The 114,403-nt window shown below is 32.9% G+C and overlaps 13 protein-coding genes, 2 long non-coding RNA genes and 1 pseudogene across 28 annotated transcripts; 6 read left to right on the top strand and 10 right to left on the bottom strand.

The window, feature by feature from the left end:
• Positions 1–291: 291 nt before the first annotated feature.
• LOC18599824 (caffeic acid 3-O-methyltransferase-like) lies at positions 292–17,663 on the bottom strand (annotated as a pseudogene). Its single transcript, XR_016026378.1, has 4 exons — positions 17,205–17,663; positions 16,566–16,879; positions 16,319–16,383; positions 292–549 (listed from the first exon to the last, which is right to left on the bottom strand). The product of XR_016026378.1 is annotated as a caffeic acid 3-O-methyltransferase-like (transcript).
• Positions 2,952–3,708, bottom strand: LOC148762945 (uncharacterized). Its single transcript, XR_016026387.1, has 2 exons — positions 3,577–3,708; positions 2,952–3,432 (listed from the first exon to the last, which is right to left on the bottom strand). It is a non-coding gene; the product is annotated as an uncharacterized LOC148762945 (long non-coding RNA).
• A 5,690-nt stretch (positions 17,664–23,353) lies between the features above and the next one.
• On the bottom strand, positions 23,354–25,040 carry LOC18599823 (flavonoid 3'-O-methyltransferase FOMT-like). The gene is made up of 4 exons (XM_018121419.2): positions 24,628–25,040; positions 24,111–24,421; positions 23,852–23,916; positions 23,354–23,706 (listed from the first exon to the last, which is right to left on the bottom strand). Exons 1-4 carry the CDS (start codon positions 25,038–25,040, stop codon positions 23,392–23,394), a joined length of 1,104 nt encoding a protein of 367 aa, XP_017976908.2. The 3' UTR covers positions 23,354–23,391.
• LOC148762944 (uncharacterized) lies at positions 23,622–25,354 on the top strand. The gene is made up of 2 exons (XR_016026188.1): positions 23,622–23,708; positions 24,859–25,354. It is a non-coding gene; the product is annotated as an uncharacterized LOC148762944 (long non-coding RNA).
• A 1,076-nt stretch (positions 25,355–26,430) lies between these two features.
• Positions 26,431–33,892, bottom strand: LOC18599822 (putative disease resistance protein At4g27220). Of its 2 annotated transcripts, none has more exons than XM_007029971.3 (6): positions 30,805–33,892; positions 29,858–30,352; positions 29,157–29,681; positions 27,912–28,748; positions 27,018–27,067; positions 26,431–26,755 (listed from the first exon to the last, which is right to left on the bottom strand). In XM_007029971.3, exons 1-5 carry the CDS (start codon positions 33,589–33,591, stop codon positions 27,050–27,052), a joined length of 4,662 nt encoding a protein of 1,553 aa, XP_007030033.3. In that variant the 5' UTR covers positions 33,592–33,892; the 3' UTR covers positions 26,431–26,755; positions 27,018–27,049. The 2 variants fall into 2 exon arrangements, with proteins under 2 accessions (XP_007030033.3, XP_088662903.1); XM_088806777.1 differs by having other exon boundaries at positions 29,157–29,450.
• Positions 33,893–34,978: 1,086 nt separating this feature from the next.
• Positions 34,979–41,765, top strand: LOC18599821 (MIF4G domain-containing protein / MA3 domain-containing protein). Of its 3 annotated transcripts, none has more exons than XM_018121418.2 (15): positions 34,979–35,328; positions 35,683–35,720; positions 35,850–35,932; positions 36,227–37,070; positions 37,158–37,225; positions 37,723–37,773; positions 37,881–37,963; positions 38,484–38,583; positions 38,892–38,977; positions 39,514–39,596; positions 39,901–40,028; positions 40,112–40,213; positions 40,514–40,807; positions 40,889–41,011; positions 41,121–41,765. In XM_018121418.2, the coding sequence occupies exons 2-15, from the start codon at positions 35,717–35,719 to the stop codon at positions 41,502–41,504; spliced, it is 2,433 nt and encodes an 810-aa protein (XP_017976907.2). In that variant the 5' UTR covers positions 34,979–35,328; positions 35,683–35,716; the 3' UTR covers positions 41,505–41,765. The 3 variants fall into 3 exon arrangements, with proteins under 3 accessions (XP_017976907.2, XP_017976906.2, XP_007030029.3); XM_018121417.2 differs by having other exon boundaries at positions 37,723–37,791; XM_007029967.3 differs by lacking the exon at positions 37,723–37,773 and having other exon boundaries at positions 34,980–35,328.
• Positions 41,766–41,978: 213 nt separating this feature from the next.
• DRB4 (double-stranded-RNA-binding protein 4) lies at positions 41,979–47,534 on the bottom strand. Its single transcript, XM_007029964.3, has 6 exons — positions 47,241–47,534; positions 45,671–45,808; positions 44,342–44,577; positions 43,980–44,199; positions 43,060–43,242; positions 41,979–42,462 (listed from the first exon to the last, which is right to left on the bottom strand). The coding sequence occupies exons 1-6, from the start codon at positions 47,467–47,469 to the stop codon at positions 42,122–42,124; spliced, it is 1,347 nt and encodes a 448-aa protein (XP_007030026.3). The 5' UTR covers positions 47,470–47,534; the 3' UTR covers positions 41,979–42,121.
• A 2,171-nt stretch (positions 47,535–49,705) lies between these two features.
• LOC18599819 (uncharacterized) lies at positions 49,706–50,844 on the top strand. Its single transcript, XM_018121590.2, has 2 exons — positions 49,706–50,092; positions 50,303–50,844. The coding sequence occupies exons 1-2, from the start codon at positions 49,772–49,774 to the stop codon at positions 50,771–50,773; spliced, it is 792 nt and encodes a 263-aa protein (XP_017977079.2). The 5' UTR covers positions 49,706–49,771; the 3' UTR covers positions 50,774–50,844.
• A 436-nt stretch (positions 50,845–51,280) lies between these two features.
• On the bottom strand, positions 51,281–56,803 carry ATMS1 (Cobalamin-independent synthase family protein). Of its 2 annotated transcripts, none has more exons than XM_007029961.3 (12): positions 56,644–56,803; positions 55,050–55,402; positions 54,866–54,953; positions 54,160–54,287; positions 53,678–54,069; positions 53,407–53,570; positions 53,162–53,242; positions 52,878–53,044; positions 52,685–52,790; positions 52,333–52,583; positions 52,036–52,237; positions 51,281–51,929 (listed from the first exon to the last, which is right to left on the bottom strand). In XM_007029961.3, exons 2-12 carry the CDS (start codon positions 55,397–55,399, stop codon positions 51,561–51,563), a joined length of 2,298 nt encoding a protein of 765 aa, XP_007030023.3. In that variant the 5' UTR covers positions 55,400–55,402; positions 56,644–56,803; the 3' UTR covers positions 51,281–51,560. The 2 variants fall into 2 exon arrangements, with proteins under 2 accessions (XP_007030023.3, XP_007030024.3); XM_007029962.3 differs by lacking the exon at positions 56,644–56,803 and adding an exon at positions 56,401–56,573.
• A 10,661-nt stretch (positions 56,804–67,464) lies between these two features.
• On the bottom strand, positions 67,465–69,502 carry LOC18599817 (protein VAPYRIN-like). The gene has a single exon (XM_007029960.3). It carries the CDS (start codon positions 69,383–69,385, stop codon positions 67,769–67,771), a length of 1,617 nt encoding a protein of 538 aa, XP_007030022.3. The 5' UTR covers positions 69,386–69,502; the 3' UTR covers positions 67,465–67,768.
• Positions 69,503–74,388: 4,886 nt separating this feature from the next.
• LOC18599816 (dehydrin family protein) lies at positions 74,389–75,182 on the bottom strand. Its single transcript, XM_007029958.3, has 2 exons — positions 74,748–75,182; positions 74,389–74,580 (listed from the first exon to the last, which is right to left on the bottom strand). The coding sequence occupies exon 1, from the start codon at positions 75,080–75,082 to the stop codon at positions 74,798–74,800; it is 285 nt and encodes a 94-aa protein (XP_007030020.2). The 5' UTR covers positions 75,083–75,182; the 3' UTR covers positions 74,389–74,580; positions 74,748–74,797.
• A 3,727-nt stretch (positions 75,183–78,909) lies between these two features.
• LOC18599815 (potassium channel tetramerization domain-containing protein / pentapeptide repeat-containing protein) lies at positions 78,910–84,392 on the bottom strand. 2 transcript variants are annotated; one of them, XR_001927736.2, is made up of 11 exons: positions 84,176–84,392; positions 83,652–83,761; positions 82,548–82,682; positions 81,408–81,563; positions 80,939–81,022; positions 80,698–80,744; positions 80,534–80,607; positions 80,363–80,421; positions 79,766–79,869; positions 79,432–79,512; positions 78,910–79,261 (listed from the first exon to the last, which is right to left on the bottom strand). XR_001927736.2 is itself a non-coding variant. In XM_018120557.2 (11 exons), exons 1-11 carry the CDS (start codon positions 84,219–84,221, stop codon positions 79,208–79,210), a joined length of 906 nt encoding a protein of 301 aa, XP_017976046.1. In that variant the 5' UTR covers positions 84,222–84,390; the 3' UTR covers positions 78,910–79,207. The 2 variants fall into 2 exon arrangements, 1 of the variants encoding a protein (XP_017976046.1); XM_018120557.2 differs by having other exon boundaries at positions 79,810–79,869; positions 84,176–84,390.
• A 182-nt stretch (positions 84,393–84,574) lies between these two features.
• LOC18599814 (ArgH (DUF639)) lies at positions 84,575–90,252 on the top strand. Of its 3 annotated transcripts, XM_018120556.2 has the most exons (11): positions 84,575–84,797; positions 85,386–85,614; positions 85,844–85,945; positions 86,106–86,275; positions 86,886–87,019; positions 87,143–87,320; positions 87,730–88,294; positions 88,591–88,703; positions 88,822–89,071; positions 89,787–90,032; positions 90,177–90,252. In XM_018120556.2, exons 1-10 carry the CDS (start codon positions 84,739–84,741, stop codon positions 90,012–90,014), a joined length of 2,028 nt encoding a protein of 675 aa, XP_017976045.1. In that variant the 5' UTR covers positions 84,575–84,738; the 3' UTR covers positions 90,015–90,032; positions 90,177–90,252. The 3 variants fall into 3 exon arrangements, with proteins under 3 accessions (XP_017976045.1, XP_088663045.1, XP_007030018.2); XM_088806919.1 differs by lacking the exon at positions 90,177–90,252 and having other exon boundaries at positions 85,394–85,614; positions 89,787–90,164; XM_007029956.3 differs by lacking the exon at positions 90,177–90,252 and having other exon boundaries at positions 89,787–90,164.
• Positions 90,253–92,328: 2,076 nt separating this feature from the next.
• Positions 92,329–100,196, bottom strand: LOC18599813 (HSP20-like chaperones superfamily protein). Of its 4 annotated transcripts, none has more exons than XR_001928206.2 (8): positions 100,024–100,196; positions 99,288–99,471; positions 98,513–98,672; positions 97,946–97,977; positions 97,451–97,496; positions 95,179–95,438; positions 94,742–94,912; positions 92,329–92,608 (listed from the first exon to the last, which is right to left on the bottom strand). XR_001928206.2 is itself a non-coding variant. In XM_007029955.3 (6 exons), exons 1-6 carry the CDS (start codon positions 100,026–100,028, stop codon positions 92,574–92,576), a joined length of 462 nt encoding a protein of 153 aa, XP_007030017.2. In that variant the 5' UTR covers positions 100,029–100,193; the 3' UTR covers positions 92,329–92,573. The 4 variants fall into 4 exon arrangements, 1 of the variants encoding a protein (XP_007030017.2); XR_001928207.2 differs by having other exon boundaries at positions 95,187–95,438; XR_001928209.2 differs by lacking the exon at positions 95,179–95,438.
• A 3,465-nt stretch (positions 100,197–103,661) lies between these two features.
• On the top strand, positions 103,662–110,938 carry LOC18599812 (Polynucleotidyl transferase, ribonuclease H fold protein with HRDC domain-containing protein). 2 transcript variants are annotated; one of them, XM_007029951.3, is made up of 14 exons: positions 103,662–104,508; positions 105,434–105,589; positions 105,813–105,971; positions 106,046–106,129; positions 106,640–106,719; positions 106,832–106,882; positions 107,473–107,581; positions 108,062–108,144; positions 108,249–108,294; positions 108,473–108,560; positions 108,644–108,813; positions 109,303–109,599; positions 109,681–109,782; positions 110,026–110,938. In XM_007029951.3, the coding sequence occupies exons 1-14, from the start codon at positions 103,795–103,797 to the stop codon at positions 110,647–110,649; spliced, it is 2,763 nt and encodes a 920-aa protein (XP_007030013.3). In that variant the 5' UTR covers positions 103,662–103,794; the 3' UTR covers positions 110,650–110,938. The 2 variants fall into 2 exon arrangements, with proteins under 2 accessions (XP_007030013.3, XP_088662541.1); XM_088806415.1 differs by lacking the exon at positions 105,434–105,589.
• A 225-nt stretch (positions 110,939–111,163) lies between these two features.
• LOC18599811 (membrin-11) lies at positions 111,164–114,087 on the top strand. 2 transcript variants are annotated; one of them, XM_007029950.3, is made up of 5 exons: positions 111,164–111,524; positions 112,749–112,869; positions 112,990–113,139; positions 113,492–113,687; positions 113,772–114,087. In XM_007029950.3, exons 1-4 carry the CDS (start codon positions 111,271–111,273, stop codon positions 113,651–113,653), a joined length of 687 nt encoding a protein of 228 aa, XP_007030012.1. In that variant the 5' UTR covers positions 111,164–111,270; the 3' UTR covers positions 113,654–113,687; positions 113,772–114,087. The 2 variants fall into 2 exon arrangements, with proteins under 2 accessions (XP_007030012.1, XP_017977150.1); XM_018121661.2 differs by having other exon boundaries at positions 113,492–114,026.
• Positions 114,088–114,403: the final 316 nt, after the last annotated feature.

Raw genomic sequence — 114,403 nt, 5'->3', positions numbered from 1 at the left:
AGATAGTTAAAGATTCACCAATCTTTTTGTATTATTCAAAATCATTTGTACTAAAAAAAGCAAAAAATGATATATTCATATCATTAAATCACAAATCTCAATCACTGGCAAAATCAAGGTGGTAACGGCTGTCATCTCTCAATTTTTTATTTTTTTATTATTATATTTATAATTACCTTTATAATTACTATTTAATCACTTTTCATATAAAATTTCAAATTCACCCTTGATCTCAGCTAAATCAGAAGATAACATTCTTGTGGAATTCCATCACCCAATAGCTATAAGCAATCAAACAAGTTTAAAAGTTGAGAATCCAGCTTTTCTTGCCAATGCCTCGTACTCTTCCTTTGTCCTCTCTTTTGCACCAGGGATAACGTTAAACAAGCATATGTCAAGTGTTAAGGTGTTCTTGGTCACAACGTCAGTCACGGGAGACTCTGGCACAATTAATTCCACCACTACCACTTTACCAAACTTTGGTAGAGCATTGTAGCAATTTTTCAATAACTTCAAGCATCGATCATCGTCCCAATCGTGAAGTATCCACTATAAAATTTCAAGTTAAAATTACTTTTTAAATTAAACAAAAATCAAATTTAATGATTAAAAATATGTAATTAATGTATATATTAAATTACATATTATATATATATATATATATAATATCTATATACATATATCCTAACCTTCATGAAAATAACCTCTCCTTGAGGAACTTCGATAAACACTTAAATAAAGAAGTGTACATGAAGCGTCCCTCTGATTATTTATCTACAAGTGATGATCGTGTTTGTTGGCTTTGCAAGTCTCTATATGGTTTAAAGCGGGCATCTAGACAATGGTTTGCCAACTTTTCTACTGCCATTCTGCTGTTTGGTTTTATTCAATACGAAGCTAATACTTCCTCTATTTTTACATCACAAAGGCACTTCATTCACTGCCATTCTTGTTTTTGTGGATGATGTCATTATTTCCACCAGTGACATCTCACATACAAAAGCTCTCAAGCAATATTTGACGACTTGGTTTCCCATCAAAGATCTTGGTAACCGTAAATATTTTCTTGGATTGGAGGTCGCTCATTGTCGTGACGGTATTGCATTGTCTCAATGAAAATATACGTTGGACATTTTACGGGAAGCAAGTATGCTTGCTTCCAAGCCGGTACACTTTCCCATTGAACAAAATCATAAGTTAGCTTTGGATGATAGCGACTTACTTGATGATCCTGGTTTTTATCATCGATTAATTGAGAGATTGATTTATTTGACAATCACTAGGCCTGATATTTGTTATTCAGTTCATATTTTATCTCAATTTATGCACCAACGTCGTCAAGGGCATTGGCAAGCTGCTCTACGGATCTTGAGATATCTTAAACTTGTGCTAGGCCGAGGAATATTTTTATCTTCCGGTAGTGATCTTTTCCCTTACAGCATATTGTGATTTTGACTGGGCCAGTTGCCCCATCACTCGGCGTTCACTAAGTGGATATTTTATCTTTCTTGGCAACTCTCCTATTTCATGGAGGAGTAAGAAACAAATCACTGTTTCTCGTTTTTCTGTCGAAGTTGTATAGCAGTCCATGGCTACAACTGCTTGTGAGTTAATTTGGTTGCACCAGTTACTTTCTTTTTAATTTGACTATTTCTCACTCTTTGCCTTTCCAGCTATCTTGTGACAATCAAGCAGCTATGCATATTGCTAATAACCCGATCTACCATAAACGTACTAGGCACATTGAAAATGACTATCATTTTAATAGTGATTGTATTCAGCAAGGTTTAATTGTTAGTCGCTACATTGCCTCTTACAATCAATCAGCTGATCTTTTCACCAAAGCATTGGGAAAACAACAATTTCAGTTTCTGGTTAGCAAGTTGGGAAAATAATTATATTTTATTTGATTAAGTATCGAAAGTGTATTGTACAATACGCAAGACGTATCTTATGATATAGAGGCATATCGTACGATACAATTTATACACTTTTTTATAAATTTAATTTTAATTAATTATTAAAATTTTTATTTTTTATTATTTTTTAAAGTTGAAACATGAAAAATTATATTTTATGAATTTCAATCATTATATTTTAAACAAAAAAATACTAAAAAATCAAATTTCCTTTTAATTTTAACATGATAAATATTTTTTATTAATAAATTAATAAATTAATATAAAAAATATATTTTATTTAAAGATCTATATTATTAAAGAATATGTTAAAATTTTAAATTCAAAAACTAATTATCTTTTCAATTTACATCCTAAAATTTTTAATTCTGTTAAAAAATATAACATTTTTCAATTTTTTTACATATATAAATATTATTTATAATTAATTTTAACATTTTTCATCATATCTTATGGTATAATATTCGATATTAAAAAATAAAATATTAATACACAATATGTATCTCGATTTAATAATTATGTAACCAAAAAGTGATTACCTTTTTTATAAAAAAAATTCTCTCATATTGCACCCAACTTTGGACTAATTTTAATTTTTAAAAAGAAAACCCCTCCACAGCCAGAATTCGGAACAAAAAGCCCATGATTTAAGAGTTCTATTATCCTTAGATGGCTAATTCGTTGCAATGGGCCAGAACAGTTAATTGGATTTGCCCTTAAAACAGGGCCTGAGATCTGCCTTTCAAACTTCAAAACCATTGAGCAAAGAACCCACGCAAACTTGCAATAGCGCATCGCAATGACACCACCCACTTTTCTTCCCCTTTATGTGATTCTTGCATTTTTAATATAAGAGAAAATATTATAATTCGAATCTAAAATATTTATCAAAAATTTATCTTATATCCTTACTAATTGCTTTTGTAATTAAAAATTAAAGATAAATGAAAATGACCATACTTAATTAATTTCATTTCACTTATAGTAATTGTATATAATTCTGTAATCTCAATTATTCATAGAGTATGAGAATTTATATAATTTCAATCATTGTGATAAATTTTGAAATTAATACAATAAGATTATGAGATAGTTAAGGATTCGTCGATCCTTTCATATTATTTAAAATCATGTTATATTAAAAAAGTTAAAACTTATACTTCATATTATCACATCATAAATCTCAACTAATAATCGTTACAAATCAGACAATAATATTTTTGTGGAATTCCATCACCCAATAGCTATAAGCACGACAAACAAGTCTAAAAGTTGAGAATCCAGCTTTTTTTGCCAATGCCTCGTACTCTTCCTTTGTCCTCTCTTTTGCACCAGGGACAACGATAAACAAGCCTGCGTCAAGTGTTAAGGTATTCTTGGTCACAATGCCGGTCATGGGAGACTCTGGCACAACTAATTCCACCACTACCACTTTACCAAACTTTGGCAAAGCATTGTAGCAATTTTTCAATAACTTCAAGCATCGATCATCGCCCCAATCGTGAAGTATCCACTACAAAATTTCAAGTTAAAATTACTTTTTAGATTAAATAAAAATTAAATTTAATGATTGAAAGTATGTAATCAATGAATATATATTGAACTACATATCTTTCGCGTGTGTATAGGTGTGGTGTATGCACACACATATACTAACCTTCATGAAAATAACTTCTCCTTGAGGAACTTCGATAAACATATCTCCTCCGACATGGTCAACACCTAAAATAAAAAAGGACAAATGAAAAATTATTTCTCCAATCAGCCAAAGTTGGGGTAAGTTTGAAGAACAAATTAAATTACATTAAGACTCCTCCTCAAGGTGAGCATGTATATCCAAAATGCTCATCTTGCCAAGAAGAAAGCTGAACTGTTTTGGCAGCAAGGCTTTGGTAAAAAAATTTGCTAGTTGTGGGTTGGTAGAAACATACTTTGGATTTATTATTCCAACAAGCACTTTTTCTCTGATGAAGAGATAGTCCATCTTAATATGCATGGTTTTTTCATGAAATGTAGGATTCTTACTTATATGTATTGTTGATTGATTGTCACAATAGAAGCCTATAGCTGTTGTGTGCTTGATTCCAAGATTTTGCAGCAAGAAAATTAACCACATTGATTCACAACAAGCTGAAGTCATTGCTTTAGAGCATGTTTGGCCTGATTTTTTTTAAACTTAAAAGTTATTATAAAGCTCTTATAAAAAATAATAACTTTTAAAATTAAATTAAAGTTGTTGGGTAAATTTACTTTTTATAAGTTCTTTTTTATAGATAAGTTGTTTGGCAAAACAACTTATATAAACTCTAATTTTAGTTAAAATTACCATAAAGGGTATTTAATAAATAACTTTTATTAATCACTAATTTCTTTATTCAAAATAAAAAAATTAATTTTATTTTTTATCTATTTAAAATAAATTTTTGAAAATATTAAAAGGATTTTTATATAACATAAAGTTTATAATTAATAATAAATCATAAAAGAAGAGTTTCACAAATAATTTATAAGTAACACATAATTCATAAATAATTTTTTTATTGAATACTAATAAATAAATAAAATCAAGAGAAAAAATTGAATCAAATAAAAAAATGAGAGATGAAAGAAAGTAGTGAGTTGACTACTAGAACTTTTAACCCTAACAATGGAGAAGAACTCAAAAAAGAAAAAGAGAAGTTTAAGGTGGTAATAATAATTCAGGAAAAATCATATTTAGCTATTGATACCCTTACTAAAAAAGTTCACCTCCATGAATAATATTATCTCAACAACCATAATCTACAAATATTATCTCAATTTTCATCTAATTTATCTCAACAACCATTGACCTATTTAATTAATTATTTCAATCATAATCGTCAAATATTATATACACCATAAAGAAGTTAAGAATAAATAAATATCATATAATTGCCATATCAACCAGAGAAATATCAACTAATAAAGAGAGTTTTCAAAGTACAAAAAAACGATAGAAAATAAAATGAAAAACAAAATAGAAAGAAAAAAAATAATATCTGAATGTAGTTTTGAATTTGTATCTTTTTTTTTCTTAATTTTTGTAAGAACAAAAAAAAAAACTTAGAATGATGATTTACAAAAAAGAAGAGAGGAGAGGAAGATTGATAAGGAGAAAAGGAAGGAGTATTTTTTGAGAGGAGGATCTTTTTGGGAAAAAATAGCTCTACTAATAAGCTAGCGTGGTTTTAAAAAAAAAAAAAAGAAGAGAAAACTCCTAATTAGAGCTTTTTTTAAGCTCTTTTTTTCATATTTTATTCTTTAAAAAAAAGTTACTTTTTTTTAAGAACTTTTTACGAAATCCTGTTTGGCCAAGCTTTTGCTTTTAAGCAGTAAATAAGTTAAAAATAAGCCAAGCCAAATGACACTTAGACTCAGCCTTTAGTAGAGCTTCTAGCTACGACACTTTGTTTCTTAGACTTCTAGCTGATTAGAGAATTGCCAAGAAACATAGCATATCCAATGATAGACTTCTTAGTGTTACAACACCCTGCCCAATCACCATCAACATAGACTTTCAACTATAATGAAGAATTTGCAGGCAATAAAATTCCCTATCCTGGTGCAGCTTGTAGGTGAGTATCTCCTGGTTTGTCCATGAACTGCAATAAAGTTTTCACTACAAAAGTGATATCATGCCTAGCAAAAGTTAGATAAATGAGCTTGCCGACTAATTGCCTATATTTACTAGGATTTGATATTTGCGCTGTATCATTAGCCTTTGTCAACTTGCAGCTATAATCAATTAGGATTCTAACAGGCTTACACCATAGCATTCCATGTTCATTCAATAAGTCTAGAACATATTTTCTTTGACACAAAAGAATTCCTTTATTCAATCTTTCTATTTCCAAGCCTAGAAAATACTTTGGTGTTCCTAGGTCCTTAAGTTTAAAGCTTTTCTCCAAGTAAGTTTTTACATCCACTGTAAGGTTGAGACTAGAGCTAGCTATCACTATGTCATCCACATAAAGTAGCAAGCCGATGAAACCATCATCAGAAATCTTGGTATATAGGGAGTAGTCAACCTTAGATTGAACAAAACCATAATTCATCAAACATTCTATGAATTTTGTATTCTATTGCCTTGATGCCTATTTAAGGCCATACAAGGACTTATAAAGTTTGCACACCAATTTAACATTAAATGGATACTCCTCCTTGACCATATACCCTTAAGGCAAATTCATATAGACATCTTCATGTAAATCACCATATAGAAAAGCATTATTAATATCAAGTTGGGAGAGATACCAACCATGAATAGCAGCAAGAGCAAAGAACATTCGGACACTAATGTGTTTAGCAACAAAACTGAATGTTTCATTATTATCAAACTTTTCCTTTTAAGTGAAACCTTTGGCAACCAATCTAGCTTTATACCTTTCAACAATGCCATTAGCATGCAATATCACTTTGTAAACCCATTTACAACCAATAGGTTAAAAACCAGAATGAATAGGCATGACTGTCCATGTACCATTTTCCTCTAAGGCCTTTAACTCTGTGTTCATGGCATTTTTCCACTCAGAAAATTGAATAGCTTGATAATATGAGGTAGGTTCTGGAATGTGTGATAATGTTGTGGTAAATGTTTTATGAGCAGTGGAGAGTTTTATTGTATAAAGACATTTCTCTATAGGACATGATATGGTGGTTTTCAGATATGCAAAGTTACTAGAAAAGAGATGTTAATAAGCTTCAAGGTATTTGGGAAGTTTCCTTAGTCTAGTACTTTATTTGAGAGGTTGTGTAGAAGAAGAATCAGTGGTGTAAACAGTGTTTTCTACAACAAGGTTATAATGGTCATTTTGAGAAAAATCTTTATAATCAACAAAATCATATGGTGAGTCATCATCAACAGTTAAGTTATGAGTATAGGGCAAACCTAAATCTGAATCATGTATGAGTGCATTTTGAGCTTAGCCTTGTGGACCTCTAGAAGCATATCTGGTACAATAGGCTTGGGCTTTTCGTGGAGTTTTGGGTTGGGCCAATCTCAGCCCAGTAAGGTATAACTTTTCTCTTTTGTTTGAGTTTGTTTTAGTTGATATTGGGTCTAACCCATCTTACTTGATTAAAATGTATTTTTTTTCTAGGAGGAGAATATAGGTATAAAATATGAATATCCATTTTAGTCTTAGAAAACCAAATTAAACAAAAAAAATAAATCCAAAAATAATAGTAATAATAACAAAAAATAGTAAAATGCATAGTTATAAAGAACATAAATTTAGATAGATAAAAGAAAAAAAATATTTTTATAAAGGAAGATGTAGTTTATTTTAAAAATATAATAATAATATATGTAGAGAAATGACAGTGCTAATAATAAAATATATATTTTGGATCAATATTTATAGTTAGGGAAGATTCTGGGTTTGGTAAAAAAAATCAATAAATAAATAAAAGAATAACACGTAATATGAAACTATTAAGTATAAAATATAATCTTTGATTTGGAATCAATACAGATGATGAAATGTCCATTCAGAACGTGAGAAGTCACAATTTCAAGTGAATTTTCTTAGGTTAAGGATTTTAATTAAGACCCCACCAATACGATTGGATGGTCTTAATACGAAATTCTAATGTTTCTAATTTTAAATAAAATAAAAAATTATATATACTCAATTACTAATTAAACAAAATGTACAAACAAAAGAAATAGGGAATTAATGGTAACAATAAATTCGGTAATCACAATAATAATACAAAAATAAATGGATAATGTACGTATACATATAAATAAATAATAATTATGAAATAAAAAAATACTTGGTCTAAAAATATGATTTTGGAAAATTTCATATAGTAAAATAAATAAGTACTTACATAGCAAAATACATAACGAAATAAAAATAGAACAATAAGTAATTATAAAATATTTAGTCATGGTATATATGCTCACTCAAAGAAATAATAAGATTTTTAAAAAACAAGAAACAAATATTAGAATTTATAAGCACACCAAGTACTCATTGTTGCATTATTAAATGTTATAGCATGTAAAGATATTCTGTATACGAGTATAAGCCCCGATGATGGGACTTTCCAAGAGAGCTTGCGAAGGTGAGTTTCTTCGAAATATTCCCTATATGAAAGGATACCTCCGACTCCCACCAGTATAATGGGAGGGCTCGGAGAATATCATTAATAAAAGGCTTCTGCTCGTAGTAGGTTTGCATTCATGAAAAATATCATTTTTACTTGCAAACGACTACCTCGATGATGGGATTTACTCGTTAAACTTGGAAAGGTGAGTTCTTCTAGTAATTCCCTAGTTAAGAGGATATTCTCGGATCCCACCAGTATGATGGGCGGAATTGAGAAATATCTTCAATAAAGGTTTCATTTGGCATTACTCAGATTTTTTGCCATGCATTTCATAATTGCATCACATGTACGTCAAGCCCGTAAAACCAAATAAAACATTTTAACTTGTTAATAGAATAAAAGATGAATTAAATAAATCAAATTAAAGAAACATAAAAATAAAATTAATAGGTTAGGATAATATAATATCTGATTAAATAGTACCATTCGTGGAATGAGCGTCATAGGGGTGTTAATCCTTCCCTATGTGTAACCGTACTCTCGAACCCAACTCTAAATAAAATACATAGACCAGTTTATCGTTCCTTTCACGAACCTAAAATCAATTTAGGATTTTGTCAAACAGAACCAATTTAATAGGTAACCAATCGCACCTAGGTAAAAAAATATTGATGGCGACTCCGTAAATTACCCCACATCTAGCTGTTAGGTTCTCGAACCCGTACATTACGACAATGAGTAACTAAATCATATAGCCAATATCCCTTCACTCCCATTGGATATCCTAAAAAAATACAATTCTTGCTCTAGGTTGAAATTTTCTTCTGTCTCTAGAAAAACTTGAAGCAAAACATAAGCATCTAAAAACTCTAAAAAAAGAATAAGAAAGGTTTTTGTCATACAGCATTTCATAAGGAGATTTATTGTTAAGAACAACTGTAGGTAGTCTGTTAATCAAATGAGTTACTGTTAGGACAGCATGTCCCCAAAATTTTGTAGGGAGAGATGATTGAAACAGTAATGATCTGGCAACCACAATTAAATTTTGATGTTTTCTCTCAACAACATCATTTTGTTGAGGTGTTTCTACACAAGACAAACTATGTAATATTCCATTTGAAGCATAAAACTCAGAGAGATCAAACTCTTTCCCATTATCTGATCTTAACTCCTTAATAATATTGTTAAGCTAGTTCTTGACCATTTTAAAGAAAGAAGGTATGATTGATACAACATCATATTTAAATCTCATAAGGAAAACCCACGTAAACCTTGTGAAATCATCAACAATGGTAAGGAAGAATTGATATCCATGTATTGACTTAACAAAGTAAGGTCCCCAAATATCAGTGTGTATTAAATCAAAGGAAGCTTTAAAAGATTTCACATGAACAGGAAAAGGTAAACATTTCTGCTTAGCTAAAGAACAAACATAACAAACTAAACTTTCTTTAGAAGAGATGTCTTGACAAACTTGTTTAATTTGCTTCATTCTATCTTCTGAAATATGCCCTAACCTATAATGCCAAAGATTAAATCCTAACGGCACATTATTACAAACAGGTACTGTGACATTTCCAGAAGCAGAGACTAATCCTTGAGGTTTTTTTCCAAGTAGCTTGCATTGCATCAAGTACAGGCCCACCTTCACTTCATTAACACCAATCATTGTCCATGAAGGTATCTCTTATATGATGCAATGTTTATTAGTGAAAATCAGACAATGATTCCTAGATTTAGACAATTGACTCATGGAAATTAAATTGAACCTAAAAGATGGTATAAATAAAACATTATCTAACTGCAAGGTATGAGAGATTTGAACTGTCCCTATATGTGTAACTAGTGCTTTGGCATTGTTGGGCAGCTCTACAAAAACTCCTTGAATTGATTTAAAAGTGGTGAAACAATGTAGAGAACATGCTATATGATCAGTTGCCCCCCGTGTCCACAATCCAAGAATTATGGTTAAATATGAAAGCATTATTGATGTTATGTGATGCAGAAAAAACAGTTATGATTTTGAGAGAATTGAGTTTTTAAGATTATACCACAAACTTTTGAGTTGACAATGGAAAGTTGTGATGAACTAGCAATAGAATGACTATTTTGATGATGATGAGCTTTTATCTGATTCTATGAATTATAGCTTTTGAAAATTGAGTTCATTATGGCACGGTTTATTGGGTTTGCTGGTGTATCATTATTGCTACCCACAGAGTGTTCATTAAGAAGAACCATGAGCCTTTGAAATTGACCTTTGGTCAAAGAGTAATTAGATACAAGACTATCTTCCTGTTCCTGCTAATGTTCAACTTGTGGCTTATTAGCTGAGTTGGTGAGCGTTGACATAGCTTTTCTGATATTGTTTCCTTTCCTTTTTGTGAACTTAAAGTCAAGGGGAAAACCAATGATACGATAGCATTTATCTTTGACATGCCCATTCTTGCCACAATGTGAACATGTGACATCATTTTTAGGCCTTCTCTTACTCTCTATCACTACTACCATAGTAGTTGTCTCCAACAAAGCTTGACTTTGCATCGATATTGACCTTTGGGACTCCTCTCTAAGGACTAAGTTGTAGGCTTCATCTAAGCATAGGAAAGGTTTTATCGTGATAATATGAGACCCAAGAGCTGAAAAGCTGTCAGTAAGTCCATTAAGGAATCCAAATACACTATCTTTCTCCAATAACTCAATATATATTTTAAAGCAGGATTGTGTGCACTTCCCACAATCACAATGGGACAAAGGACAGTAGTTTATCAGTTCTTCCCAAATTCTATTTAACTTAGTAAAATATGAATCAACAGAACGTGTATCTTGCGTTTTGCTACATACGGAAAATTGGAGATTACATATCCTAGTATCATCTAGTTATGAGAATCAGTTCTTAAGAGTTTGCCATATCTCTGCTACAGAATTCATATAAAAAACATTAGTGGCTATTGGCTCAGAAATAGACTCAAGCAACCACTCCACATTGTGATTGTTGCAAGGAACAGTACACACAACTCATATCATTGTTTAATCTTGAAAAAGCCCATAGCATATATCCTGTGGCTAATTTTGCTGGTAAGGCTATCGCTTTGTCCAATGACAAAATTGAATGGATTCTCGATTCAGGTGCTTCAGATCACATGAGTTGCCAAAAGAGTATCATGACCAATGAAAGAAATATTCCATTTGATTTACCTGTCAAAGTTCCAAATGGTTCTTTTGTTTCAGCCAAGTCATATGGAGATGTGATTTTTAATCCTTTTATTAAACTAAGCCATGTTCTTTATAGACCTTCCTTTGGTTGCAATCTTATTTCCATTAGTAAATTAACCAAAACCTTGAACTATGCAGCTCATTTTTCCCCTCATTTTATGCTTTACTGGACCTAGCAACGAGGAAGCTGATTGGCATAGGTGAACTTAAAGATGGTCTTTATTATTTCCAAGAAATCACCATTCCTGTGGCTTCAGCAACCTCTACATGTGACACTGGGTTTGTCTTATGGCATCAACGACTTGGTCATTTGTCTTTTGATAAATTGTCTATAATTGATAATTTAAATCTTTAATTTGTGAAAACCATCAATAAGTGTTGTGATGCGTGCCATCGAGCCAAATAAGCTCGTTAGTCTTTTCCTACTAGTTTTATTAAAACTCAAAATGCTTTTGAATTAATTCATTGTGATGTTTGGGGTCCATATCATACCTTTGCATTTTTAGGTGCCCATTATTTCTTAAGCATTGTTGATGATTTTACTAGAACTACATGGGTTTATTTGATGAAGACCAAGACTAAGGTCTATTTTTTGTTAACATCTTTCATTGCCATGGTACACAGACAATTTGGTTGCCCTGTGAAACAAATTGTAGTGATAATGGGACTGAATTCACCAATCATCAATTCCAACAATTCTGTCAAAAAAATGGGATTCTTAGTCAATTTTTTTATGTCTCCACGCCTCAACAAAATGGGGTAATAGAGCACAAACATAGGCATCTTCTTGAAGTGGCTAAAGCCTTGAGATTTCAAGCAGGTTTACCCATTAAATTTCGACGAGAATGTATCTTGATAGCAGCTTACTTAATTAACTATGCTCCCACCCCACTTTGATCTGGAAAGGGCCCGTATGAGATCTTATTTTCTCAAAAACCTTATTATTTACCTCTTCGTGTCCTTGGATATCTTTGTTATGCCTCTGTCATTCCCAGGTCTAAAGATAAATTTCATGAGCGTGCTACCGCTTGCATCTTTGTTGGTTCTCCTTATGGTAAAAAGGGATACAAAGTCTATGATTTGAAAACCCATCAAATCTTTGTCTCTCGTGATGTTGTGTTCCATGGAAATATGTTTCCATTCCATGATCAAATGCAAATTGTGCCAGCTCAAGAACCTTTCACCGCCACACCTGTTCCCTTACCCATCATGGACCAAGAAATACAAAATGATAAGAATAGCTCTCTGCCTCTAAATTCACCTTCAAGTACTGAAAATAGACTTGAACTCTTTAGCATCCATAATGTACCTTAACTTGAACCTTCCGAGACTGTAGAACCGTAAATAATCCAACATAACAAATTCAAAACTGTTCATCTTGCCCAATCCGTATCAAAACATTTCTAGCTCATTTCAATGATTTTCATGTTGATCTTCTAGGAAATAATAAAAATATATCCTACAAAAACACCAAGGCAGCTTTCTCAGGTACTCTGTACCCTTATCCCATTTTGTTTCCTACTCTAAATTCACTCCCTCCCACACTTGTTTTCTTACGACCATCACTCAACATGATGAGCCTATATCTTATAAATAGGCTATTAAGGACATTCGATGGCAAGCAGCAATGCAACATGAACTTGAAGCTCTTGAAAAAAATCAGACAATGACACTACAAAAATTACCTCCAGAAAAGAAAGTTATAGGATGTAAATGGGTATATAAGATTAAATATCAATCAGATGGGACAATTGAACGCTACAAGGCATATCTTGTGGCTAAGGGATATTCTCAGGTGGAAGGATTAGATTACACTGAGACTTTCGCACTAGTTGCTAAACTTACCACCGTCCGCACTCTTTTAGCAGCTGCAGCTGCTAAACATTGTGTTCTTTATCAATTTGATGTCCACAATACATTCATCCATGGTAGCTTAAATGAAGAAGTGTACATGAAGCGTCCCCCTGGTTATTTATCTACAAGTGATGATCGTGTCTGTTGGCTTCATAAGTCTCTGTATGGTTTAAAGTGGGCATCTAGATAATGGTCTGCCAAATTTTTTACTATCATTCTGCAATTTGCTTTCACTCAATACAAAGCTGATACTTATCTATTTTTACATCACAAGGGCACTTCATTCACTGCCATTCTTATTTATGTGGATGATGTCATTATTGCTACCAGTGACATCTCAGATACAAAAGCTCTCGAACAATATTTGACGACTTGGTTTCCCATCAAAGATCTTGGTAACCTTAAATATTTTCTTGGATTTGAGGTCGCTCGTTGTCGTGACAGTATTGCATTGTCTTAACGAAAATATACATTGGACATTTTACGAGAAGTAGGTATGCTTGCTTCCAAGCTGGTACACTTTCCCATTGAACAAAATCATAAGTTAGCTTTGGATGATAACGACTTACTTGATGATCCTAGTCTTTGTCGTCGATTAATTGGGAGATTGATTTATTTGACAATCACTAGGTTTGATATTTACTATTCAGTTCATATTTTATCTCAATTCATGTACCAACCTCGTCAAAGGCATTGGCAAGCTGCTCTACGGATCTTGAGATATCTTAAACTTGCACCAAGCCAAGGAATATTTTTATCTTTCGACAATGATCTTTTCCCTTACAGTATATTGTGATTCTGACTAGGCCAGTTTCCCCATCACTCGACGTTCACTAAGTGGATACTTTATCTTTCTTAGCAACTCTCCTATTTCATGGACGAGTAAGAAACAAATCACTATTTCTCGTTCTTCTGTCGAAGTTAAATACCGATCCATGGCTACAACTGCTTGTGAGTTAATTTGGTTGCATTAGTTACTTTCTTTCTGATTTGATTGTTTCTCACTCTTTGCCTTTCCAACTATATTGTGACAATCAAGTAGCTATGCATATTGCTAATAATCCGATCTAGCATGAACGTACTAAGCACATTGAAATTGACTGTCATTTTGTTCGTGATTGTATTCAACAAGGTTTAATTGGTAGTCACTACATTGTCTCTCACAATCAATCAGCTGATCTTTTCACCAAGGCATTGGGAAAACAACAATTTCAGTTTTTGGTTAGCAAGTTGGGCAGTCGAAATCTCCATGCTCCAACTTGAGGGGGCATATTAGAAACTACCGAGATTCTCTCTTTTGTTTCCTAATTCTTTATTATTTTGAAAACTAGCGAGATTTGCTCTTTTGTTTCCTTTGATTAGCAACAATTACTAGGATTGTGTGTATTATAAGAACCTCTCACATCAAATAAAAGTTAGTGATTGAACCAACTTTTTCAATACTAAACAGAAATATTTGATTGCAGCAAATCTACACGATTAATATGTCATACATTTATAACCAATTATAATTATCATTACCATACGATACATTACGATACAAATAAAAAATAATACATATTTATAACTGTATCTTATTTGATTAAGTATTGAAAGTGTATCGTATAATATGCAATACGTATCTTATGATATGGAGGTATATTGTACGATACAATCTATACACTTTTTTATAAATTTAATTTTAATTAATTATTAAAACTTTTATTTTTTATTAGTTTTTAAAGTTGAAACATGAAAAATTATATTTTATGAATTTCAATCATTAGATTTTACACAAAAAATACTAAAAAATCAAATTCCTTTTTAATTTTAACATGATAAATATTTTTTATTTTTTAATTTATAAATTAATATAAAATATATATATTTTATTTAAAGATCTATATTATTATAGAATGTGTTAAAAGTTTAAATTAAAAAACTAATTATCTTTTCAATTCACATCCTAAAATCTTTCATTCTGTTAAAAAATATAACATTTTTCAATTTTTGTACATATATAAATGTTATTTATAATTAATTTTAAAATTTTTTATCATATCTTATTATACAATACTCGATATTAAAAAATAAAATTTTAATACATAATATGTACCTCTATTTAACAATTATGTAACCAAAAAGTGATTACCTTTTTTTTAAAAAAAAAAAACTCTCTAATATAGCACCCAACTTTGGGCCAATTTCAATTTTTAAAAAGAAAACCCCTCCACAGCCAGAATTCGGAACAAAAAGCCCATGTTTTAAGAGTTCTATTATCCTTAGATGGCTAATTTGTTGCAATGGGCCAGAACAGTTAATTGGATTTGCCCTTAGAACAGGGCCTGAGATCTGCCTTTCAAACTTCAAAACCATTGAGCAAAGAACCCACGCAAACTTGCAATAGCGCATCGCAACGGCACCACCCACTTTTCTTCCCCTTTATGTGATTCTTGCATTTTTAATATAAGAGAAAATATTATAATTCGAATCTAAAATATTTATCAAAAATTTATCTTATATCCTTACTAATTGCTTTTGTAATTAAAAATTAAAATAAATGAAAATGACCATGCTTAATTAATTTCATTTCACTTATAGTAATTGTATATAATTTTGTAATCTCAATTATTCATAGAGTATGAGAATTTATATAATTTCAATCATTGTGATAAATTTTGAAATTAATACAATAAGATTATGAGATAGTTAAGGATTCGTCGATCTTTTCATATTATTTAAAATCATGTTATATTAAAAAAGTTAAAACTTATACTTCATATTATCACATCATAAATCTCAATTAATAATCGTTACAAATCAAACAATAACATTTTTGTGAAATTCCATCACCCAATAGCTATAAGCACGACAAACAAGTCTAGAAGTTGAGAATCCAGCTTTTTTTGCCAATGCCTCGTACTCTTCCTTTGTCCTCTCTTTTGGACCAGGGACAACGACAAACAAGCCTGCGTCAAGTGTTAAGGTATTCTTGGTCACAATGTCGGTCATGGGAGACTCTGGCACAACTAATTCCACCACTACCACTTTACCAAACTATGGCAAAGCATTGTAGCAATTTTTCAATAACTTCAAGCATCGATCATCGCCTCAATCATGAAGTATCCATTACAAAATTTCAAGTTAAAATTACTTTTTAGATTAAATAAAATTAAATTTAATTATTGAAAGTATGTAATCAATGAATATATATTGAACTACATATCTTTCGTGCGTGTGTATGTGTGGTGTATGCACACACATATACTAACCTTCATGAAAATAACTTCTCCTTGAGGAACTTCAATAAACATATCTCCTCCGACATGGTCAACGCCTAGAATAAAAAAGGAGAAATGAAAAATTATTTCTCCAATCAGCCAAAGTTGAGGTAAGTTTGAAAAACAAATTAAATTACATTGAGAGCAGAGAACACTATTTATTCTCTTCTAAATTTTTTGTGTCAAAAAAACCTTCGAACAATAGCAAGACAGGAGAATTATCTATTGAATTGATTACCTAAGAAATGGGGTGCATCTTTAATAACATGGGGCAAATCAAAGTTAATGCCCTTAATTTGTGGATACTTCGAAACTATGAGCTTGAGATTTGTACCCAATCTGCCTTCCACATCTACAAGTTGGTTTATGCCTTCAAACCCCTTATATATTTCCAGAACTTTTTTCATGATTATGGCAGTCAGGTTGCCCATTGTATTGTTGAATTTGCCACTTATTGCATCATTTTTGGCAGCACGCTCAAATAAATCCATCCCATATGCCTTGACAAAGGGTATGGCGCCACCTTCCAATGTTGCTTCTTTCAATTGATACCTGCATAAGTGCATGTACAACAAAATTTGTTCACTATTATGAACAATATTGTAATATCGACATTATTTTAATTAATTAAGTGAACTACAAGAAACTAATTTAGAGTGAACTCTGAACAAAATTTAACTGAAAAGGAATAGAAGGATTTTGTCGACAAATACAAATACAGTCAATCCTGATTAAGTTTATACCAAAGCAATAATAATTAGGATCCCTTTTGTGATATCCTGCAAGTAAGAATTTAAAATTCCAACTTGAAAGTCTATTAGGCTCTAATCCGGGGAAGCGAAGAGGGACATTTAATTATAGGATAAAAGAGTAATACCAAGCTCCAAGTGAATATTTGTCCGTTAAAATGGTCAGTGTCGGAATTAAATTCCATCATCATTGTGAAGGAAATATTTTGCGATGGGTGCTAAACCATATAATCTTTGAACATGTCCATCTTCGTTAGTGGCAAGATCGCATGTTAGAATGGAGTGACTAGCAAGAACACGAAGAATGCGGTCAATGATTGATGAAGCATCAGGGTTCTTCGTAGGAATGTGAGAGGCAATCTCAATAGGAGAGAGCTTGCAGCCTGCAGGGCCAGCTTTTGCAATGATCTCTAACAAATCGAGATCGATGGCAGCTTTCAAGACCATAGGGAGAATTGTAGACATAACTAGTTGCATTGCCTGATGAAATTCTTCTTCTTCTTCTTTTGCTGTAATATTCTGATTGTCTAGTTTTGAACTCATTTTTTCTTGAGTATTGGATATGGAAAACACAAAAGAGTGCAATGATGAAGTGTTAGCTATGTAATACTGAAAAGTCTAGTACTGCACCGAGAGATTATATAGAAAATCTTAATTTTGTTAAAAGAGAAAATAGCCACGTGAGCAGAATAAGTTTTCAAGTCAAAGAGACGTGTTTTGATTTTAGCTTCGTACAGTAATTTATCAATACTTTCTGCAGTTGTTAGGAATTGTTAATCATGTAATTACGTAGTCAAGTTGGCATTGGAGATGGTTGCTGACTACCGCCACTATTTGTAGAGGACCTTGTAGACGTATTTGATTCAGTGGTCGATATTTGATCTTTCTATTTGAAGAGACAAATTCAAATCCTTCCATCTCCAAATCAAAATGAAATGTCAAACACCTGTATCTTTCTCATCTCTACTATTCAAAATGGCCTCGACTTTGGTACCAAGTCTTGCGTCTTTAAGCAAACATTTTCTAAATTTTATCTTAGAAATTTTACTCTAATTTTGTCCAATATATCGAAAACGTTAATTTGCATGCTAGATGGAAAATGCTATACCTACTTTAATTTTTTAAACACTTAACTGACATTTCTTTGGAAAATTAGAGAGATATCTAAACACAAATGGCATAATATCAGAACTATGATTTGTAGAAATTTGAAACATCTTCAAGTCAATGATTAATCAGCCAGAATATATGTAGTTAATGTAGTTCTTTTTTTCCAAGTCTTCAAGGGCAGCCGTCAAAGAACACCCAAACTTTACTCTGTGGCAAATGAAAGCGGCTGGGGAATATTCAGAAAATTAAAAAATGGAATGAATGAGTTGTATTTTTTTATTATTTTGTCATATGTGCAGTACAGGGGTTTATATGCACGGGTTTGAAGGCTGTAAAATCAAGAAAGGGTAAGAAAACTAACATTTGCTGTTACAACTCTGTTACTAATGCCTAAAGGACTTAATAGAGAACGTTAACACATTTATTTACATCTTATTAAGCTGCTAGAGAATCAAAGCATCCCACGATAGCAGAGCTGATATATCTCTAACCCTATTTTGACATCTTTTGTTTTACTTTTGTAAGCTGCATAATCTACCTGATTATAAATCATTTTTAAGACTTCTCCTCAGGGTGAGCATGTATATCCAAAATGCTCATCTTGCCACGAAGAAAGCTGAACTGTTTTGGCAGCAAGGCTTTGGTAAAAAATTTGCTAGTTGTGGGTTGGTAGATACATACTTTGGATTTATTATTCCAACAAGCACTTTTTCTCTGATGAAGAGATAGTCGATCTTAATATGCTTGGTTTTTTTATGAAACGTAGGATTCTTACTTATATGTATTGCTGATTGATTGTCACAATAGAAGCCTATAGCTGTTGTTTGCTTGATTCCAAGATTTTGCAGCAAGAAAATTAGCCACATAGATTCACAACAAGCTGAAGTTATTGTTTTAGAGCATATTTGGCTTGATTTTTTTTAAATTTAAAAACTATTATAAAGCTTTTATGAAAAATAATAACTTTTAAAATTAAACTAAAGTTGTTGAGTAAATTTACTTTTTATAAGCTTTTTTTATAGATAAATTGTTTGGCAAAACAATTTATATAAACTCTAAGTTTAGTTAAAATTACCATAAAAGGTATTTAATAAATAACTTTTTATTAATCACGAATTTTTTTATTCAAAATAAAAAAATTAATTTTATTTTTTATCTATTTAAAATAAATTTTTGAAAATATTAAAAGGATTTTTATATAACATAAAGTTTATAATTAATAATAAATCATAAAAAAGAGTTTCACAAATAATTTATAAGTAACACATAATTCATAAATAATTTTTTATTGAATACTAATAAATAAATAAAATCAAATAAAAAAAATTGAATCAAATAAAAAAAATGAGAGATGAAAGAAAGCAGTGAGTCGACTACTGGAACTCTTAACCCTAACAATGGAGGACAACTCAAAAAAGAAGAAGAGTAGTCAAAGGTGGTAGTAATAATTCAGGAAAATCATATTTAGCTATTGATGCCCTTACTAACAAAGTTCACCTCCATGAATAATATTATCCCAACAACCATTATCAACAAATATTATCTCAACTTTCATCTAATCTATCTCAACAACCATTGACCTATTTAATTAATTATTTCAATTATAATCGTCAAATATTATATACACCATAAAGAAGTTAAGAATAAATAAATATCACATAATTGTCATATCGAACAGAGAAATATCAACTAATAAAGAGAGTTTTCAAAGTACAAAAAAACGATAGAAAATAAAATGAAAAACAAAATAAAAAGAAAAAAATAATATCTGAATGTAGTTTTGAATTTTGTATCTTTTTTTTTTTAATTTTTGTAAGAACAAAAAAAAAACCTTAGAATGATGATTTACAAAAAGGAAGAGAGGAGAGGAAGATCGATAGGGAGAAAGGTAAGGAGTATATTTTGAGAGGAGGATCTTTTTGGAAAAAAAATAACTCTCCTAATAAGCTAGCGTGTTTTTTAAAAAAAAAAAAGAAGAGAAAGCTCCTAATTAGAGCTTTTTTTTAAGATTTTTTTCATATTTTATTCTTTAAAAAAAAAGTTACTTTTTTTTAAAAGCTTTTTACAAAATCTTGTTTGGCTCAGCTTCTACTTTTAAGCAGTAAATAAGCTAAAAATAAATCAAGTCAAATAGACACTTAGACTCAGCCTCAGTAGAGCTTCTAGCTACGACACTTTGTTTCTTGGACTTCCAGTTGATTAGAGAATTGCCAAGAAACATAGCATATCCAATGACAGACTTCTTGGTGTTACAACACCCTGCCCAATCACCATCAACATAGACTTTCAACTATAATGAAGAATTTGCAAGCAATAAAATTCCCTATCCTGGTGCAGCTTTAAAGTATTTTAATATCTTATATGCAGCTTGTAGGTGAGTATCTCCTGGTTTCTCCATGAACTTCAATAAAGTTTGCACTACAAAAGTGATATTAGGCCTAGCAAAAGTTAGATAAATGAGCTTGCTGACAAATTACCTATATTTACTAGGATTTGATATTTGCTCTGTATCATTAGCCTTTGTCAACTTGTAGCTATAATCAACTGGGATTGTAATAGGCATACACCGTAGCATTCCATGTTCATTCAATAAGTCTAGAACATATTTTCTTTGGCACAAAAGAATTCCTTTATTCAATCTTGCTATTTCCAAGCCTAGGAAATACTTTGGTGTTCCTAGGTCTTTAAGTTTAAAGCTTTTCTCCAAGTAAGTTTATACATATAATAATAAAAAATTAAAAATTAAAAAATTGACAAGTGACGACCACCACCATCCCGTCACCACTTTGGCTCTGTCACTGACTAGTGAGCTATAACATCCTTATTTGGATAGAAAGGGGACAACTATATATAGGAAGTTAGTTGGTGCAAATGGGATTTAGATGAAATTCAAGAAACCGATAAAAGTGACTTTAAGGTGAGTCTTTTAATAGACGCTATATTTAAGAGATGCAAAAATATCCTCATTTATTAAAAATAATTACAATATTACCCTCTTAAAAAATATATACCTTCTATGATAATTTTAACAAAAATTATAACTTATAAAAAAAAATTTACCAAACAACTTTAGCTTAATTTTAAAAACTATTATTTTTCATAAGAGCTTCATAATAGCTTTTAAGTTAGAAAAAAACCAAACCAAACAGGCTCTTATTACACCTCCACCACTTGGTATGCAAAAGAGGAGTTATACGAATAGCTTTAAAAATGCAATAAAGCTAACGTCTAACTTCATCTTTGCACTTTAAAAGAGTAGGCTGCTAGATACACTCAAGAGTTTACAAAATTGTTCAACCTTAAAGTTTACTTTCTGCAACAAGTAGATTATAAAGAATTTAGCTTCTTTTAATAAATGATGGGAACTCAAGTGTTTATGTTTATTTTAAGAACATAACATTTCTATCTCTGTTGGTTTTTCTAGCTCTTGTCTTATTTGTTTTTGGTGTGTCAAAATAGTTGGCAACAAGTCTTTTATATAGGTTTGCAAATGTCTCTTTTCAAGAACAAAATCCTTTTATCAAGGCACCTTTTTTTCTTAAAGATACCTTTGCATTTTGCTAGACGTAATACTTGGATAAATGTATTATTTCAATAATCACCTTATGAAAAGAGAATTATTCATTCCATAATACATAATTTTTGAGCTACAATATGAAAAGATGAAAAGATAATTTTTCATATTCAAGCTTTTCATAACTTTTCAATTTAGAGATGTTTTTTCAATATATTACTTTACCAAGAGATAACTATTCACATAATAACCCACCTACAATCCAATAGTTACATTATGTTACATTATGTGACATAACCTTTTATTTTGAAAATATATCAACAAAGTCTTGGTAAGATAAGGGTCTCATGAATTAACTTGGCAACTATTGTTGAATTGAGATGGATGTTGAACGGTGATTGTTGCAGCGGTCGATGGGCAAGGCCAATTTTGAGATGAGGCCACCTAAGCAAGGGCTTTAAGTCTCAAATTTTCATAGGTTCCATAAATTTATAATAATTATATAATTAATTATATTAAAAATATATAAAAAATAAAATAATAAATAAAATGTTTACCTATTCTCTCATGCCAAATAAATATTTATTTTCTCTCACTTCCACATCCATATTCATTCTCAACTATTTATCTCATTTTTAATTAAAATATGTAAAAGTTAAAATAATTAATAAAATGACATATTCTCTCACTTTCTTAATTATGTATATGACAAATTTCAATTTTTTATCACTTTTAAATCCTCATAATACTGTTAATTCTTAACTATTTTTTTTATTCTCCATCAACAAAACATAATATGTATTTAATGATCTCTAACCATTATTTTATATATATATATATATAACTAATTTTTTTTCAAGTTATAATATTCATTTACGAGTTTTCTTTCCTCATTTTTCCTTAACTTCAATTAAAAAAAATCTTATTTTCTTAATATCAATAAAAAAAACCTCATTTAAATATTTAATTGTAGACCTAAGGTTATTGAGCCGTCCCTGTCTATGGATAGAAACTATAATCAAGTCGAGATAAATACCATATGGAAGTGAGGCATGTAGCTAGTTTTCTATGTTACGCTTCATTTCTATTTTATTTTTTTTATTTGGACATTTGACTTTTACTTTTTGAAAATGAGAATATATATCTCAATCATTGCGCCTAAATAATTGTACTAACCAACGACTCCAATAATACATTAATTAGTAGTTGCAAGACAGCAATTTTCCACAAGGTTTGTTGAAATCGTGACGGAAACCAAAAGGACAAAAAGGAAAAGAGAAAGAAACAGAAACAAATTTTTATTTTACAACTTGTTTAGACAAAGATGATTTTCTGTCTCGCCAACTCCATTAAAGACTCGATGCAGAAAATTAAAAAAGGCAAATCTAGCTAGTGGTGCCATGACTAGTGAAGCAGTCCATGCAGGTCTTGCTTCACTAGAATTATCATTCATGTTTTCCCTGTTTTACTTATTCACCCATTATTAGATAGCAATGAACATCACTAGCTATATGGAATACTAGGAGCTTTGGAAACACAATAATCAAGTCCATGCATTGCCCATAAAAATAGATTGTAAAAGAAAAATAAAGACAAGTTAATGTAAACTGAAATCAACAAATATATATATATATATATATATATATATATATATATATATAAGCTCCAAATTAATGATGATGGCTCTCCCTTTAATTGGCAATGTTAACATTTTTGCACAATTCCATAACCCAATAGCTATAAATACGACAAACAACATTCAAAGTTTTGAAGCCAGCTTCTCTTGCCAATGCCTCAAATTCCTGTTTTGTTCTCTCCTTTGCACCAGGGAACATGTGCAACACACTCACGTCAAGCTCAAAGGTAATCTTCGTCACAATGTCAGTCATGGGGAATTCTGGTGTTAAAGATTCCACGATCACCACTTTGCCATTCTCTGGTAATGCTTCAAAGCAATTCTTCAATAGCTTTAAGCATTGTTCATCGCCCCAATCATGAAGTATCCACTGCAAAATTTTTACAGGAAAAAAAAAAAACTGTTTTTTTGTCTACAAAGAACCAAATTTATTTATGATTGTAAATATAGACATAAACAACAAATTATTGGAATCACTTGTTTCAGGTAATTAAACAAATTGTTAGTGTACTAACCTTCATGAAAATCACTTCTCCTTTAGGAACTTTGCTGAACATGTCTCCTCCAACATGCTCCACTCCTAAAATTGAGAAAGAAAATCAATATAAGTTTAAGTGGAAACTAAATTTTGATCATACCCTTTTTTACCATTTCTTAAAATTTTTTGAAATAAAAAAAATGGGAATTTTTACTTGAAATAATAAGGTATGACTAAAAAGAAAAAGAAAATACCAAGATATATAGATTGAATTAGAAGTGGCTAGCTAGAATTACCTGGTATGAGGGGTGCATCTCTAATGACATGGGGCAAATCAAAGTTAGTACCCTTAATTTGTGGGTACTTGGAAACTAGAAGATTAAGGTTTGCACCCACTCCACCACCAACATCAACTACCTGGCTCAAGCCCTCAAATCCCTTGTAAGTTTCCAGGACTTTTTTCATGACCATGCTGGTGAGATTGCTCATTGAAGCATTGAACATGCTACTCACTTTATCATCTTTTGCAGCCAGTTCAAACAAATGCATCCCATGTACCTTCATGAATGGTAACACACCCTCCAATGTTGCTTCTTTCAAGTGATACCTATGTGAAAAATCGCAAAAAAATAAAATAAAATTAATTAACTTAGGAAATAGATGCATAATATTCAACTTAAGCTTAACTTAACAGTCATTATTATTTTTCTACTAAAAAAAATTGTAAGGTTAAGATTCAAATCTCCTTTTGGAATACTCGTAAACTGACAACAGATAAAGATGAATATTGGAAAAGAAAGAGAAACAACTGACCAACACTCCATATAAAATTTTTCCAAAGACACTCTGAGGGTAGGAACAAGAGAATTTCCTTCTTGATTTCGGACGAAATATTTGCCAACTGGTCCTAGGCCATATAATCTTTGAGCATATTCATCTCTTCCTGCAACAAGTTTACATGTTAAAATAGAGTGACTAGCAAGAAGGCGAAGAAGGCGATCGACTATGGTTGGGGCATCTGGGTTTTGTGTAGGAAGACGAGAGGCAATCTCAGTAGGAGAAAGCATGCTATTGCTAGCGGTTGCTGCTGCCATGATCTCTAACAAATCAAGATCTATGGCAGCTTTCAATACCAGAGGAAGTGTTGGAGCTGTAGCTATGCGCAGTGCCAGCAAGAAATCCATCTCGTTTTGTGACATTTTTTGTTGGTCTGGTAGTGAATCCATGTTGCCTGAATATCTTGCTGGGGAGATGGGTTTCCGTCTAAAGGTCTTAGCTCTTGAGTCTTAGCTATATATTTTTAGGTGGCATATATGGTATTGATATGATCAATTATATTATCAGAATTTTAATAAATAGACATCACCTTACCATGTGATTACCATGTTTGATAAAAAAAATATTATCTTGGGATTGTCAGTATCATGGATGATCACTGATTACCATGTTGGATAAAAAAAATATTATCTTGGGCATGTCAGTATCATGGATGATCAATGAGAATGCAATTCTCATCGAAAATGGTTGGAAAGTTACAATTTTTTGCTTCCGTGTTTTAGCCCAAGCCCTTCTCCTTCTTCTTCTTCTTCTTCTCTTCGCCCCCAAAAGCCCTAGCCGCTGCAGCTGGTCGCCGCACTTGTGCTATTAATCTCTACCATTCATTTTCAGACTCTGACTGATTGCTGTTGGAATTATATTCAGATGAGCAAACTGAAAATGGGTTTTAGAAACAGATTACAGATTTTTGCAGACATGTAATGCAGGGGTTTTTTTTTTTTTTTGACATGTAATGGAGGGTTCTTTTATCATCTGAACACTGGTAGCTCAAAATCTGCACATTTACCCCTTTAATGATGAAAATTTCCGAAAAAACATTGATGTAATGCTCCAGGTCCTGGGATTGAGCTGTGGGTTTAACTTCCACAGCAAACCGATCAGCTGCTTCAAGAGGTTGGCTTTGTGGGTTTGGGACAGGGGAGAGATGGAAAGCAAAGAACGAAAGAGTGAAGAGGAACAGAGCGGAAATTAAAAATCAATTGAAGTCAAGTGATTCAAAATTTCAAATTACGTAATTTTGTTGGGTGATATATTTGGGTTGGCTCTGTATGCCGAGGTTGCCACGCTTGTATGCTCTGTTAATCATGGTGTTTGAGGTTTTCTGGGTGTCCAGGGTACATGGCCAGTTCCTCTGACTAGAGGCTGACTAATTTTATTTATTCTTGAGTATTTTTTTACGAGATTGCATAGTTATTAGTATAACATAAAAATTATAATTACAATTGAAATAATTTTTTAATATATCAATTTATATTTTCATATGCAAGAGTAATTTTGTAAATTAAAAATATATTTTCAACAAATTACTTCTAAACTAAATAATACAATGTTATCTTACTAAAATTTTAATTATTATCTTTTCATACATACCCATCACTACAATATTATCCCAACAATCATTTTACTACTAATTACATTCTATTGAAAGTTGCTTTATTATTTATTTTTATATTTTATGACTATTTGGTATATTTAAGATATCATAAAGTATAAAGCACAAAAATTGCTATATATGGTATACTAAAATGCATAAATATAAACATAAAGAATCACGCACTAGTAAAGAATTCTCTATGACCTTATTAATTGATACATGATCCCCTGTCTGAAGAGTAAAGTTCGAATCCCCTTTCCCTTAATTATAAAAAAAAAAATTCTCTATAGCCATGCCTTGTATAATATTAATTCATATCTTATACAAAGTACAATTAACTATATATTCCTTCCATCCTTCTTTATTTGCCCCTTTTTCTATTATAAACGATATTAAGAAAAAAATACAAACTGAATTCAACCTAATGATTCTATTTCTTTCTGATAAAAGCATCATCATCATCATGAGACGATGAAATATGAACAAAAAGAGGCCCTTCTGCTGTTGAACCTGAGAATGCAAAGAGCATGGTCATGAGAACTCTTTGAATGATCAGTATCTCAGTAAACTCAAAGGAAAATGAAGTATGGTGCCTCAAACTTGAAACCTCAGAATGCTATTTTAATGGAAAATGTGTTTATAGAGACATGATTTCAATGAAAATGTGTTTTTGAAAACGATTTTAATGCTAATTTATGACCAAAAAATAAAGAAACTAGTCGAGTTTCATGAACGAGTTCAAAAGAGCTTTATCCTTGGCTTTATCTTTTACCTTAATCCACTGTGGGCAAATGAAGTGTAGCATTAATAAGCTTTGAAATTCTGCAATAATCACAAAAGCCAGAAATATCAATGTCAAAGCAAGAATTTACTGGAACAGCTAAGAGGGAAATCATGCATTCTAATCTTAGACTGCCTAAATTTTAGCATAAAAAGGCTTAATTTGGTTTGCAGGGTTTAAAATGATAGGTTCCCAAGGTACATTAGGTATCATTTTCATTATCTCAAATTACTTAAGAATTTCAGGATCTGTATTCTGCAGCTAATGTAACTGGAGCTATTTGGGGAGTTAAGGCTTTCATTTTAAAGTGGGTGGTAACCTGGTTTTCTCAATTTCATCTTATATATTGCCTTTGCTTAAAGTTGCATTGATGAAAAATTTTTATCATTCAAATCTGATAGACTTTTGTTTTTTATTAAGTTATATGCACAAATAAAAGTTACAATTACAATTAAGTATTGCATTTCGTATAAGAAATTATTGAAATAAACCAAACAGTCTGATCAACCAACCAGTTAGTTGGATCAAAACTCACACATGGTGGGATTTGAATCTGGCATCTCAAGATTTTAGGGTCTCCACAATGCCACCGAGAAAATATCTCATTCACAATAGACTTTTGATATATGTGCTTTCTAATTTATGTTTCAAAATTCGTTTTGTTGAATATTAAAACTAAACTGCAAAATTTGTTTTGAATGAGGGCAAAGTAGTTCAATTGCAAGTTGCTGAGGGTTTCTCACAGAGGCATATGCACAACAATGGTTATAGGAAGCCACTTTGCCAGAGAAAGCTTCTAGTTAGACCATCACTTTAATCAGGCTGGGGAAAGCAGAGTGGACTGGAATTTTTAAGAAATGCAAGGAAAGTTTTTGAAAAACTTACCTGTTCTTTGAACAGCTGCTGTATGGTGGTGTTGTGGCTGCCCTCCGTATGCCCTTCAGCTTCATCTTCTGTCACTTGCACTTTTTGCAACTTTGGTGTACTTAACTCTCCCTTCGAGAAAATCTTCATATTTGGGCACTGCATCACAATTAGTTGTTCTAATGATGGGAAGACAAGGTCACAGCTTTCCAAGCAGAAGCATTCCAGGTTTGGTAGACAATTAAGTTCCAAATATTTCAATTGGGTGAAAACGATTCCATCCTTCATTTCCTCACCCACACATGCAACAATATTTTCTACCATTTTGCAATCTGTTATACTCATTCTGGTTAACTGCATCAAGCTTTTAGCTGTTGAGTGTGTTACCAAATTTATGAACCCATGACATTTTGATACTTCCAATGTCATAAGGTTTTGGAAAGATGCTGAAGATGGTGCTAAATTCTTCAATTCATCACATTCCACAACTTCTAAAATTCTCAGCTTTTGGATGATTGGTCCAGGTTGGAATCCTTCCTCCCAAAGATGCATCAGCTCAGGAAGGTTAAACAGTTTTAATTCAGTTAAGCACTGAAATGTCCACGCATGTTTTTCCTCACCAGCAAGCCCTTCACATTGGAATATCTTGTCAAAAGAAGCATCACGTACATCAAGTTTTTCAAGACTCTTTAACGATCTGAAGAATCGAGATAGCAAGGTAGCTGATTGCTTAGGGAACCCTCTGAGCACAAGAACTTTTAGTTTTCTGAAATACTCTGCCGGGACTTGTCCCTGCCATATCTCCTTCATCATTTCCTTTCTAACCAACGTCAATTCTTCTAGGCTAGGGAATGTAACCTGTGTATTGAAAAACATGTTCAATAAAAACGATGCAGAGGAACTATCTAAAGGATGTAAAAATTGTATTCAACCTCCATTAAGTATCCAGCCACATTTACATCTGATACATCCTCTTGCAATGTTAAATTATCAATTAATTTTGTACATGAAGCAGAATTGAGTAACTCTTCTTCATTCTAGCATACACCAGAAGTTGAGGAAAGGTAGGCAAATGAAAGTTATCCTAATATGCTAGAAACCAATGGGCTATCATTGTGAGAAAATGGTTATTTAACATCCATCATGTTGGCAAGCCGAATATAAGACCTTACATTATGAAATCATAATTGATTTGGAATCCACTACACATATAAAACTGGCTTTTCAAAACTAGCACATCTTAAATTGAAGTTTATTGGGTCATACCTTATTGACCCAAAACAAGGGTTGTTGAAGTGGGAATTCGAATTGGGTCTTTCCTTGGATTTCTTTCAAGCTCGGATACTCTAAAGCAAATATCTCCACTTTGTCACATTCTACCACCTCCATTCTTTCCAATAATGGCCATTCTGTAGAATGTAACCTTGGGTAAAAACTCTTTAATTTTGGTAGCTTAGTCAATTGTAAGGACCTCGCTTGAGGAAATGCCAACTTTGTGATTGCTTCTAGCTCAGTCGATTGAGTGGCTTTTGCAGCACATGATTCATGAGCACGGAGTCCCTGAGATTCAAATATTTCTTCTAGAGAATCACATTTGAATATGTTTAATGTCTTTAGTCTCCGAAGTCTTTCCAGCATGCTAAATGGAAAAACATTCAGTAACTTCTCACAGAAGCCCAAATAAAAATCATTTAATTTGCAAAAGGAATCCAAATAAAGTTGGTCATGCCATATCTTTTCCAAGCTAGCCATCCTATAAATTGTCAAATTCCTTAGCATAGGAAGTGCCACCTACATAAATTTGATTGCAATTATAATTGAGCATATATTCAAAGATATTGTACAAGGAAAAGCTAAGTAAATACCAAATTTAGAATGCTAGGAAAGCAAGAACCTATAAATAGAAAATTCCTAATTATTTAAAAAGGGGATTAAAAGAAGAGGAGATAAGTGATAAATGAATCAACCTTTTCATCAAAAAGAATTAGTATGTCAGTACAGATGTTCTCCTTTGATTTGTTCTTCCTTACTTCTTTTTTGATTGTTGTGCCTGCACCCAGGAAGCCCGAGACAAACATCTTCAAACAAGGGCAGCTTCCTAGAAACAACTCACTTAGAGAAGAGAATTCAATTAAACTTTCAGAGCAGAATCTTGTGAGCTTGGGAAGGTTGTTAAGTGACAGTCTCTCTAGTTTAGGGAACATCATCTTGCTTACTTTTTCTTCTTCTGCAACTACTACTTCTTCCATCATCTCACAATTAGCAATCTCAACTATTTTGAGTTGCACTAAACTTTGAACCATAGAAGATGAAAAAAGACATTTCAAATTGCCACAGCCAGTCACAATGAAAGTCGTTAAATTTTGAACAGTAGAACAATTAGCTGGAAAACAGCACATATGCCATATTTTCTCAACGTTGATTGAGTACAGGTACAACTTCTCCAAATTCGGAAACACATCCTGATGATAAAATTGATATCAGATAATGAATACAATAATAAAAGAAAAAACACAAGACATAACATGATTCAATTTTTGTGACCTACATCCATAGGAAAAATTAGTAAAGAGCTACACAACTATATATAAAAGAAATCAATGTCAGGCTATTATTAAGCCCCTAAAACTCAATCTGATTTATTGGCATTTTTCGAAGTTTTCACATGTTATTGGTTATTTAGTTGTTAGTTTCAACCTTCATTAATCCTTCTTTCAAAATAACTTTTGCACCCTTTTCAATTTCCTTTTAAAATATCAATAATTGATTTTTTTTTCTTCACCTAAAACTATTTTATAATTAATCAATAAATCACCTTACACAATTTTTAAGATTAATAAAATTTTAATCAAATTCGATTATGGATTAGTAATCAAATAATTTGTACTATTAAATAAATCACCTCAACAAGTACCTTTTCGTTGAAAAGCGTCCTTTCCTTAGACCTTGTGTCAATAGTTGATTGTGATCTTCCATGTTCAGATGTTAAAAGTTTTTCCTCTCTTGAGCAGAAGTGAAGGAAATTCGACAGATAAACGAGTGTCAAGGACCGTAGTTGACAGAACAATGCTTCATTATCTTCAATGTTTACCTCTCTTTCCTCAGCAACAATCTCTGTGATGTTCTCACAGTCAGTTACTTCAATTTCCTGAAGTTGGAAAATCTTTCTGGCTGTGGACAGTGAGAAGAAGTTGTTCAATCTATCACAACGTGCAACCTTTATGATTTTTAGTCTGCTAAAAGATTCTGCTACAATTTCACCATGACATATCTTCTCCAAATTAATCATATTTTGAAGAGATAATGACTCCAAGATAGGAAATGCTTTGCAAGGAACCCACTCCACAGAGTTAATGATATGTTCCATTGTTGGACTATTTTGGACATGGAGATACTTCAATTGAGGAAAGCCTTCAGCATCTAACTCATAAAGTACATTCTTTATATCTTTCACTTCATCTAGATACAGATCTTCAGTTTTCTTTAGTAAGGTTTTGATTTCATGATCCAAATGAAAGCTCGAATTTAACTTGAGCTTCAATGTTCTTGAGGTTTTCCTCTCACTAGACCAATACCACATATCTCCAATCAAAATCTTGTATCTTTTCAACTTTCCAGAGAACAACTTCATTGGCACAATTTGGACATTCCGAATATGTACATCCAAAGAGGTCAACCTAGATAAATGCTTCAATTCGACAAGACTAGCATTGCCCTCAATGTCCCATTCAGTGAAGCTCCTCTCCAAACATAGTTCTTCTAATCCAGACAAACTTGAAAATACTCCTGATGGAATCAATTTCAGTCTGGGATTATTACCCAAATCTAACATCCTTAGCCGAGACAACTGCCCAATTTCCCTTGGCAGCTGTTTAATACTACATTCTCGAAGGCTAAGGATTTCAATTGTCTTGAGCTCTCCAACAATAGCTATGTTTTCAAAACTACTTCGATCCAGACACAATGTACGGACATTTGCTAAGAGACTAACTGACGAGGGTAGTGATGAAAAGCACACACCAGTCAAATCCAAGACTTCCAACTTTCTCATCCCTGTGAAAAAATTGTCCCGAATTTTCAGAGTAGGAAAAACATTACAAATGTAAAAAAACTGTAGTTGTGGACATTCCAGCTCTTTAGGAAGCTCGATAAAATGGTTGTGAGACAATGACATGAAAATGCAGTTATTTAGCATATCCATAGGAGGCCATTCTTTTGGTGCAACTTCATTTCTTAATGAAAAACCATGCTGCTCCCTGAATGCAATTGATAGTGCAACATCTCGAACAACTTCATGCACTGAGAAAACATCCTCAAAAAAACTGTCAATCAACAAGCAAGAAGATTTCAGTTGATGGACCAATGAGTATGCTCTGTCTCGTGCTTCTTCAATTGTATTTACACCTTGAAATAAACCCAAACCCACGCCATATTTCACCAAGTCACTAATAGGAGTGTCAGCACACAGTAAACTACACAGCAAGAAAGTTGACTTAAGTTCCTGACTTTCCAAATGACTGTAACTCAGCTCTATAGCCGAATAAATTGGTGCTGGTATCCCAGTGAAATTTCTTGGGGAAGGCGTTCTTAGTTGCTGCAAGGCATCTCTCCATTGAAACAGACCCTTATTTCTCAAAGCCCTTGCAACTGTTACTATGGCAATTGGCAGTCCTGCACATTTCTTAGCAACTTCAATTGCTGTGGAATACAAGTCCGGACTTTCATTGACACTATCACCAGCCATCTTATTAAACAGGTTCCAGGCTTCCTTTTCTTCTAAAACCCCAACAGGAAAATTATTCCTAGAATCCATCATGGACAAAACATTGAGATCTCTAGAAGTCAACAAAATTTTGCATCCCACATGTTCACCTCCACAAGGAATTCCAACTGCCTCCAGATCCAGTCTTGCCCAAAGATCATCCAAAATAACAAGAACCTTGTTCTCTTTCTTCAGCCTCTCACGTAGCTGATCCGCTCTCACAGAGATAGTCTTTGCATCAAATTCCAGACCTAACCTATCTCCAATCTGTTGTTGAATTTCTGCTATCTCTGCATTTTGTGTTACAAATGCCATCACCACAGTATCAAATAAATTTTTTTCCTTAGCTTGCCCTGCAACATGTCTTGCTAACGTAGTCTTTCCTACGCCACCCATTCCATACACCCCTACAATGTTGACACTAGAATCTTTCAAAGCCTCCATAACCCCGTCGAATACATGCCTCCTTGACTCAAAGTCCTCGAAACCTTCAACATAGGTGGACATTATCTCCTGGGGAGCTGGACGGTACGACACCGAAACTGAGTTGAATTTCTCAGCTTCATTCAGAAGTTCAACAATGGCCTCGCTCTCCTTCTCTGCTCTCTTACACAGCTGATAACGAGTCTTCAAATTAGGACACAACCCAATTAAACACTTGTTCTTGGCTTTGTCTGCATCCTCATCTTGATCTCGATCGCTAAGCTTTTTGTTGACCCGAGTCAACCATGTTTCCACATCCTGCTCAATCTCTTCCCCTCTTCTTTTCGCTTCTTCAACTGAATGACGCACCCTTTCTCTTGCATCCTTCAGCTTCCCAACCCCAATTCTCAAACTTTCTACCTTGCCTTCATGCTTGAAAATGTAACCAATTTGGTTTTTGATTGGAACAACCGCGTACTCGGAAGTTTTAGCCGCAACGGAAATGCAGATCTCCATTTCTCTTTTATGTTCTTTTTGGTATTTTGTACTAGATGTGAAGCAAACCAAATTACCAAACCCCCCCCCCAACAAGACAAAAAAAAAAACAAGAACAACAACAGGAATAACAGAGTAATTGCTGTAGAAAGAAGAAGGATTACAAGAAGAAACGCAACGGTGAAAGCAGATGCCACAAGGGTATTCAAAAGTGTACCTCCATGTATAGATTCAGCTCTATGATTTGTTTGAGACTTGAAGAGCAAAGATGAAGGTCTTCGAAACAGTGTGGAAAGAGTGGTTTTTCTGATGTAAGGACTGATCGGACTTTATTTATAATTATAAAATATATAAAGAATTTACATATAAAATATATATAATATTTATCTTTTTATTTATATAATTATATCTTTCCACATAAATCATTAAATTAAAAACAAAATATCCTAACACTTTTTTATCAAAATTATAGAAGATTCATAAATTTGAGAAATTGACACTTCATCTTAAAAAAATACCTATTACTAAATACATAAATCTAACTTAGTCAATTATTAATATTTTCGTTAATTTACTGAAATGATAATATTTTTTTCAACAATTTTACCTTTAGACATGTTAAAAATTAAAATACTATATAAAACTTTATTTTTCACTTTTAACTTTTTTTTAAAAAAAAAATCTTATCTTCTTCCCTAACTTGATCTAACCAGATCTAACGCATCGCGCTAGGTAAGGGAGCACGAGAGCTCCCCTCTGAAGGAGCGTAGAGCTCCTTTTCAGTGAGAGCCAAGTTTGGCAATGCCAGATATGGCACTCCTCAGCGTCAAAGAATGTCAAATCTGGCCACGGGATAACCAGTTAACGTAAGAGAGCGTTGTCGACCGATCAAATTGTTTAAAAAAAAAGTTAAAAGAAAGAAGAAAGATATTTTAATTTTTTTTGTTTTTTTAATTAATGATATTAAAGTTTTTGAGATAGGGGGTTTATTGTTTAAATTAATAAATTTTTATATAATTTTAATTAAAATTTAAAAATTTTGAAATATTTTATTTTTAAATTAATATACGAGGGTTTTAACTTGTAAGTTTTAACCTTCACTACTCAACATAATAAAAATAATAAAATTAACATTCACAAAATGAGATAGTGTAAAACAAGACAATCATTCATCATAAATTATCAAGTTATTAATAAAAAATTATTTTTATATAAACTAACATATATAGTATTACATATATTTATATATATATAATATTAATTTAATTTTTTAGTTAATTTTATTTAAAAAATTTTAAAATAAAAAATTAATTAAATTAATTAATTAAATCAAATTTTTTAAATTAATAAATCTAATAAATCGATCGAATCAAATCATTTTATCAAAATTGTATTCGAGTCAATTGAATTTTGCTCACCCCTGATTACTAGTAATACTAAGCCAATCTAGCGAGACTCAGCGAGCCCGTTAAAAACCCTCGGGCTGAAGTTAGACCAATAAATCATTAGTTAGGCTCTATAAAATAAATAAAACTACACCAAATCCGCAAGAAAATTAACCATCGAAAATAAAAAACAAAAATAGCTGAGCAAAACCCTTTTAAAAACCCACACACTGTCCCTCTTTCTCATCCAGTCGGGTTCTCCACCGCTAAGTGGCCGCTCTTCCGCTTTCCTCCGCCGTGTTAGCCGCTGCAGGCGGAGACCCACCAAGCACGGCAGTTCCTAATCCGTAATCCCAACTTCACACACTGCCAAGTACTCTCTCTATCTCTGTTTACTTTCTGTGAATAACAATTCTTGCTTTAGTAGTTTAATCCCACAAAAAAAAGTTCCTGTTTTATTGTATTTTACTTTTTTTGCTCTTTTAGCAATAGGTAATGTAGAGTATTCTACTTTGTTACATTTTTAACTTCATGTTTCTCATTTTTGAGAAAGAAAAAATAATAATTCTCAATTATGTTACCCTTTTTGTTGATGACTTTTAACCTGTTTTTGAATTATGATTTTTTTTAAAAGAATTTGCCTTCTTATTGATTACCCATTTGGTAGTTTATGCCACACGCTATCACTGATTAGGCAGTTAAAATTAGTTTTTTCTTGTTTTGGCAGTTCATTTGCTGGTGATTAAGCTTAATTTGGAATAATGGGTAAGCAATTTTTATTGGTTAGTTTACTGTTATTGATTTTCTTTTTCTTTTTTTGTAAAGTAGGTTTTTTTTTTTTGGGTTGAAAGATTACAAAGAATATTTTTTCATGTTGTTTTGATTCTGCCACAGAGAGTAAGTCACGCCGAGAAAAGCGAAAAGAAGCTCGATTAGCACATAATAAGCAAAAACATGACTCATGGCTCCAAGATCAGGTAGAATTTAATCTTTTTCTTTCTTCTTGCTTATTCTTCAGAGGCATACAAATTTTTTTCTTTTTTTTCTTCTACAAAATTGTGTTTGGCCTACCTGACATGACAATAATTTATTGGTTAACTTCAAACATTTTAATTGAGAATTTAAATATCCACGCGTGAATTAGCAGATCGCACGTTTGCAATTATCCCATAATTATATGTCACATCAGGGAGTGAAAATAGTTTGGAGAAAAGCGGTGAGGCAAGTAGCATTATTTTTTCAGTTATATGATGTTAATTTTATAATTACAGAAATCTCAGAGGATGGAGAGACAATTAAGAGACGTAAAGTCAAAAAAGGGGAACAAAATAAAGAATTCACAAACTCGGTTTCTTAAAGAAAATGAAATTGTGCAACAAGCTAGTGAGCACTCCACCATTCCAAGTAAAGCAGAGAGTAAATTGAAGCTTGAGGAAGATCATGATTTTAATGAATCAAAGATGGTTAAAGGAAAGAAGAGCTTGAAAAGAACTTCGAAGACTAAGTTTGAAGAGTATCTTGAAATGGAGACGCCGAATGCTGCCATGCTTGCACAAAAGGACTTGGAATTGGAGAGGAAACTTGCAAAGAAACTCAAGGTGAAAGATGGTAAATTAAGGGGAGATGATGATGACCTCAATATGTTATTTGAAGATGTTCCATCTGCTCTTGAATCTTGGGATGAAGAAGTCCCAGATACTGAACGGTTTTCTGATGAGAGAACTGTGAACCCTACTTCTAGTAAGAAGCATAAGAAGAAAAAATCAGCAGACCAGGCTTTCGAAGATGATATTGCAGATGACTCAACCATTGCAGCTTCCGAGCTGGAGGACAATGCAGAGATGGCATTCGAAGATATTCTTGCAAAGGTGCCAGCACGTAAGAGACGCAGGAACAGAAAGTTTTTGCAGCAAGGACAAGAAGGTAACATGGCAGGTGAGACAGCCCTTGGTGTATCCCTGCCCACTGAAAGCCATAGCAAAGAGGTAGCATTAAATGAAGCTTCACCCAAGGCACCTGCAATGGAGGGTAATGTAAAATATGTTGCTCCTCGCTTGAGATCTCGCGCAAGAAATGAGTCGGAGGAGCAGACTCAAATTCGCAGACGAGTTCGAGGTATGAAAACTAAGTTTTTATAAGCTTTAGATTTTTGCCTTTCATTTTTAAATTTGACATGCTACTGCTTTTTTTACTATGTTCCAGGTCTTCTGAATAGACTGTCTGAATCTAATGTGGAATCAATTACTGGTGAAATGGCCACAATTTTTCGTGTATGTTATTATGCTATCTCTAGCCTTTAGTTTTAATATGATTCTCTGTATCTTGTCTTCTGAATCCTTTGAGTAGATTTAATCTATATCTGTAGTCTTACTCAGAAATAAACATTTTAGAGTTTAGACTGATTGATTTATCTGTTCCAACTTTAGTGCATGAAACTGGTATAAGTGGTACCCACCGTTTGGATGGGGGGACTGCTGTTTACTGAAACCACATTTATGAGTTTGTTAGTAGGGCACCTCATGGTTTACAAAACTTTTTCATTTTGTGATAGTTTTTCCCTATGTTACTTAGACTCAGGTGTGAATGTCGTAGGGCACCTCATGGTTTACAAAACTTTTTCATTTTGTGATAGTTTTTCCCTATGTTACTTAGACTCAGTTGTGAATGTCAGATACGGGTATGTCCCGTATCTGACATGGACACGGTCATTTCTTTTAAGTATGTCCTCATATTTGGGGGGTTGGACCTCTATATCCATGTCTTTCAGATATGTGTAGGACACGGGTGCTTCAATGAAAATGTAGAATCAGAGCAACAGGTTTTTTCTAAGGAATCAGTATGCAGTTACCTATCTACTATCCTCTGTTTCTTCATTTTGGAATGAAAACAATATGACTTAAACTTCGTCATTTTACCCTGCTGCAGTCAATTAGCCGCAGTGTCAGCTCACAGATTATCAGTGAGGAGGTGTTGGCATCTTGTTACAATGGTCCTAGAGGCAATGAACAGTTAAGAGCCGACTTGCCTCTCTTTAACTTTTATGTTCTCCATCATATTATCAAGTTAAAAGAAGAATAATGATAAAGAAACTTATTCGCTTTATTTTATATGTTATCTATCTTCCTTCTAAATATTTTCTAATCTCCAGTTTATATATGTGCTGTGTTTGTAAATTTTGTTTGAAGAGCGTTGCTCCTTTATTTTATATTTTATCTATCTTCGTCATAAAAGCCGAAGCAGTTATGACGTAGCTGTAGATAGCACGTGTACATTTTGATACAAAACTATGTCTTCCTATTTGAATAGTACACACATGATGTAATAATTATTTTATTCATCAGCACTAATAATATACTTTCTAGAGGGAATAACAGTGATCATTAATAGAGTACAAGGTGCACAGTATGATCTATGTAGCTGACTGCATTTAGTGGGAGAAAGCTTATTTTATTGTTGTTATTGTAACTTCATTTTTTTCTCCTTACAGAAGTTGTATTTATTGTTAATGTTGTCTGTTTCTTTGTAAAGGCATGCTGCTGTCTTTGCCTCCTTTGTTGCTGGCATGGCTTGTTTAGTTGGGATGGACTTCAGTGCAAAACTTATTGCTTCACTTGCCAAGACTTTTGAGGTATGTTTAACCAATTTAAGAAGCAGTTCTATTTTAAATGCCTTTATTGTCATCCAGGCTTGTCTTACAAGTCTTACTATAAAAAAAATGCTTTTCATGATTGATACTGACATTCAAGATTTGTTAACTTGAAAGGTTATTGCTTCAAGCAGGCTTAGTCTTTAAAATTCCCCACTTTTTTTTTTTTTTGATTGGTTAAATTTGCTGTCTTTTATTGATCATATGGGTGTTTATATCCTAATTTGGACTTTCAGAGCATTTCTGTTTGCACTGATGCAATTCTAAAAGTAAACATTTTTCTTTGTCAGGAGGAGTATCTCAAAGAGGACAATCTTTCCTTACGAAATCTTACTCTCTTGCTATCTTATCTCTGCATCTTTGGAGTTTGCTCAAGGTAGGTACTCTCAAAAATGTTGATGCTTGACTTTACTGAAAATTTTTGTTGAGGTAAAGCAAAGATGCTCTCAATCAAAGCATTTCCAAGAAGTGAATCAATTGATGGTTAAGAGCATTTATTTATCATTTAATGTCTCTATAATATCACCAGTGTGGTCACATATATGATGAGAGGGGGTCATGATGGTCACTGAAAGCATTAGCTATTTCTTTTGCTTTTCACTGTAATGACAACAATAGTCCTTGTCAGAATGACAAGGGCATTGTTATCATGCAATGCAGTTTAAAAGTCACCAAATGACCCACATGAGCTTCATGCATTGTACAAATCCCTCGTGTCTATGGCAATATTCGTGACTTTTCACCTAACTTGTGGTTCCATTATATTCAAACAAGCTGCTTGATGGTTACTATGTCTTTGTTTCTGAGTTGTTAACTTCTTATCAATATCCTAACTTGTTATATATTTTCAATATGGCTTGTGATGTATTCTATAATGCTATTCTCACAGCTACTTCCGGTGTTTGTTTTCAGCGATTTAATATATGATTTTCTGATCATGTTGAGCAAGAGGTTGACAGAGATCGATGTCTCTACCATCCTGACAATTTTACAATGTAAGTCTTATTACAAGTACCTTCACTCAATTGTTTTCATAATTTGATTGTTAAGTTATATCTAAAGCATTTATGGAGAACAGAATGCTTAAGCTTTGAATTTTCCCTGACCAATTACTTTTTTATTCATTGAAATAAATTATTATTTTTATCTCGTCTTTTTGCAAAATTTATGATGCACAAATTAATCGTTGTATGATATTTGATGGTAGCATAATGTCGAAGTACTTGCATGTGTACATAAAAATTTCTAGATTCTGGACAAGCAAATTATTTCTAACATGAATTTTCATTGATTGAATAGGCTGTGGGATGAAAATAAGGGGTGATGATCCTGCTACTATGAAAAATTTTATTCTTAGCGTTCAAAACAGGGTGAGCGAGTTAAAGGCTTCCTCTGGAGATGGCCAGGGAAAAATAAATGGCAGAAGAGTAAGCTTTTTATTAGTTTTCTTTTAGATCTAGTGTGCTAATTTTCTTCTATTTTAAGATATCTTATATTGTTAGCTTTGCAGATGGAATTCATGCTTGAGACAATATGTGATATCAAAAATAACAAGAAAAGGCCCAAGGAAGATACGGTGCAACACACTCGGATCAAGAAATGGTTACAAAAGGTAATGCTTCTTTTTGTATTTCTGGAACCTTTTTTTTTTGAATTTTTCCCTTTTTACCTTTTGGAGTTAAACTTGCATCAAGAATTCCTTTAATCAATTAGACCTTTTAGTTTTAGCCTGGCTACATGTAATAAATTACTATTACCTGTCATCAGCTGTATTTCAATGCAAATTTATAGGATCCGATATTTCTTTATCAGTTTTCTCAATGAGGTTCTTAAGTCATTAATAGGTTTCATGGTGCACTTTTTTTTTTTTTTTTTTGTGAGTTCATATTGTCATGGCTCTTGATATTTTCAGTTAAAGGTTGAAGATATTTTAATAAGAGGGCTTAAATGGAGCAAGCTGCTTGATCCTGAAAAGAAGGGTCAATGGTGGTTGTCTGGGGATATGGTCTCTGCAACCAATGATGTTGAAGAGGTTGCCAGCAGAATTGATAAAGAGGCTCTTGAGGCACAGAAAATGCTGGAGCTTGCTGCCGCACAGAGAATGAATACAGATGGCAGGAGGGCAATCTTTTGTATCATAATGAGCGGGGAAGACTACATCGACGCATTTGAGAAGCTTCTAAGGTTGGATTTGCCCGGAAAGCAGGTGAGCAGTCTTTTTTTCTTAAGAAAGAGGGATGCTTTTTTCTTTCATTCTTCAATTGTTAATTTGAACATCCATCTACAGGACAGAGATATTATGCGGGTTCTTGTGGAGTGCTGCTTGCAAGAGAAGGTGTTTAACAAGTACTACACTGTTCTTGCTGCCAAGCTGTGTGAGCATGACAAAAACCACAAGTTTACCTTACAGGTATTTTCTTTTCCTATTTTTTTCTTTACTTGAGAATTACTGTTGTATACCGAATGAACTTTTTGGAAGTTCGTTTTTGATCCTTCTTTAATTTGGCATGCTTTCACAGTTCTGTCTCTGGGACCATTTCAAAGAGCTGGATTCAATGCCACTTATAAGATCAATGCACCTAGCAAAATTCATAGCAGAAATGGTTGCCTCATTTACTCTCTCCCTTGCAGTCCTAAAAACTGTTGAGTGGAGTGATCCCCAGATGCTAAGCTCGAAAAGGGTCATGCATTTCAGAATACTATTTGAGGCCATCTTTGAGTACCCTGATAAGCTTATATGGAACATGTTCACGCGTATAGCTGTCACCCCTGAGCTTGAACCTCTTCGACAAGGCATGGAGTTCTTCATCAAGGAGTATGTTGTGAAAACGAACAAGGAAGTCAATAACAAATTTAAGGTTGCAAAGAAAGCCCTTAATAACACTGAGGGAGTTCTCATGTGATTCTCAATGGTTCCATTATTTTTGTCCTTCAAGCTCTATTATTTAATTATAGTTGTTTGGTTGACTAGACCAAATTTTTGTAGAGAAATTTTCAATCCAAGGCAGAAGTAGGTTTTTCAGATTTCTTATTTCTATGGTGGAACGTACTTAAGCCTGGTCTGTGCCTAAACTCCCAGAAATGAAGTGTAATACTGGTTTAAATCCCCATTCTTTCTCTACTAATCTTCAATCTCTCCTATACGCATTAGGGGAGCACTTGAACAGCTCATTTCCCTTGCTCAAATCTCCCACCTATCTCATCTTTTACCGGCGTCAACTAACACATTGCCAATTGCTAGGAATGCCTGTAGTCAAAATGAACTCTGCATTAGGCATAAGCAACTAGAAGAGGCATATCCATAGATGGCCGATAATGATGTTTTCCCTTTTGTCCAGTTTTTCAAACACCTAAAATGGCTAAGCCTGGAGCAAAGATGATGTAACGAGTTACATATGTTCTATTCATCAGTTTTTGTTTGCAGAAAGCAGTTGCATAAACATGAAATTTCACCTGGGGTCTCGCAATTCTAAGCATGGTAAAACGTGGCATTTGCAATAAAATATTTGGTTCATAGAAGTCACTGGTTTGGTTGAGATTCTAACTTAAAGGCAACCCAATTCTCATCACTCATGGGCAGCAAAGTGCTACCAGCAGGAAAGTTCAAGTTTGGGACACGGGGATGAACTATGACCTTGTTGCAGGGTACAGTACTCATTGCAACAGGCTCCATTGTGATTGAATTTGTAACTGAATTGGTAGTAGCTGAGTGATTAGACGGCAAATTAGACATAGAAAGGTCATCTTCCGGAAGAAGAGGATCATACAGACTAGATGTGGATGAGCTACTTTGCCAATCTGTAGTGATTTCTGGTTGTGGGAATGGAATAGAGAGAAGATGATTGCGAAATGTTCCATAAACTGCAAGCAATTCACATGAAAATGCTGTAAGGAACATGGCTGTAAGACATGTAAATCAGAAGTTAATATTCAACAGGATGCACACAATTTGACTACCAAAGATGAAAAGAGATGTACACTAGTTTAATGAATTAGAAAGTGTTTGTATGCATGTATATGCACAAAAGTGTTTGCATTCATCCATGTGAGCAACCAAAGATTGCACGGTGCAGTGTATCCCACCTATGTAAAACTGCCAATGCAGGAAACTGACATTTTTATTATGAAGGTAGCACGCATGAATATGTAATGGAGAAAAACCTAGCTGTTAACCAAGTGAAAAGGCCAGCACTCATGGGTCTCTGAAGCAAATTGTTATTTGCTTCTCAACTCACCACTTTCACGTAGGTTTCTAATGGTCCATCTATCTAGTAGTTCATGATGTATCCACATCAAGTGTTGGCCTTTTCAAAGCATAAATACTTCTAGAAAGATAATCATTAAGAAGCTAAGGCACCAAATACAAAACCATTTGCATGTAATTTCAGGAACTTGTCAACCATCTACTTTTTCTGTAATTGAATATTAAATGCTAGAAGTTTCCAGTTGAATAATCACCTATATCCTCATGCTGATCCTCCCTTGTAGTTGAACTAGGATTGAATAATGTGCAGGCTTTGGGTCCAAAATTCTGTTGGGTATCAGCATTGACATTTGAACGTGAGTGAGAAAGTGAGAGCACAGGCACTTGTCGTTCTTGGTAGGCAGGATTAATAACCATAGAGCCTCTATTTGACTTGCCTGAAAAGGAAGGCATAACTGTAAGCACTTTAACTACTCACAAATGGGAAAAATAAATTAAGAACTGACCATAATACTCACAAACAGGGACCAAAGACTAACGTGCTCGTACAAATAATTCACAATGATATGACAAACCTACAAGCTTTCCTGGAAGCAAGTAATTGATATATCTTCTGTTTTTCACTACTATGATTCGGACCAAAGACCTACTTTCCCCAGATGCTGTTGCCTTATCACTAGGCTAAAGATAGGCAAAATAATGATTTCAAGTAGAGTCAAATTCCCTAGAAGAATCAACATGCAAGTTCTAAAGGTTATAAGTGTCTCCAGTTCCACAAAAATCTTTATGGTCCCAGCACAGAAACTGCCTATTTTGAGTAAACTCATGCTCCAATAAATTCATTTAGGGCATAAAATATGAAAGGTTTCTTTTCCTTTTACTTGCTTGTCAGGACTTGCTGAACATAAATCATCTTTCTCCACAATGTGATAAAACTTGAGAATTGCATGCCATGGCACTCAAATGTTTATGCCCTTAGAGCATCCAGGTCAAACAAATTTCATTCTCCTGTGTCTTCCAAAAGCCAATTTACAATGCAATTCAAACATAAAAATGAGAAAGGGCAATGAAAAGGATAGACAATCAACAGTATGGTTGAAAAAGGTCTCTTTCTTTTTCTTATTTTTGTTTTTCTCAAAAAGAAAATGGGGAACAGGGAGTTTAGGGCACATACGCTCTTTTAATTTCATGTAAGCAACTTTTGCTGCCAAAACCTCTGCATGCTTCTTGGTTTTTGCTTCCTGTCCTGTGAAAACATTTCCTTTTACCTCCACAATGGAAACAAATGTCGATGCATGGGCTTCACCAGATCTAGTTGTTGTGTAAACTGGTAGAGGACAACCTTCCTTCTGAGTTAATTCTTGCAAAAGGTTCTTGTAGAAGCTAAAGTCTTCCTGAAGGAGAAAACAAAAAAGTAGAAAGCAAAGACAAAAAACTCAAGCTCTAGCGATGTGCAACAACTGAACATTTTCAAGAATATCATAAACAACAGCAAAGCAACAAAGGCAAAACGCTCCATTAATCAGCAAACTGGACCTCTTGAAAAGCATCTGGCGACAAAGACGATAAAGCAATTTTTGCAGCTGCATGTTCAGCTTCCTTTATTGTTGGAAAGAACTCCAAACTCTCATAAGTTTGTTCATTGAAAGTGACCTTGCACCTGAAGCGGCTTGCATGAGGAGGACCCTCACACTCACAAGAATATACTGGTAGATCAACGTTTCTCTTTCGAGCAAAAACTTGCAGTTGGTTCTTGTACAGGTGTTGGATATCTATAAGCCATCAATTCCAAGTCAGAGGATAATAATGACTAACAAAAAATAACATGTTAGGATGAAGCTAAGGAAAACACCGGCAAGCATAACTAAAAACAAGGCAGTTGAGACATCAAAGGCGTTTCCAGTGTTACTACTATCTGCTCTGCTGTATTCTTGCTTTTCTTTTAAATTTTAATTGGCTCCAAGATTCAAGCATAAGAATTCTAAATGAGGTACTTCAGGCATATCAAAACAGAAGGGCAGTCTTTCTAAGCCAGTTCCCATCAATAAAAAGTCAGCAGAGGCCAGGAACTCAGTACAATGACATGAAATTTTTGAACTTTTGTTTTTCTATTTTCAATTACTTTCTCTCAGCACGGTAACAAGGAGCTAAATCAAGCTAGTCTAGTCAATACTGTTTCAAGCTTAGCTAGGTCAATCAACGCACTAGCTAGAGCCGAACTTGAATTCAAACTAGCTAACTTAAGCTAAATCAATTCCTATGAAGATTGCACTCAGCTCAACAAAATACTATGTTTGCACTTGGCAAGTTTAGGTAGCTTCACTTGATAACCCTTCAAACTGCTGAATATGAAGACAATATCAAGCCAAAACAAGCAAATTTATGAGCTACATTCAGTAGAAGAGAAAATTAATGAAGATGGCAAGCCGCACACTACCAAACCTACATGAGCTAAGTGCAGCTTTAATAAACAACGCAACCTAACTTTAGGCATGAGTTTGGCTTGTTTGTTGACTGCTAAGCAAGTAACTTGGCTTATCTACAACCACACTTGCCAGTAACATAGCATGTATCATGTAGAATATATTTTATTAAAACTCGAAAGAAAAAAAGGTTTTAGATGTGATACAATACAAAGTTGAGCTCCAGGTTGAGACTTAAACGGTATAATTTTCAGTACCTATTTGAGGGTATAAAGTCTAACCTCAAATGCAAGAGGAGACACCAGCACTCAAATGGGAACATAAACCACTTTCAATCATCTTTTATGATAAAAAAAAATCTAAACAAACAACATATCCAGTTTTTCTTTTGGTGTGGGTGGGGAAAATTAGGGTTTTTGGCGTACAAAAGAAGATTGCTGACCTTTAACTCTGTGATTATCTTTACAAACGGAGCCTGTTTCATTGACCTGAGAAAGTCGATTTGTTTCTTGTCTTCCCGGTTGCACTGTCCTTCTGTTTTCAATATTACTATCAAAATTAGCAGTTACATTAGAAGAACCTGCAAGAACCACAGCAACCAAACATAAGAAGATAATTTACTTTCTAGCATATGCATGCTAAATTTAATAAAACTTGAAAACTTGTACGCAAAGGGGGAAAAAATATAAATCTTAAAGTCTTTAATACAAAGGAAAAAAATGTGTTGATAAGTCATAAAAAATCAAAGAGCTAGAGGTGCATATAACAAGGATTTTATGATCTACAACCATATCGGTACTCATGATTTCTAATGAAACGTCAATGAAAGAGTACCTGAGAAAATCAACACAGTTCTTTACAAGGTGCATTAAAAACCCACACTATCTTAAAGGCAATCAATTGTCATACTATTTCCTAAAAGATAAAATCAAAAATCTCACAATTAACAGCAGTTCTTATACTTTACAGCTCCAAGCACTAGTTTCGAAAGGTGATCACGGCAATTGAATTTGGAAAAATAATTAGTGAATAAACCCAAAAGGGAAAGTGGAAAAGGAACAAGCTCCAATGCATACGAAAAATAATGAGTTGGAAAGGCAATTTATAATTCAATTCTATATGTAAAAGCTACATAAACCACAAATGATTACCGATAACTTATTCCCAACGTCAAATGATAAGGCCATTCAAAAGATATGACAAAGCATTAATGGAGGGAAAAAATTAAACGCAGACAAAACCACAAAATTTACTGTCAACTAAAGACATAGATCAATTATCCTCTCCATGACATTTTCATTTACAATATTCGGCCTAATTTAATATGAAAACTGAAAAGATATCTAATTTAGTGTTTGGAAAACAACCATTTAGCTCTACAAATTTAACCTTCTTTTTGTATTTTTATTTTTTGTTAAGCCAATAATTTGATTGATATTAAAAAATGATACAAGAAGGATTAGCTCTCCTCTAGATAAGAAGAGCATCTCCTCTCGTTTTGGCATAGAGCATCTTACAACACCTCAATGAACACCTGTTAGAATCCATAAACCTCAATATCAACCCACCATAATTTTACCTTCTATTTGAATTGCTGAAAACAGAAATGAACACCGAAATCCATTCCCAAAGTTATAAAATCCGATCCACCAAACCAAAGTAAAGACCTCCATTCAAGAACATTGTGATCAACACAGTTTATTCAGCTTAATTTAAAAAAAAAAAAAAGCATTATTTATTCAGCTTATTATACGCAAACAAAACAAGTCCTTGGGACTTCAAATCACCCAAAATCATAAAATTCAAATTTTAGGGTTTCTTTATTTTTCGCCACTTTCGACAATTTCATTTCACATTAAAACAAAAAAAAAAAGGAAAACATCTAAATTTCTATAAATAATAACATGATCAATTGTTTCCTTCACATTTTCCCGCGTTTTCTTAGGGACCCAACAGAAGTAAAAGAAAATAATATTTTCGGGTTTGGATTTTTCTCAAATAGAATGTGGTACCAGGATTAGGAAGAGGGGGAGAAGTGAAATGAAGGAAAGCGACACGAGCGGCGTCGTTTTGGGCTTCTTTGGCAGACTTGACCGGATTCTGAGACTGAAACGACATGCCGTTTACCACCACGGCAGCTTCGAAGCGAGGATTGTGATCTTGGCCTTGCTTTGTGGTGTCGTACTCTGGTAAGTCCCATGCTTTCTTCTGGCATAGCTCTTGCAATTTCGACTTGTACATTTTTCTTCTCCTCCCCGCTGTTCGCTCTCCCTCCACTGACAAAACAACTAGGATTTATATATATATATATATACACAAAAAAACAAAAATAAGTTTTTCTTTTTTTCAACTTATCGTTGACGGAGTTTTTTGTTATTAACTTTTTTAACTTTGTTCAAAAAAGTTTATTATTTTCCCTTTGGGAAGGGAATGATCCGTAGACAGTAATCTGTAATTTATATATATGAAATGCTTTATGTCTACTTATGACACAAGGATATTATTTTGAATTAATTGTGAAATTTTATTTTTTTACTATTTGATATTTTAATCATTAATCATTAAATTTGCCTTATGGTACGAGAAAAATGAATTATTTTACGAGAGAGACTTTGCTTCGTTTGGCATACTAAGTTTTTGCAAATGTAATAATGCTTGGGTATGAGATTTTCACCACGAGAGAGAGAGTGATTCTCTCTTGGATCAGAGAAAATATTATTTCTTCATGGTTAAGGGGAAGTGAAATGAGATCAAAATGAAAAAGCTCCTCTCTCGAGTTGAACTCTTAAGGAGGAGAGAGGGGCACTATTTGAATCCGGGGATCGGTGCGAGGAGGAAGGAGGAAAATGGAAAAAAGTTAGTCGTTCCAACCATGGGTGCAAGTAGGGGCCTGCAAATTCAAACTTAATTGAAGGTGAGTTCAGTTTTCTTAATTCGGTTAATTCTTATTTAAATTTAAAAAATGATATTTATTTATATATATATATATATATATATATCTTATCTTTAAATGTTTATATTTTTTTTTTCCTTAAATGCTTAATTATGGTATAATTGATAAAATCATATACAAATTTTAGATAAAGAACCTATGAATTAATCATTTAAACCTGTAATTAAATTGATAAATAAAGGATAATTTTAAAATTTTATATTACATTTTCAATAAAATCTTTGTAAAATGTAGACCAAAGGAAATATCATCTTCTCAATAATTGCATCCCTAATAAAACACTATATGCCAGCTAAGGTGTATCTGCAAAAATAAGTTCACCCAACCATATGAGAGACCAAGCTAGCAAAGTTCTACAATAGGAAAAATCACAAGATATTTCTGGACTTATGTAATAGTTTCTCTTAATAATGAGATCATTCGAGAAGGATCAAAATTTTAATTCACCTTTGTTGGATTGCTATTTTACCTTTTTTTTGCTAGAAAATAGAAAGAAAAAAAGAACAATAAATTCGTCATTCTCTCGTGGATGCCAGCCACAAGTGAGGAAAGCAAATATTGACATTAGAATTAATGTTAAACCACAATAAATTAATATTTTGAGATTATAAATAAAAAGTTTATCTATTGTTGGATTATGAAAAAAAAAATTAGCTTTTTTTTGTTTTAAATCTTTTACCAATCATTTTTGAATAAATATTTAGGTAAACAAATAAACAAATAAATCTTAATCAATAATATAATGTAACGTCCACTGTCACATAATAATAACGTCATTAAAATACCACGTCATCTTATAACATGATAGATGATGTGGTATAAAAGTACCACATGTACCAATGACCAACGGTTTCGTTAATTAATAGTTAAAAAAATAGACTTATTTGATTCAAAATAAAATTTAGGTACTTATTTAAACGTAATAAAAAGATAGAGATTAAATTGATTTTTATGACATTGTTTAGGAACTAATTTGAATATTAAACTTTTATTAATTAATCAAAATATTTATTTAATTAATAAATTACTAATTTATTAATTTATGCTTCAATTAATAAAAACTTAATTCATTAAGATATTCTTTAATTTTTTCAAATCATTAAACTTAATATGCATGTATCGTGCATAATTTTCTCTTACAATACAAGAATACTATATTAGAGTTTCTTAATGCACTAAAAAAATTAGAAATAAAATTTAAAAAAATCAATTTCAGAAAAAAACAAATAAGATTAGAATTATATTTTACAAAAACTTCCTAATTGAGTCACATATATATATATATAATTTTAATATATAAAAATATTATTAATTTATATATTAAGTGAAACTTATGTATTCTTTTAAATATATTATCTTAAAAATTTAATAAATTATTAATTTATCATATTAATTTAAATCGAAATCAATCAAAAATACTATTTAATCGAATTCAAATTTGAATTTATAAAGATTATACCGTACAATGATTGAACCACCTTTTTCCAATTCGCATCCATTAAATATGTGTTTGCAATTTGATCAGAAGGCATAAACTTTATACAGACTTAGATCAGGTTCACGAGTCAAGGCAGGAACAAAAGAAAAGCCATGTCGTTGCTGATGAAATTTCTATTCCCACCTTCTCTGTTCGTGACTGCAACATCTCTAATATCTTTTACACCGTTGGTGATTTCTGGGTTATCAGAAAAAAGAGGGAAACATTTGCAATATTCTAAGTTCTTTGGCGTTGGGTCACAAACTTCTGCAGAATCGAAGATAAAGCTTTCCAGTAGAGCTGCCATGGTTACGCTCTATACACCAGCTTTCCTTGCCGGGGTCTTTTCGTTTGGAATGTTCCCAGATGAGGGTCTCAGGTTTTTGTTGCTCAAATCTGCCATTACCATCCATTTCTTCAAGAGGATTTTGGAGGTAAATAACTCCTGTGTCTCTCGTAAAGACAAGTTTGAGAATATGTTCTACCCTGTAAAAGCATTGTTTCTGGTACTCCCATTTCATCTACAGAAAACATATAACTAGTTGTTTCATAATATATTTTTTTTATATTAAAAATTTTCTACTCTTTTATAATCCCCAAGTCTTGTTAACCATGTTTCATTGTTTTAATTTTTCATTTTGCAGTCCTTTTTTGTTCACAAGTACAGTGGTGAAATGGCTATGGACTCAATGGTAGCCATACTTCTCAGTTACTTCATATCCAGTGCACTCATGATCTTTTCCCAACACCTCACAGTGGGACTTCCAGAGCCAGCAATTGATATGATGTGTCCGGGAATTCTTTTGTTTTCAATAGGCATAAGCGGTAATTTCTACCATCATTACCTTCTTTCCAAATTGAGAGGCAATGGTGCCAAAGAATATAAGATCCCCAAGGGTGGGCTGTTCGACTTTGTGACATGCCCTCACTATCTATTCGAGGTTCTAGTGTTTTGGGGGTTTGCCTTCATTTCCCAAACTTTGAATTCATTTTCATTTGCTCTAGGCACCACCTTTTACTTGATGGGCAGGAGCTATGCCACTAGGAGATGGTACCTTTCCAAGTTTGAAGATTTTCCTGAGAAAGTCAAGGCTATGATTCCATTTGTGTTCTAGATTCTAGATATGATTGTGAGCTATATTTCGGTTTTTTGTTTTTTGAGATAAAATCAATATATTTTTTGGAATTTTATTATTTTATCATTTGTTATAATTTTAATTTTAATTTTATTTAACGAACTTCCCCTGCCCATTTTCCATTCTCGATTGGATTTATTACTGAAATGGGTTGTGCATTATCGGGATGGGGAGGACAAGCCTACATACTAGTTGCACCAGCAAAAAATGGTTAGGTCTTGCAATCTTTATGCATCAATCATTAAACCAAGTAGTACAAATTTTTACCATGCTTAGAGCCTGGTGACACCTTAGATTGCAGTGGACAACAATAGAAACAGAAAACGAGAAGAAACAAGTGTTGCTGCAAAATCTCTTGTGAAATTACCCCATGCAACTTAAATGCTTCGAAGCATAAAACAAGATTCATTGCCGGTATCATGCAAAGTGATAGAGGCGATGGCTTTCAAAGGGAAGAGTGAAAAGAGAGGGAAGCTAACAACACAGTGAATGCAAAACGGTATGACATTTCATTCGGCTAAGATACGATAGGAACTTGAAGGCCGCATATATATTCCCAAAAATACAAAATATTTAGTGAAAAAACCACCCAAAAAAAATAAGGAAATCGATTGGCCCTGAGGGCATATTATGCCTAACAAATATTTCATCGAGAAACACAGTTATTCAAATGATAAGACAGATAATTCTTTCAATTTTTTTTCTTCTCTGTCATCTTGTGTATAAATCATCAAGGGAGGAGGATCTCCAATCTCTCTTAAGCCTCTCACTTAGCACTGGCAAGTTGGGTGCGGAGCAACTTGGCAGCAGCAACCATGTTTTTGAGGGCTGGTTTCACCTCGGCATACTTGCGGGTCTTGAGTCCACAGTCAGGGTTAACCCACAAGATGTTGGTCTCAAGCACAGCAAGCATCTTGTTAATTCTGTCAGCAATCTCTTCGGTTGATGGTATTCTGGGAGAGTGGATATCATAGACACCAGGGCCAATTCCAGCACCATACTTCACTCCTTCACGGAAGACTGACAGGAGCTTCTCATCTGAACGTGAGTTCTCAATGGTGATGACATCAGCATCCATGTCAATAATAGAGTGGATGATATCATTGAAGTTGGAGTAGCACATGTGGGTGTGGATCTGTCATATGTTTAAAAGATGAGACCAATGAGAATTAAGGTGATCGTAGACAGTTGGAGAATATGAATGTTTTGAGAGGAGAAAGCAATGAAGCTAGTATACAAACCTGGGTAGTGTCCTGGACACCGCAGTTGGTGATCCTGAAGGAGTGGACAGCCCATTTCAAGTAGAAGGCATGTTCAGACTTCCTGAGAGGTAACCCCTCTCTCAAAGCAGCCTCATCAATTTGGATAACATTGATACCAGCCTTCTCAAGATCCTCCACTTCGTCCTTGATGGCCAAAGCAATCTGGTAGCATGTCTCAAATCTGGAAAATTGGCAAGCGTAGAATGTCAACAGATATTCATATTGCAAAGGTAAAAAAATGCTGGCAGAAATGCAACATTTTCTTCTTAGGCATACCTAGGCTGATCATTTCTGACAAAGGACCAGTTGAGGATGGTTACAGGGCCAGTAAGCATTCCCTTCATTGGGCGGGCAGTCATGCTTTGGGCGGTAGATGACCAGAAAACAGTCATGGGATTGGGGCGGCTAACATCACCATAGATGATTGGTGGCTTGACACAACGAGATCCGTAAGATTGCACCCACCCATTAACAGTGAAAGCAAAACCAGACAACTGCTCACCAAAGTACTCAACCATATCGTTTCTCTGCCCAATTGTAAGTAATAGTTAGGATGCTTGCCAAGAACAAACCATAGATGTGTATCTTCCTTTTACTGCAAAAGGCCAAAAGAAAATGGAGTGCTCACCTCAGGCTCTCCGTGAACCAGGACATCAATGTCAAGCTCTTCCTGAAGGTCAACAACCTTCTTAATTTCCTCCTTAATGGCTTTAACATAATCATCCTCAGAGATCCTGAAGTAAGAGAGGCACTAGTTAATAAAATGGTCATACTGACATTTCATAAGAAAGATATTAAGGAAATTTTCCAGATTAACTCACTTTTTAGCCTTGAATTCACGGCGAACTCTCCTGAGTTCCAAGGTTTGAGGGAAGGATCCAATGGTTGTGGTGGGAAGGACTGGAAGGTTAAGCTTTTTCTGCTGGGCATCCAGTCTAGCACTAACATTAGTTGCACGACGGTGGTCAGAGCTCTTCAAAGCAGCAGCCTGGGAAAGCAAGCACGGTAAAACATAATAAGCAAAGAAAGATTTCCACAATGAAAAGGATTACTGCAGAGCAGTACTTGAAAGACAATTGGAATTTTAGTTGATCCAAACACTTACAGCCTTTTGAACAGCCTCATTGGTCACCCTTGGGGAGGACTTCCTTGAAGCCAGAGCAGCAGCATTGGCAGAGAAGAAGGCCTAAAATAGATGAATAACAAGTAAGTGCCATGGTGTGAGAAAGCACCACAAAAAAATAAAAAAACAGAAAAGACCAACCTAGAAGGCTTAAGGCCCATCCAAAGATGCTATCCTAGTTTCTTAGGAAACTATCAAAAACAAGTGGCAAAATTATAAGGAGATACCTCATCCTTCTGACCAGCCAATGCCTTGGCAAGTGCATTGACTTCAACAACTTTCTGGGCAGCAAATGCAAGCCAGGATTTGATTTCATCATCTAGCTTAGTCTCATTTACTAGATCAACAGCAGTGTGGAGAAGTGAGCAGGAGCTGGACACCACAAGTTTGTCTGCACATCAAAATATTAATCACGGCTCAGTCTATATTAACTGCTAACAAGATTGTATTATTCATCATGTAATTACAAGCCATATAATGCAAAGGAAAATAAAATACCTTTGCCCACAACAGCCTCAAGCTCCTGCAAGGTGTTGACAGAAGAAGCAAGATCATTGGCCCAAATGTTCCTTCCATCAACAACTCCAGCAAAGAGGTACTTGCCCTTAGGGAAATCACTCTTGATCAATCCAATGGTCTGGGTTCCACGAACCAAGTCCACACCATAAGCGGTGACACCCTTCAGTCCACAGAGGGTCTTAAATGCCTCAGCAGTAAGATCAGCAAAGTAGGTCTCCACCAAAACATTCAAGCCGGAGAGAGTCGATTCCAAATCAGCATAAGCAGCAGTGAAAGCTTCCAATTTGTAAGAGTCAAGATCCAAGACAAGGGTGGGTTCATCAAACTGAATCCAGGAAGCACCAGCTGCCTTAAGCTCAGATATAACTTCCCTGAAGAGAGATTCAATGTTATGTAGCAAATTAGAGAAGTTACAAAAAAAAAAAAAATAGAGCAGTTACAAATAGAGAACCAACACCCACTTGTAGACAGGGATGATTTTGGGGAGGAGAGAGAGAAGAGAAAAGGTCTTCTCAACACCCTTTGCAGGTTTAGACAGCAGCAAGTATGAGACAGGGCCGATAAGGACTGGGACAGTGTCTACTCCAAGCTGCATGTGGGACAGAGAATCAGCATCCAAGTTTCATATTAAGACTAAGAACATCAAATAAGAAGTACAAAACATAGGATAAATGTGGGGCACAATAATAAGTGGGCTCAGTTGGGGCATTCTCAAAAAAATAGAAGAACTCATACAGAAATACAACTCTAGACAGCTATAAACATTACTAATATAGAATCTCCAGCACAATATTGGCAAACATGAATCCTTTCCCTGAGCCATTTCCCAGTTAACTACATTTTCTAAGATATTGCATAAAATAAAGTATGCTAAAAGATGTTTATCATTTAGGTCCATAGCCTTGTTGAAGCTATAACAAATTCAGGGTATCATAAATCGTGATGGATTTATACAAACTTATAAATCCTACTATTTCCATAAAATTTCCCATATCATGAAAAAATACTCATCAATCTCACTGCCCTAATTTCAGAGTCAGCTCTGTACTTACAGAACCAAGATACCTTAGCTCTATTTCCTAACTGAGCTATTAGCATAAGTATACATGACACACAAAAAATCTACACTGTTACAATACATAAAAAATCAGACTCAAAGAAACATACCGCCTTAGCTTCCTTGTACTCATCCACTGCCTTGTGAGATGCATAAGAGAAATTAACATCAGGTCCCAATTCAGGAACAATGAAGTGGCTGAATCAACACATTGCACAGAATATAAGTACTAGTATCACAAAACTCAGCATGGACAACAACGCAGAATAAGTATGACCAGGATTGGTGACTTACTAGTTGGTGTCAAACCACTTGGTCATTTCCATGGCCGGCACAGACGCGTTTCCTCTGGCCATGGAGAAGTAAGTGTCAAATCCAATCTCCCCACCATTCCAGCTATATCTAGGTGGAACAGCTCCGAGCATTGAAGTGGTATCAAGCACCTGGTCATAGTAAGAGAAAGTGTTGCTGGGGATGTACTTAATCCCAGCATCAGCCATCTGCTTCCATATGGATGACCTGAGATCAGCTGCAACCTTCTGCAGATCCTCGGCGCTGCTCTTCTTGTCCCAAAAAGATTCCAAAGCAAACTTAAGCTCTCTCTTGGGTCCCATGCGGGGATATCCAACAATGTGGGAGGCCATTTTCTGAATCAAATAAAAGAACAGACAAACATCAGCATTATTTTATAAAATCTGATATAAAAGATAACTTTCCTTGTCCTATATTTCCGAATTTAAAATCATCAGAATCAAAGCTAAGATCCATGATGCATCTAAAATTCAGTATGAACTGAGATCAAAAGCTCATACGAATTTTTGTTTTTAGAAGTTATGAGCTAAAAAAAAGAGTAACATACACTTACTAGCATAAGATTATGTGCCTAAAAAATGTGCATATGAAAGCAAAAACTTGGTCTGAGAAAAAAAAAAGCGTCAAAATAAATTTAAGTTTGAGCCAACTAACTTAACGAGTATCTTACAATTATTAGACAAAAGGCAAACATTTAAATTCAAGATCTCAATTGGCATTACATGGATTTAGTAAAGTAGGAATCCTAAGGAATCAGAAATAAAGATACCTTTATATAAATAACCAAACAAAATGCAGATCTAAAAGTTTTAAGATAATATAACACTACACTGAAAGCAAAAGCCAAAGTGCTTACTTGACTTCAGATCTATACCATGACACCAAAAATTAAACACTAGATCTATAATTTCCAAAACCCCAAAAGATTGGATCTCTTAAATTACTTTGTCAAACAGACAAAATGAAAAGATAATACAAAAAAACTGATCAAATGCTAACACTAACCAATAGATCTCACTAAAAAAAGACAGAATCTTTATCTATTACAAAAACCCGAGATAAAATTCAAATACTAATAAAAAACCAGAAAGAAAATCAAATGAAAATATTAATTGCTTCCAGAAAAACCCAAGTTGAAAATGAACTTTTCAAATCATAAAATTAAAACCCAGAAAGAAAATCAACCCGGATAGTTAGAAATGCTAACACTTTTCAATAGATCTCAATAGAAAAGGCCAGTTTTTGCAATGTTTTTGAAAAACCCCAGTCCAAATCGTATTAATGAAAACCCAGAAAGAAAATCACCAGGGAAAGTTAAAATGCTGACACTTACCAGTAGATCTCAGTAAAAGAGAAAGAAATCTTTAATCTTGTAAAACAAAAAAAAAAGGAAAAACCAAAATTAAAAACTTCGAGAGAAGTTTATATCATTTCAAATAGACCCAGAAAGGAACGTCAATAGGGTATGGCTTAAGAGTGAATGAAAGAAGAGTGGGAACCAATTAATGGATGATGATGGAAGAGGAGAACCAACAATTAATGAAGGAGAGCAGTGTGAGGAGGAACCGAACCGTACCGTAGTAAACGGAGGTGGAACCGGATATAAGCTACAGAAGAGTTCCTTGGAGAGAGATAGAGATGCAGAGGAAGAAGCGGCACGACTTGTGAGAGTGGAGTAGTGCCTATTTATAGCCAAAATGTTGGCTACTGGCTACCAAAGACTGCAAAACCAATCAGATCTCAAATCTGTATCAATTTTTTTCCTTCACTTTCTTTTTTTTAAGTTTTCTTGACATTTATTAATAACCCACGCGCGGCTTTTCTTTGCAGGAGCGCGTGGGATTTTTTGGGGGTGGGTGGGTGTGAGAATATAGGAATTATTATAGAAGAGTTATGTATCCTTGTGGGGCACACCCATTTTTTTTATTATTTTATAAGCTTTTTTATAATTTTGTGTGCCAAATGTTGGTGAACTGTAAGATAAGATTTTTTTTTGTTTTTTATATATTTTTAATATTTATAAATAACTTTTTATATTATATTTACACTTTCCTATATTTATCATAATAATTATATTCAATACACTTTCCTATATATCATAATAATTATATTCAATATAATAAATTATCAAATCAATATAAATAAAATTAAAAAAATACAATATATTTAAATTTTACCAATAAAAAATCAACAAGACAAAATCTGTATAATCAAAATCAATAATCATATGATATGAATGTGGTAAAAATTAATCAATTTTTTTATAAAAATAATTATTATTATGAAGCACCATTATGAATGAAAAGAAAAAATAAATTGATCTTCTCATCATTATTCAACATTTTATTTATTGGTACATTAAGTGTAATTATTAATTAGCTACAACATAATAATTTTGTTTATGTCAAGAAGAGTAACTTTATTTCAAACAAAATGAATTGGATTTGAGGGATATATTATTGGGTTTTTTTAATTTTATTTCTTCTTATGCACTATGTGATCATGAAATGTCATGACAAAATTAAATTTATCTTGTAAACCAAATTGATAAATAGGAAAAAAAAACTAATTTTCTTTTTTTTAATTTGTTTAGATGAACATGGTCTAATATGTGACCTTCCAATGTTAAAATATTACTCCATAATTATGGACAAAAAGCTTCAAAAGTAAGGCTGCCCTTACCTGCTCTGATACTTTTGGTCACAACTCACAAGACACCTGCCCTTTTTTATTAACACTTTTTTTTATATATATTTGGAAAAACATTAAAAAAATTACATCATTCTAGGTGAACAAACTCCCAAATTGTATAAGTGAGATTTTATTTTGGTGGAGATTCAATGATATGTAACCCTAAAAAGAGGTTTTTATAATGAGTGACCATCAAATCGACACACTAATTAGCTTCACGATAGATGTGAGTGAGAGTGCAATTCCAATATCAATTAATAAACTCATTAATATCTCGTAGTAATCGAGCGTTTGAATCTAACACTAAATTGCTATGTTCAATTTTCTATAATGCCAAAAGAGAATCAGATTCAACCTAAACATCTCTATAACCCCTGTCCCAGTAAAGTTTTAGTCCATAATAAATGCCCCATAGTTCTGCAGTGAGTGAAAAGGCGATACCAAACTTGAAAATAAATCCTGTCACCCAGCTACCATTTGCATCTCTAATATACCACCAGCAGTAGCCAAACCCCAATTGGCATTTTGCACTACCATCCACATTTAAAGCTATTAAAAGAGATTTTAAGTTTCATAATTCCTAATCCTTAACCTAATTTTTATCATTAACCTAAAATCAAAACATTTAAAATTATCTAAAATAAATTGGTTTGCCGATAATAGGTTTATATTTAGTTCATTTATCTCGATAATAAATTATTTTTTATAAAATTATAATTATAAATAAAAATATGGATTATGATAAAGTAATTTTCGTATATATCTTATATTATATTAATAAAATTAGCTAAACAGGAATGCTCTTCGTTAGAGGTTATCCCACGCGCCTCAGAGACGCTTAGACCGACCGGGCTACGGTTTTATAGTAGTCAAAAAAGAATAAAAATTTAATTGGATGATTTTTTTATTTTTATTTTCTTTATTATTTTTTTTTTTTGGAGAGTGAAATACTGAGAGAAGCAACGTAGAGGGTTGGTGGCTGAAAGTGGTTGCGGGTACTGGTGGTGGGCCACTCTTTTACACTATGGTTGTGTTTGGGGGAATTACATTTTTTTTGAAATGAACTGAATCATATAAAATTCCAAAATTACCCATTGATTTTGTGTAAATTTGATGCAGCCAGACATGGTTTTGTTGGGTGAGTAGGTGAAGTGGGGTCCAATGGTTTTTACTTAAACACCTGCTGGAATCGATTCATGTTGATAATGGCATCCACAAACCATGATTTTCATTCCTCCTTTTTTTTATTCTTTTGTTGGTATTTTTTTTTCTTTTTCTTGAAAAATATTCCAAAATCGATAAATTATTTAATCTCTCACGCGAATACAAGATGTGTGGTAATTTTAAACTTATCAAGATTATTCATCCGTGTTTTTGTATTAAGTAGTAGTAAATGTTCATATGTAAAATTTAAATTCAGTAATATCAATTGTCAAGACAGATAGATTTATTAATTGAGTTTTTTTTTATTGATAAATCTTTTTTGTATGTTATAGGAAAGAGACAATTGAACTGAAATAAAAAGTTTGCTGCCATGAAAAGGTAGGGAGGGGGGTGCATGAAAATGCCTTTTAAACTCATATGAGTTTCAGATTTTTGGCTTGATTCATTGTCAAAGTACTAAGCAAATTTGAAAGTGACATTCTTCAACGCAATCAAGTTTCCCTAGGAAAAAGAAATTTAGATATAGATTCTTTCAATTTATAATTGAATATGAAATTTTGATTTACTCGTACGTATAAAAATAATTAAAATGTAAAAAGATTCGAGATTCAAAATCTTTCATCACATATTTCAAAATAAAATTAAAAAAAAGGATTCATGATTGAAAATGCATGTCACGCTTGATTCGGAGGTAATTTTAAATTATTTTCTAAATTAAAATTTAATTTTAAAATGTATCAAAGAATTTTAAAAAAAATCGAAAATTGGAAGGGAAAAAAAAAAGAAGAGACCCTAAATTATGAAAAAGTGTTGTTGAAGAAAAGGAAGTGAATTATGAATTGACTTTTGAATCATACAAAATGAAAAAGTAAAATAACATTTAAACATAAATTAAAGGTGCAGTTATGAAATTTAACTAGGGAAAAATCAATTATTTCTTGCTCATTATTTTATTTTTAATGGGATGGTAGGTGGGATCACTATAAAGTATTACTAAGCAGACTTTGATGTGTCATGTATGATAAGGCTGGGAAAGTTGGGAGGCAAATGATGGACTTTTGTGCTGTGGGAGTAAAAGGAATGGAGACGCAATTAAATACGGAACTAAAAACAATGACTTTTGCATCCGATTTGTAAAGACTCTAAACACTACCCTTTCCTTTTCAGAATCGGGATTATCAAAGACATGAATAACTTTTTTTTAAGAGAAAAATAAAAAATATTATTTCTCAACTTTGTTATTTACTTTATCAAAATTTTATTTAAATTTTTAAGATCCGATTCGATATTACATTTATAAAAAAAATTTTACCATTAGAATCAATTGTAAAAGCACATATGGATTTGTTTTTACAATTAGTTTGCAATCGTAGATTTTAATGGCAATTGGTATAATATTTTTTTAAAAAAATATTGAATTATTTAAAAAATTTAAATAAATTTTTATATTAAATCAATCAAATTTTTGTATTTTATTTTAGACAAAATATGTATTTATAATTAAAAATTGATTAATTATCATTAATCAAAATATGATTTGTCATTTTTATATCCATGTAAGGTTATTATGAAAAGTGAAATGTAACATAATCATGTTAACATACAGCATAAACATATCACGTTATCATCAACGTGATATAAAAATATCAAGTGACAATTTGATTATGAATAATTAATTAATTATTAATAATACAAATTTATTTAATTATAATATATAAATTTGATTGAACATAAAAAAATTTATTTGAATTTTCATAAATAATTCAAATATTTTAAAGTTATTCTAATGCAATTAGAATGTAAATTTAAGTCTAAAATATTCAAATAGGTAACGGCAAAATTGGACTACGGTAAGGTATGATTATGATTTACCATAATTTTTTTTTACAATTAGAGAAAGAGAAATTCGAATCTTACTTTTAAAATAAAGAAATTATGTATCAACACCCGAATATTTATCTTATTGGTTTGTGCATAATCTCCTTACTTAAAGAGTAAGATTCGAATCTCCCTATCTTAATTATAAAAAAAAATTATATATTAACAAATAAACTAAATACTTATACTGATTTACCACACATTGTTGATTACGTGTATTAACAATTTTTTGAGATTGAAGACTCGGTATCTAAAATCTCAAAGAATATTCCACTTTGAATTTTGATAGCGGAGATATCCTTGGGGCTTTGGAAATATATTTACTAAAATATTTTACTATTTTGTCTGCTTATGAGTTATGGGTCACGAGCAATGCATCCTTGATTCCAACAATTTCATCCTCTTTCGTCTCTTTTTGAGTGTGCTTATGAGTTACATACATTTAATTTATGTAATAATTAAGTACAAGTGTGCAAATAATCAATTAGGTTTGATTGGTTCGACATTAAAAAATCATATTTATTTTTTTCACAACTGAATCGAATCAAATTTTTATAATTAATTGAATTGATCGAAAATCAAATTATTTTGATCGATTCAATCAATTTTAAAAAATCAAACTCAAGTAAATTCCAACAACATTTTTAACAAATTCAAAGATAAAAATATATAAATATATCAACATTTTCAAGCAAATGCAACAACATTTTTAATAAATTTATATTTAAAGACATAATATATATTAATACATATAGTAATTTAAATTATATTAATTTAACTTCAATTTTTTGATCGATCCGATTAAAAAATTTATTCATCAAAAATCAAATCAAACAAACCAAAATAATCGAATCCACCGATAACTATTGTAACTAATTCGATTTGATCAATTTTTTGATTCGAAATTGATTTTTTCACCATTATAATTAAGATTTTAAATGATTTCATATCAAAAAAGAAAAATGTTTTAAATGATTAATATTATTTTAACATCAAATGTCCTGAAAACAATGATAAATATTCCTTAAAAATTATTAAAATCAAATTCCAAAAAAATTTTTGCGAATTATATTAGCTTTGGTTGCTTGACACCCCCACGAATCCAAATTTGCTTCTTGTCAAATTATTCGTTAAATAAAAAATGAAAAGAGCGATTGATTTTCAAGTTACAGGAAAAGAACCTTGCCCCACTTCCACAGTTGATAAAATGCCGGTCTGTCTAAAATAGTAAATTCATATCTGCTTTCATTTACTACAAAATAAACTTCAATCAATAAGGTATGACCAAATGCCATTCCATACAAACTACAAAGCTACCAGCCTGCCTTGCCTTGGGCGTTTTATAAACATCCTTCTTCTCCCTTTTATTTGTCTTTAATTATTTATTTTTGCTTGAACTTTTCCATTTATTACAATAAATTATAATATTTAAAATTTTTTAACTTTCTATTAAGGTAAATTTTTTTAAAAAATAATTATGAAATAAGAAAATTACCTTTTTATATAAAGAAAATTAGAAAAAAGTGAGAGTGAAAAATGAGTTACTATTACACGTGTGCGTGGAGTGGACTATGGGGGTGGGGCGTCGGTGAAGAGCTCGCGAATAGAGTGACAAGCCAAAAATGGGTCAGATTCAATGGGAAAGTGTGCTGGATATGGTGCGGCACTTGCTCCTGCTGTAGTCGGTGGTACCACGGATCCCACCGTAGAACTGGCACCTCCGCAAAAGAACATTTACTAAAGCAAAAGTCCCACGCTCTTCCATGGCTCGTGTGGAGCAATCTCTCCTCACTCTCGGCCTGCTCAAGGTGAGCAACTAGCATTTTGCAAGTTGCCTAAGGAAGGAAAATGAGATATATAGGCAAATATTTTACTAAGTAATTTTTTAGTGCATATGCACAAATGATATGAATTATATTATATATCTTTTTTAATGGGAAATTATTTACTGTTTATAAATTAAATGTGGGTGTTTTGCATGTATAACCAGTGTATGCGTATGTATGAAATTTAAATAGCACAAATTTCTTTTTTTATTTTACTATATAAACTTTTTTCTTTTCTGCTAACAATAAGTAGATGGACGTTAGATGACAAATGAGTGATAGATGCTTCCCCGTTTGTCGTCTGCTCTTCTCCCTTCTCAACTTTGAAAGCCTTTTTCTCATCCACAACTCACAAAAACTTGTCATGTTTATATCTGACTTGGGGAATGAATGCCTCTCATTGTCCAAAACCAGTGCTGAAAAATTTTGTTGGGGGTTTAAATCAAGGTGCCACAGTGCCATTACAAAGTAAGATAACTAGATGGAGTTAACATATAGTTTTATAAGTTAGTTAGGATCCACTTGCATACCTTAGAGGGTCATACAGCGGCGGAATCGACATTTTACGTTTAGAGACGAAAACAATGTTTATAACATAGTCATACGACAAGTTTAATGCTTGACAAAAACATAAAATAATTTAGACAGAAAATATTCAAGTGAAAATTATATAAATAACTCTAATTATGTGTTAAGTATAAAATAAAAATAATTTTTTAACAACTATTGCATGCTAAAATTGATATCTTTAATTGAGTTCGATGGTCATTCATAAACTAGAAGGTATCAATAACTGAATTAATATCAAAGTCTCGAATGATTTTTTTTTAATAATAATGATTAACAAATTTCAAAAAAAATTAACTGATATTTTATTACGAGTCTCATTCTTAACAACTTATTGAGTAAAAGTTTTTTATATAGGAAATACTGATGGCAAGTTTACTAAAATGTTATGGGGTATTGGGGAGGTGGGACTTGGAGAATAATTTTACTACAATGGGTGTTACTTTAATCCTTAAATCTATTAAAATTAATTATTGATTAATTTTTGTGAGACATCCAATCAAACAAAAAAGTTATTTTAAAGGTAAAATTATAAAAAAATTTAAAAATAATATTATAAATATTTTAAAACTTTAGAGAGACAAGATCCTTATTAACCCCTATTCCTTCCGCTTTTAAGGTCATGTACTTATTTTAGGTAAAAATAAAATAAAATAATGCAAGATTGGCCTTAAACAATAACTTAAACGGCTATTTAGACATTTTGTTTAATTTTTTTTTAAATTTTATTAAAGTTGCAAGGTTACATCATCGTGGATTAGGTATTGATTTAATCACTTTGTTTGTTTGTTTAGATAATAAAATCTTTTGACTTCTAATATTGACGACTCCTTATTAATATTATCTAAAATCAAGTCCACAATAATGAACAAGTGCATTAGCACTCTAACATAAAAATTGAAATCACCTAATACTGAAAAATTTTTATAATAGAGAGAAAAGAGATTTAAATCTTATTCTTTAAGCAATAAATTTTACATTAATTAATAAATCAAATATTCGAATACTATTTAACACTATATATAATTAATTGGGAAAATGAAAAGCCACATCATTGTTAGAAGGCAGGTTTGACCATAAATTCTTGTAACAATCAAAGAAAGAAAACCACACAAAGAACTTTATTAGTTGACCCACATTTACTCATTAAATAGAGACTAGTTATGGTTTTGGATAACCAGTTAGAAACTGGCTACTGAGTTACCCAAAGGAACTTGTTTTCCTCCTGGGTGACCTACAAAGGAGACTGGTTTGGATTGAAATTCCTAGGTAACTGGCAAGTTGGTTTAGACCAATATTTTATTTTATTTTTATTGGTTTTCCATAAGAAAAAAGAACCAAAAAAAGAAAAGACTCACCTAAAACTACCAACCCAGTATTGATTGAATGCATTTTGCGTGGCAGGCGAACCATCCCGAGGCGTCTTTCACCACCAACCCCTGATCGTTACGTTTTCCTATCCATTTCTAACACCAAAATCCCTCGACTTCATTATTACTTTTGTTTGTTAATAACTTTTAATTAAAATTTCCTTATCACACAGTGAGAGAATTTGTTATAATATTATAGTAAAATTTATCATGACAGATTATTGTAACACGATAATATAAGATTATAAAAGTTAAACTTTAATTAAATTGTGTTGTCAAGAAAACGTTTAAAAATAAAAAAATTAATTAAATTATCTTAATTTATACTTAATGTTATGAATTACTTATCTATGATATCTTTTGATGTTAGTATTAAATTCTGTTATTAATACTGAAAACATATAATTTCAGATGGTGTTATTAATTTCAAGTCCTAACTATGTAAAAATATCATTATGATTTATAAGTTGTATTCCGAGTTTTCCCTCTTTGATTGTTTTTTCTTTTCTTTCGAATTAATGGTCTTATTATGAAAGTAGTGTTCACATCAAGTGACCCTTGAGCGAGTTTTGTTGGCTTATAAGACATAACAAAGTCCAAACTCCAAAGAGTAGAAGGGGTCAGTACATTAAACATTTATTCCTCTTAATTAAGGATAACAACGGCTCAACTAAGCTATAGTTTGTCATCTTATATATGATAAGCGGTCGTCGTCCAATGTCATGGTTGGAAGAAAAATGTTAAAACATGATTCACGTTTACCCAAAAGCAAAGGGAAAGAAAACCAATCTTTTTGTAATATTTATTTGGCTACTTGCCTCAGAATTTAACCACAATTGGGAGAACATATGGTTGTACACGTACTATTTGTTTGACCTCTCACTTTCTATATATATTTTAGACAGTGACCTTACAAAGGTATGCACAAAAATAATGAAGAGGAAACTGAAAGTAGAATTGTAGTGCATGCACGATTATTAAAATTTATTATATATGAATGACTTTTTTTATTTTTTAAATAATAATTTATATACATATTGAAACACAATTCATTGAACTTTGTAATGTTAATTTATAAATTATTTAATACTACGAAATGTAGTTTCTTTTTGCAGAAGATGGGTCAGTACTAGTTGCTGATATTTCTTCTGGGCCTGGGCTTTCCATTCAAAACCAGGCCTTCGCATGGCCCAACAAGAACCTTGGGTTAGTAATTATCATCGAATGCCTTTTTCACTTTCTTGAACAAAGCCCAATCGACCTGCATAGCTTTATTTTATAATGATTTATATTTCTGGTCACTTATTATCCTAAGTATGTATAAAAAAATTGGGTGAATATATATATAAATTAGAATTGTGAGTATATATAATGAACCCTAAGCCCAATTTAACGACAAATGTTAAATATATACTTGAGAGGGCAGCCTGTCCTATCAAATATATATACAAAAATTAGAGTGGTGCAATGTCAATGGCTAGGCTCTAGGCATATGATCAAGACATGTTAGTGGGGGGATTAAGAAAAGTCAATTAGATTATATTTTCTTTACAAAATAAATATGATTACGCGTAATTAGTATTAATTAATAAAATTGATATTATTTAATTCCCGTATCATTATTTCTGTTTCTTCACTTTGGCATGCGGTCATTATTTTTTAGATTAATCATTAACAATTAGATTCTTAACTACTAATTTAGTCAACTATACAAGTAAAAAAAAAAATCATCATAGATGCCTCCTCTCCACTAACACAAAAGTTGAATGCAATTAAATATCCAATTTCAATGGAAAATGGTAAATTTTATAATCCCAGTTGTTTCTCATCATTTATAAAACTAATTGAGCTAAAGCATGTTTCCTTTTTCTCTTATGACTTCTATAAATTTTATTAGTTGACCTAATAAAATTTTCTTTCCTATCAAAAGAGGAAATTTTTTTTTTCTTACTCATATTTGGTGAAATAAGGTCGAGGAGGGAGAATCAAACCTTCTACTTATATTTTTCATTAAAACAATTAAGTTAAATTTGAAAATTATAAAAATTGTGATCGATATATTATATTCGTTGTGTATATTTTTTTGTTGATTCGATCGATGGATTAAAATATAAGTTTGATTTTCATGTCAAATATTAAAGCAAATGGAAATATTAACTCATATTATAACTCCATTAATATATACAAAAAAAAATCCATAAAAGAAAAAGCTTGTCTCTATCTTTGAACAAAATTATAGGTTCCTACCGGTCTACCACAATGGAAAGGACCACTGACTAATGACAGCCGAAAACTTGTAGGGATATTAAGGTGCTTGTCAATACCTACCCATTATTTTTACTTTCTTTATATTAAAAAAATCCCCTACTGTTTGTCCAAAAAAAGAAAAAATCTCCTACTGTGTTTGGGACTATGGTTAAAGGTCTTTAGTTTGTCATTACCCTTTTTGTTTTTAGTGATCATAATCAAGAGAAAGTACTTTATATTAACAAGAAAATGTTTCCCAATCACACCTAAGTTGGACAGTTTGTTAAAGAAGAAATCATGTCTCCCTATTGAGTGGGGACTTTGGTTTATACACAAATGTCATCAAATAGAAAGTCGTGGATGATGCTTGCTCAAGCAACCTTGTTAAGAAGGAAAACAAGATCTTTTTGTCGATGATGTAATCTATGACTTACAGAAAATTGACATGTCTTCATCGATGAAATGTTTGATAATAACAATGAATAAACGGTTATTATATATAAAAATTTTTAAATATAATTTATTATTAGTTATTTCAGGTGATTGTTTTCGTAAAAAGTTGCATACTAATTTTTGTTTAGGAATACTTTCTTTTCGATTTTGAAAACAAAAATATGAAAAATTATATAAAGATGATACATCTTTCACTAAGGGTTCCAAAAATACAATTTTATTGCTTGAGCTTACACCAGGAATTTTTAGGTACACCTTTGCCCCCATTGAGATAATTCATCTTTCAAGGCCACTACACAGCATTCTACAAGCAAATTGTCTTGATTTTCCCTTTGCAAACTTACAAGGATAATGTATTTTATGTATAGATTCAGGCTATGGAATGAACATATGTGAATGAGTCTGAAACTTCTTCGACAAATTTATGTACCTCAGTATCAAAAGAATCGATTTTAAGCTCTCTGTGAGGAAGCCAAAAAACTCATGAATGTATCCACCAAGCTACCTAAATCACTGCCAATGGTAGCGACCTGTCAAAGCTACCACGCAAGGCTCTTGCCCTCGAGGGTCTCCTCTTCATTACTGCCTTTGTTTCGTTCTCTTTCCCCATTTTTCCATTTCCAAATGGAATTGAAACCGGCATTGCAGCGACTTGTGGCATACCATCTTTTGTTGCACCACCATGAATCAGTATCCTGCTAATACCTGCATAGTGTAATGAATCAGCAATTTGCAGGGCTGTAACACCTTTATTAGTCCTTGCTTCCACATCTGCTCCCTTCTTCACCAACAATTCTACCACATCTGTATGGCCTGATTCCACAGCACAATGCAAAGCTGTGTATCCGTCATCATCTTTTGAATCAACATCAATTCCCTTGTCAATCAGCATCTTTACAGCATCAATCCTTCCCTTGAATGAGGCCCTATGTAAGGCTGTCCATCCATGTTGGTCTCTTCCGTTAATCACTGCACCATTTTCAATCAGCCTCTGGATGTTTCTCACTTCACCTTTTCGGGCAGCTAAACACAAGCTGTCGCCAAGCTTGAGTGCATCAAAAAGGCGTATGTGACCATACTCAGCAGCAACATCATAAACAGTTTTTCCTGCCTTGTTGCGTATTTCTTTGTTTGCTCCCTTTTGAAGTAACAGTTTCACCATTTGCTCATCACCTAATCCTGCAGCGATATGTAACGGCGTCTCACCATCTCTAGTATTGCGAACATCAAGTGTGGCGCCATTAGCTAATAGTAGACGCGTGCAATCTTTTCTTCTTTCCTCAACTGCGAGGTGTAAGGAAGTGTTGCCATCCTTTGTGAGGGCATCAACATCAGCACCTTTGAGCAGAAGAAGTCTCAGAACTTCTAGATGACCACCAATTGCTGCTAGGTGAATTGGACCCCAACTAGAGGACTTTGATCGCTCTGAACTAGCCTTATGCGCCAATAGAAGCTCAACAATCAATTCTTCACCACACCCTGCAGCACCCTCAAGTGGTGTAGAGCCTGACTGGCTTTGAAACTCGACATCAGGCTCAAATTCAAGCAGTAATTGGACAATATCAGGTCTGCTTTGAGCTATGGCAAGATGGAGCAAGGTTTGTCCATGTGAATCAACTGAATCAGCTGGATTCCATGCTGGGTCACTACGCTCTAATACGTCTCTGATTTCATCCATAGAACCATCCATCACAAGTTGAACCAAAACAGGTGAACCAACAAACATGATCTTGATGCCACTGTCAATAAAAACTTGCTTCTTCTTTGTTGTGAACCAGTCGTTAGGAACTGCATCGAAACTTGATGTCGAGTCTTTGATTGCTGCACCAGGAACCACCACGCTATGCAGAAGGAAAGAATCATCACTGAGAGGAAAAGAGTCCGGAAGTAATGAACCTGGAGGGAGATGATACACAATCTCCACAGTTTGTGTCCCGAGTGGTGCTATGATTCCTGATTGAGGCTTGACAGTGTACCTACCCTTGTTCAGCGGCTGGAGCCTAAAGGCAACCGGCATGGTGTACATAACATTGCGTAGAGTAAGCTCTCCATAACATTTCTGCCCTGGCTCAATCCTGACAGCAACAAGGTTTGATGGCTCCAAACTAATAAGTCTATCCATATCTTTTCTTGCAAACACGTAGGTTAACTTTCTTGTTCAATCTTTCTATACTGCAAACCAGGATGTCAGTTTTTCCTTGGTGGGTTTTGAGGGAAGATCAAACCCCAATGAAGCATAATTTGATGAAGATAAAAGGAAGTGAAGAAGAAGGTTGTGTTGTAGTACTTAAAAGGAAGGAGAAAATAGCCGGCTCTAATGAGACATTGCCAAGTGGTGGTGTTAAAAACAATGAAGACTTGTTCTATTCGGCGTCCTGGCTGTATAACTCCTAAGACAGTCGTATAAGTTAAAGTAAGAGGAAGTTATGTTTCAGAGTTGTTTCTGCAAGTCACTTTCACTTTGCTATATTTTATTATGTACATGAGGCAAACTGGCATTGTTTAGCATTGTTTGCATAAAGCTTGTTCCTAAGCATCATTATTAATTAGATTGCAAAGAGGGAATCGTTATAGGGTGGCTGCTAGAGTACCAAAGTACAAAGAATGTAATATATTCTACTTAAGAGAGAACAAGGCAATTGTTGTTAAAGAAATCTTCCAAATTTCCTCAACAATAAGTGGAATATAACTTCACTTTTACTTCTTTAATAAAAGGCACTGCACTTTCACCTTTTTTCACTCTTCCTTTTTGGCTTAAACAAAAACCAATTGTGACACTTCTCCCTTGGAGGATTATTGTCTTACATAATGGCTTTAGTGGATTGTTGAGTGCTCCTTACTGAAAAGTGTAATCAGAAATATCCTAAAATTAATTCTAGGAATTTATTTTTAAGTTTTTGGTTATCCAAAAGACTATGGGGTATTCTAGAATGATTAAGCCAAATGTTGTACTTGTATATAATTCAATGTTAAGGTCATTTTTGTGTCAGGTGATGATGTCAAGTCTTAACGAGGGACTTCAAATATGAAATGATCAGTTTATCAGTGGTGTGTCTCTCTTTGAGATTGCATTGGTGAGAGAGTTTATGGTCAGGCTGCAGCATGTATAATCTAACCCATTTAATCCTACTTTCCATCTTAAGCCAACATTTGGATTGTGGATTTTATTCCCTGAGGGTCACTATAAAATGATTGGCTTTGGAGATTTCCTCAAAGCATTGGATGTATCAAATGTTTATGACCAATTCTTTGACTATGTAATGTGGCATATATATAGATTGGCTTCATTAGCTCTCATGAATCAGTGTGAGAAAGAGAACATCCACTTTTGAATCTATGTATAAATGCCTTTTACCCAATTGAGAAGTCTTTGAGATTTTCACTCTGAAACCTGTTAACAACAAAATATCCTCTCATCTGTCTTAATTGCTAGAAAATGACTATTGGCTGCTGCTGTTAAACTACATATGATGCTATCTGGAAAAAGGACAAGGGAGGAGTAATAGCATCTGCCGAGAGTAACAGTCAAATGCATTTGTATTGAGAACGAAGCAATCAGATTTTGCCTAATTAACAATGCTTTTAACTTATTGTGTGTCTTTTGTATAAGAAATATTCAACTTACTGCCAAACTGGTTAATTTCATGTGGAGAAAATGATACCCAATCATGGAGAATAACAAGACATTAAGGACATAATATGCATATCTACTAATGCCTAATTAAGCTTCTTAGTAATCACTGTTATATGTAATAGAGTCAGATTGAATAAAAAAATTTTGAATGAAATGAATAGCATTTCTCTCATTTATATATCGACAAATATATTTGTATGTTATTTTGGTACATTAGAATATTATCAAGAACAGAGAGACTAATTAAGAAGAAGAAAAGAGAGATAAAGAAGAATGGAAGCCTTTGTATATGCAATGTAATCAATGAAAAATGAGATTTGGTGGTACAATCTATATATTGTTAATAATTTAATTGGCCTCACAATACTTGCCACTTATTAATTATATATATGTGGCTTTGTCTATGCAACATTCACTAATTATAAAAATAATTAGTAAATAAAGGATATCCCAAACAATTTTTTTTTTCTTTTTGGGTAAAAAGAATGAAATGGGAATCTTTGGGTGGGAATTACGAACAAGGTTTGATGAGGACAAAAAAGGGTCTCAAAGCTAACAAAGTTTTTCATAAGAAATAACTTTGAAATGTTAATAATAATACTACAAATATTGTAAATTACAATAAAGTATCCTTAATCTATAGTTTCGTTTTATTCGATGCTTACAATCTTTTGCTCTTTAAATACCACCAAAAGGATTTTCCTTTGTTTTGCCAAGCCAAGTCAGAGCCATAGGCAGACACGAACAGATGCAAAGATTTGAGATGTTCACTCTCCTAGTCTCCTTCTTCTCTCTATAATTTATTTTTAAATAATTAATAAAAATTATATGAGAAGTTCATGTTTATTGATAGATATGTTTTGCAAAATGTTAAATGGACATTAATTAATCATATTACTATATATATATATATTTTTAAGTATCTTTACTGTTTAATATTCATGAATGCCAGATGAAGTTTTAGTATACAACAACTATATACAACAAACTAATATTATTCTCATCATATACCATTCTCATATAATTGTCCTTTTTATGAAAAAAGTTTGAAAATTACTATATATCTATATATTAAATACATTTACAATAATTTGGTTTTAAGTAAAAATTTTTAAGGATATGCACGTGATGTGATGTCCAACCATATATATATGAAAATAAAATGATTTGGTTTTACAAAAAAAAAAATATTATAACGCTAAAATTTAAGATTTTTATTCGAATCTAATTGTGTCTTTATAATTTGAGTTAAACTTTTATGGTTGAATTAGTATGAATTTAATATAAGTTTTTTATAAATATGTCATAAAAGAATAAAGATTGTATATATATATTGAAATGGAAACGAGGAGGCTTCTAGCTAGTAAGAATTTTTTACTTAGCCATTCTAGAATGTTAACCTTGTTGGCCTTTGGAAAATGAACTCTGGATTTCTGCAAGAAAACCAGGTGTCATGCATAAAACTATATATATATATATATATATCATCAATCCTATGTTCTTATTTTTATGTGTTACTGAACATAAATTGCTTGCAAGAATGGAAATGAGTCAAAGCATTTGTAAATATTAAATAAAGCCGTTCTCCAACTTTCTTATTTTTTGCATGCATCACTGTGCATCGTATTACTATTCTTTTTTAGTTCAAAGATTAGAAAATTTCTAATTTAGGAAAATCTTGCATGGAAGTGCAATTCATGGCCTAATATATTACTTTATGTGCAGAAAAGGAAAGCTTTAATTCCATTGTTTCACATTATTTTTAATTATGTTTGTGAATTTTTCAAGGCAAACAAATGGCATTGCTCCAAAATCGATCAAGGAAGCTTCTCTATTTGTATTATGCATATGCATATAAAATTGTTGCACAATGTACACTTGTGGTGTGTACTTACCAAAGAAATATGTGGGGATTAGGGAATGGCACATTCATTTACTTGGCCAACTATAGCGACAATTTAAATAGTAAAATGCTTGGTCACTAGAATGGGTCAAGTAATTTGCTTTCTTAGTAGGATTTGTGCCTCGGTTTTTCACACGTAGGGGTCTCAGTTAGCTAGAGTATGACCAATTCCTTCATAGCAAAGGAATTTACAAAGCTGATCTGATAGGGGAGATGCAAACGAGATGGAACAAATATTAGTTTTAATTTTAATGTGTGATGGTCTCACATGGTTTATTTATTTATTTGTCAGTAGAAGATATTCTTATTGATAGATCTTACAGACCTTATATCTGAATTACATTTGGAACATGCTGAGGATACTGCCTTCCCTATACTTATATCTGAATTACATTAGGAACATACAGAGGATACTGCCTTCCCTCTATAGACCCCGATACAAACTCAATTACTCTGGTGGTGTAGGCAGGCCTTCAAACTTTTTAAGGAAGGATTTTAATGTCTGTTACCATAGGCAGGATTCTCCATTCTAAGTAAGGTTTGTTTGATTGCAAACTTTTATAGATAATTTCTGAATCTGTCTCCATAATAGCTTTCTGAAAGTTTTCTTTCAAAGCAAGTCGAACTGATCCCTCCTTGATTGCTTCAGCTTCAGCTTCCAGAAGTGAATATGCTTTAACCTTCTTCCCAAGTCCCTGTTATCATCTGCCCTGCCTATTTCTCACAACTTATATATGCCGATTGCAGCTGTGTTTGGGAGCTGCTAAAAGCTCCATCACCAAATATTCACCTTTACCCAACCCTTATCTGATTTTTCCCCACTTCTCATTTGATCTTGCTATATTCTGTTCAATTATTTTTGAGCCCAAAATTCAGCTAACAGTCCTTGTGATTCTATTCACTGTCTTTCCTCCCATCTGGTATCTTGTTTCAAAACTAGCTTTACATCTACCTTTCCAGACATGGCAGCGAGTAACTGAGTTTGCTACAGACAGAAGTTTCCTTTGATCATGTGATTCCACCATACATCTGTAGAAGTATATTGCACTTGAGTAATATACAGCGATATAGACTGGGCCTGTTAAACATGGAGAGGTCCATTCCATGGCTATATCAACAGAGTCCCATTTCCAAATTTGTTCTTTGCTTATCTTCAACCATGTACTTTATAATGAGATAACTTAAAGCAAATAATTAAATACAGTGATTTTTGACTAAAATCACAAACGGATACTGTAATACTCTACTTGATTTGTTCTTAAGAGTGCCATTCTTCTTGATGATTGGATTCTTTTGCTTATCATTTTGTGAGGACACTAATCCCCAATGATAACTAAAAAAATAGTGGAGACAAAGGTACATGACTTGAATTTTTCAATAACGACAATCAATTCAATAAATCCTCTCAATATTAATTTATTTTTTATATTAAATTTTATAAAAATATCTTTCATATGGAGAAAATATTTCCAAATATTCTTGATATAGTTCCCCATTTTCCTTGATATTTAAAGTCTTGATTAAAAATGGGCAAAAATAATATCTTCCTCCGACGAGAAATTAAAGAGAAAACATGCACAAGAGGAAATAGCATTATAAAACAGGAAACATCTTATTCTCATATCATATTTCCATTCAGAGCCTGCCTAAATACATTCCACACCATATGTAATACCAAACAGCAAACACCCTCTCTCTTTTTTTTTTTTTTCCCCAGCTGAAGCTAAAATATATAAGACAAAGACATATTAAGACAAGCTTTCACATCAATCCCATACACCTGCAAGGATAAACCAACAAGAAAAAATATAAGAAATTTTATATCTAGAAAATGGAAAGGTCATGCATATATTGTTCAATTAATTATTCCTTAAATTGCGGACGATTCCAATCGTGGACACGATGATCAATGAGATGAAAAAGCAAACACAGAGAGAGTTAAATTACCCAATATAGACTAGTAGAGGTATATATCGGGGAGACGATAGTTGAACTGATCAATCGCTGTCACTGCTACTGCTGCTCTCATGGCCATCCTCGTGCTTCTTCTTTTCCTTCTTTTTCTTCTTCTTCTCCCCGTCCTGGCCATGCTCAGCGCTACCGCCGTGGATCTTGTCCTTGATCTTATCCATCATCCCTTCCTTGTGCTGGCCTTCCTTGTGCTGGCCTTCCTTGCACTCTCCACCATGTCCATGTTGACCTTCTCCCTTGTGCTTCTCTTCCTCTTTCTTGTTGTCTCCCATGTGGAGGGTCTCCCCGATCTTGTGCATGATTCCTGCCATTTCGAATCGCTCTTTCTCCTTTTTTTCCTCTCTAGTATCCTGATATATCTTTTGATTCTTTTGCGACGGTATACAAATTGGTGAAGTTTTGGTTGCTCTTTATAGGCAGCTAAGCAAGAGAGTAGCATTAGATTTTTTTAGCTCGCCATCGAACGTTATCCGCCTTATAAATAAGAAATTACATTAACACCCTTATACCCCGTGTACGCGGCGTGTTGTGTGTGGGTTGCCTCTTACCGTCAAAAATTTATTAAGGAATGGAAATAATTGTCCATTATAAATCAATGGATGATACTTGGATTAATCCATAAAATGGAAATACTGCTTGAAGAAATAAAGGAGCCAATAGTTTATTTGAAGAAACTTTGGACTATTTTTAATTTGTATGTTCATCTTTATGAAAGTGTTAATTTTATCATATGTTCCAAAAGGGAGAGGATAAGATAAAATTTTAAACTAATGTATTTAGATTTGTATGAAAAGTTATTAGGTCTAAGAATCAATTAATTATATTTATATTTAATAATTCCATCTATAAATCACGTAAACATAAATAAAATCCATTCTTTTGTTCAAAATGTAATAATGTTTATTTATAATATGTTATCCATATATAGTTTTATATATTAATGTTATCATAAACATATAAAAATAAAATTAAAAACTTTTTAAAAATAAATATTTATTAATAACATAATAATATTTGATTTATTAATAATGTTCGGTCATCAATTATAAGTGATATTATTACTAATACATTTGGTATGCATTGAACTTTGGAATTTTGATAAACTTTTTTGGTTCTTTAACTTGTAACTTCTATCCACAAATGAATGACCACGTGGCATAGCCTGAGAGAAGGCACGAATCTGAGTCTAATCTATTTCACAGCTTTTAATGCTATAGATTTTGACAGTAAATCACGTGGCTCTGACGCGTTGCATTGTATGGTCAGCTGATGATAAATCTTAACCTTCAAGTCGATAAAATCATCATCTTGATGGGCCCCTCCGCGTCCCTTCATTTCGCACCTAATTAACTGACCTGTGACTTTATTTCCACCGAAAAAGAAAGAAAAAATAAAAAAAAGAATCGCTTCTTTAAATCATCCCCTTACTTTGCGCAGAGACAAGTGGACGTCAATCGTTGCTTGCCGACAGAATTTTGGGGGAATGCTATGCTGTTGCCGGGAACATTTTAGTGGCAATCCATTTTGTTTCCATGTGTCTCCTCTTTGCAAAGCATTTGGAACCAAGTGGCTTATTTTTAGTTTTTTTTTTTATCCCAATCGAATTTGTGCTAGTTGTCACGTAATAAATTTGGATCCTGATAACTAAGTTCAATATACATTCACATAATAATTATTGAATGAAAATTCGAGAAGCGGATAACTAATTCCTTTTTTTTTTTTTTTTCCTTTGAAAAACACATAACATATTGTTATACGTAACTTAACTCTACTATGTTATTAAATCTAAACATTCTCTGACTACCCAATGCACATAGTTGGAGAAAAACGTGTTATTTCATAATGGACCTGTTCTATCCTTGATAAACATATTCTTTCATAGTAGACAAATTCTTCCCACGATGAACATATTTTTCCTAAACCCTCTCTTCCTATATAGTCTAATAAATATTTTTTGGCTAATTGTTTCAAAACAACCACTTCTACTTGGTGTATATAAAAATCACCCTCTTCATCTCTAAAAACTCTCGCTAAGCTCTTCTCAAATACTTTTTTTATTCAGCTCTTTTTATTCTTTTCTCCATCGTATTTCACCACTATACCTTCTCGAATTTTTTCTTTACCGTATTATCTTCTTGAGTTAACAGACTAGTGCTAAAACTAAATGAAGAGCAACTAGCAATCACTTTAAATATTACAAAGTTACGCTTATGATTTTGTAAAAATATATATATATTTTTGTATTTATATCTTATCAAAGGGAAAAAAAAAGTAACAACTAAATGAAGGTTAAATTAGGAATGACATTAAATGTTTCAAAGTCTTCCTCTTTCCCAGCAACAAATATATAATCACGCAAGTGAAATAATAGTTCTGCTTTAAAATTAGCCCACCCTTATCTTTACTTTTCCTGGTTATAATGCAACCGACCAACAGATTATCATTTCAAATCCTCTTTTGTCTGGGTAAATGCGCACCGGCCAGTTTTAGATCTAGATTTGCAACCCAAAAAACAAAAGAGAAAAAAAAAAAAAGAAAGAAAGAGGAATTCACAGATAATTTGAGGGTCACCTAAAGTTTGAGGATTATCCAATGACAGATCCTTGACCAAATACCACTTGAAACTAGGAGGTTGTGGCCTGCTTCCATTCTCACCCACATCTTTATTGCTGAATCCAAATGTCATAAATATCTCATGAAACCGTTTATTATGTTAATGGAAAATGTTTGTATTCATTTGTTCATTGGGCATGGTCCTTCCAACAGGAAAGAGGAAATCTGTCATGGATATTTTCCATGATTCAACCTCCAATTTCGCATGAATGGAAAACCACGATGATTTTATAATTTTATAAAGAGAAGTTTATTGAATAGTAAGTTAAATGTTTTCATATATAACCCGGTTTGAGGACGTGCGGCACGAGAGGAGCTACAACATTTTTTTCTATGTGAGTGATAAGCTTTTAAATTATTGCAAAAAATTTAAATAAATTATTATTATTTTATTACATTTTATTAAATTTATATATTTTTATTTTAAATTAATAAACTTTATAATTAATAATTAATTTAATCAAAATATCATTTACTATTTTATATCGTATAATATTGATGTGACATATTAACATATCATAATAAATAATAAATAATGACATAACATGTTAATATAACATGACTATATAATATTTTTCACATTTTACATTAACGTCATGTTAATACTACGTAAAATAAAATGATAAAATATATGTTGATTAAAACAACTCTTAGTTATAAGAGTTCATTTGATCGAAAATAAAAATATAATGATTTGATTGAACTTAATAAAATAATAAAAAATTATTTAAAATTTTTTAAATAGTTTAATGACTTTTTCAAACATTATATTTATTTATTTATTTTATAAAATAAATAAAAAGTAAGTGATGATATTAATAATGAAATGAAAACTTTAAAAATTAAATATATCTTATAACTACTTAATGTTGGTGATAAGAAACTTTCATACATAAAATAATTTTAAAAATTAATATCATATTTTCAACATTAATACTTTCAAACCGAACACAATAATATTATCTTTTTAATATTATAATTGATATTTTCTCATATATTTTAAACATTACAATATTATCCCTTCAGTGATAACATCACATTATAAGACACCGAACACCATCATAAATCCAAGAGGTTGTGGCATGAGATAATCAAGCCTTCCATTCTCAGCCACATCTTTACTGCATCCAAAAGTCATAAAAATCTCATGATACCATTTATCAAGTGCATGAAACTTGTTTGTATTCATTGGATTTGACTTTGATTTTCCTTGAGCATGGTCCTTCCAATATGTACCTCACACTTCTTAAGAGGTAGAAAACCTGTCAGCACACTGAATATGGCCATGGGATGGATATTTTCAACCCTATTCCCATCTCCATGAAACATGCTTTTTTTACCTTATTTGGAGTATTTTTTTTAACATTCATTGGCTTAACATTTTTCACTCTTCATGTTTTAAGATCACCATATAGAAAACTAAAAAAGCTTCAAGGCTTATGGTCTCATATCACTTCTCATATCCCTTCCCAGAGTTACATGCATAGAAAAGCAAAATTTCTTAAAGTTTACTGATTATGTGATATTTAATACTCATAAAATTTACAGGTGAGAGGATTTTAATTAGATTTCAATGGGCACAAACAAAGTTAAAACTTCTCTGGAACTTGCAGTAATTACATAATATTACTAAAAAGTAATAGGATTTCCAAGGAGGCAGCTGCCCCTATTGCCTACATCCATTGTAAATTCATATCTGTCAATATATATATATGTATAGATATATACATATGTACATATGTATATATATATACATATGTGTATATATATATGTGTATATATATATATATATATGTGTGTATATATACAAGCTTTCTACATCATCACCTGATTGCTCCAAGCAAGTTAGCACCATCAAGCTTAGCACCTTCCAAATGCTGATTAAGAAACAAAAATCACATGATGGATTCCAGTAAGATATTTGGAAGAACAAATGTGAAAATCCTTTTACTTTGACCCACATCAACAGGTGCAGTCCAAAAATTTTAGATGAACCACTAACTTACTATCCAAACAAATTTGCAAATTGTAAAACTGATTTACTTACTGTATCTCGAAGATTAACATGTCGTAAATAAGCTCGTTGGAGGTTTGCACCCTTCAGATTGGCATTATTTAATTTTGCACCCTGAAAAACATGTAATTACAACAAACTAATTATCAACACAAAAGGAGCCGGAAAGGAAACTAAAAAAATGTCAGGCCACAACCGTTCAAGTTCCCTTTTATAAATTATTAAGCTTGCTCAAGTTATCAGGATAAGTTGATCAACGCATCAGATTAAGCTATTATAAATACATGCATTAAATAGCCACCAGCATTTTCTGTTGGGTTGCCTAATTGATACCTTCCTATAGCTCAAATAAAAATAATATATGTACCAAAGCAATTGATATGGAAACACCATCCTTAAGCATCTGTCTACCTTCAAATTGGCTCCTTCAAGATTAGCTCCCTCTAAGTTGGCATTCGTGAGATCAGCAGTCTAAAAATCCAGAGATAAACCATATTAATAGTTACAATATCACAAAAGGCCCCCGCAGAAAACCCCAACTAGTCAAGAAACATGCAACAATGAGCAAAATAGAAAATACCAACAAATAAAGGAATTATTCTCTTCTTTGATGTTTACATATGTCAATAGTTTCACTCAAACCATGAACTCCTATGCAATATGTATCATCGGCATCATTCACACTGATCAAACATGTTACCTAACATCATTAGCAATTTAACACCCAACTACAAACCGTTACCTTGTATGCTAAATGATGGGCTTATCCTTAGTTCATCCTTATGAAGAATTAATGTTTTCTTTTTTTAGTATAGCATATATTTTTTATTTAATCATTCAATCCAGAGGATCATTATAGCTCAAACAAGAATGAATCCAAATATATTACTAATAATTTCATTGTAAGCTAAGGGCTTGTACTTTCTTCCTTGTATATGCACATTATATTCAATTTAATGATCACCTGTAAGTGTGCAGAACGAAGATCTGCCCCACAGAAGCTACAATCTATCAAACAGGCATCTGCAACATTGAAATTGATGAAGATAAAGATCTGTTAATATTTCAAACAATAGCTGTACATAGTAGCATTTACAAGAAATCAACTAACTGTAGAAAGATGGTAAAATTTTGCCTTGAAGATTTGCACTCTGAAGATTAGCACCAGCTAGTAAAGCCCCACGAAGATTTGCCCCAGTAAATTCACACCTTTCCTAGGCAAAAATAAAACAATTAAGATTACAGTTCACAAGAAAAAAAATATGGTCCAGAAAGGAAAAGTAAGGGTATGCATCTTACTCACGCAAAGTTGCATTGTGAAAAATAGAACCCTCAGCATCTACATCCTGCGATGATGATAGAGAGGTTAAAAATGATCCATCCACCAGGTAACAACCAAAAAGTACCAAAGACACCAAGGAACCATGTACAACCATTCTCACATCACATGGTTAAGTTTGAATGTTAAGCGAGTATAAACTAAACCTAATTAAGGCATATACAGTCAATGACATACTTCACGAAAAAAAATTAGGCCTACCCGAAATTTTGCACACTGAAGATTTGCACGTGAGAAGAAAACACTTTTAAGACAGGCAAAGCTGAAATCCACAAATGAAAGATCCTGCACAATTGAAGAAATAGAAAAGGATAATACATTGGAGATTGCAATAATATATCTGCTTCTAAGACTGAAATTGAACTACAAACAGTCATATGACATTAAAGATAGACATCCAACATTCAGATTAAGAGAAACAAAAACCCTTCTACCATGATTCCCAAGAAAATGTAACAAATGTCAGTCATCACTAATCAGAGAAAAGGAGAAAACTTGTAGTTGCAAGTATTGATTGCAAACAATTTTCTTCTCCACAGACCACAGACACGTGTAAGCAGAAGATCACATGGACAAAGTCTAATTTTCTGTGAAACAAGACTCTACTTGGCAGAAAACCAAAAGTGTTAACACAAGATTCTGTCAAGAATATGGGATCAGAAATCATTACCAATTTAGAGAGATCAAGGCCCGAAAGGTTAACTCCCCGAAATCTAACTCTTTCAGACTGTATGCACTTGATGATATCAGTACGTGTCAATTCAGCACCCAAGTCATCATCTTCCTTCCTCTTATTTAAAACAGAACTGATTCCTTCTATTAGTCCCTGAAATTATAAGCATGAAAATTCATATCTTATTGAACAAAAGTCAACAAGGGGTCAACGACCCAAACTAAAAGAGTGAGAAACATGATGAGTAATGTTTCATGGGGTTATCGCTGAAAACCAAGATATATAAATCATGCAAAAATAGATAAGTACAGTACATCATTATGTGTGATTCAACTTCTGAAAAATGTTCTGGAGAAGAAATAAATAATTTTAAAAAGAAAAAGAACATAGATTTATAACACACAATGGCATTATACTCATTAATGGACTTGTGCATCATTTCTAAGAAATTGTGCTTCCTGCTTAAAGCACTCAAGCATACCTGGAGTATCATTTAAACAAGGCTTCAAAACTTAAAAACAGCAGCACAGGATTTGGTTTCACATCATAGATTGTAAGCTATGCCATCTATCTTTTTTTTGACAAACAAAACAGCACTTTCTCTCATATAAATTAAATATCATAGCTTAATTAAAGGCTTTTAAAACAAAAGGACAAAAAATTATGCAGAATGCATGTGCTACAGAGAACCAAATATGGCTCAACCCCATTCCATTAAGCCTTAATAGCAAAGTAGATAGGGACAACAACAAAATCCCTTCCTACACTTTTTTTTCCTGAATTTTAAGTTAATGTTGTCAACAAGACACCTGGGCTGCGGCACGAAATATGTCCTTGAGTTTCGATCCATAAACTGATAAAATATCAACTGGAGTATTAAAAAATTGAATATTTTTAATTAGCAGTATTGAATCCTATTTATAGGACAATCCACATCCCAAAACCACCCTCTACCACTAGAGCTAATGCATAAAGGCAGTACCACGCATCATACAATCTCAATGCACCTTAAGCCTTGACCATGTAATTTAACAATGCAAGGACATGTCTTTAAGTGACATGAACTTGGCAGAAAAAAGTAATGAAATAGCAATTAGAAGTGAGTGAAAGTAGATATTATAAGAAGCTATGGCTTACAAGTAGCTGGTAATATTCTGCCTCTCTTATGAGCTCTGAATATCCAGAATCTGTCAATGTGGGAACAACACCATCCCTTAACCAGTTTAGAATATGCCGAAAATGCTTTCCATCCCTATCAACAAAGACATATCCCTGAAAGAATTCAATATGATCAAGGAATATGATTCAATATCTGTACTCAAACAAAGTTTCTTCTCTTGCAGAACTCCAATACGAACTATATCAAAAGTACATATAACTTATTTCCATTCTCCTCCCTTTCCCCTTCTGTTATTTTGAGTGAATGATAATTTTATGGGGGAAATGGAAACTGTTTTTCATTACCCAGTGAAAACACATAACTTTCAAGTACCAAATTTGGCATCCGACCATCTGTAAGTTATAAAGAACTAGAAGTGCACTGATGCCTGAAATGATATCTAAGATGTAGCTCAAGAAAATTTATAAAAACACCTTCAAAATTTGTGGTCATCGTCTCTTTTGGAAAGAGAAAATGATAGCAAGACATAACTGATAAAAAAAAATACTCATGCATTGAAGTTTCATACATATGCTCATATAATACACTCTTCAATGGTATGGACCAATATGAAGACAATTTCTAATATTTGATGTGAACCTATTTCCTTGCGAATAAGAAAAAGATATCATTTCAGTGGTTCTTAAACATTTTAAACCAATATGCTTCTACAATCTTTATCTACAATTTATCATGTGTGATAAATTGAACATTCAACCAAACCTCCCATCCAAAATCACTCTAAGCAAAGATCCTTCCCATAAACAAAAATATTTATTTGAAAAGTACAATGACTGCATCACTCCAAGAAATGGATTGCATCATTCACTCCCCATAATAGGAATATATATATAAATGAATCAAATTAAGAAAATCAGTCATGATTCAGGTGACATCTACTCACATTCTTATAGGATAGGAGGAAAAATATTCCACCAGTTAACGAAAAGAAAACACTAAATTTCTTTGCTGAGACCACATTTACTATTCACTCACAGGAAAAATTCAGAATATAAAACCTAACAAGTCTACATATTAACAAATGACAGTGTGGCAACCAAGGCAAAGAAAAGTATATATACCTTCTCAGAGTCCTGACACAACGTATGGCGACCACTAAACATAGCTGCCAGCATGGACTCAGGCTCACGGCAGGTCAATGTATCAATAGTCGTACAAAATTTCTTCCCTCCTGCCCACAGATTTTTGTTCAGTTGAAGGCATTAACTTTTAATGTAACCAAATCCGACAATGAGAAAACTAACAAAAAGATAAAACTTAGAAAGAAAAAAAAGTGGCACCCAGAAAAGCAAATGCATAAAGTTGAAGTGTAAATCAAATTCCTAAGTTATCTCAGCAACCAAACGGAAAACAGAGTTAGTCAACTACCCAATGCAGCTCATTAATCCAATCCAAAGGGTTTAAGCCATTAGTCCCAGTTAAAAAAAGCTAAAATAAAAATGGGTTTTTCTTGTTTATAAATGAACCAATCAAAAATTCTAACTTCTTGCCAAAATAAGTAACTGATGCGGAATTTTTATATGAAAAAGACCACATAAAGTAGAGGTTGAAATATAAACATTATAGGAATTGTAGAGAATTTTACCAATGTTGAGTCGAATAAGGGAAGACAAATCGGAATCTTTCATCATGGAGAGAAGCTGAAGAGGCAAAGGAGAATATGGGGGAGGGGAGGTGAAGTGAAAATTGTGAATTGAAAAGACTTTGCTCTAACACGTTTTTGGAAATTATACAGTTGTGACTGTCACAAGGAGCAAAGACTGTTTCTAGGCTGAGCTCTCTGAAAATGGGTGTGCTGGGAGTGCTTGGCCCTGTATAACTTATCAAGTCAGAAAGGGCCTACCTCGGCCCATAGCAGATTGCGACAATTGGGTTTACATAGTGCCTGTCATTTGTAGAAGGAGGGATTAGGCTCTAAATTACAATAAACTCCTGAAAAAAAGGGTAAAACGTGAGGTGTGCATGAAGATGGAGGAAGCACCAGGTGGTTGCATGGCCACCCTAACGTGGCAGCCTAGGAAGTTAACAAACAAAAAAACAACCCACCCCTCTCTACTTTTGCCTTCTCCTTTCATATATCAAAAATCAAAGATTCAAAAGCCATAGGCCCAGCAAGCAGCATAGCGAGAGAGGTACAGGACGTTGAAGATGGTGCAGCTGAAGCATCTTTCCTCCATTGCCAACCATGTTCTCCAAAGAAGTGCAGAGTAATATACTTACATATCTGATCGATCTCTCTGTCTCTCTGTCTCTCTCTCTCTTTATAGTTTCCTTAGTGAGTTTTCATTGTTTCAGTATTTAATCTTTTGATAATTAGATCTCTTTATTGGGGTGAGGGAGTTACTCTGTCTTGAGTTTCAAATATAATAATGTGAATAAGGTCTCTTGGGTATTAAAAATCAATGGAAAACAGTGAAATTGAAGAAAAAAAATAAAACATATAATAGTATTTCATAATAAAAACAACATGAAATTAAGACTCTAATCTGGTTAAGGTTTGATATATTTAAAACATTACAATATATTAATGTATTAGCAAATTCTCATGTAATAAAGAAAAAGAACATCATACTTGAGGTTTTCTGAGAGTTACAGTTAGGCTCATTATTTATATTGAGTATAGATAGATGATCATTACAGAACATGAGATATTTTTGAAATAATTTCTATCGATTATATATATTGTAGTTGTACTAGTTTATTTATTTATTTATTTTTATCCAAATTGAATTGTATTGGAATAATACCCAACCATAGCATACCTAGAATGCTTTGCTATGCTTAATTTTACCCAGGAAACTAGGTACTTCTGTGGATAACTTGGCAGAAGAATTTGACGCTGGATGGAAGCCTGAAGTGGGCGATTATTCGAGGAAATTAGTGGAATTTTGCAGCTCAAAAGCTCTCATTAAATTGTGTCAAAATATAGAAGAAAGGATAAGTAATGCGTCATTCAGCCGGTTCACATATGACATGATGCTAGCTTGGGAGAAGCCTAATGCTGTCGATGAAGAGTCTCAGACAGTGAGCATATTCAACCTCTCTGTAGTGAAGTTCGGAATTGGTTTAAGTTCTGAGTTGTGATCATTTGTCTGAGTGACATTTGACCAGAAAACTGCATTTTTTATGAAAATATTCAATGAAAATTATGGTTTTCATTGTCTTCATAACATTTGTGCTAAAGTTGTCAGAATTTATTTGTTGATCATATTCCCTCCAACATAGTACTTATACTATTATGTTGAGTTGGCAGGAGAGCATTGCCAAGGAGAAAGAAGATATAAAATCACCAGTAGAAGTGCCTCTGGAGCACGATGATATCCCTCTTTTCTATTCAGACCTGATGCCACTCCTTGTAAGAAAATTTCTTTCTCATCATTCAATTGCCTTAATTAGTCAGAAGCAATATCAATTTATTTTATTCTCAGAAAGAATTGATTGATTTTGCCAATGACACTGTGTGTCTGTCATTTCTTCTTGCTTCTTTGCTGATGATTTGTGAAATTTCTTGGTAGGTTAATGATGAACCAAGTGTTGCAGAAGATGCTTTTGTGTGGTTGGGATCATTAGTTCCATTAGTTGCTGATATTGTTAATGGAAGATTCACATTCGAAACTCTAACTGCGCCTACTGGAAACCGGCTCTTTTTCCCTGCATATGATAAATTCCTAAAAGAAATTGATGAGTATGCATCTAATCTCTACTTGAAAGAAAAATCAATCCAATATAGCTAGCAATGATGAGTATGGAAAATTTAAATTCCATCTGAGATGGTTATGCTATTTGGCATTGGCAGAATCTAGTCTCTAAATTCTAACTAAACCTATTTTCCATCTCACCATTGTTTCCATGCCTAAATTCTGCTTTCTTCCCCTCAGTTTAATCTACACACAACTGGAAAGTTAATAGCTTTGATGGCAGTGTATAATGTCCACTCTACTGCAAATATGGCACCACAGTCTTTTACTATTGGAGGATTAACTGCTTATATAATTATTATCATAGGTGGCACTGCAGGTTGTCCATTTGTCGCCACCATGTAATTGTAATTTTAAGTTACCTGCATAAATATCAATGGATATACAGTAATAAACCGGCACTATGAGTAAGGCATGGACAAACTAATTATCACAACTCTCTGTTAAAAATGAGGCATAGACAAACTCCAATGCCACCAAAATTTGCACAACTTACTTTCTTTGTTTTGAACTTTGTGTAGAGCACCAAAAAATTTGTTTGCAATACTCTAAGTGGTTTCTTTTCCCCCCTTTTCTGTTCAACTGTTGGTCCTACAGCCGCATGAAGCATTTACAGAAACAAGCAAAGCCAAAAGGTGTAGAGTTAGCTGATGATGAATTTATATTGCATGTGGAGGGAACAGCTAGCACACAGAGAGTAGTGCGCCATATTGGAGGAACGAGTTGGCCTGGTTTGTGTTTGATTCCTTTTTTGTACTATCATAATGGACAAGTGATCAAATAAATCTCTATCTTATGATCTCTCAAGTGATTGCTACTTTTGAAATCACTTACTTTGGATGTTATTTTTCTAGGTAGGCTTACACTGACTAATTATGCTCTCTATTTTGAGGCTTCTGGAGTGGTAACATATGAAGATGCACTTAAGATTGACCTTTCAAGGGATATTGATCACGGTGTTAAACCAGCTGCCACAGGTCCATGGGGCGCTCCACTTTTTGACAAAGCCATAATCTATGAATCCCCTGAATTGTAAGTATATACTTGCATAGAATTCTAGGTAATATTACTGTTATTATTTCATTCAAAGTCAGACATAATAACATGTAGGTAAAGCTTAATGATGGTGTAGAATTTTTCATTAGTTTCACTTGGATGTACCGATTTTCACCCGCTCTAACTCTTAAATTTCATGTCAATAACGTACCGGTCATCAATTTGTACTTGATTTTCATGTTGTTGTAAAAAATCTGCCAGAAAGTTTAACTACTTGATAATTGGAATCACTGACAGCTTGGTGGTGGATTTTTTAGCTTAGTCTAACTAAGTGGTGTTGAGAGTTTGGGAGTAATGATTTGACTTAAGCTGAAAAATGAGCAAAGTGTGTTGATAAATTGGATTGTTGGTATTCTGAGTGACCTTAGCTCTCCAATTTTTCTAGACCAGAAGGGGTTGTGCTGGAGTTTCCAGAGATAACAAGCTCTACAAGGCGTGACCATTGGCTAGCACTCACAAAGGAGGTTCTGCTAATGCACAAATTTTTATCTGAATTCAAAGTGGAATGTCCAATACAAGCATGGGAGATGCATGCAAGGACCATTTTGAGCATTATAAGGCTTCACGCAGCAAGAGAAATGCTACGAATTTCTCCCCCGAATCCCACAAAATTTTTGATTTTTGCTTTATATGATGAGTTACCTAAGGGGGACTATGTATTGGAACAGCTTTCTGAGAGTCTAAAGAGGGTAAATAGTGGACAACCTTGTAGTGCAAGCTCAATACTGAGGAGAATGAACCTTTCAGAGTCAATTGCATCAAGTTTAGAAGCAAAAGCAGTGACTGATGAGGTGAGGAAAACTTTTGCGGGTGGTGAATATCATAATAAAACCTCTTTAGAGACTGCCATCAATCAAACGAGAAGGGAAGAAAGGGAAGCTGCTATTGCTAAATCAGCAATTGAGGGGCTGAAAGAGGAAGGGATCAGTGAAAATGCTCTCATTCTTATGGTAATTACTTGTTCCAATATAATGCACATCTTTTCATGGTAAGCAATAAATGTGCTTTAAATTGTGGTAGAGAGTGCACATCTTATCATGATGTGCAATTCCATAGTTGGCTTTGAGCCAACTAGTGTTTGAACAAACACACTCTCTCTGTCTTTCTTTTATTTTTGACTAGGAGAGGCAATGAAACTTTTCATACAGATTTAATTACTCAGCTTATCTTGCTTTCTTAAAGAATAGATCCTAGGATTGATGCAAGAACATTAAATGTGTTACACTCATTCTTTTGACATTTATAGGAGCTACTAAAGCCACTTAAAAGTGTATTCCTTTGGTTCCAACAAATCCTTTCATGGGAGAGACCAGCAACTACCCTTGCTGTAGCTGCTGCAATTATACTAATTGCGTACAAGTAAGTTGTTCTTGGTCCTGCTTTCATTCTTTAACCTACTAAAAGAATTTTTCAAAATCTGTATGCAAACTCATATCTTAAAATAATACATCAAATACAAATCATGTTATTGTTGTAGGGAATGGGTTGGCAAAGCAATGTCCTCAGGCTTGCTTCTGGTGTTAGCAAAAATGATCCGAGCTAGACAAGAAAGGCTTAAAGACAAACAAAAGGAGATAGTTGTGTGCACCGCCTCTGACCAGACTGCATCTACGAGAGAGAACATAGTTTCAGCTCATTACGGATTTATGACCATTTGTGGGATAATCCAGGAGGCGACTGTAACAATACTGAAATTGCATTCAATTCTGGTTTCAAGAGCACACAAGGTACTCATGCAACTAAACATGCTTTTAATTTGGCAACTTATTTAAGATTAAACATAATGAAATGCATAATGAAATGCATTCTTTTACTTCTTCCAAATGCAAAGTGCATTGTTCTATTATAAAGCAAGATTTAAGGTAAAAGTGGGAAAAATTTATCTCAAGGGATTTGCAATAGTGTGGTGCCTAGCTCTTGCTTCCTCATGCTTTGAGTAAGCACAAAATTGCATGTTAGACTATCGAAGGCAATAAACAATGGACTATATACTAGAGTAGTACTAATGCTTAAAGAAATTACTGCTTCCATTTCATACCTTGTAATGCAATGAGGAGTCATTGCAGGATTTTTACTCTTTATAAGCCAAAGTAGAGCAGAAGAATTCCTGTAACTCACCTCAATTAGTTTGGAATCATAGCATGGTTCAGTGAGTATCTGCTAGGCAGCAAACCCCAATCACATTTTAAATTATAAATATTTAAATTGACGGCATGAACAGATAATTAGAGTAAAAATTTCATAAAGCAAACTATGAGTGCTACTGAGCTCTGTAACATTTTTTGGTAGTATTTGTTTTTTTAATTGGAGAAATCATTGGTTGCCTGATGTGTCCTTGTGCAAACTACTTTTAAGGTTTCTGTTTAACTTATCAAACAAATGATAATTTTTCATTTTAATGTCGTACACCCATCAAATTCACACACTTGTTCTTGGTTTCAGCATGCAGAAAGGGTGATGCTGGCGATGATCGGATTGGCAATATTGTTGGCAGTGGTTCCCTTAAAGTATCTCATAATGACTGCTGTATTTCATTCCGCGATCATGACATCAAAGTTAGGGAAGTACATAAGAAACAACCAAGGAGAACGGCGGCTGAAAGAATGGTGGGACTCAATCCCACCTACCCCAGTTCGAATTGTTGACAAGGCTCCTGCCTGTCCTAAATAGGCCGGCATGCATTTTGGTGTAAATGCTCTGAATCTTTTACATCAATCTGGTTTTATACTGGTTTGTCTAAACTATAGCTGAAAATAGACACGAATGTTATACTAGATCTTATTATTCTAAAAACGAGGCTGCAAAGGCAATCCCTAACAATCTTGATGTTAGTCTTTGTAGCCTTCTCAACAGCAAACTTTGTTCTACCACCTTTACCGGACAGTCTTCCTATAGCACAGCATAAGTGTCTACGCTACTCGTGCTCTTACCATTCATGCTCCAGGGCCACGGTTTATTCGCAGAATATCATTGGCCAGGATGTCTGCCACTGTGTTGAATCGACAGTTGTTGATGCCCAATCTAAATCAATGCAACTTACAACCCGGAATGTCAGTCTCCAGAAGTTGATAGAGGTAGAGCAGAAGATAATGTATGATCCTCACCCGCATAATTAATCCAACAGGCTGGACAATTTGTCTACAGGAGATTCAGACTAGTATTCGTATGAAGCCATTATCAGCTCTGGCAGAAATTAAAAGTTGAGCAAACGGTGTGCTCAGAGGTTTATGCAAAATAGTGTGAAGGGCAGAAGGGTTATGGAGAGGATCTGTAAGTATCTTGAAGCTGAATCTAGTGGGATGCTCTATAAATCTGACTTCGACGCTGTACGTCTCTCCTGTATGGGATGCTCTATAAATCTGACTTCGACGCTGTACGTCTCTCCTGTAGGTAAATTCTGCAGTAAAGTTATTATTTTTGATCTTATTGTAAGGTTAATTAATAAGATCATTCCATTAAATTGCTATCATTAATTTAAAATTCATAAAAAAACCAGTAAACAAATTTAACCAGTTAATGAAATAAATAAAATTAAAAAAATTAAGGAGTAAGGAGAGATGAGGACTCTCTCTCATGTATGTTAATTTTCAATGTCCTTTTTGTACTCTGTGCAAACATAGATACAAACATATTCTTTGTTCTATTATAGTTGTTACCAAATCTTGATTTAATTATAAGTATAAAATTTAATCTTAAAAAAATAATAATACAAATTATCTAATTAGAGTTATTATATAATAATATTATCAAATTAGATTAAAATATTGAATTAAAATTATTGTGAATTAATTAAATTTAGATTACGAATAAAATTAATTATATATATCATTCAATGTAACATACACAATCTTACAATACAAAAGTTTATAAAAATTTTCAATTATTTGTTACAATTGATAAGCATTTCTTTGATCCTCTATGTAAAATCTTGAGATATCATCTCCTCTCACCAGTTTTTGAACAAATCTCATCAGAAGTTGTTGAAAAAATTTCATGGTTGAAATTGTTGGAATTAACGATTGTAGATAAAATAAATATGATTTGATATGATGTAAATTACAATTTATTTAATGCAAATCAAATTCTTTTCTTGAAAGCATTTTTTGGATCTTTACACTTCTTTACAAACTCCTAAAAAATATTATCATCGAAATATATTAATCAAAATGTATTAAATGTAAAATTAAAAAAGATGGGATGGCAGGAATGGATTTTAAAGACAAGAAAAAAACAAAAACTCATTTATTTGTTTATCGATGTGTATGGAAATAGAAAAGATATAATTTTAGATAATACTCCAGTAAAATAATCAATTTGCTATATTATATAATGATAAAATATTAGAAAGAAAGGATTTAAGTTTTCTCCAATATCTCAAATACCGATTAATCTGAAAAAAAAAATAAAAACAATTAAAAAAAAAGACAATAATTATAATCCAAAAAAAATAAGAAAAAAAAAAACTGAAAAATTATGTCTACTTAACAATGATACAACTTTGAACCATGTATATATATAGGTTTTTATCATGCAATACTTACTCTGTCAGGTAAGCATGAGGTTAAAATGAAAAACAAACGAGTACATTATGAATGAAGAAATCTTCTAACCTTCTATTTTTGTGCTTTATTAAAAATATTATAAGAGAGCTACAAAGAAACTTTATTCAAATAGTTTTGTGTCACTAAATACAAAATAATCTAGGCTTGATTTAGCCTGTTACCCCCTATTCAAGTTTGTATTTGGGATATCACTTATTTTTAAGTGGTTGCAATGTTATCACTATATTCTAATTTAGACAAAAATTAATCAAAATTTAATGTGAAAGAATATTTCCTGAGAAAATAAAAAAATATTTTAATTTTTATCATTATATCAATATTAAAACTTGAATTTCCCTACCTCAAGCTTTGTGAAAATTGCAAAGCTTCAACAGTTAAACCAGGTAAGCAGAGCAGCCTAGTCAAAGAAAGACCAAACAATGTAGAAAATAAAGCAGATGGATGCATCATTGTGGCTGATATGAGCAAATACTGTAATCAAGTTAAGCAAAAATAGATTGAAATGAATTCAGAATTCTAGTGCTCTTAATCTGATTGGCCTCTGCCTTGAAGAAGGGGTTAGATATGAATATATATGAACTCCAGTTCTAATAATTCCACAGCAGGATGAAAATTGTTCCTCGTAGCTCCATCTTCCATTTGTCACTGGTTAGTTCTGATTCTTTACTTAGTTTCCTCTTGCCTTTTCCAAATCAGGAAGATCTGCAGTGCACATTAGAAAATCATAAGAACAGCGAACCACCGATGGGAACCAATGAAGAAACTTGAGGAGCTAGCAATTGAGATCAGAAATGTGAACAAAACTAACCAAGAAACACAACATCATATAACCCTCTCATCATTAATGAGCATCTTTTTGGAATGTCAAAGAAATATTCTCACCCACTCCCCAACCTACCAAAAGAACCCTCTCTTTTCCCTAGAATGGAACAGTACCAGATATCCCACTCAATTATCCCTTGTTCACCCGGTTTTAAGTACTTAAAGACTCACCAGTTGCTTGAGTGAAATGCAGAAATAAGTGCGCCAAAATTTATTCATGCAAGTAGGGTTGCCTTAGCAGGGGAAACAAGTAAACTAAACCACATGAAAAAGAAAATACTAACACCAGGCACCAGCTAAAAGTCATTGTGGCCTTAGCTTATTAATCAAAGATATTCCCCCACTTATATAGGGAAGGTTGTAACACCCCACCCCGGGATGTATTTTGTTAACTAAGGTGAATTATGAGTGTTGGTAATGTGAGAAGAAATTTTATTAACAAAATAAAAATTAGATAATAATATAACAATAAAATAATAATTTAATATTTATGACGGATGACTAAGACGGTGTAATAGCGAAAGACTATTTTGAGGAGTTAGGTTTGGTTGAAGTAGGGGAGAGTAGTAAAATTTTTTAAAAAATGGAGTATTAATGAGGCTCACATGCCATTATTAAATAAGATACAAAAATAAATATATTTAAATATTATAATGATAATTTGATAGAATATGAATTGGATATTTTGTTCGTATATGTGTTAAGGAGAAAAAATAGAAAAAAATTAAAGTCAAGGGAGTGGTAGAAGGATTCAATCGCAAGAAAATAAAAAATTTAGAGGCTTAATTAATAAATAAAGAGAAATTAGAGGTTTTTGTGAAAATAACCATTTTATAGTTTGGAAAATATTAAATAGTAAAAAAGTTGAAAATATGTACAAGTGTATGTTGGAAGAAGGAAACTGAGGCTGGTTGCCCATAAAAAGTCATTTATAAAACCATGGGAAGGTGGTACAGTAGGGCACATGTGAGTCCCCCACCATGCGAAAGTATTTGCATGCATGAAAAAGATAACCAGCCACTTATTCAAGAATTAGTATTTTTATGTCCAAATAAGCCAATAATGAAACATGCAAAGTTTATAATGGGATAAATTATAAATGAAATGTAAAGATAAGATGATGAAATCTAAAAATAACCAACCAAAAAGCAAGGTAACCGGCATATGTCCATATACATGATCTACAAGAGATAAGAGTGATTTACAAAAACCAAAGCATGTAAGTGGTAATCTGCAAAAACAAAATGAAGCAAACGCTTCATGAAGGAAATAAAAAAGCCACATTCTTTAGGGGAATCTGCCAATGAAAGAAAGCCTAAAAAAAATCTGCTCAGTTCCCTCTAAACCCGAGAGCCCCATACCCTAAATTCTTCAAAATTTCTACAAGCTTAGCCTCTTGAAGGAAACTAAGAGCTTCAAGTAGATTTCCTACCTTCTTCCTTACAATCCTACATTGCACTAGAGTATGAAATGTTAAGGGTTTAATCATCCAAATTCCCACCATCTTAGTTTCCACCTCAACTCGAGAGCTTTGAGAGAAAAAGTAGTGGTGCTAGAAGGGAGTTGAATTAAGAAACATTGAAGTGGGCTCTTGATTCTCCATAACCTGTGAGCTATGATTGATGGTAAATGAAAATTTTCAAGGATTCTTACAAACCGAGACTGTCAATGCAACTTTAAAGGGGTTAAAGTTCTACTAGAGGAAATAGGTGGCTGAAAATTTCAAAAAACAAGATAAGAGTGTGAAATTTGAATTTTGTAAGTCAAGTTCAAAGTATCTACAAGTTTTAATTGTAATAGGCACTATATTTCAAAGCTATAATTTTTGAGATAAATTAATTATATATACATAAAATAGAAAGAAACAAGTTCAAAAATCCTTGTCACAACCACAAACAACCTAAGCATTCCTACCAACTCATGCTTTTCACAATTAGGTTCAATCAACAAGTGCAACACACACACACGTATATATCTAGAGGACTATAGCTTTGAAATTTAACACCCACTCACCTCAATTGGTGGGATTTCTCACCAATTTTACCAACCAATCTTCTTAAAGGCGCTAGCAAAGTTCAATCCCCTACTGCTTGAGCCTTCAAGGTTTCTAGTGCCTCAGTCTATGCTATTTCCACACTTCCAGCAACTTTGGTTTAGCAATCAAGGCACTACTTTTAACAGCTCCTAATCAATCACATTATGCACTTGCTTAGCATCCGTTTAGCATAATTTAAGAATAGCTACTTTGTGTGTATAACTAGCAAGTAGAGTATAAGTTAAATATCTAATTTCATTCTTTACAAATCTCCTTAACTCCACCGATCTGCCTCTTTGCATTAAGCTGTTGTTTTGGGCAGTTTTCACATAAATTCCTAGCAATCACAGAACATTTGAATATTTCATATATTCGGTCAACAACAATTTATCAATCAAACCTCAATTTCACCCACCTACTTACCTTCGAGTCCTCACAAACTTTCACCTTCCTTCGTGCTAGGCTACAGTTTAAGCAACTTTCATACAGCAATGTCATGTTAACAGCTCAATCATCAGCTTACGTATTCCCTTCAATATTTTATTTTCACCAATTAATCTTGATATGGTCAACAATGTTAATAGTCCCCATCCACCCTTCCCTTCATATCTCATCTTCCTAACTCTTAAACCCATCCAAAGGCCAAATAAATTCTGCCCACTTTGCTTCTTCAAGCTGCCATTACAATTAAAATCTGTAAATGCTTTGAACTTGACTTACAAAATTCAAGTATTACACCCCTATCTTGTTTACTAAAATTTCCAGCCACCTATTTCCTCTAATAGAATTTTAATCCCATTCAAGATTGCATTGACAGCCTCGACTTGCAAGAATCCTTAAAATTTTTAATTCACCATCAACCATAGCTCATGGGTTATGGAGAATAAAAACCCACATTAATATTTTTTAGTTCAACACCCTCCAGCACCATCATTTTTTCTCTCAAAGCTCTTGAGTTGAAGTGGAAATCAAGATGGTGGGAACTTGGATGGTTAAATTCTCAACATTTCATACTCTAATGCAATATAGGATTGAAAGGAAGAAGGTATGAAATCTTCTTAAAGCTCTCAGTTTCCTTCAAGAGGCAAAGTTGACAAAAATTTTGAAGACTGTGAAGTAGATTTTTTTTTTTTTTTGAGGCTCTTTCATGGGTAGATTCTCCTAAAGAATGTGCCTTTTTTATTTTCTTCATGAAGTGTTTGCTTTATTTTTTTTTGCAAATTCCCATACTTTGGTATTTGTAAATCACTTTATCCCTTGTAAACCGTGTATATGGACATCTGACCCGTTACCTTGTTTTTTGGTTGATTTTTCTTAGATTTCATCATCTCATCTTTACAATTTATAATTTATCTCATAGTAAACTTTGCATGTTTCCTTATTAACCTATTTGGACATAAAAATATTAATTCTTGAATAAGTAGCCAATTATCTTTTTCATCCATGCCTCTTGCATTCAAACACTTCCACGTGGTGGGGACTCACATGTACCCCACTATACCACCTTCTCATGGTATTATAAATGGCTTTCTATGGGTGATCAGTCACGGTTTCCTTCTTCCAATTTACACTAATACATATTTCCAACTTTTTTACTCTTTAATATTTCCCAAACTATAAAATTAGTTATTAGCACAAAAAGCCTCCAACTTCTCCCTGTTTATTAATTAACCCTCCAAACTTTTTTATTTTCTTTCGATTGAATCCTTCCACCACTTCCTTGACTTTAATTTTTTTCTATTTTTCCTTCTCAACACATATACGAACAAAATATCAAATTCGCATTAAACCAAATTATCACCATAATATTTAAATATATATTTACTATTTTACCTTATTTAATAACAGCATGTGGGCCCCACCAATATTCCATTTCTTTTAAAATTTTCCTACTCTCCCCCACTTCAGTTGAACCTAACTCCTTAAAATAGTCTTTCAATATTACATCTTCTTAAGTCACCCACAATAAAAATTAAATTATTATTTTATATTATTATTATTATCTTATTTTTATTTTATTAATAAAATTTTATTTTATTAATAAAATATTATTTTATTTTTCACGTCTCCACCTTCACTCTCACATATCTTCTCACATTACCAACACCCATAATTCACCTTAGTTAACAAAATATCTTGATTAAATACACCCTAGGGGTGGGATGTTACAAAGGTTAAGATATATCAAGGATGCAACATGCAATGCAGAACCTAATCATAAAACTTCAAAGGTTTATGTAGCGGTAGTACATTTATAGGTTATGAAGAAACTATATTTTAAAACTCAATCTGCTACAAAGATGCAACCTCTGCGTATGCTTTGAAAATGTAATTTAATACAAACACCAAGCATATCATTGAGAATATTGATAATGCTCATAATTGTCATGCAGCCATACTACATATGCAAAAGCCGAAACTTAGGTAAGGTTCCTTAAATCCTTGTCCTCAGGTTCCCAATGAAAAAAAGTCACATGTTTAAAATTGCTGTCCTAGCAATGGACCCTAAAGCAATGTTGTTTTAGTCAATCATTTTGAATAAATGGCTTATTTCTATTGGATGATCTAAGAAAAAGGGTGTAGGAACCTTACTTAAGTTGTACTATGAGAATAATAATACATGCTTATGTCTTCAGAAAGCAACTCAATTTAATAATTTAATGAAGTGATTAAGTTGTTTAACTTACACAGCAATCCTTCATCATCGCTGCTTTCATCATCTTGACCAACATACTGCAAAAAGAAACAAAATTCTCATTAAATAATTAATCAATAATTATGAAGCATTCACAAATGTCTCTCCCTATTTTGATGCAGGCACAGCATGTTAGGCATTTTTTCTTTTCTGTTCTTTTACTAATGTTGGCATGCCATGCCATGATCAAAGATGCCAGAGAATATGGATAGATGTTATTAGGGTTTTAGGCTTTTATCTGTCCTATAACTAAAGGACACAAGAATGCTTTAGGACATTCTTGCTTCTTGACTTCTAATAATATTAGCATTTCACTTTTAAGTTCTTCTAGGAACTTTAGGATTTGCCTGATTTACCACCCAAGAATAGATTTTCCTTTGTTTCCCTGCAAGAAACTTGAGATTCAATGGCTAACTAAAATATGACATCATCTTATCCCACTCGCAACTGCATTATGCATCCATAAATGGAAGACTAAGCAAATTACCATGGCATCATCATCATCAGAGGCCAAATCAGCTGCCAAGGACCACAAAAACTCCAGTCAGATCCGATATAATCATAATCTAAATATAGCTTTTATTAAATCAAGCACAGTAACAACTGAATCTAGCAATAGGTACAGAATATATGTTAAAATAGACAGGTATTGCTCCAGAATTTGTGACCAGATAAAAACTTCAAATAACTTAAAAGTCAAAGGACAGAGCAGGAGGTTTTTCATTGATAAACGTATCAGAAAGTTAAAAAATCATGGGGTTTAAAAAAATGGAAAATCACATTAACATATACATGTACTACACTATTTCCCAAAAATCTAGGCTGGATAGGAGTGGAGGATTAGAATGAAAAGATTGTACACTGGTAAAACGCTAAAAAGATATTGTTGATACTTCATGGATGCTGACATGAAAAGGCCAAAACACAAGAAAGTATACAATCTATATACAGAAGAGGTTCTCAAAAGTAAGGAAGTGTGCAAATTTTTCTAGGTGCATAAGCACATAGGAGTGGTAATATAATAAAAACCAAAATAAACAATAAACTAACTTACAATTTGACTCTTCCTCATCTTCATCACACCATTTGTTCCAATCAACCTTGATGTAAGGTGCAGGTTTCTCTTCTGACTTTAGTAATCTTTTCCACCACCCTTTCTCTTCTTTCTGGATAGAGCATATTATATTCCTTAACCCAACATTAGTTTTGCAACCCTGCAATATAAGCAAAATAATATTTGAACAAAACTCTAAGTGCGAAAAGAAAAGGTGTTCAATTCTTTCAGATTATTTCAGTATATCCTTGACCAAAAAGTGAATAAACGAAAAAGAGAGATGGAAGTAGCAATAAGAGTTTGTACAGAGCAGTAGGAAAGAGATTTTATTTCAAGTTATTCATTCAGGGAAAACATGCAAAACTACTTTATACCTCATAGATCACAAGTTTGAGGGTTTCTCACTAATGGCATTCAACTCTTGCCATCTTAAACATAAGCTCCAATATCTCAATTTGAAATTCTTGTATTTCACTTCAAATAAGAAACAACCCAAAGACCAAACCCTGAAACTTGGTATACTGAATTCATGATTAAAGTGCATAATTTCAAGTTTCTTAAGGGTCTTATTTTGTATAGAAAACATTAAGCATTTCAACAAGTTCCTCTCTTGCCGACTACAGCTTCACAAACCCACACACAGGGAAACAAAAAATAGATAGTGAAATCTATTATATAACTTACAAGCAGAAGAACCATGAAAGTCATGCTACCAGTAAAGAAATCCAACCTGACTAGAAGAACGAACTCATGCATCTAGGACACAATAACTCACCTCAGGTACTATTTTCCCAAAAAGCTCCAAACTGAAATCGAAGGATTCTCCTTGCACCCCCATGGCAGAGAAACTAAATAACCCCTGAGGGTCACATATAACAGAAATATCTTTTGCATCAGGTAAAGAGATCGTCAGGTATACCTTATCAGACCTCTGAGCCCAAAGAACCTCTGGATGGCGACTGAATACAAAGAAAAGAACCAAAAAAATGAAAAAGGAGTTGCTTCAATCTTAAGCCAATATATCAGGAAACCAAAGGAAATAAATGTATTATTATAATGCATAAAACTATATTCCATTTACATAATTGCAAGTTCTTCAATCTTAATCACGCTACAAATGATAGAGATAATAAGAGTCAAGATGAATCAACATCAAAATGAGCAAAATGAAGTAAACCCAAATAGAATTAACCCAATTGTTTTACACTACTATTCTTTAGCAAGAACTAGAAGGAAAGCCTGAAATGGTTGCAAAAACTACAATTTTTTTTTTCTTTGTTTTCACCAACCCAATATTGTACATTGACACCCTCACATTGGGTTTGTTCTTAATAATCAAAACTAGTTTCGTATAACATTATTTTTCTTTCTTTTTTATTTTTTCTATTTTGCTTGCATTGGATAAAATTTAGAAAATCTTTTAGCATGGAAAAGCAAGACATAAGAACAAAAGAAAATATATGGCATTTTAGAAGTATTATTATGAAAAAGAGAGAGAGAAGATAGAGAACCTCATGTTGGATGGTGCTTGAAGGAAGAGTAAAAGGCTGCAGAAAATAAAGAGAAAGGCAAAGACAGAAGGTTTAGAGGGAGGAGGCTCAACGAATTCCAATGCTTCAAAATTCAGCTGGGTTTTTGGTTGAGGCGGTCTAATAGAAGTTAACCAAAAACACACCCCAACGAAAAACACATGGCTCCTAAAAAACCTTTTAATTATGTTTTATTTTAATTTATAAATGATTACATGATGACCTTTAATTATATGATGAGGATGTTTTAAAATTTTAACTAATAATAATTAATCAATTTTTTAAAAAAATAATAATTAACTAATCATTAATTAAAAAAATTTATTTAATTTAGAATAAAAGTATAAGAATTTAATTATATTTAATAGAAGAAAATTTAATTTAATTTTTCTCATTTTATTAATATTTGATAAAAAAATTAAAATATATATTTAAAATAAATAATTATTAAAAATAATAGTTGTAATTAATTGAATATGTGTTTTTCTTTTTCATTTATGTTTCTCTGTGATATAATTGAATTTGCAATTTTTTAATTATTTTTTGACCTTTTCCCTTCTTAAATAGAAAATAAAAATCTGGAATTGCCATGACCATTCCTTTATGTCCAAACATTCATGCCTAGCTGTTTTCACAAATATTGTGTGTCCATTCATCATTCCACCATACATTGTTGAAGGAAAAGTCAGAATCTCGGTCACCCCTTTTCTTCTCCAACAATGAAAGAATGCCATGCTAAAGCTGTTGTTTCCTTTTCAATATTTTTCACGTTTTATCTGATTGAATGGGAATTCTCATTTGAAAAAAAATCTACTAAAAGTATTTAATTTCAATACTATATATAAACATTTTTGGTATAATATTTTTAAAAAATTTACTGAATTATTAAAAAAAAGTAAATTTAAATATATTTTTATTTATATTAAATAAATTAATTATAATTAATAATTAATTAATTATAATTAATTAAAATACTATTTGTCATTTTATATTATATAATACTAATGTGACATATTGAATATAATAATGAAAAGTGATGTGATATGTTGACATAACTTGACGATATGATCACGTGTTATTTTCATTTTCTAAATTAATATCACGTGGATATAAAATATGTAAATATCATTTTTAATGATGATAGTTTTTTTAAAGTTTGAACAACTCTAAGGACCAACTACCTGTTAGTATTTTATTAAAAATGGGAAGTAGAAGTATACTGGAAATGGGATATAAATCTTACATGAGAAAGATAAGGAAATATTCCTAATGGAAATACTACTTTCTTTGCATGAAAACATGAACTAAAGTAACGTTGCTTGCTTACAATAGGAAAAATTAATAAGGAGTACTATTGTTTTATAATTATTTGAATCTAACATAAAGTAAGTTAATCTTATCTAGTTTTATGATGAAAATATTCATGATTTGACAAAAAATCTACAACTTGACTATCTTCTTGATGAATGTGAGAAATTCTATAAAAAAAAGTTTGCAGACATTTATGAGGCTGTAATGAATATCATAAGAATCTTGCCTCCCTCCTTTTATCACTTACACAATTACCTTAGCATCAATTTCAATCCGAACATTAGAAAATTTGTGATATTGGCATAAAAGCAAACCTCTTTGTAAAGCAAGGAATTTGACTTTTAGGGTATTATTAGGATAAAAGTTTTCAAAGGATTCAAATATAAGTATACCTGTATGATTCTGTAACACTTATCCTCCTGCAACATTTTGAAATTGGTCCTCAAAACTATCATCAACATTCAACTTAGCTTCATCTATCAATAGTTTCACCCATCTAATTATTTTGGATGGTATAGGAGACTCCTTTGCAAATCCAAACCTCCATAAGCTTGCAGTTTGTAAATCACCTTTCCACTGCCATCTCTGTAGGAGATTTCCTTTCCAAAGTTGCATCAATAAATTTATGGTTTGCCATATTATTACTCTGTTAAGATACATTTCTAGATTTTTATGTTTTTTATCATTTCGTTCAATCCATAAAAATCAACAATAAAATATAAGTAATAAAATCGGAATATACCCCTTTTTTGTACAATCTCCTGAGTAGTACCATGCTCAAAATACTTATACAATATTGTGAGGCCGAATGACATTGATTAGGAAAAATTTAGCCAAGTGATTCTGCACCTGTTATGCCATTGAACTTTGCCATAAAGCATGGAATAGTGTTTCCTCTACGTGACAGCATTGGCATTTAGAAGCCAATTGAATGCCTTTGGCTTTAAACTTTAGTTCAATTGGTATTCAACCATGTACAAACCGCCACAAAAAAAATAAAGGACTGAGAGAAATGCTTTTATGCCAAATAAGATTAAAAACATTGTCTGCTAGTTATTGTTGACGAATCAATTATCATGCACTTTTAATAGTAAAGTCATCATGAGAAGTAGATACCTAATAAGCAACATAATCTTTAGAGTTTTCAATAGAAATTTTCATAGTATCCTCAATCAAAAAATCAAAGAGTAGTACTTGAAATTTTCCTTTATCCCATCCATCATTGTCATAAAAATAGTTAGCATTAAGCATTGACTGCAAATGAAAAAGAACAAAGTTACCAAAAGTTGTTCTCCCATCCAATAATTGTGCTAGGAAAAAATTTCGCTTTTCCATAGAATATTCTCTTCAGTAATGCTGCAGGCACTTTTCAATCACTTTCACCATTGAGAGTCATAGAGTCTAGCATTGGTTTGCATTGGTACTTGTCCAGTGTAGTACTGAGCTTTCCTGAAACGTGTCCATAAGCCATTAATCGTGCGAAAACACCACCAAAGTTTTATAAAAAAAGCTTCAAAAGACATCTAATCCACGAAAGCAAATTTTTTTCCCACAATGTCCAATACATACGTTTTGAATCTATTGAGTCACACCAAAGAAAACTATTGAATAATCATTTAATTTTTTCCTCAACACAAACATTTGGTTTGAGAACTTGTAAAAGGTATATCGGTATTGATGAAAAGACATATTTTATTAAGAATTATTTTTATTAATGATAATTAGTTGATCGTTAATTATTAAAATTTATTTTATTTAAAATAAAAATATAAAAATTTAATTAAATATAATAAAAAATAAAATTTATTTAATTTTTTAAAAATAATTTATGTTAACTTTTTTATTAAAATTTTAATACTATATTTTGCATTAATTTTCATTCAATTTGCATTAATTATTGACCCAATAGAGAGTCAAATTAATGACAAAATATTTGTTTTTAAACTTGATATAAAACATGTTGAAAAATCACATAAATAATGTTGATTTCAACTTTAAAAAAAATATGACAAAAACACATGAATAATAAAAAAAGTTTCTATTTTGCAAGGTTATTATTTTTATTATTATATGTTATTATCTCATAAAAATATTATATAAATAAAAAGATTTCGTAATTGAAAATATAAGTAAAATAGAATAAATCATGCATTTCTTTGTGTATGAAAATTAATTTTTCAATTTTCTAAAAAGATTTCTATCTGATTTTATTTTTATTTTTTTTACTTTTATAAAAAATAAAAATAATTAGCAACAAAGTAACAATAAAGCTACTAGAAGACAGCCCCCTTTAACTCTTTTCAGTTTCTTTGATAAAAGATTTTTGTTTCTTGTCTTCCTCGATGGGAATAAAAAAGAAAAAGAGCCAAAAATCCCTAAAACCCTAACCTTTCGTCACCCAAAACCCTAAAAACCAAGAACAACAACATCGATCCAAGAACAATGGAATCCCAATCTGAACCTTCAAAAAGTTTTCAATCTCTTCAAGCCCTAGCTTCAGGCCCTCTCTCTTCTTCTGTTTCCTCACTCTCTTCCTCTTCTCAAACCCTTCCTTCCAATCAAGACTTTCATTTCTTCTACAATTTCGATCAATTCAAGCTCCCCATTGATCAAATCGACAATACGTCACATTCCTTGCTCGAATCCATCGGCTCATCGGCTAAAGCCTGGGGCTCCAACAAGGCGATTAATTTCCCTAACAAAATTGAAAATATCGCCGATGATGAAGCTTATGATTGGACGGTTAATATCATCGACGAATGCTTAGAGCGAGTCGACTTGTACACGGACGAATTTCAAAAGATTAGAAAGAAACAAGAGGAAACGGGTCGGGTTAACGGGGCGGATGCGGATACTGATGGGTTTCAGGTGGTTCACGGGAAGAAGAAGAAGAAAGGGGCTGGTGGGTTAGTGAGAGACTCGGCTGGTGACATAGTGGGTGGAAAGGAATGTGGGGCTTCGAGTTCTTCTGAAGTGAAGGTGAAGAAAGGGGCGTTGGCTGCGGGGACGACGGCAAAAGCGAAGGTGCCGTTTCATATACCAACGATACGGAGGCCGCAAGAAGAGTATAATATACTTGTTAATAATTCGAATCAGCCTTTTGAACATGTTTGGTTGCAAAGGAGTGAGGATGGGCAGCGTTTTGTTCATCCACTGGTTGGTTTTTTCTTGTTTAATATATATATATTTTAAAGTCGTTTATTTTCTGTATTTTCTTGGCGTTAGTCACTTTTGTATGTCGTAGTTGTTTTATATTTTCTTTCATAATATTTCTGTATTGTTTGGATAACCCAATTTTGTATCTTATAGGATATATTTTCACAGTTTTTTTGTTTGTTTGGATAAGTTGACGTGTGTTTAGTAGTTTTGATGGTCGTGAACAGGATTAGAATAGTTGGACATATTTGAAATGCTTTTATTTGCACTTTATATATATATATATATATATATAGCTATTGTTAGCTTCTGATTAGTAATATGTTTGTATATTTTCTGGGGCATGAATTTCTGCAGTGAGAATCATTAAAATAGTTATTTTAGCATTTTCATCGCTCAGAAATGATTCTCACGGACAGAAGAATAAATAAGGAGAAGGCACCTCACATGGTTAAAATTTAAAAAAAAAAAGAAGATGAAGAAGGAGAATATAACTGTCTTTACATTTTCTTTTTAGAGTTAAGGCACCTTACCTGGTTACACAAAGGAAAAAGAATATTAGCAAAATAGATGATTGAGGTAATAGTGTTCCTGATGGTTTTATAGGAAGTCAGTTGTTAAATGAAGGTCATCTTTCTTATTTTCTTTGTTGGTGCAAATGGTGACCATTTATGAAGGTCACCATTTACTAATAGGAACTAGAAGATGGGAATGCTATAATTGTTTTTGAGAATGCTGTTCTTAAGGGCTACCTTAGTAACATTATTTGTAGATGGATTTGATAAAAATTTTCACTTTTATTTGGTTGTTATATCTTGGTATCTCACACACACTCAACTCTGTTCTTGTAAATAACTGGCTGATTTATATCCTGTAAATTTGTTGTGCTTGCCAAAATAAGAGAAAAACACTTTTTTTTTTACAGGATAAGCTGTCTGTTATGGATTTTGTGGATACAGATATAGCAAATATTGAGCCCATAAACCCCCCCTCAATTGAGTCCACCCCATTCAAGCTTGTGGAGGAAGTAAAAGATTTGAAGGAGTTAGTGGCTAAATTACGCAGTGTGAATGAATTTGCGGTAAAAATCAGACAGCTTTTTATATGACTTTATGTGTAATGTTCATTCCGCCAGAATGCATGGTATGGTTTAGAATGAAGTGTTTTCCTGGTCTGAAGAAAGGCGAATATGTTTTGGGGATCAGGGCTACCGGTTTGACTGGACTTTCTATGCATCAAACATAGGATTTTTTTAGCATGGGACCTCTTTGCATGTAGTTTAATTTCTGTTTAAATATTCTCAGGTTGATTTGGAGCATAACCAATATCGATCTTTTCAAGGATTGACTTGCTTGATGCAAATTTCTACCAGAACTGAGGATTTTATTGTAGATACTTTGAAGCTTCGAATTCATGTTGGCCCATATCTTAGGGAAGTATTCAAGGATCCCACCAAGAAAAAGGTTGGTCTCTTGATATCTGCCTTTTTTTTTAATGATGAGTCCATTGCATTGTTTGATATCCTTAATTCAACTAGGTTATGCATGGAGCAGACCGTGATATTGTGTGGCTACAACGGGACTTTGGCATATATTTGTGCAATCTCTTTGACACTGGGCAGGTTTTATACTGTCAACCCACCACTTCTCTGAACTTGAAGATTTAATTTGAGAATTTTTTTTAAATTCTTAGTTTTTTGGTATATTTAAGAATTTATGTTTTATGTGGCACCATGTTAACTTTTTCTATGAAATCATTTGTTAGGGTTAACTAGCGTGTGAGAATAAATTAGTGGAAAATGGTATCTAAGACAATACATGACAACTCTGTGCTTTTGGTCTAGATGATTGAACTAATTTAACCAGTTTTATGGATGATTATGACGATGCTATTATCATTGGAACTCATTGAAGAAGTTAAAATATGCTATAGCCTTGAAAGTCTTACCACCTACAACATATTTGTAGAACCTAATTACCATTCACTAAGTGCCATTATTTTGATTGGAAATGCTTTTGCTTAGTTTTGAGTGCAGTTAGAATATACTTGAAGTGATTGTTTTTAATTTGAATTTAAAATCCGTGTTGGACACCTACTGATATGTTGACTTATGCTTTTGCGTGGTCCTCAGGCCTCAAGGGTTTTGAAATTGGAAAGAAATAGTTTGGAGTATCTTCTGCATCACTTTTGTGGAGTTACTGCCAACAAAGAGTAGGTCTTCATTTAAATTTGTTTGATCTTCTTCTTGTTTATACGTGCTACTTCTCTCCTCTTTGATCTGCTTTTCTACCTTCTTTAAGATTGATTAGTTAACTCATTGCAGATACCAGAATGCAGATTGGAGATTGCGTCCTCTTCCTGATGAAATGATCAGGTAACATTGCTTCTGGAACCTGGATCTTTTGCCTTCTCTGTTTCACCCTTCAGTTGCCTTTCTGTTTCTCTCACTCTCTGTAATTAAATAATGTCTAATTGCTGCACTTGCATTAGTCCTTAAGGTCAATGATTGACTACTATTGACCACTTTGTCTAGAAAGAGAGAAAATAAAAGTGATTGCTTTACTTGTAAATTTGACAACATCTTCGATACATGTGTGTCCACATTTTTATTTCCTGTGCTCAAAGTAGTGCTTGCAGTCAAGGCTAAACTCAACACATCAAACTTATCAGTGAAGGAAAAAAATTAACAATATAATTTATAAGATCATCACTACTGACATTTTATATGTTTTATGAGAAACAATCAAACAGTAAGATCTAAATAGGAGTTAGTTTCGAATTATTAATCAATATTAAGTAAAAGCACTTTGCTCTTTATTTATGATTGTACTTTTGATTCTAAAATACTATACTCACTTTAAGCTTGAAGAAAGTTTCAAGGGTCTGTGATTGGAAATATTGAGGAGGAAACTTTCATTGTTGTCTGTCAACTAATTGTTTCTTTTTATAATATTTTTATGACAGATATGCTAGAGAAGACACACACTATTTGCTGTACATTTATGATTTGATGAGAATCAAATTGCTGTCAATGCCTAAGGAATCTGAACACTGTGATGCTCCTTTGGTAGAGGTATGATGCTAAAAATCATTATTTATTGCATTTTCTATGTTGGCCATGGCATGTGATATCATACATATTCTGACCGTTCTAGAAGAAAAGAAGCTAAGAGATTTTAATAGTCTTATTTTTTAGTTACATTCATGTTTGTGTTCTTTTCCATATTCCTCTGGCTTCTGACATTTTATTTTGTTCAAGCAGCAATGTATAATCTAAGCTGAGGCTATGTATTGGAAATTTATGTGTTGATTAACTATTGCATATGAATATAATCTGATTCTTTGGGATACCATGCTTAGGTTTCCTTGAGAACAATGTTTACAGAGTACATGTAATTTTGTTGAATATTTTTTTTCTATAAACTACTCTTTCTCTTTTGGGTCTTCTCCTTTCAAAATAAATTTACATGGATGTATGAATTTGTGTAATTTTTTGCTTTCTGGTATTTATTGTTGACTGTTATCTTATTAGCAAAGGTTTTCTTGCTAGCAGGTCTACAAGCGAAGTTCTGAGGTATGCTTGCAACTTTATGAGAAAGAGCTGCTGACGGAGAATTCATATCTCCATATATATGGGTTTGTTACTTTCTCAACTAGCACACTGCATAGTTGCATGAAATTTGAAATGTCTTATGTAAGCTCAAACTAAATAATGGCATTGATTCTGCTATTTGATACAGGTTGCTGGGGGCTGGTTTCAATGCTGAGCAGCTAGCCATTGTTGCTGTAAGTTCTTTTTTTGTTTCATGTACTTTGAAAATAACATATGGATTGGTTGGTTAGCCACAAGAAATGTCCAATTTTAATTCAGATACATGTGTTTGATGTGAAGCCTCACTAGCAAAAATAGATGAATGTGGTATCCTTTTTTTTGGCTTATATGTCTTACTTAAATGGCTTACAGGCACTTTGTGAATGGCGAGATATTATTGCCCGTGCAGAGGATGAAAGTACTGGTTATGTATTGCCAAACAAAACACTTCTTGAAATCGGTAGGAACTTTTCAAGTTTTCATCAACCTCCAATATGTATCTTGGTTTTACTGGTACTTATTGTTATTTCTTACGGGTAAAAGCCAAGCAGATGCCTGTGACTGCTAGCAAGTTACGTCGACTGTTGAAATCAAAACACCCATATGTGGAGCGAAATCTTGGTTCAGTTGTTACCATCATCAGGCATTCTATGCAGAATGCTATTGTGTTTGAAGAAGCTGCTCAACAACTTAGAATGGGGCGTGTGCTAAATGTAAGAGTCATTACACTGAAATGATCATCCTGATACGTTGTTCATATATTTTGTGAATCTGTTCTATTTTTGTCATTATCTCATTGTGTTTTCACTCTTCAAATGGGTTTTGATTATCGTCCAGAAAAAAAAGAAAGCTTTGCGAATTGTAGTTGGTTGTTCTTATAACTTAATAACTAAGACAACTTATAACGTCCAATATACAATTATCTATCAAAACTATAAATGAAGAATATGTCGATTAATTGATTCAATATAAATCTGATAAAATCTTATCGAAAAGGCAATAGAAACTCTATGTTATTTGCAAGAATGGGTTGAAAAATTGTTGATTTTGTACCTTTTCTTTGTGCTGCTTTGCCATTACTGTTTGTTTCGATAAATTGGCAATGGGTTGAAAATATGTTAATTTCTAGAAGTACTTTTTTGCCCCTGCTACTGCTTTATCATTACTGTTTGTTTAGACGACTGAAAGATATCTTTTTGCAGGCATCAGAAGAACATGTAGTAGTTAATGAGGGAGCTAAAATCTTACCTCCTGAGACTTCTACAGACTTGACAATGGCAAATGATAAGACAGAAATCACAGATGGTGGCATGGTGGGACCTGCTTGTCCACAAAATAATGGAAGCAGTATTGCTGGAAGTGACAGAAACAAAAATAGATTCTCTTTTGAGCAGCCAATAGCGAATGGTCCCTCAATGTATGCCAGAGAAAGTCTTGCCATCTCAGGGCAGAGTGGAGAAATAAATGCTTGCACAGTTATGCCACCTTCAGCAAAGATTGTAAGTTGTTAACCCTTTCATAGATGCATGGTGATCTATATTTTATGAGTTGCTGCTTGCTAAATTATCTGTTCCATGTAGGATACTGGAGCCACTGTTCAGGTTCTAAAGAAACCAAGCCGTGGCTTTGGGGCATTTCTGGGGAATGCTGCCACAAAAAAGAAATTTGAAGCTGATAAAAAGGTGAGCCAAGTTATTCTGCTGCAATTTTTTGTCTGCTGCATTTTTTAGAAAAGTCAATCTCTCTCTCTCTCTCTCTCATGCGCTACCTGCTGGCATTCGGTTCTTTGTGAAAGTGAAACTTGTCGAAAAGCTCAGCTGCAGTCCATGCACATGGTTTTAAAATAGTTGCATTCCTGTATAATTGCATTCTTTTACTTGTTGTTATGGAAAGCAATTCCGTACTAACTTGGTTTTGTTATTTAGGACAAGGAAGAGAGTAAGTTGGAGCAGATCAGATCTTCAGTGAATCTTTCATTTCACTCATTTTTGGGTACAGAGGAGCAGTCAAAACCTGCAGTGAAGGAGCCAAATAGAGTTCCAGAAGTTTCACAACCTGAAGAACCTCCTGCTGTGGTAGCTACGGAGTCGACTTTAGAAGATATTATAATGTTGGAAGATAATTCAAATAAAGAAGAATCAATTGATGGTAGCCCGGAAGTTACTGGTACACCTGGGGGGGAGAGTTCTGTGGCACCTTCTTTTGAAACAACTAAAGAAGATATGGCTATATCCCTATCTGAGTTATCTACAAGCTTCGAACAATGCTTTGAGACCAGTAATCAAAACAGAAAAATGGTTAAAGTCAAGAAATCAAAAGAACCAAGTGGTCTTCAAATAAAGCCATTTAATTATGAAGCAGCCAGGAAACAGGCTAGGTTTGGAGAAGATGCAGAGGAAGAATCAGGAAGCCAACTCAACTCCGCGGGTAAGAAGAAATGTTCAGCTGTCGGTAGGCTGCAAATAGAAGATGGGAGTAAACAATTTCCGCAAGCTAGACGACGTCAAGCTTTTCCTGCATCTGGTAATAGAAGTGCAACTTTCCGCTGAGGATAAATCATATCCTGTAAGACAAATGAAAAAGAATTTTGCATTTCAAAAGAAACAAGCAATATCAATAGAAACTGATTGTTTTTTTCTGTCTGATTAGCAGTGGCTCCCTCATTAAATTATGCTACATAAGAAGCTGTTTAGACTTGTTGAGAGGAGAAATGAAAGCTATACTTGAGATTTTAGGAGGCTGAAAACTTCCAAGATAGCTTATTTATTGGAAGTAAATGATTTTTAGATTTTGGATAAAAATTAGAAATGTGGCATTTCATATTTTAATTATATTTGTTTTTTTTTTCATATAAAAGGAAAAAGAGAAGAAGAAAGATTGACAAAAAACACTCGTAAAAAAGAAAAAGCCAAAGGGTGAAATTGAAATTTTCATTTGCATAACCGGATAAAAGAAAAAAAGAAAATGAAAAATGGCAGTATGCAATTTTAATGACGTGGCGGTATATTATAGGCTAAATGATTGTTCTCGAAAACAAGTTTTTATTACCTGTGACCTGTCCAAACAAATTCAAAAACCGCTATTCGGTGAACACCAGAAATCTCTATTTCCTTAGTCTGGCTCTACGTCCATTTCTAGAAGAAAAACAAGAGAAAGCTTTTTAGGAAATTATGGCAGCGATCGAAGGAGGAGGGACATTATCAGAAGTCTATCAAAGCGCGCGAAAGCTACTGCTTCGTGCAAGGGACGGGATCGAGCGCTTAGAGAGGCTCGAGAGCTCCGTCTCCGCCGGCGGAGGACTCGACTCTCCCGAGCTCTCTTTCGCCGTCAAAAAGGATATATCGCAGATCCACTCCCTATGCTCCGATATGGATCGCCTCTGGCGTTCCATCGCCGCCAAATCACAACGCGATCTTTGGAAAAGGTATCATCAAACACGTTATTCAATCACATTTTTTTCTAATTTCAGAAAATTAGTTTTTATAATTAGTTGCTAAGGTGACAAAATTGTTATAGTTATTTTATGCAAATTCTTATTAGGCGTTAAATTTCTAACAATTATCTTCAATTGTCAATTTGATTCGTTGTGTTGCTGTTGTTTCTTTTGAGTTTTGATTATAGTATTGTTTTCAAAGATAGGGATTTCGGCTGAGGCCTTGGACAATGGATGTTGTTTTGATTGCTTCTGTTTAAAAAAAAAAAAAACTTTCCTAGGGAAATTGCTTATAATGTCTGATTCTTTCAATGAATTCAAGAAATAAATTCATAATAATTTGAATGTTTTAGTTTTAATTTTGTAGGAATTTTGGCATATGGTGTAGTCTTTATAACGCATATTTATTGTCATTTATCATTGAGAATTATGCAGGAGAGGGGGAGGCGGCATGTTTAGAATGCTGAATTGTCAATTACCATACTACTATATTGATGGTTGTTTTACTTATAGTGTTCATAAAAAGAAAAAGAACAAAAAAAAGAAGGAAAACTGGTGTGAAGCCCTGTGATTAAGTTTAGTTTTTCTTATGAATGGTTCAGTCAATGGTTTGCATACTGGGTGACTTGGAACAAATTTCCATAAGACAGATTAGTGTAAGCAACTGACACCTAAGCTTGATAAATTGCAATAGAGGACAGCTTTGCAGTTCCTCTAGAAGTCAAATTTCACACTTCATAGACCCAAATATCGAACGGTAGGTTATTAGAAAATCAAATTTAAAACATCTGAAAGAGAACCACCATTTGAAACCAACAGGTTAACTTTAGAAGGAAAACTATTTTGAAGCTTACTGACACAACCTTCTTTACATGCAGTCAGCTCTCTATGTCCAATTGTCAATTATTTTTGAGTTTTAACAAAGTTTCTCAGAAATAAAGACCAACATTTTCACTTGGTTCTAAGTTCTAACTATTTTGGTTACCTTGAGAAACATCTGCTTAGGTCTATGCCTACTGGTTTAGGTTCTTTTTATACTGGGTTATGCTTTGTCCAAGTGCTCTCATTTCCTTTTCCTTTGGTGAAACTTGAAAGGAGTTAGAGCTGTTATGATTTGTGATTTTATTAACTATGCCTATTGATGTTGTTGATAACTCAATATCAATGTAAGTTTGATGGCCTTACATCTTTAGGCTATTTATGTTTTGCCAATAGAAAAGTGGAACAAATGGTGGAGGAGGCTGACTCTTTGAAAGAGAGTCTGGACAAATATTCTATGAGGAATCAGAGACGAATGTTGGAAGCAAAGGAAAGAGCTGAATTGCTTGGGAGAGCTGTATGCAAACCTTTTCTATTTTTGTTTCTGTTTTTCTTGACAATTTGGTTAATATGCTATATGATGTTCTTTTTTGGAAGAGAATTTGATTTTTGTGATGAATTCACTTTATTCATTTAGAATGGAGAGTCAGCTCATGTCTTGAGAATTTTTGATGAGGAAGCACAAGCAATGCAATCAGTTCGAAACTCATCAAGGATGTTACAAGAATCTTTTGCAACTGGAACAGCTATCCTATCCAAATATTCAGAACAAAGAGAACGCCTCAAGGTATACACAATGAGATCCTTATCTCTTCAATATCTATGCTGGCATAGGCATAAGCACAAGAAGTTGAATGCACTCAAATCACATTTGAACTTACATGGTTCAAATGATAATTTAACAAATGCAGTTAGTTAATCTCTCAGCAGATCTAATAGTTTTAATATAGGTTAAGTTACTGATTTTATTAGTGGTAGTGGCTATACTTGGGTTTTATTTTCTCTATCCCTCCCTCCCCTGCTCAATTACAAGCTATCTCATACAGAATTTCTACCCTATATTAGCATTTTATGGTCTGCATTAATTATTGGGTGCTGTATCAGTTTTTAATTTTAACCAACTTTTGGTTATTGTTCAGAGAGCACAACGAAAGGCTTTGGATGTCCTTAACACAGTTGGCCTCTCCAACTCTGTCTTGAGGCTCATTGAGAGGAGGAACCGTGTTGATAGATGGATCAAATATGTGGGGATGGTTTTGACAGTCATCATCTTGTATTTCTTCTGGAAGTGGACCCGCTGAAACTCTTGTTCAATTCACTTTTCCTCCTTACATGGTACAAACACGTTTGTTTTCTGGATCTCTTCTCATGTTAAGAAAGCAAATAGTACAAGTTTTGATGTGAAGAGCTTTCATATAGAACGGATGACAAAAAATGGACTTTGCCGATTCAAACTTGCACTGAACGGAAGTTGCTGGTTCTTAAAATGCACTCAAAAGCCGAGATATGAATATGTGGAAAGAGTTGCAAGAAAAGATTACCAGAAATATTACAGCTTGCCTACTAACGCTTTATGGATGCTTGATAATTGATACGAGTCAGGATTTTAGATTGTAAGCTTTTAATCATTACTTGAGAAACAGTCATATGTTGGCTAAAAATGCCATTCACCCATCTCTCATAGTGTTACTACTCGAAATTATAAAAATTTACTCAAAAAGTTGCTTGGTGTGAATTGTGAGTCGTGAAATATAGTTATGATGGTTAATGAACCCCAGAAAGAGTTATTAAATTGAGAAACGTACTAGCTAATTGGATGATGAAAGGACAACTGAGATTGGTAAAATCATATGTATTGCTAGGCAAATATCCAAGGATCGGTTCCAGTTGGCTTAAGCCATGGCCCAAGAGATATCTATCAGTACGGGTTATGACTGTAGGGCTGTGCTGGGCCCAAAAGACTGGAAAAACGATGAACTATTGGGTCTGGATAAGTTTAATCTGGACTAACAAAAGAGGTACAAATGGAGGTCCCTCCTTTTGTACTGGGA

The sequence above is a fragment of the Theobroma cacao genome, chromosome 5, assembly GCF_053813885.1.
Source record: "Theobroma cacao isolate CCN51 chromosome 5, ASM5381388v1, whole genome shotgun sequence".
NCBI lineage: Eukaryota > Viridiplantae > Streptophyta > Magnoliopsida > Malvales > Malvaceae > Theobroma > Theobroma cacao.
This window is presented reverse-complemented; position numbering and strand designations above follow the sequence as displayed.

Coding starts and splice junctions, on each gene's coding strand:
- LOC18599816 (XM_007029958.3), bottom strand. CDS start 75,082: ATGGCAGGAATCATGCACAAGATCGGGGAGACCCTCCACATGGGAGAC.
- LOC18599817 (XM_007029960.3), bottom strand. CDS start 69,385: ATGGATAGACTTATTAGTTTGGAGCCATCAAACCTTGTTGCTGTCAGG.
- LOC18599819 (XM_018121590.2), top strand. CDS start 49,772: ATGTCGTTGCTGATGAAATTTCTATTCCCACCTTCTCTGTTCGTGACT. Junction 50,093..50,302: donor TCTTCAAGAGGATTTTGGAG/GTAAATAACTCC, acceptor TTCATTTTGCAG/TCCTTTTTTGTTCACAAGTA.
- LOC18599821 (XM_018121417.2), top strand. Junction 39,597..39,900: donor CATCCTGACAATTTTACAAT/GTAAGTCTTATT, acceptor TTGATTGAATAG/GCTGTGGGATGAAAATAAGG. Junction 40,029..40,111: donor GAAAAATAAATGGCAGAAGA/GTAAGCTTTTTA, acceptor TTAGCTTTGCAG/ATGGAATTCATGCTTGAGAC.
- LOC18599815 (XM_018120557.2), bottom strand. CDS start 84,221: ATGATGAAAGATTCCGATTTGTCTTCCCTTATTCGACTCAACATTG. Junction 82,683..83,651: donor TGTGTCAGGACTCTGAGAAG/GTATATATACTT, acceptor GAATTCTTTCAG/GGATATGTCTTTGTTGATAG. Junction 80,608..80,697: donor CACAATGCAACTTTGCGTGA/GTAAGATGCATA, acceptor TGCCTAGGAAAG/GTGTGAATTTACTGGGGCAA.
- DRB4 (XM_007029964.3), bottom strand. CDS start 47,469: ATGTACAAGTCGAAATTGCAAGAGCTATGCCAGAAGAAAGCATGGGAC. Junction 44,578..45,670: donor AGATAATCACAGAGTTAAAG/GTCAGCAATCTT, acceptor GATGGCTTATAG/ATATCCAACACCTGTACAAG. Junction 42,463..43,059: donor GGATCAGCATGAGGATATAG/GTGATTATTCAA, acceptor AATTGCTTGCAG/TTTATGGAACATTTCGCAAT.
- LOC18599811 (XM_007029950.3), top strand. CDS start 111,271: ATGGCAGCGATCGAAGGAGGAGGGACATTATCAGAAGTCTATCAAAGC. Junction 111,525..112,748: donor CAACGCGATCTTTGGAAAAG/GTATCATCAAAC, acceptor TTTTGCCAATAG/AAAAGTGGAACAAATGGTGG. Junction 113,140..113,491: donor AACAAAGAGAACGCCTCAAG/GTATACACAATG, acceptor GTTATTGTTCAG/AGAGCACAACGAAAGGCTTT.
- ATMS1 (XM_007029961.3), bottom strand. CDS start 55,399: ATGGCCTCCCACATTGTTGGATATCCCCGCATGGGACCCAAGAGAGAG. Junction 54,070..54,159: donor AAAATCATCCCTGTCTACAA/GTGGGTGTTGGT, acceptor ATCTCTCTTCAG/GGAAGTTATATCTGAGCTTA. Junction 53,571..53,677: donor TGAGGCTGTTGTGGGCAAAG/GTATTTTATTTT, acceptor TTTGATGTGCAG/ACAAACTTGTGGTGTCCAGC.
- LOC18599814 (XM_018120556.2), top strand. CDS start 84,739: ATGGTGCAGCTGAAGCATCTTTCCTCCATTGCCAACCATGTTCTCCAA. Junction 85,946..86,105: donor CAGACCTGATGCCACTCCTT/GTAAGAAAATTT, acceptor ATTTCTTGGTAG/GTTAATGATGAACCAAGTGT. Junction 88,295..88,590: donor AAAATGCTCTCATTCTTATG/GTAATTACTTGT, acceptor TGACATTTATAG/GAGCTACTAAAGCCACTTAA.
- LOC18599813 (XM_007029955.3), bottom strand. Junction 97,497..97,945: donor CTGATGATGATGATGCCATG/GTAATTTGCTTA, acceptor TTCTTTTTGCAG/TATGTTGGTCAAGATGATGA. Junction 92,609..97,450: donor CGATGATGAAGGATTGCTGT/GTAAGTTAAACA, acceptor TGTGCACTGCAG/ATCTTCCTGATTTGGAAAAG.
- LOC18599823 (XM_018121419.2), bottom strand. CDS start 25,040: ATGGATTCACTACCAGACCAACAAAAAATGTCACAAAACGAGATGGAT. Junction 24,422..24,627: donor AAATTTTATATGGAGTGTTG/GTCAGTTGTTTC, acceptor TTTTTCACATAG/GTATCACTTGAAAGAAGCAA. Junction 23,917..24,110: donor AGATGCACCCCTCATACCAG/GTAATTCTAGCT, acceptor TCTCAATTTTAG/GAGTGGAGCATGTTGGAGGA.
- LOC18599812 (XM_007029951.3), top strand. CDS start 103,795: ATGGAATCCCAATCTGAACCTTCAAAAAGTTTTCAATCTCTTCAAGCC. Junction 108,561..108,643: donor CAAAACACTTCTTGAAATCG/GTAGGAACTTTT, acceptor TACGGGTAAAAG/CCAAGCAGATGCCTGTGACT. Junction 109,600..109,680: donor TGCCACCTTCAGCAAAGATT/GTAAGTTGTTAA, acceptor TGTTCCATGTAG/GATACTGGAGCCACTGTTCA.
- LOC18599822 (XM_007029971.3), bottom strand. CDS start 33,591: ATGGAGATCTGCATTTCCGTTGCGGCTAAAACTTCCGAGTACGCGGTT. Junction 30,353..30,804: donor GGACGCTTTTCAACGAAAAG/GTACTTGTTGAG, acceptor TTTTATCATCAG/GATGTGTTTCCGAATTTGGA. Junction 29,682..29,857: donor TAATTCTTTTTGATGAAAAG/GTTGATTCATTT, acceptor AAATTTATGTAG/GTGGCACTTCCTATGCTAAG.